This window comes from Procambarus clarkii, chromosome 53, assembly GCF_040958095.1.
Source record: "Procambarus clarkii isolate CNS0578487 chromosome 53, FALCON_Pclarkii_2.0, whole genome shotgun sequence".
Lineage (NCBI taxonomy): Eukaryota > Metazoa > Arthropoda > Malacostraca > Decapoda > Cambaridae > Procambarus > Procambarus clarkii.
The window spans coordinates 28,194,344-28,338,522 of record NC_091202.1 but is presented as its reverse complement, the minus strand read 5'-3'; the positions used below and the strand labels follow the sequence as shown (position 1 = coordinate 28,338,522).

At 38.7% G+C, this 144,179-nt stretch overlaps 1 protein-coding gene across 1 annotated transcript; it reads right to left on the bottom strand.

Annotated features, from left to right (window-relative positions):
• Positions 1-30,178: 30,178 nt before the first annotated feature.
• LOC123767147 (neuronal acetylcholine receptor subunit alpha-7) lies at positions 30,179-114,388 on the bottom strand. The gene is made up of 11 exons (XM_045756683.2): positions 114,255-114,388; positions 95,434-96,126; positions 54,094-54,239; positions 48,522-48,676; positions 43,793-43,976; positions 42,927-43,143; positions 41,251-41,385; positions 39,884-40,089; positions 36,984-37,161; positions 36,069-36,184; positions 30,179-33,222 (listed from the first exon to the last, which is right to left on the bottom strand). The coding sequence occupies exons 2-11, from the start codon at positions 95,498-95,500 to the stop codon at positions 33,124-33,126; spliced, it is 1,503 nt and encodes a 500-aa protein (XP_045612639.1). The 5' UTR covers positions 95,501-96,126; positions 114,255-114,388; the 3' UTR covers positions 30,179-33,123.
• Between the last annotated feature and the right edge of the window lie 29,791 nt (positions 114,389-144,179).

The following is a 144,179-nucleotide window of genomic DNA, read 5'->3' as shown; positions in this document are numbered from 1 at the left end:
GCGGTTATTTCCTGACAAATGCCGGGGAAACCGCTATGCTAACTTGTAATAGCAAATACACAGGAAAATTAGAATAACGTGATGTATATCAGAAGAAAACTTATATAGAAAGGGAGGGATCGAACCAGCATCCTGGCCAGTTAGCCCAACATCCTAGATGTTTCGAACCTACTGGTGCTGAGAATTTAGGTTCCACGACCCAATGGTTTCAGACTTCTGCGCTAGAGTGAGTTAGACTTGACTGACCTCAGTGATAGATCCGATACGAAGTCTTCTGACAAGATGATAGATTGTCGTTAGAATTTTACTGAAGTAGACCATAGCCTCCTCTATTGGATTATATCAGTATACTGAAATAGACCTCTTCTGGTCTACCTCAGAAGTAGACTGCTGAAACCTCTCTGCCGTACTTCTATTTAGATAGCTCTTCCTCTACCATAGTGAAAGCAGGATAAAGCAGTTCCCTAACTGTAGAGAATGCATGAACAAACAGCTCTCTATCTGTAGTGAAAAACATGATCAAGATAATTATCCGGAGGAAGTATTAAACCACAGTGAAAATGTGATCAAATAGGTCTCAAATTAGAGTGAAATTATGATCAAGAAATTATCTAGCTGTAGTGATAATCAAGCACTTTGTTGAGCAGCTATCTGAGCGTGGTCAAACACGTCACAAAGACGATAACACAAATTCTGAACTAAGAGGTAATCTGCACATTGGAAGACTCTGCAAAATTTTTGTTTTGAAGAGAGATAAAGATCCCGAGAGAGTGTGGTTTCTTCCGTGTCGCATTTGCATTCTTGTTGGCAAATAATAATTAGCAGAGCGCAGAGAGGATAGGCCGAGGATTAGCCCAAACGAAAATAGTTTGGGAAACTATTTCCAAAACGACGAAACGTCGTCGTCTCTTCACTTTCTAGTGTGTGTCGTTTGACCAACATAGTTGGAAAACATTTGGAATATAAACTTTTTGTTTTTTAATCAAAACATTCATGGGTTCAATACACACATGCACATAAAAAGTGTGGATATATTTTGGATAATTGTTGACTTGTAAACTGTTTGTTGAGAAGCTGTATCTCTCGTTCTCCCCCCCCCCCCCTCCCTTTATCTCTCTTTTCTCTTTTTGTCTCTTCTCGTTTCTTTCCTTTATTTCTTTATTCAATCTATGACAACTATTTACTCTTCTATTCTATCACTCTCCTTTCTCAAATTGGACTTACTTTAATTGAGCATAGTAATCATTTTCCTAAATGAAACTGTACGACCAAAAGTCTACATCATCCATTCAAACGCCTAATTCTAAAAACAATTATCAGTTTAATCTGATTATTTTTTTCTAGTTTTGCATAAGACATCAAAAATTTTCCTTTTCTTACAACCATAATGGCTGGAGCCAACTGTGTACCAGAGCTTTAATGTGGTCGGGTGACGTGTTTTAAAGAGATTCTCCTTGATGAGAGAACACGTCCAAATTTGCGAGACAGCCTAGGCATGATATAGCGCAGATGAAAGTAATGTTAAAGAGGATGACTCAGCCTGCACGAGGCGTTTTGGTGACTGAGCGACTTGTGTTATAGGTGCCGTCTTCTGCTTGTCAATGCGTTTGGTCCAAGAGCTGTATGTAATATTTTGCAATCACTTCTGGCAAGATGGTTGGAGAGATGTCGTAGTGTTTCAAGTTTCAAATCTCCTATTTACCTGTAATTGAGTGATTCTTGCCCGCCATTAGAGGAGCTGGAAGAACTCTACAACCTGTGACAACTAGCCGTGTACCTTGCATGTTACCAATGTTTTTACCTACTTTGCGAAATGAAGTTTTAAATAAAATAAAATGACAATATACACAATATATATATAAGGGATGGTAGGATAAGTCAATATGTGAGTGTACGCGGGTGCCCCACAAGGCTCCCCCAGATGCTGCATATCGTCTTCCTCGAGGCCAAGGGACCTACAAACGCAACCAGAGGTGGTACCCACAACATAAGTAAATATATATACTTATGTTGTGGGTACAACATAAGTATATATATATATACTTATGTACCCACAACATAAGTATATATATATATTTATATATATATATATATATATATATATATATATATATATATATATATATATATATATATATATATATATATATATATATATATATATATATATAACCCTGAATTGCAATATTCATTCTTCTGAGGATGTATTAATACAAAAGTATTGAAATATACTGTTGTATTTTTGTAAATTTACATAACTAATTGCATAGGCGAGAGTGTTTAAGAGCTTAACAAATCAGGTTAATGTGACAAGAGTTGCGTGAAGCCATCTGGGCTGTCAGGAACATCCGCGTAAATCCAGCGAGGATACGTTTGAGTTTGAGAGGATGGATGAGAGAATATATGAGTAGCCAACTTGTGTTGTGTGTTCTGCCATCTCATCTTGCTTCGCTCTCTAGTGCTGTGTTTACCCTGGATAAGGCCGACGGTATACACATCAGCATGAATGATTAGGTTGATAGACAGATTGACACGGCTCCCACTGACAGCTAGGACGAGTAAGATCCAAACAACTAACGAACACTAGGAAAACATCCCATTGGTTATGTTATTAACTCCTCAGCAACTGTGTTCATGTATGTATTTTTCTCAAAATATTTTATATTTAATTTTCCGATGAACTGTGTAATATAATAACAAGAAACCTACTTGCAGCGTGAGTAGTGACTAAGCACACTCACCATACCGCTTATATATATATATATATATATATATATATATATATATATATATATATATATATATATATATATATATATATATATATATATATATATATGACAATGTCAGACCACGGAGAAAAAATGAAACAGGAAATTTCCTTAAGTACTTTCGTATATTAAATACATCTTCAGAAGGTCCAAATATACGAAAGTACTTAAGGAAATTTCCTGTTTCATTTTTCCTCCGTGGTCTGACATTGTCACATTCTTAATCACGTGTTTATTTTCGTGATATACACACACATATATATATATATATATATATATATATATATATATATATATATATATATATATATATATATATATATATATATATATTTATTACATTTTCAAAGACTTTAGTTTACACATACACAACTGAATAGAACTTACACATCTCCGATTTGATTATATCTACATTTGAGTGAGGTGGATGGGGTGAGGTGGTATTAATAGGGTATTAATTTCATCAACACAAGACAGAACACGAAACAATGGGTATTGAATGGAAGTGATTGTAGAAAGCCTATTGGTCCATATTTCTTGATGCTTCTATATTGGAGCGGAGTCTTGAGGTGGGTAGAATATAGTTGTGCATTAATTGGCTGTTGATTGCTGGTGTTGACTTTTTAATGTGTAGTGCCTCGCAAACGTCAAGCCGTCTGCTATCGCTGTATCTATCGATGATTTCTGTGTTGTTTACTAGGATTTCTCTAGCGATGGTTTGGTTGTGGGAAGAGATCTAATCTATGTTTATCCCTTATGTATCCCCCCATGTTTTTCACCTTCATTGTATTATCACCTGACCTAATGCGGGTATAAAATCAACTAGTATTGTAAGATCTGTTCACTTGAGAATGAACCATGGAGGTTCGAAACGTCGTGCAAATTATACAAATAAGTGTAATACACTCTATAGTAAATCACTTCTTTTCTTCACCTTAAAAGTACGAAAATAAGTTTTGGAGAACTCCTATTCCAATTAAGCCCTGATGCTAAGAAAATAGTTAGAGGGATAGAAGCCCTAAACCAGAAAATAATAAATACAGAATATGCGGTCATATTCAATGAAACATGTTTGAAAGAAAACCTGCTGCCAGTATACACCAATATATATATATATATATATATATATATATATATATATATATATATATATATATATATATATATATATATATATATATGTCGTACCTAGTAGCCAGAACGCACTTCTCAGCCTACTATGCAAGGCCCAATTTGCCTAATAAGCCAAGTTTTCATGAATTATTTGTTTTTCGACTACCTAACCTACCTAACCTAACCTAACCTAACCTAACCTTTTTGGCTACCTAACCTAACCTATAAAGAAAGGTTAGGTTAGGTTAGGTAGGGTTGGTTAGGTTCGGTCATATATCTACGTTAATTTTAACTCCAATAAAAAAAATTGACCTGATACATAATGAATTGGGTAGCTTTATCATTTCATAAGAAAAAAATTAGAGAAAATATATTAATTCAGGAAAACTTGGCTTATTAGGCAAATTGGGCCTTGCATAGTAGGCTGAGAAGTGAGTTCTGGCTACTAGGTACGACATATATATATATATATATATATATATATATATATATATATATATATATATATATATATATATATATATATATATATATATATTAAAATTCAGTCGTACTTGACATTCCCGTTTTAAATTTGTTGTTACCACTATATAGTTCCCATAAACAAACAGTGTAGTTCATATGTTAATAAATTGCTGTTTGAATTCCTTTCTAATTTCTAAATATATGAAGACGAACCTTCACCATCTCATCACATTTGTAGATGGTTATTAGTGCATAAATGCATACACTCGTAATTATTTTACTGTCATTAAACAGTGTTTAGTATATTCGCTTATCTTCCAAACTTACAAATATTGTGAGAAGTGTGAGAAATAGTTCAGTGAGCCAGGAAACGATTTTTAAAACAGGTGAATTTTATATAAAAAAAAAATACAGGCATTTATTCCTGTTGTGATAATTGACCAGTATAGGAAAAAAATGTATGATTCATTCTGTATTTAGCCAATTTTCCAAAAATGATAGTACCCATAGTGACTGTGGAATGTATTACAAATTAGAGGAGATTCCATTAACAAAAACTACATAAGCAATCTAAAGTCTAACATACGCTAACTAGGCATTGCAAAATAAACAAAAATTTTAATATATTTTTATTGACAAGACACCGAACACCAACGAGTCACTCAAGCTCAGTGCTAACCATCACGTGATGTTACATCTCACATAAATGCTTCAGAATTAATAAATGCTCAGCAGTTGTTACTCGCTTCGTCACAAAGGCTTCGTGTAACACAATTCAACCTCAAGCCACCGAGACGACTCATTCATTATGCCTGGTGGTTCAATATCTCGGTGATAACGTGACTCAAAGGAAATCTGAACAAAGGAACCTTGACCTTTGTTGGCTAGAGAGAGACCATGGCGGTCGGTGGTGGGAATTTTGGGTTTAATTTAATAATATTTTATTAAGGCAAGCGCCACAGTTACAAGGTGTGGTGCGCAGGCACCTCACGCTGTGCTGTCTAGTGGATCATAACGGTTGTACAGCAGACAGTACAACGGAACTGAACGTGGTCAGTTTGATTGGATTCTCATGCTTCGGATTCTTCAGCGTGCGGATCACTGGGTCACCCAAGGCAGCTGTACATAAGGCGGAACTACAGAGGTTCCGAAGGTTACACTTACTTCTCAGAGCTCCTTAACCCACAACTACCTGCCCATGGTAGGATGCATCACAAGAAACAATGATAATCGACTTGAGAATGGTCCAGGACGGACCGAAACGTCGTCGTCCCTACACCTTCTAGTGTGTGTGGTCTGGTCAACATACCTCAGCCACGTTATTGTGACTCCTCGTCTGCACTGATAAAATCCAGAAATTGTAAGAACCTTCGTGTCCTCTCACCCGAACTCCTCCTAATGTCCGATCCCGTCCTTCTCACGTCCGAACATCTCCTCTTCCTCGAACCCCTACCTAAGGTGCACTAAGGTACCTCAGGATATCCTAAAACAGTGGTGAACAGCGGCACCTTAGTCTATGCAACATGACTCGGGCAGGAAGGCAGGCAAAGGATATCATGTAAGCTTGGTATCTCATAACGCCATAAGCACCTAGCTGCAGTAAAGCCAGACTCCATCCTAGAGATTTTCACCTCTTCATCACGCTGGCCGTAGTGCTGTGTAAATCTTGGAGCGGGAATATGAGGCGAGCAAGGCAGGGGATAGGCAGGTTAGGCTCTGCCGGGCCGAGTTATCACTATATATCAGTGAAGAGGGGTAGATTGACGCGGGATAGATAGCAGCCCCTCCAGCAGTCTGCTCTAAGACTGCCTTTAATATATAAAGAGAAATCGTCGCCATCTTTCGAAATTTTCAAAAAGGTAAAAGTAAATTTGAAAGTTTGCCTATTTGTAATGATTCTTTAGTCAAAGAAATAAAGATAATGGAGCTTTTTACAGGCATTAGTCGCTCAATTTTTTTGTTATATTTGCTTGCACAAAGAAACATGCACTTGATAAGGACGTTTTGCATACGATAACACGTTTTTTGTAGTAACACATAGTACATGATAACACTACCTGCACATAGTGTTACCGACCCCACCACTACCACCGCACAGACATAACATCCCCCACCCACTACCACCACAACCCCACCCACTACCACCACAACCCCTACCCACTACCACCACAACCCCACCCACTACCACCACAACCCCACCCACTACCACCACAACCCCACCCACTACCACCACACTATTGACACACACACACAACATCCTGACACTGATCCAGGGACCCGAACAAAGGCCTCTGTCACCCCTCAGCAGTGTGGGCGGCTACACGCTGAATGATAGGGCCAGACAGACAATGAGTCCCCAGGGGTCTATTTTCTCTCCCAGAAGTGATGGACTGGTAGTGATGGACTGAGACGAGAAGAAAACTGACACTGAATTGGACGAATGTGCCAAGGACCTCACAAACACACACACACACACACACACACACACACACACACACACACACACACACACACACACACACACACACACACACACACACAAACACACACACACAAACACACACACACACACACACGCACACACACACACACACACACACACACACACACACAGTTGTACAGAGAATGTAAAGTAGTTAGTAAAACAGTTGATTGACAGTTGAGAGGCGGGCCGAAAGAGCAAAGCTCAACCCCCGCAAAAACACAACTAGTAAACACAACTAGTAGTAAACACAGATCTGGTGATAAATGTTATTGATGCCAGAGATGGTAAGAAACAGTTATGAGGATTGTGGAGTTATGAGTGTATCAGGATATGAGACGGGGATGTGCCAGAAGGCATGGAGTCTGATAAAACAAATGTGGCAGAAAGAGAGAGCGAGAGAGAGAGAGAGAGATTGACTGGTACTCCAAGGACACAATTTCATCACTTAATCAACAAGATGGGGCCATTACAACCAGCAATCAAGGAAAGGCTGACCTATTGCCAGTTCATTTAACAGCTAAGATAAAAGTCCTTATCTAGCTGCAAACCGTCATTTGCAGCTTATTTTATTTATTGGGTCAGAGTTGTCATTGAAGGGGGCTATAAAACAGGATTAAACCTATCAACTTAACTAACTCGACATAGGAAAGGTGGCTGGGTTAGATACGGTCAGTTATAGACTCATACGTAGGCATCCATTCCAGCTGGAGTAGTCTCCCATTAAATAAATAAATAAATATGTTTATTCAGGTAAGGTACATACATACAAGTGATGTTACATTAATGGATTGATATATAGATAGAGCTAGTACATACAATGCCTAAAGCCACTATTACGCAATGCGTTTCGGGCAAGAAAAGTTCTGCCTAGTCTACATAACACCAAGAGCTCTGAAGAACAGAAGAACTGAGTTCTGGAGATTTATGGAAAGGTTGCAGCTCACTAAGGGAAGAACCATTATGTGGTGACTGTTAGTGTCCACACCTGTGATTCACGTCTGATTTTTTTTCCCTTGAAGCGTTCGAGCTAGGCAGCACTCTTTGACAAGTAGTCAGAGTCGGGTTATCTTCAGACCATAAACCATGAGTAATGTCTTAGCTCCTAGTGGCGTCGTTGGACCGTAACTTGGCATACTAAAAACCTTCGCCTTGTTGCAAAGGATTCGAGCCTTCCAGGGTACCATATTCCTAGCCCTTCAGTACTGTTAACCACTCAGATAGATGTTGTCATCTATATATATGTGATCGCACTGACTCTCAAATGTATGTAGAGCCTTAAATGATCCTTAAGCTAAGACTATTCTCGCCAAATTGAGTAAGAGAGGTTTTCTTCAAACACGAATTGAAAATTCATGTTTAAATATATAATATTAATATATTGGTATAAGTTGACCAAACCACACACTAGAAAGTGGAGTGACGACGACGTTTCGGTCCGTGCTGGACCATTATCAAGTCATCTATGATAACCGACAATCGACTTGAGAATGGTCCAAGACGGACCGAAACATCGTCGTCTCTTCACTTTCAAGTGTGTGCTTTGGTTCAGCATTTTTCACCACGTTATTGTGGCTCCCCATCTGCATATTGGTATAATATGGAATTGTATTGTATAATAATATAGAGGGTACACCTCTGGTTGCGTGTGTAGGAGACCCTCGGCCTCGAAACAGAGGAAATATAGCACCCGGGGGAGCCTTGTGGGGCGTAAAATAATAATATATTTTGATATTTAAATATATATTATAATTATAAAATACTGTGTTATTTTATAATAATATAATATATAATTATAGTATATATAATATAATGAGGGAATTATATATTATAATAATATATTGTTCCAGAATAATAATATTATTACCGTTATTCCTAGCAAGGAATCACACTAAAGTGACTGTATCAATGCGAAAATCCAAACGAGCAGTAATGAGGGTTCGAACCTATGGAGTGGGTGTTCCCACACACACCCTTCAAATGACTAGACCACGACATGGTAAAAGAATTGCAACCTGGAGCGCTATTGAACACACGAGGGTTTCCTGAGACTTCCACTGAACCTGGACCAGGATGATTTTCTTACTATCCCCCCAAGCACTGTGGCTCTGTCATCTTCATCTGTCTGAGGTAGAACAGTCCAAGATGGCAAAGCGAGAGTGCATGAGGGAATTGTGTGAAAGTCATCCTGGTCCGGCTTCAGTAGAAGCCTCAGGAAACCCCTGAGGTTTCAGCAGAACTCTAGGCTGCATTTGCCTGTCTTGGCGAACAAAAAATATTCGCCATCAGAAATCCTCACAACAGCTCATCTGATAATCTAAAAATCACACCATAAATTAGCCAGAAAACACACACACACACACACACACACACACACACACACACACACACACACACACACACACACACACACACACACACACTGGCTAATCATTCCAATATAAACGACTCACTTTCCCTCTCAGTGATAGGGCTGTGAGTCAGAGCCTCTTGATCGAGATAAGACACGTAGCAGGGTGGTGGGTGGATATTTGGTGGGTGGCAGAGTGGTGGGTGGCAGGGTTATGGGCTTTAGGGTGGTTAAGTGGCAGGGTGGTCAGAGATTGGTGGCTGGCAGGTTGGTGGATATTAAGGTGATGGGTGATTGGTGGCAGGGTGATATCTACAAGGATAGTGGACATGAGGGTGGTGGGTAACAGTGGTGTATGGTAGTGGGTGGCAGGGAAGTTGATGTATGGTTGGTAGCTGGGTGGTCAAATGCAGGGTGGATTCTGGGGTTTCGATGGTTGGCCAAGGGTCAGTGGATGGTTGTCACTGGAAGCTGGATGGTTCTTACATGATGGTGGATATTCATCCCAATGGTAGTGGATGGTTGCCACAGTGAGCTGGATGATTGTCCCGTGGTATTGGATGGTTGCTATAGGGTAGTGGATGCCCGTTATATAATATTTGATAAAACTCCCAAATGAGATTTTCTCCACACGTAAATGTAACATAAACTATTCAATATAAAAAATTTATTTTAGCATTCGAGGTCTCCGAGACCGAGTTCATGAAATCTTCCCTCCTTAGTTCCCTATCTGGTGTGAGATGGATGGCAGGGTGGGTGATAGTTGGATGATGGTGAGGAGGGTGACGGGTGCATGATGGATGACAGCCGGATTGGTGGAGGTCGATGAAAGATACTGAGCTGCATAGTGATTGCCGGATGGGTTCTTGGTTTATAAGGCCTATCAACCTCTGGATAGCTAAAGATAGGTAGAAGGAGGATAGCTAAAGTCTTTTCCCCTTCGTAAGCCACAGCAACAGCTTAGACGAGCCAGCAGGAATATTTTAGTTCCTGTTATATATATATATATATATATATATATATATATATATATATATATATATATATATATATATATATATATATATATATGTCGTACCTAGTAGCCAGAACGCACTTCTCAGCCTACTATGCAAGGCCCGATTTGCCTAATAAGCCAAGTTTTCCTGAATTAATATATTTTCTCTAATTTTTTTGTTACGGAATGATAAAGCTACGCATTTCATTATGTATGAGGTCAATTTTTTTTTATTGGAGTTGAAATTAACGTAGATATATGACCGAACCTAACCAACCCTACCTAACCTAACCTAATCTATCTTTATAGGTTAGTTTAGGTTAGGTAGCCGAAAAAGTTAGGTTAGGTTAGGTTACGTAGGTTAGGTAGTCGAAAAACAAATAATTCATGAAAACTAGGCTTATTAGGCAAATTGGGCCTTGCATAGTAGGCTGAGAAGTGCGTTCTGGCTACTAGGTACGACATATATATATATATATATATATATATATATATATATATATATATATATATATATATATATATATATATATATACACGCCTCTCGGTGTATATATCCCTTGAGACGGTAGGTGACGGGGGAGCTAGTGTTATTAATGGAAAGATTCTTGACAGTGGGATGGTTGATAATTTGGATATGAATTGTATTTGGAATTATTTGGAGGCCAAATTTCATAGCTTAAAAATATTTTTTAGTTATTTTTAATAACATTTTCTGCCTTGATGACACGTGTGTGTGCTAAAAATTTAGTTACTGGAAGTATTTTAGTTTTATATAGTCACTCAGAGAGTTTATTATTTATTTTGTTTAATTTATAAGTAACCTATTAATAATTAAGAAGACTTCCCCCAAAAAAATAAAACATACAAAAATACACCAAACCAATATAAAAATATATTTTGCAACTATGTGTTGTAGCTGTATTTACAGCGATATTGAATGTCTGTGGAACACTTATTTCCTGATTTTGAGATAATTCGACCATTTTCTCTATTAAAATTCAGATAGAAAGTGTTTGCTGTGTATTTGTAACAATTACATTGAATTGTGATGGTACAGACATCGACCAGACGTGCTGTGTCCAACAACATGAACAATTTCCTGAATTTAGACTGAAGAAAGGTTGAGGTCTGCAACCTTCATCAGTTTAAGAGTAGAATTGAATTTGACGAGAGTTCCAACGGCAGAAGGGCCAGAAGTGGCTGAAATGATTTGAGTTACTGTCGAGTGTTTCTTCCCCCAGACGACCAGAGATGCTGGGGCTCTTCAACTCATTTTTTTTTTCTTGAAGGACGACCTGATGATTTAAGATTTCAATGTGACGTGTGTACAACCTCTTATAACTTTGTTGAATCAACGTTGACTCTTCCATAACATTCAACATTCAGCTAGACATGTTCAATCAAATTAAATCCAAAAAAAACTGTACCGCAACAAATCAAGGACGAATTTGAGAGTTAGGCTCATTAAAGGACCTCAAAATAGGGACAAATTACCTCATAATTGAGACAAATTACTTGCGGGTAAGTTGGGTCTTATACCTTCCAAGTCAAGAAAGTATCAGCGATACTTTCTTAAGGAAAGAAACATGGAGCATAAATTTAGTGGAAGTTACCGAAAGGAACTTCCTAACATGTTAACCATGATACAATGTAAAGGGAAGAAGATACACACCTACTCCACCTGATCTTACGAACCTATTAAATCTCTACGACAATCTAACGACAATTATGTGGCCCACATAACACCAGCTAGTAACGATAAGCACTCCAATCCAACAGATGAAGCCTTTAAGAAAGTTTCTTCAAATCACATTACATTCATCGTGGTGGAAACAATGAACTCTCCTAAGTCAAGACAGCATAAGTTCTCCATCGTGGTACAATGAGCCTCCAGCCCCTTGCTCCTGGATACTATGTGTCTCCAGCAGGGACCTCATTGTCAGCTCTGTGGCGTGGGTCCAAGTAATTATCATGATTGGATTTAGATCATTCGCTTCTGAGTGAACATGCGCGGTACGGAAATCACTGACATAATGGTACCAGTATGTCTGGCTGTCTCTCTTTCTTGTATTTAAAGTTCATTAATGCATTTCGTGGTGTTTAGTTAAGTGATTTAATGGGAATGTTGTTGAGATCAATATTATAGCCACATACACATTTACAAATATTCACACACACACACACACACACACACACACACACACACACACACACACACACACACACACACACACACAGACTGGAAGACAGAAGAGTAAGGGGAGACATGATCACAACCTACAAAATCCTCAGAGGAATCGACCGGGTAAACAAGGATGAACTATTCAACACTGGTGGGACGCGAACAAGGGGACACAGGTGGAAACAGAGTACCCACATGAGCGACAGAGACGTTAGAAGGAACTTTTTCAGTGTCAGAGTAGTTAACGGATGGAATGCATTAGGCAGTGATGTGGTGGAGGCTGACTCCATGCACAGTTTTAAATGTAGATATGATAGAGCCCTGTAGGCTCAGGAATCTGTACACCAGTTGATTGACAGTTGAGAGGCGGGACCAAAGAGCCAAAGCTCAACCCCCGCAAGCACAAATAGGTGAGTACAAATAGGTGAGTACACATACACACACACACACACACACACACACACACACACACACACACACACACACACACACACACACACACACACACACACACACATATACTGAACAAGCCGGACTTGATTGGACGTAAAAGACGAGATAAGAGTTGCGAACAAGATGAATTTCTGGAGACAAATTCAATAAGCAACTTCAAGAGAAAAAGTGACGAGCAACAAGAGGGATGTTCATAATTGCATTATCTACCCTGAAGCATGAATAGCAAGGTGTAGGTGAGAGTACTCTACCCCAGCAAGTACATCTAGGCGAGAAGGTGAGTGCATCTAGGTGATCATATCTAGGTGAGTCTACATGCAAACACTACTCAAACGTTCGTATATATTCGAACGTAAACAAATTTCCGGAATATATAATTCAATATCAATCAAAATATAAAAATGGGCGATATTCATGATATCGCAAAAGAGCGTGAGACTTAGTGTGAGAAGGAAACTGTTATATTGTTACGATATCAACATAAAAAGAGTTCAAGGCTGTCACATTAAAACTGTAACGCGTCCAGCCAAGGCCGGGATTGATGGACAACTGAAAATACCTTAATATTCAGGCATCCCTCTCGGGGTTTTAAGTAAAATGTGGCTGCAGGAGAAGATGGTGAAAACAAATTTACATTTTGTGTCTCTAATCCGGGATCAGAAAGACCTTTAATGTCTCTAATCCGGGATCAGAAATACCTTTAATGTCTCTAATCCAGTACCAGGAAGACCTTTGAATCTCTAATCCAGTACCAGGAAGACCTTTGAATCTCTAATCCAGTACTAGGAAAACCTTTGAATCTTTAATCCAGTACCAGGGAGACCTTTGAATCTTTAATCCAGTACCAGGAAAACCTTTGAATCTTTAATCCAGTACCAGGGAGACCTTTGAATCTTTAATCCAGTCCCAGGGAGACCTTTGAACCTTTAATCCAGTCCCAGGGAGACCTTTGAACCTTTAATCCAGTCCCAGGGAGACCTTTGAACCTTTAATCCAGTAGCAGGAAGACCTTTGAATCTCCTATCCAGTAGCAGGAAGACCTTTGAACCTTTAATCCCGTAAATCCAGTACCAGAGACACCTTTGAATATCTAATCTAGTACCAGGGAGGCCCTTGCGTCTTCCAGAAAGACCAGAAAGACCGTTACGCCTTCAATACAAGACTAGGAAGACCCACGCGTCTTTAATCCGGGACCAGCAAGACCAACACAGCGCTGAGCTGCAGTCTCTCCCACCTGGGAACTTCCCTGAATGGGAGAGCAACACCAGTCTCCTGAGGAGTTAATAGTGTGTGTTGAAGCAGAGTGTGGGAGGCCACACTGTACTAACAGAGTGTGAGAGGCCTCACTGTACTAACAGAGTGTGGGAGGCCTCACTGTACTAACAGAGTGTGGGAGGCCTCACTGTACTAACAGAGTGTGAGAGGCCACACTGTACTAACAGAGTGTGGGAGGCCTCACTGTACTAACAGAGTGTGGGAGGCCTCACTGTACTAACAGTGTGTGGGAGGCCTCACTGTACTAACAGAGTGTGGGAGGCCTCACTGTACTAACAGAGTGTGGGAGGCCTCACTGTACTAACAGAGTGTGGGATGCCTCACTGTACTAACAGAGTGTGGGATGCCTCACTGTACTAACAGAGTGTGGGAGGCCACACTGTACTAACAGAGTGTGGGAGGCCTCACTGTACTAACAGAGTGTGGGAGGCCTCACTGTACTAACAGAGTGTGGGAGGCCTCACTGTACTAACAGAGTGTGGGAGGCCACACTGTACTAACAAAGTGTGGGAGGCCTCACTGTACTAACAGAGTGTGGGAGGCCTCACTGTACTAACAGAGTGTGGGAGGCCTCACTGTACTAACAGAGTGTGGGAGGCCTCACTGTACTAACAGAGTGTGGGAGGCCTCACTGTACTAGCAGAGTGTGGGAGGCCACACTGTACTAACAGAGTGTGGGAGGCCTCACTGTACTAACAGTGTGCGGTACCAGACTGTGCTAACAGCGTGTGGTACCCGGGTGTACTAACAGTGTTTAGTGGTAGGCAGGAACAACGGTATGTGTGTGTGTGGTACCAGGGGGCCAGTCAAACAACAGCATGTGTTAGGTAATGACCGGTCAGTGTTGGTGGTCTGAGCTCTGTCTAGAAGATGGACAGTGTCTATTGAACACAGATCAGACCAGTCAGAGGTAGATATGATGGTTGCTGAGGCTTATAATAGACCATTTAGCTTTTATTATTCTACCCAAAGGTAATTCTTGGACGTCAGAAGCTAGTGACTTCAGTGTCTTGTCCATGCCAGTGTGGATCCGTGAAGGACAGACGTCGGAAGTCATGGGAGAGTTGTAGAAATATGCGAAGAGACGTGAGATTAGTAGATTAAGGTGAATAGATGATTGGAAGTGTGCAATAGTATTTGAAGGATTATTATTTTTGTCTACGATTTATCATTAAGAAACTCTCTCTCTCTCTCTCTCTCTCTCTCTCTCTCTCTCTCTCTCTCTCTCTCTCTCTCTCTCTCTCTCTCTCTCTCTCTCTCTCTCTCTCTCTCTGCCTCTCTCTCTCTCTCTCTCTCTCTCTCTCTCTCTCTCTCTCTCTCTCTCTCTCTCTCTCTCTCTCTCTCTCTCTCTCTCTCTCTCTCTCTCTCTCTCTCTCTCTCTCTCTCTCTCTCTCTCTCTCTCTCTCTCTCTCTCTCTCTCTCTCTCTGTCTCCCCCCCCTCCTTTCTTTTTCTTTCACGATGGAAGAGAAGCCGTGAAAAAAACTTTAACATATACCAAGCCTAAAATCTTACAGCAGCTGAGTTCACAACTGCTGAGAAGATTTCCTAAAGTTTGGCACATTATAACTTGGAAACACTGAAGTGGAATTTAATTTTAATACCCAATTTTCATTGATATAAATATAATATAGATATAGATGTGTGCATAAGAATATGTACACCTATTGTTTGATTTACGTTATCGTATCGTAAAACTGTACTCATATGATATCATCTAGGATTGTGTGTGTGGGATGAGTGTCAGTTCTTTGGTCATGCATCTTAGCATTTAATTAATTGATACTCAGATTCTTCAGCCCTTTTTTTGAGTGGGTGGGGGAGCTTATAACTCATTTGAGGCTGTGTATTGTGTCTGTCTTACTTCACTTTTTAGCTCATGACGGTTTTTCATAAGTGAGACTAAACAACAACGGGTTCTTTCTGATACTTAGCTTTCTTCCTATGAATTCCTATGAATTCCTATGCATTCCTATGCTTTCTTCCTATGACTTGTTACTCGTTTGGTACACGTTGGAATAATTCCTGTGTGTTTTCAACAATTCCACTGTGACTGAGAAGAATTTCAGTGTGACTTGAAAAATTTAAGTGTGTCTTGTAAGAATTTCAGTGTATCTTCGATCGACTTCAATGTGCATTAAAACAATTTCAGTCTTGGAGCAATTTCAGTATGTCTTGGAACAATTTCGCTGCGTCCTGAAACAATTTCAGTATGTCTTGGAACAATTTAATTGCGCCATGCGACTATTCCATTGTTTCTTGGAACATTTCCAGTGCGTTTGGAAGCCACTACACCGCGTCTTGGGTCAACATCAATGTGTCTTGGAACAATTTAACTCTCTGTTTACAGAACAAATTAGCACCCACTCTCCATATATAAGATAATTTTCGGAGTTGGACTTTGTAATTAGTAGATCTCACAAAGACTTTTGTTAATTTAGTGGTGACTTTGTGATGAGACGCGTAACACCTAATTTGTGATTTTGGGATCAGACTTTTGATCACTTAACTGAAGACTTTGTGATCAGACTTAAGATGACATAATGGTCACATGACATAACTCGCTCGTAGTTTGTCCCCAGATTCATCATCGTCTTAACCTGCAGTTGGTGATAATTTGTGATCCATATGTTGCATTTCATATCAATACTATTGATTATACAAAATAAAAGCTGGGAAGAAAAGGCTAAGATTCTTGAATAATCTTCTCGAGATTATTCAGTCTTGAATAATTAGTGACAATAAAGTAAATGATGTAAAAAATGTAAATGATGTAAAAACTCAATTTACATTTGAGATGTAAAACTCAAATGGAAAATCTAATAAAAAAATAAATACACTTAGGGAAAAATGTTGATAATTCATCTGCTTTAACCGTAAGCTGCTACATAAAGGGAGGGTGTGTACTCTGTGAGGCTTCAGTTAATGCATGTCTGTTTGGCAAGGCTGTTACGTCCAGGGGAAGTGTGTGACTCTCTGGCGTGAGGGAGGGTTAACCTCTCGTGTGAGGGAGAGTTAACTTCTCGTGTGAGGGAGTGTTAACTTCTCGTGTGAGGGAGAGTTAACTTCTCGTGTGAGGGAGTGTTAATCTCTCGTGTGAGGAAGAGTTAACTTTTCGTGTGATGGGGAGTTAACCTCAGGTGAGTGTAAAGTTCTGGCTGTTATTTATAGAGCCACTTTTCCTAAATTCTGTAATGCTGCTCCTACATTGCAGCATGCAAGAGATAGCTGCTGCTACATTACAGCATCCAGATCTCTGCTGCTGTCGACTGCACGAATTATTTTATAAGTATCGCCTCGTATACTACTTTATTTCTACTTTTCAACACATTAAACGAAAATATTGCCATAGAGCGATTCATCTTGTTATCTGGGCTCCTGAAAGTCTCAAAACAGTATATAATATTTTCGATACTTAGGTATGTAAGTTCCGTCTACCTCACATACGGTAGAGTGACGGTCTAGCTTCTTGCAGGTCGGCGTTCAATCCCCGACCCTCCAAGAGGTTAGGCACCATTCCTTTCCTTCGCCTTATCCTAAATCCTTATCCTTCCCTAAGGCTAGGTAGTGATTCAATATTTTCGAGCTGTCTCCTTTTACATAGCAATACTATCGAGCTGTCACTTCTAATATTGCAATATTCTTGATCTGCTGTCTCTTACATTGCAACAGTTCCTAATCCTCAAATCCTTCCCTTATCAGTCCTCACATTCCTCTCAATATGTTCATTAATGTTTTCTAATTCTAGAGTACTAATGTACTCTAACTCTAATGAAACTCTAAGGAATTTCACATTATACAAACTCGGAAATTATTAAAGTAAATATTCCTGAACTCATATCACAGCCTAAAGTCTTTGTTCGCACACAAATTATTAACTAAATACCATTCAAGGAGAAATTGTGTTTCCAATTGAAACAGTTACGGATATTTCGAACAAGCCGAAGAGGTGGACAACGTTCATTACCGCTGTTCTTGGGGGCCAAAGATGGGTCTGAAGATGTCTGGGGGCCAGAAACGGGCCCACTGAAGAAGTCCCGACATCGTCCCCGCCCCAACAAGAGAGGCCTGAAATCGCCTGTTTCAACAGAATACTCCGACAGAATTATCTGTGCCTGCAATCAACTTATCCTCGTCTGTACAAGTAGCACACACCTGACTTCGTCTGTGAAGGCAGGACACATCTGACTTCGTCCCCCCCAGACTACAGGATACACCTGACCTCATCTCTGCCAACAAGACACGGCTGACAACCGTCTGTGATGGCTGGTAATTGCCGAAGCTGTCATTGAGACATGACGACCTTCGTGGGCTCATGACACCACCGATAATGGCTGACACCAGGGTTCATATTCGAATAATTCTCCTGCGCGTTTTCACCTCATCCTTTCCAGGCTGAATTTCCTCATTCCCTTGCTCCGTTTTATTTCTCATTCCCTTGCAACGTTGTATTCCTCATTCCCTTGTTCCATTGTATTACTCATTCTCTTGCTCCGTTGCATTCCTCATTCCCTTGTTCCATTGTATTACTCATTCTCTTGCTCCGTTGTATTCCTCATTCCCTTGTTCCGTTGTATTACTCATTCTCTTGCAACGTTGTATTCCTCATTCCCTTGTTCCGTTGTATTACTCATTCTCTTGCAACGTTGTATTCCTCATTCCCTTGCTTAGTTGTATTCCTCATTACTTTGCTGTATTACACGTTCACTTCCTGTACTCCGCAGGCCCCCTGCTGTACTCCATATCCACTGATGTACTCTACGTCCTGTGCTGTTCTTACCATCCCCCCTATTGTACTCTAAGTCTTCCTGCTGTACTCTACTTCCCATGACTGTACTGTACTTCCCATGACTGAACTCTACTTCCCGTGACTGTACTCGTTGAACCCTGCTGTTCAATGAGTCCCCCAACTATACTCTACGACTTCGTATGATTTCCATGTACTCATACACCATACATCACACTTCACCATACACCATACTTCACCATACACCACACTTCACCATACCTGTGCATCTCTACTTTTCACTATAGGGAACTTCTCTCACATTTTCTGGCTCTCTCCTCGTCATTTTTGTGGCTCTATCTTCTTGACCTTTTGCGTAGCTCTCCTCTATAATGTTCCTGTTCAATGTTGAACATGCATCAGATATTTTTTTTCGCAGAGTAGCTTGAGCTGAGATATAGGCCTCTGAGGCAATATTACTGCCAAATTGCTTCTGTATTCCTCGTCACATAGTATTTTCATGCCGTTTTGTTTTCACTCATTTCCCATCTCTCATTCTAAAATTTTCTTTATGTGTCCATGCTTTCTATTTCTTAAGATCTGTCTCCAAATAGTCGGTGTTTTCAATTAAACTGTTTTTATTTGATTTTACATTTTTGATTTTGTCAGTATATTTTTTGGTTCATATCTTGGTTAGAAGTTTCCTCAAAAAATGAAGTGCTTTACACACCAAGTTCGTATCTTCACTTGCATGCGCTTTAGTACTTCTGAGTATCTACCAGTATATACAATAGAAGATTTCAAGTCCCTCTATGACTGTAGTACAGAAGAAGACAGAATATTATGTCCCTGGTGACAGTAATACTGACCAAAGGGACAGGGAGGAAAATTAAACGCCAATGAGAAGTATTCGAAAACTCATTGGAAATTATAATTGCATTATTGAGCCTCGTCAATTGCAACTTGATAACACGTTCGACGAAATGTTAGACTTTCAGGAAAAACTTTAATGACCGCTAAGGGTAATGACAGTATTGTTATGACATGAGAGTAGATTAATGTTACATAGTAATTGAAACTGAACCTTTTCGAATTCAGTTTTTGTTTTTCGTCAAATTATCTGTATTATTTTTTGGAAACCATAGGTTAACTGTAAGTTGTAAAAGAGTGTATGCTTGTTACAGTTTAACAGTTTATTTATTTACAGCTTATTAAAATGTAATAATTTTAACAGTTTTACGATGTTTAAACTCGTCAAAGTATATCAGTTAATTTGATTTGTTGGAACTAAATATTGTCGAAGTATGATTATTTGCGTGAACAAGTGTTCGATTTATATCTAATCACAATAAATGTTGATAAATAATCGATATGTGAAAAGTTAATGTAAATAACTAAACAACTAAATTCCATCTGTATGCAAAGTTTCGTGAATAAATGTACCTTACTAATTAGAGAAGGACAAGTGTCCCTTGAAGAAGGACTTAAACACTTGTCGTTTCAAGAAATACTTTAAACAAGCACTTGTCACTTTCCGGTTAGGAAGTCGAAGTTGAAGATTCGTTTAGTTCACGACGAGGAACCAGAGTCTCAAGTCTCCTTGACCTTGACTGCACAATGAACATTGGTTCCATTCCGTATGGAATGGAACCAATGTTCCGTTCCATTACGTATGGAATGGAACCAATGTTCCATTCCATACGGAATGGAACATTCCGAATGGAACATTGCCATCTACTCGATGGCCCAACATGGTCTATAGAGCCCGGGGCTCGTGAACCTCACCAATAGCAGCAGTTGTACTGAAGAAACCTCCAACACAACTGATGCTTTGTGTGTTGGAGTCTCCTTCATACATAAGAAGCAAGTTTATCCACGTGTTCTTCAACAGCGCAGAAAAAAACTGATAAAAACTTCTTACATCATAAAAACTTTCGTCAGCATAATTACAAATCTGTCAGCTTGTTGGAAAAAAAATACGTTTACAGCAAAATTTGAAACTAATCAAGTAACTCTTGGGTGAAGTTATGTCCAATTAATATCACCAGTCCATTGCATTCTCTGGAGAAGCAATATTTCCCCTTCAGGCAAGTTAAGTTTCCTGGGCTCTCTCACTCGCCCCAGGGAACATTCAACTTGTATCAGAGGGTTGTTAGGACTTTGAGTTCCGGTAATTCTTCCCGAGTAGTCTTTTGAGTCATATTTTTACATGCGTTTGGATATTAGTTTGAAATCTTGAGGAAACATGAAAAGCATTAAACTTTAAAGTGATTTCTTATGACTTACTTCTTGGTCTGGTTCTGGTAAACTGATCTTGTACGTAGAATACAAATTATTGGTTAATAATTTTAATTATTTAAGCAAATGCTGTTATAAATAATGTTATTCCATTGTCTAGGCTTTTGTTTGTTAATTGGAACAAAATTAGTATGGTTCTTGCAAGTCAACATATTTTAAAAATAATTAAGTAAGTCTGCTTCTTCCTGAATAAAACTCCTCGTGAATTTGGCCTAAACTGCTAATGTCATTAAGATTCATGAGAGATTGATTCTAGCTAGTGTAATCCCATCTTGGATTATATATTCTCAGGTGTGTGATTGATGTGTAACAGCTGTTATGAACAGGTGTCAGGTGGCTGGCTGAATGGCAAGAGGACAATACAATGACTACATAGCGTGTTGACTTGATATTGTACACCTCTCATGTTGTATACCCTCTCATGTTGGCCTCATGTTGTATTCCCCTAAGACATGAGGGAAGGACTGCATGGCAAAACACGTACTACATAGGGATTAATGAGAAAACCCATCAATCATGGGTTTTGGCTCCACATAGAAAAACACGATAAGAAAAGACCAATTATTCTTCAACAAAGGTTAACTAGGGATTGAAAACGACTACTTATCTCCTATAAGTAATCTTGATGATGAAAATAAAGATAGAAAAGCAGATGGCTCTCTCCCTACTTGCCACTACCTGAAGTTTATTCTGTTTTCTAAAAAAAAACAGTTTGAGAAGTAGCCCACACACTCTTATAGTGAAGAATGACATGAAAATTTGAAAAGTAAATGTGAATAATTAGCCAACGTTTACTAATGCTACAGTTACATTCTCTGCTCCTAATACCGTCAGGATCTCTCCACCATCTCGAGCACAACAAGTAAAGACACTACAACCACCCCTACAACTACTTCCACAACCAAGAACAGAAAACAACCACCAACTACATGAAGGGATATATAATTTGTGCAAAATCACAACTTATGTGATTAAAAAAATATCCCCTATTTCACAGATGGTTCATCTTACGATGCTATGTGATCAGTTACTTGCACTGATACACGTTGGATGCATTATAGGGATATCCACTCCTCGTGGAGTGGATAAATTAATAACAGAGCTCCAGATACCTCATACCGGTGGGATTGAAAGGTCAAATGATTGGACATTCAATAACGTTGCGTGTGCAGACGATGTGTCACAATAACGTGGTTGAAGATATGATGACTAATCTACATACCAGAAGATGAGGAGACGATGAGTTTTTGGTCCGTCCTGGACCCATTATCAATCGACTTGATAATGGTCCAGGACGGACCGAAACGTCGTCGTCTTCTCATCTTCTAGTATATGGTCTAGTCTTCAACGTCTATCACTACCAGCAGGGACACTACCACCAACACTACAACTACTACTACCATGCAGGGATACTACAACCACCTCTTTATATCATGGACTACTCATAGCTGAGTGGATATAGCCTCACACACTTTGGGGTCCAGAGTTCGTGCCTCCTAGAGCCCAGGTGAGACGTGAAACTATTAATATTGCCAAAAGGGTACAATAACACCACCATGACTACCACCACAACAACTAACAGGGGTACCACCACCACCACTAACTACTGCTACTAACAGGGCCACTACCACAACTACGATCAACCGGTACACTACCACCTCAACTACCACTACAACAACCAACAGGGGTACTACTACCTCCACTACCACTTCTACTACTAGTAACGGGGTCACCATCACTGCTAATACCAACCACATTACACGTCTCACTGCTGTTCAATCGGCGTTCAATCCCCGACCATCCAATTGGTTGGCCACCATTCTCTTCCCCCCGTCCCATCCCAAATCCTCATCCTGATCTCTTCCGAGTGCCATATAGCCGTAACGCTTTCGCACTTTCTCCTGACAGGTCCCACCTCTTCCCACTTCTGACACAGTTAACAGTGATCCCCAAGTGGGAACAGTTGTCTGACTCCCACTACAGACACTAGGAACCGTAATCTTTAATTACTTAAAAAAAAAAAGTTTGTTCCATATCTTATACGATGGTGAAAATGGTGTTAATGACGCTAGGGTGAGTGGTAGGAGTAATTACGCTAAGCAAAGAGGGTCACATTACTTGAATTGCAGAGTTAAGCAAAGAGCCGAAAGTGTTAAGAAAGAATGAACTTCTTGTCTTTGGGCACAAAGGTGTTGTTGTTGGTCATCTTAGGGTACGAAGTTGTTGTTCATCTTATGGTACGAAGTTGTTGTTCATCTTAGGGTACGAAGTTGTTGCAGGCGATGAGTCACAATAACGTGGCTGAAATATGTTGACCAGACCACACACTAGAAGTTGAAGGGACGACGACGTTTCGGTCCGTCCTGGACCATTCTCAAGTCATTCTCAATCGACTTGAGAATGATCCAGGACAGACCGAAATGTCGTCGTCCCTTCAACTTCTAGTGTGTGGTCTGTCTACGAAGTTGTTGTTCATCTAAGGGTACGAAGGTGTTGTTGTTCATCTTAGAGTGCAAGGTAGGTGTTGTCTTGTTTACAGTACAATCTTTGTACCTATTTTGCGTGGGTGAAGAAGTCAGTACTTGAAACAGTGTGGTGAGGAAGTCACTACCTGTAACAGTGTGGTGAGGAAGTCACTCCCTGTAACAGTGTGGTGAGGAAGTCACTACCTGTAACAGTGTGGTGAGGAAGTCACTACCTGTAACAGTGTGGTGAGGAAGTCACTACCTGTAACAGTGTGGTGAGGAAGTCACTCCCTGTAACAGTGTGGTGAGGAAGTCACTACCTGTAACAGTGTGGTGAGGAAGTCACTACTTGAAACAGGGTGGTGAGGAAGTCACTATAATACAATATGTCACACCATTTATTAGGGAGAGAAGAATACGCAGCTAATCTTCAAGGGAGAAAATGTGAGAAGAACAGGCAACATATATTAGGGGGGAAGATAGGGTGAAATAGAGGCATGCATTGCTAATATTGAGGTGAACGTTGAGTAATGCTATTCCTAAAGAAAAATAATGACTGAACATATTTCAGAGAAAGCGAATTGTGTTTTGGTTCATTGGATGACAAATTGCATTTTCTTTTTACATAACTAGAGAATACTATTGTTTATATACTATCTTGAGGTTATCTTGAGATGATTTCGGGGCTTTAGTGTCCCCGGGGCCCGGTCCTCGACCAGGCCTCCACCCCCAGGAAGCAGCCCCTGACAGCTGACTAACACCAAGGTACCTATTTTACGGCTAGGTAACAGGGGCATAGGGTGAAAGAAACTCTACCCATTGTTTCTCGCCGGCGTCCGGGATCGAACCCATGACCACAGGATTACAAGTCCAGTGTGCTGTCCGCTCGGCCGACCGGCTCCCTGAGGCCAGAAGAAAAAAAGCACAATGCTTCTTAAGAAAATAAAGCCTTTTAATGTCTCAGTAATACTCAATTTTTTTTTATTTTCGCAAAATGTGCAACGGATTCTATTTAGCCCACAACAAAGAAAATTTAATTTAATATAGGATTTTATCAATTCTAAAGCTGAAGTAGGCAATGTATCTGTGAGGAGATTTGATTCCTTAATTAAACAGAAGAGAAGGATGTGCCACTAGAGCTCAAAAGGTGTACAAAAGTGAAATGTAATACCAGGCGAATCGTGTGCAAGCTGTGAGAGACGTGAGCAATGTGAGAGATGTCAGGGAGCTGAGAACGAGAGATGTCTGGGAGCTGAGAACGAGAGATGTCTGGGAGCTGAGAACGAGAGAGATGTCTGGGAGCTGAGAACGAGAGATGTCTGGGAGCTGAGAACGAGAGATGTCTGGGAGCTGAGAACGAGAGATGTCTGGGAGCTGAGAACGAGAGAGATGTCTGGGAGCTGAGAACGAGAGATGTCTGGGAGCTGAGAACGAGAGATGTCTGGGAGCTGAGAACGAGAGATGTCAGGGAGCTGAGAACGAGAGAGATGTCTGGGAGCTGAGAACGAGAGATGTCTGGGAGCTGAGAACGAGAGATGTCTGGGAGCTGAGAACGAGAGAGATGTCTGTGAGCTGAGAACGAGAGATGTCTGGGAGCTGAGAACGAGAGAGATGTCTGGGAGCTGAGAACGAGAGAGATGTCTGGGAGCTGAGAACGAGAGATGTCTGGGAGCTGAGAACGAGAGATGTCTGGGAGCTGAGAACGAGAGATGTCTGGGAGCTGAGAACGAGAGATGTCTGGGAGCTGAGAACGAGAGATGTCTGGGAGCTGAGAACGAGAGATGTCTGGGAGCTGAGAACGAGAGATGTCTGGGAGCTGAGAACGAGAGAGATGTCTGGGAGCTGAGAACGAGAGATGTCTGGGAGCTGAGAACGAGAGATGTCTGGGAGCTGAGAACGAGAGATGTCTGGGAGCTGAGAACGAGAGATGTCTGGGAGCTGAGAACGAGAGATGTCTGGGAGCTGAGAACGAGAGATGTCTGGGAGCTGAGAACGAGAGAGATGTCTGTGAGCTTATTTGAGAACGATTCTGAATTGAGAAATCTTTGTGTTAATGAAACGAAAGAGAACGAGAGCTAGTTAGATGAGTGAGGAAGGAACGGTAATGATATCAATTAGGAACGTGATTACCGTCAAGAGGGCACGTGAGTATGGAGGATGAGTGACAGGTAACATCAGAGCAGTGAGTGACGGTGATGTGAACGGTGACTGGTGAAAGAACTTCACAACGGTGACGTCCTGACGTTCAAAATGATCGAAATGCTGTTCAGAAATTTCTGAACATTCAAGACGAGTTAACTCAATGTATATATTTACCGAGTGCTAAATAAACCTACCGGTGTATATATTCCCTTGTTTATCTAATGAATATAACTGTGATATTAATTGTCTTGGTATTACTTTACATCTAAAGTAAAAAATTACCTCTGTTTCCCCTCACGTTAAAATTAACGAATGCGACAATGGATTAACGAACAAGTTAACTTACCAAAAAGTCTTGCCAATCAACAAGGCTCAGATATTTCATGGCTATCGTGAACGAAAATTGTTATGGAGCCGAAAAGAGCCTCGCATTAATCGCTAACAGCCAACGATGACTGGCTTCTAAGTCAGTCATTAACTGGATTACTTACGACAGTTAGTCCTTACGATAGCTGTGTATTGTCGCTGATATCTTGCTAAATCTCTTTCTTTTTTTCTTGTATATATACACACAGTGTACACAACTCTTAGAGCAATGAGTGGGACCTTTCCACAAATATTAAATCACATCTTGTGATGAGCTTCCGGAACTCCAGTCGAAAAATATCCCGAGCAAAGTGAAGGAAAGTAGATGTATGTGTGGGTACTTGTGTATTATGAGAGTGAACTTTCCCTCATTGGTTGAGTTTGTAGCTTTCAACCAATCAGAACATCTTTCGGGGACCTTCTCTTATTGGGTCTTTCACGTCATGTTAGAGGCTGATGAAACTTATGTCAACACACTGTTTGCCTTCTGTTTTGCTCGCTATAATAAAATGTTTATTTTATATTTATATAAAATGTTAATATTTTAGATTGCTATATTTATAATATATATAAATCCATAATAATAATCGCTATATTTTTAAAAAAATTTCCTCGCTATAGATAAATATATTTTTTTATAACAAACAAAATGGCTTTATCGCATAACGAAGCACATCCCGACTCAAATAAATTATTATCTAACAATTGCACAAATGCTTCGCGCATGATCTCACGAAAGCAGCAAAATCTTACGATGATCTGAGTCCTCATAACATATTGAAAGAGATGCGTCAACGACGCATCTCTTAATTTAATAGTACTTAGATTTATCGCTAGAGAGATCTTAGTACTTAGATCTAATCTCTAAGTTAATAGTACTTAGATCTATCGATAGAGAGAACAAGATCCGGTCGCCTGTATCCGAAGGTATTATAATAAAGCAAGTTATTGGCACTTATTACTATAGTTCTCAAGTGAGACAAGCAAAGAGCATATTCTAGACGTTGATCAAATCACATACTAGATGACAACGTTTCGGTCCGTCCTGGACAAATATCAAGTCGGTTTTAATGGTCCAGAACGGACCGATACGTTGTCTTCTAGTGGGTGGTTTGGTCAATTTTTTTTCAGCCACGTTATTGTGACTCTTCATCTGCATATTCTAGACGATTGTAGGTTTCGTTGTGGGTCCTGAATGAATCTAATTTAGCAGACACTTCCGATGAAGATTTTTAATGCACAGTGAAATCACGGTAACGCGATATATCTATGAGAAAATCTTTGGAGTAGGAAGATGGGATCGAACCTGCGTTCTGCATCAAGGCATGGGTTAAGGTGCCTATTTTGAGTGAAAAATACACTGTTTGAATCCATCTGTTTTGATCCTAAGATGTTATCAAGTTTATTGTAGTTTTCGTCTTCGTATTTATTGATTGATTTCATGCACATTGCAGTTCAAAAACTTCCTGCAAAATCACAGATGATTAATAATGAATATATTCATCATTATAATGAATAATGATGACCCAGCCCTGATCATCATCCATAGCAGCTTGCATCAATCTAACTCTTAACTCTGACCCTCAGTACATTCCCGATATCTCCTCAGTGAAACAGGACATGTTGTTTATGTCAGTTTCAGCTGTGGATTGGCTGTTTACTCCGCTGCTTTCTGAAGGAGAGCATAAACATCTAACTTAGCTGGACGCAATTTCAGATCTGGACACAAAAGAGCGCTCCTAGACGGCTTTATCTCGACGGGTTAGTGGTCTCATGCTTGTATATACTTCAAGTTACTGTTCTTTAGATGCCAGACATAATCAATACAAACTTTAAGCCAAGGGGCGAGTATGATACAACATTCATTTTATTTCATGATATCATAATGTATTTTCTATTTAATAGTATTACAGATATGCCAACTGGAATTTTCTGTAAAGATTCGTCGGCAAATTCGAATTCTGAACATTAAACATATAGAGAGTATTTTATTGCAGGGATACTCTGAAAGGCTAAATTACTGATGAAGTTGGATGGTGGGTGAGAAGAATGATTGTTACACGTGTGGGATGAACGATAACTCATAGTGGAGAATGAGTGCTATTCATGTTACCTTGCATCTCAATACGCCACTGAAAAGTCTTAACAAATATACTACAGCAACAAATGTGGCATTTGTTAACATGGTACCTAGCAAATTTGTTCCTGATTTTGGTAAATTGCAAATACCATTTATCTTTGGTTTCACGTAATATACAAACTTTGCTAACTTGAATGCTGCACAATGCATATTTGCTGGAATCCCTGAATATTGTTCTAAGTTGGGAGAGTTGGCTAGGTCTCCACTGGTAAACAATGAGGCCAAGTAATTATTTTGCATATTGCTTAATTTCTGATATATAATTTGAACCGTTGAGTGGTTTTCATTTCTGACCACACTCCCCAAGTCCCTAATGTGCGGTTCTCATCTTTAACACAACTCTACCAGTCTACTCGAGTTCCGGAAATCTAGAATCCTGAAATTGTTGTTACCCAACATCTTTGATTCGATTCCATGGAACTGCATGCAAGAATTGCATGTTGGATAATAGTGTAATATATTGTCTTGCATATGTCATTTTTGCTTCCCCCGCTCCATTTTTGGGATATCCTGTTAGTGCTGTTTATTTCTTATTTTGTTTTGTTTTTGGGTTCAAATTGTTTCATAGGAGGTTTGGTCTTATTATCTTGCTGTATTATTGCATGAGGACACGTTGCGTTAATTGAGACATAACGTTTTGTTAGTTTAGATTCTTTTTGTAGTTCATATTATTACTTTTGTCGGTGTTTAATCAGTTTCGCCGGTTCCAATAAATTGGCACCTCTATCTCTTATTTTATTTCCTCCATTCCTCTTTCCTACCAGGGCTTACCAGTGCTCGTTCCCTTCAGTCCTTGACGAGATCCCCAGCTTGGAGAAGGCACCAATTTTTGTTTCCATTTTCTCTGAAGACATTTTAGCATTTTTTAAGTTACGGGTATAACTGGAACTTTAGGCGTTCCCTGTGGGTGCCCTTTTGGCATGATGGAGTTAGGTAGGTAAACAAACTAGGCATAATCAGACATACATTTAATAAATTTTCATGGGTAAGAATTATGGTATTTACAATGAGTTTGATGGTTTAAGGCTCATGCCTAGAATGACAACATTAGTAACGGTGCTAGGGATATAACCCTATATATATATATATATATATATATATATATATATATATATATATATATATATATATATATAAATTCTACATATCAATTCAATATACACATTTATTCCACAGCATTATAACACAAGATTAATGGGTGAACGAGACACCCAAACACTGGACATGGAGGCTAAGGATGTGTAACTTACACTGAAGAAATGGGTTATACAGACTGGCCTGAACACAAGTTAAACTCCATTAGTATGTAGCTGGAGAGCCATTAATGTAGGAATCCTCAGCATCACGAGAAAGCCTTCGTTAAATGGTTTGTTCCGAATGAAAAGTTAATAATTATCTTTTGCTCACAAGGATCAATTCAATTATGAGGGAGTTATCAGGAACTCTTTGAGTGGAGAAACAGCAGCAGGGCTTTTCTCCTCAATAGGCCGTGAGGGACTGAGACACAGTAGTTAAGGGCTCCAAGAACAGTGGCCCATATACTCACGTTCAACGTTCCTCTCGTTGAACGTGAGTATATCAATCACGGTCATACATGAGATCTCGTGTACGTAATATTAACGAGACTCAAACTAACGCCCAATGTTATAGTTAAGCTTGATGCACATCCTGAGTGCTCCTCCATGCGATATAGAGTCACTTCTGTCAATGCTTAAATATCGAACCACCGACATGTCAACCCCCATTCTCTAGGGGTTATGTATCTTCGTGGTATATTCCTTAACACCACACATAATCTATTTTTGCATCTTATTAATGCTGGGTACTCTCCTAGTGTGTGTATATATATATATATATATATATATATATATATATATATATATATATATATATATATATATATATATATATATGAGAGAATGTCTCTCTCTCTCTCTCTCTCTCTCTCTCTCTCTCTCTCTCTCTCTCTCTCTCTCTCTCTCTCTCTCTGTCCAAAGTTGCAGTCCAGATGCTTCGGGTTAGCTTCACCCAAATTTGTAGAGGGACTGGTCTGGGGTATGGGACAAATATAGGCTGGTTGGAGTAGGCCTAAATTAAAATGCTTCGTGAAACACAGCGAGTAACCCAACACATCCAAGAGATTTTGATTAAGTCAGAAATAGAAACGGCATGAAAACGGACTGAAAATTCCCCATCTACCTAATACGGAAAAACCTAGCAATATATAAAGGTTTTAAAATATATATATATATATGTGTATGTATGTATGAATGTATATATATATATATATATATATTGTCTCAGAGACTGACAGAATGAATGGAAGACAAGAAGAATTGTGTAAAATAATTAAGAACCAACGAATATTCAAGTATTGCCATTGTTTTTTTATTTTCCTATTCAGGAATTCTCATATTTTTCTAACACAACACCATGGAAACAATTAGCATTCCCCCCCCTCTCATATAAGCATTTCCTCGCCTGAACTTGCCCAGAATTCAACAGTTTCCGCACCCAGCGACAGAACAAATGAAAAATCTTAGATATCACTAATTAGTCGAGCTTGCAGTTTTACCCCCGGACGACTCGTTCTACGATTCCCTAATGATCGCTCATCCAAAAAATTACGCTGTTCAATACTTCAAACGGCGCCCGGGATATTCGCGCTGAGAATTAAGCTGATACGGTCGTGGACCATTATATTAAATCAGTGTAATCAGAGACGTACTTGCGCTTTTGCTGAGAATTTTAGGTTATTGTGGTCATATATTTTATAAGGTGATCAGGAGCATTTATACTGTGCTTCAGATTTCTTATATTGTATTCGAGATATCATATATTGTGGGTTTAATGGCGACGGGTTATCTAGTCAGGTATTTTTTTTTGTTTTTGTATTTGGATACCGTGTGCTTCTTCTTGAGGTTATCTTGAGATGATTTCGGGGCTTTTTAGTGTCCCCGCGGCCCGGTCCTCGACCAGGCCTCCACCCCCAGGAAGCAGCCCGTGACAGCTGACTAACACCCAGGTACCTATTTTACTGCTAGGTAACAGGGGCATAGGGTGAAAGAAACTCTGTCCATTGTTTCTCGCCGGCGCCTGGGATCGAACCCAGGACCACAGGATCACAAGTCCAGTGTGCTGTCCGCTCGGCCGACCGGCTCCCCTGAACATTCCTTTATTTCCTCTGCCTAACTGTGTGGAGATGAGAGAGGATTATATGTCTGCTGAAGCATGTGGGTGCTGCTCCCTGCTGAGTGATGAATGATTGTTTGTATGTTTGCAAACTGAGCATTTGTTCCTCCGTTCTTCCTTAACAGTGCTTACCTAACGATGGTAACGGAGAAGTGAGAGGGGCTTAAACAATTGCTTATATGTGTGTATTCCACCTGTTTACAGACAGTCATTCTTTCTTATGGTATAGATGTCTGTTCTTCCAACGTTGCAGATCAGACGTTAGCGGCTTGCCTAATTCAAATATGAAGGGAAATGGTCTGGGATACGGGCTAATCTGGGTAGGTTAAATGGTTTACGAAATATTAGTAATGTTGAACACAAAGTAATATAGTAACCAACTCTTGAACATAAAGTAATAAAGTCACATTAAAGAAATGCAGATATTTAAAAATAATGATATATTATGATTAGGAAATAAAGTGTGAGAATTATGGGAAAAATTAATTGGTAAAAATTAATACAAATTATATTAACATGAACGCTAACTTATAAGAAAATTTGAAGTAATATCTTCTATACTTCAGATATATTGGAGCTCCTTCGTAAGAGCCAATTTGTCTTATATAAATGTCATTATTTTCAAATTCTCTTCAAACAATCTGATAACATATTCTCAGTCACGAAGTTTAAGAAATTTAAATCATCAACAAAATGAGTTGATGAGTTGATTGCTGTATAAATATAACACACTCAAGGGTATATTTATTCACTGTAACTTCGAGCAGCAAGCTCGTTCAGTTAACGGTGCAGGAAACGCTAGTATGCTATCGAGAATCTTTCATGCGTACATACAATGCATATTTCAACATTTTCTGTAATTAATTATTGTCTCATGGTCTTCAGTATGTCAATATATCACATGATTTCATCGTTATAACGGTGAACATCTCGCAGCTGTAAGAGGGGTAAAATGGAGAGATATATCATTAGTTGTAATAATATAATGGGTTATGGTGATCAACAACTTTCCACTCATCATGTTCCGTTGTTAGGTTCTCGTACATATGGGAAATGGCTTTGTTAAATATATGTGGTCAGAGTCCATGGAAGGGCCAAGGAGTATAAAACGGGCCAAGGTGTATGTAGAGGGCCAGTGTATAAAAAAGGAAGCCAGTGTGTATGAAAGGGCCAAAGTATACCTAGGGGCCAAGGTATATGAAACCAGGGTTTGGAAAGGAAAAAGGTTGTATGGAGGGCGGGGGGGTGAACTTATATGAAGCAGTGATAGTGTATGAAAGGGCTTTCATGTACGCTAAACTTGTATTCCAAGTAAGAGATCACGACTTCAAGTTGCGCCTTTAATCACTGCCAAACAACCCACGATCCACACTTCTGTGGAGGCCGTCGTCGAGGAACATTTATCTTCACTCGTGGAAGCACAGTCAGGAGAGGACAGATAAACACACCTCCTTGGGCCAGTCCACTGCTACAACGGATTACAAGTTGCATGACTTGCTTCAATATCTCCAGCTCGTTGCTGGAGCCCCAGTAGCGTGTTGCATGAACCCGCTGCGACACGCTGAAACCAAACATGAACAAAGGAAGTAACAGATAATCTCTCAGTACAGTAAACACATCCTTTGGGCATTATCGCGAACCGCTAGTCCTTGTGTGAAGGGACAGGTGTCTCGCTACTCCGGCTGAAGAGGGCGCTGAGGTGACGTCAAGGTCCGTGTGGCGACGAGAAGAGGATGGTGGTGGTAGCGATGACAGTAGAGAGCAGGAAGCAGGCGAGCAGGACACGGTCGAACACCAGCGCCACCTGCACAAGAGACGGGAAAACCACTGACTAATTGCATGTTCTAATTACCAAACGACAGTATTTTAATTCTGTTTCATATTTCACTATTTACTCTACTCTCATTTTCTTTCATATTTAAATCACAAGATGCGGCTCTCAATTAATTATTTTCCATATATATAATAATTTTAGATGCCTTTCCTCTATAGTGAAATTTTAACCCAGTTTAGGGAACCGTAAATTAGTTACTTTCCCACAAGTTAGCAGCTCGTTTACAAGAACTACTATCTCACTGCTCAGTCATTCTTGTATGTTAGTTACGTTCCCATTAGTCAGTAATTACACTAAGAAATCACATTAACGTAATGTATCAATGAGAAAATCAGTGGGAGCCATAAGAATGATTCGAACCTATGAGCTGGGTACTTCCACGCACGTTCTGAACCACTAAACCATGACATGGTCAAAAACATTGCAACCTGGGATTCACCTGAATCCTCTAGGGTTCCTGAGGCTTCCCCTGAAGCCTAATCTCAGGTTGCATGTCGAGTTACAGTGGTCTAGTGCGTGTCTGGGACTTCACAGCTCATAGTTTCGAATCATCCTCATCCTATTCAGCAGAATCCTACTCCTTTCCCCAGCTAGTAATTATTCTTGAGCCAATCATCATCTAATTAGGAACTCATGTTCAAGAGCAATTTTTCCACTAATCAGTAAGTCTTCTAAAAGAGCCAATGTCCCTCTAGTCAGTAACTCTTCTCGAACCACTCTTCCACCAGTCAGTAACTGTTCCACATGAGCTGCTCTCCTGCAGGGTAGTAACTCTATGGGTTTGATAAGAGCCACTCTCTACTAATCAGTAATTCTTCTCTATAAGAGCCACTCTCCTGCTAGTCAATAACTCTTCTGCATGAGTCACTCTCTCACTAGTCAGTAACTCTCCTACAATAGCTGCTCTTCCCTATTTAGTAAACCTTTTTGATGAACTAGGCAAATGTTTCAAAAAGCTTTCTTTCTTCAACAAAGTTCTTGGTTAACCAGAAGTCATTAACTCTACGAACTTCCCTTTTGGCTGTTCCTGATAGTTTGATAGAGCTCCAAGCACTATGGGTATAATGAGTCCCCCAACGCTATGGGTCTAGTGAGCCAACAACATGCAATAACCAAACAAACTTATCAAGGAATTCATTGAATCTGGTTCAGTTTGGGGGAGTTAGTTGTTAATTTTCATGTCACAACAATTTATAACTCAATGATGTCCGCAAGCAACAGCTCGTGGTTTTGATTAATTCATAAAACACAATATATATTTTTCTCCCATTTTTGCGTCTCTCGAGGGGCAACCCATAATCCGTGAGGGTATAATAGGCAGGAAAGTGAGCCGAAAATTAACTTGCAATATATCGGATGCCAAATTACTCATCACGCTCTGCGGTGTATTGAGCTCAGGGGAGAAGTAATATTGCATGCAGTCCGAGTACGAATCACTCGCTTAACGGGAAATGGAATATCTGCACATATTGTATTGTTTGAGGTGTTCAGATAACAGGTGTGGGATGTGTGATGTATGGTGTAAGTGACCAGGGTTGTGTGTGTGGTTGATGAAACATGGTGTATTGTGTGTGAGGGGACCAGGTGTGTGACAGTGTGAGGGGACCAGGTGTGTGACAGTGTGAGGGGACCAGGTGTGTGACAGTGTGAGGGGGGGAGGGAGGATCAAGTTTACTGTGTGAGGGACGGGGTGTGAGGTGTGAGGTATGAGGTGTGAGGAGCTAGGGGTTAGGTCTATGGTGTGCCGGATCATGTGTGTGATGGTGTGAATTGCCAGGTGTGTGGAATGATGAACCTGGTGTGTGGAGCGAGAGACCAAGTGTGTAGTGTGAGAGATCAGGAGGAAACGAAGGAAGGGAATAATCTTGTATTAATACAACTGTATCATAAAATACATTTATTTATGGGAGGAATATGTGTTAATGTATTAAATCTTGTTTCTCGAGAACATATACTTCTCATCATCTGTGACCTTCAGAAGCGTCGAGAAACCATTATGATTTTTCTTTACAGTGTTAACTCCTTCCTGGATTTTTATATTACGCTGAAAGACAAGAGAAAGAGGGAGAGAGCTAAGAGGCAAGGAGGATAGGTGAGAGGCAGGAGAAGAGAGAGGTGAGAAGAAAGGGGAGAGAGGTGAGAGGAATATCTCACGTACGTAAGATTAGCCCAAGTAACTAGAGACAGGTGTTACTACTTTCAATGATTGTAACAATTCTTAACAATCTCACAACCATTGACGGTATTGTTTTATATTTTTACCATCAACTGTTACTTTGTGATCGAGAATGTCATTTCCGAAGTCATTCTGCTGCTGATCTTTCGTAAAGGCTCTTTACGAAGAGTGGCACTGGTGGCACTTTACTAGTGGCCCTTTAATACTTATGAAAAAATAACATTCCAAGTGACACGAAAGTTAGTATTCAATAATTTTCAGCAATATCTACACGGGAGTTTGCGATGATAGATTTCAAACTAATTCACTTGTCAGTAATCACCACACCTGCCTCTAATCACTACACCTGCCTCCATCCACTTCAATCTCTGAGTCCCCTACAGCTGCTACAGCTATAGACTGCTGCTAGACTCACCTCCTGCTTTACTCACAGCCATACCTATGGGTTTCTGCTGTTCCTGAGAACTCCTGCTACGCCTCCTGCAGATTACTGCTACACATTTAGACTGCTGAACACCTACCGGTTTCCCACTGAACTTACTGGTTCCCGCTTCACCAACTGATTAACCCTCCCTTAACTGACTGGTGGCCGCTACACTTAATTATAGCAGCTACACCTACTGGTTGTCGCTACACTCACCTGCTGCCATTCGACACGCGTGGCTTCTTTCCTATCCTGCTCCCCGAGTCTCATTTCATTCTTCTCTATGGTGTGGTACACCTTGTTGAGTACTCGCATGAACTGACTCTCGAAGTCTGCAAGCAAGAAAATATTACACTGTAGCGTTGATTTGTTTGGTCTCCTCCTGTTTACACGAGTTGCAGCTAAGTCGCTTTGCATGATGCAAAGTATGACCGTGTTGAGTGATGCTGCAATGATACAGAGTATGACACAAGTTTTTCTCCACTCATGGAAAATCTGAATAATTTATTTAATCTGAAAAAACAATTTTGAATGAGAGATTTTTTTGTTATGTTTAGAGATATTTTTATCAAATACTTTTTATTAAATACTTATACTGCAAAGCCTCTTTTTCTGAACTATCTGATGGGGTTTGAGTTTTTGCGTAGTAGACATTTCTCTCTCTCTCTCTCTCTCTCTCTCTCTCTCTCTCTCTCTCTCTCTCTCTCTCTCTCTCTCTCTCTCTCTCTCTCTCTCTCTCTCTCTCTCTCTCTCCCACACACACTTCTTCTCTCAGCTGCTCTGTTTCCCTTTCTCTCTTTATCTCTCTCTGTCTCACACACACAGTCTCTCTCTCCCTCACCCTTCCTCTGCCTCTGTTTCTCTCTTATCACCCTCTCTCTCTCTCTCTCTCTCTCTCTCTCTCTCTCTCTCTCTCTCTCTCTCTCTCTCTCTCTCTCTCTCTCTCTCTCTCTCTCTCTCTCTATTTCTCCCCCCTCCCTTTCTCAACTGATCTGAAGCCTCTCCTTCTCCTCTCTCTATTTCTCTAGAAATGTTATAATTTCATCATTCCCACACACTACCTCATACACACATCATACAGATATCCTAAAAAGCTACACATGAAATGCACAAAAGGAGCATGTTATCCACCTGAGGTTTGTGTTGCTGTGAGGGTCGCTGTGGGCGTTGGATCATTATTGGGGGTGACGTGTCTTCTGGGGTTGAACCTCGGTGATACGCTAAAGTGGTCCACGTTATCCAGGTCGGTCATGTGGAGTTTCTCGGCGCTGATGGAGTCCATCCTGTTGCTGCGTTCAGGCCTCAGATCCTGGTGGAAAGAGTTTGAGGATGCTGTGTTCACTGGTCCCTCTTGATCCTCAAGGGCGGCTCAGGTAACACCGGTATTCTACAACTTTAATTAATCACTATATACCTGCACTGTTTTAAGTCATATCAGGAAACTTTATTGAGGTTTTTTTTGGTATGTTAACAATTTTGCATTCCAATCTTGACTATAATTTTTGTAAGATAGTAAATGAGCATTATTTTTGTATTAGGGGGTATCAGTGTGTGAGTAATTTGTTTCGCCAGAGTAAATACTACTCATGTCAGATGCGCACACAGATACTGAATATTAATCATATTACTGTACCACTAGAATGCAGACAGCAGTGGGTGCCATTGGAATGCAGAAAGCAGTGGGTGCCACAAGATAGCCATTAGGTGCATTACATTGCATTGAAGACTGAGAATAATCATTCGCATAAAACATTTTGTTAAGCAACGCTTATAGCTTGCGTACTGGTCCTAAATCTGAACACGGAAATACCTCCCCATCAAACCAGGATGCATGGCAGGATGTGCAAAATAACCCCCGTTCACAAACAGAGGTGCAATAGGTACACTGAGAGAGAAAGCTATCAACATCAAGAACTCAAAAACTTCTCCACATTCCCTTTATACAAAAGAGGCATATCTGGTCGACCTCTCACGGTGTTCAAAAGAGAATTTGGTCAGCCTGATTGATTAGTCTGATTGACCAGCCTGATTGATTAGACCACCAACCAAGTGACCCAGTCAGAGACTGGGCCGGGGAGACGTTAATTCCCTGAACTAACTACAGGTATTCAACAGGTAGGTTGAATACCTACCTGTTGAGTTTAATGATTCAAGTTTTAATGATGTTGAGTTTTGTGAGTTAAATGATGCGTTTGTGTGAATATTTTTGAGCGAACCGTATTGTGTGTACATTTGTGTATGAGTGTCTCTTCTCAACTATGTGCCTACCTAGATGCACCTATAGAACGTACCCTTAGCTCCCAAGTCCCGCTTTCCGAACGCTGGTCGGTCAATGCAATGACTTTCACAACTCACGTTTATCGATAAAAATCCTATAAACTACATATTGATTTCGTCTCGTCTATCTGCTCTTGAAGACCATTCCACTTTCTTGAGACGTGCACAAGATAATTACTTCCTGACTCACCTCCGGCTTATCTGTCCCTCTAGCTGCTTCCAGTGTCTCATAGTCCGTCTCTTTCACATTTAAAATATTGCATTTTTGTCCCATTTAATAATTCCAGAGTCCACCCATCTCTCATATTGTTTCATCGTCGTAACATGGCTGTCATTCATTTACACGTGGATCAAACTAGCTGTTTTCCTCATCCCTGGAAATCTATTTGATTTCATTGTAGAGTTAAAGAGCAATGAAAAAAGGGTAAGTGTAGCACCTTTGATGCCTTTTTCATTCTCCATCGTGAGACTTCGCTCCAAAAAAATGCCTTCATCTATTGTAATTCCAGCAGCTGCCGCCTCAGTTCATGTACAATCACGTCTCTCTTGAGATTCTTGAGATGATTTCGGGGCTTAGTGTCCCCGCGGCCCGGTCCTCGACCAGGCCTCCACCCCCAGGAAGCAGCCCGTGACAGCTGACTAACACCCAGGTACCTATTTTACTGCTAGGTAACAGGAGCATAGGGTGAAAGAAACTCTGCCCATTGTTTCTCGCCGGCGCCTGGGATCGAACCCAGGACCACAGGATCACAAGTCCAGCGTGCTGTCCGCTCGGCCGACCGGCCTCCCTCTTTGCTCAGTCTCTCATTGGTCAGGTTCCTTACAGGAATCTTGAATCTGTGAAACCACTTACTCTACTCTACTCTACTCTACTCTATAGAGTACTCTACTCTATATTGCATTTGTATAACATCGTAAATATTATCTAATATCTTTTATCATATAACAATTCGGATTTATCTTTAAATCACTGAGTACAGGAATTCGTTACCATTAAAAATTATTTTTGTAAAACAATTAATTTTCTCTATTGTTTGATATATCTGCTTGAATGTAAATATGATATAGTTTTCCCGGTGAAATAAAATAATTGTTTTTATTTCAGTATGCGTGTTTGATGAACTATAATGATTGTTAATCACGATTGTCGTTGAAAAAATAACAAGCTATGAAAAACTGAACTGATATATGAGTTTTCAAAATATGGTTTGCAGGTATTGATCAAAGTCATTCTTTTGAAAATATTGATCGAAATAATTAAATTGCAGGCAGTGATCAAAGTATCTTCTTGCAAGTATTGATCAAAAGTATTCTCTAGCAGGTGCTGATCAAAAGTGTTTTCTCGCAGGTATTGATCACAAAGCAATATTAATATGCGTTAAAGTATTATTGAATATCTACTCTTGTGTTTCGTCATACTGTATTTTTTTTTATTTATTTTATAGATAATAATTTAAGAAGATAATTTTGCAAGAGAATATTTGTGAAGAACATAAGAATATAGGAACGTAAAATACACAGAAACAAAACGACACAGCAGAAAGCCAATTGGTCTTTCTGTATAACTCAACGAATCTAAGTTGCATCTATGTCTTCATTGTTCTATGTTGTGCTTGCACGTTAAAAATCTTTTAAATATGTAGAGAAACAACATAATAAAAACCACTTTTATTGAAGAACATTCAAGAGGAATATAAAATTGTATTTATTTACAATTCAAAGATGCGGAAAGCATGAAGTTTATGTTCACTTACGTTGAGATGAATGTTTTTGTCATCTATTGGTCCCTCTGAAGGCTCGAAGTGGAGGAAGACTAGCTTGGATAGCCATCCTAACACCACCATCTTCACCAGGCGAGGCACCTCTGTCCCTCTCACTCCTCGGTGGTGGATATTCAGGGTCACCACTGACATGCCCGAAGCGAAGCTCACCAGGCAGATGGTAACCCCGTAATACATGCCTGGTGAGGCAAGGAGAGATCACGGTTAACTCATGATACATGCCTGGTGACGGTGGAGGAGATCAATGGCTAATTGTACACTGTCTTTGAAAATGTTAACAGGGGCAGCGAAATGAATCTCCTAACAAAACACTTTAAAATAACCTTTATAGAGTTGACTTTTTCAACTCTTTTCATCTCATGAAAAGAAAAAATATAGAGAAAATAGAGAAGATTCGAACTAAGATCATTGATATCACCTTTTCTGTCATATTCAGTAACATTAAATATATGAAAGATAACCACATTTGAAAATGAAGAAAAAAATCGTTGACGATTTCTTAACCTCTCGGGTCGTTTATCAAAGGAAAATGTCCTTTTCCTTTGATTAAGGACGCGAGAAGATTGGAAAGCACTAAGGCGTTACTTTCCATTTTCCAATGTGGTTAGCTTGCATTTAATTTATCAGCGTTTCTTATCTTATATAAACATATATATATATGTGTGTAAATTACGAAGACATTAACACGTGATGAACAATGTGACGATGCCAGACCACGAAAGGAGGATTATGTCACCAATTTCCTTAAGTACTTTAGTATTTAGTAATTCATCTTCAGAAGGATGTGTATATAAGATATATATATATATATATATATATATATATATATATATATATATATATATATATATATATATATATAATGTGTGTGTGTGTGTGTGTGTGTGTGTGTGTGTGTGTGTGTGTGTGTGTGTGTGTGAGAAAACTGCATGAACGCGCAAGCCATATATCACTAAGAACTCTTTGACCCATACATACTCTTTGAACTTTGACTCTTCTTCGCCAAGCCATTACGACTATATTGCACAACACAATTGAAATACATAAAAATTCTCACAAATTCAGTTTGACCGTTTATCATATTCCGACCGCACGTTAAATCATCAATGTTAAAACACGAAAAATCGCAGAAAAAAACTTTAGTGTTAATATTTTCCCAGTAATTTAATATCTGGCTATCCAGCACATCACCTGGTATTATGATGTGTGGGTAAGCAATTCAAAACATAACTATGGAACAGGACTCGGGTACATAGGAAGGGAATCAGTTCTAAGCACAACTTAACCAGGGATCAGGACTTTGGTACAGGAGAAGGGAATCCGTTATAAGCACAACTTACTTATAAGAGGTGTCTTCTCTGTAGGGGGCAGCGACTCCCGGATGGTCATGAGAAAGACTGTCATGGAGAGAAGCGCAGAGATACCCAGAGTCACCTTCTCCCCTGACTCACTGGGGACGTAGAACACCAGCAGCGCTGAGGGAGAGAGGGAGGGAAGATTGTATGTGTTGGTGACGCAGAGACAGGAGGTTATACCAGGGCTGGTTACCTAATAATTGGCTCTATGTCTGTCACTCGACAGACAAAAATTCGTAGAATTTGGTGATTCAGAACGTAATTTAAAACCTTTCGTGTGAATGATGCTTGAAGCACCTTTTTTAAAAAAAAAAATCAATTTTCTAATTATCTTACACAAAAGCAATCTGGTTACTTGAAACCTTATATAAGTATCCTTTTTAAAACTTATAATCATGAATGTGTCTCCCTAATCCCTCTCTACGTATTATTTGTGATCCAAATTTAAGACAACATTTATGATGCTGATGCACCAACATGCTGCAACATAAGTGCGTAGACATTCGACAGCCAACGGAAAAGTTTGTTTACGGTTATGTAAATAAACTTTGCATTAGGGAACAGATAAGGTAAAGTCAGTGAAGAGCAGAGTCAACAAACGCCCCTTGCTCACACTAAGTCCGGTAGGGGGAGGAAGGAGAATAATTGAGTCACTTCAGGGCGGAACACAGAGCATGTGGGCTTCTCCCTGCTCTGTGGTTGTGAGTGGACTCTAGGAGTGCAGAGCAAGTGGAATTCTCCCTGCTCTGTTGTTGTAAAAGGACTCTATGAGTGCAGAGCAAGTTGGTTTCTCCCTGCTCTGTGGATATGATGGATCTCTGTAATGGAGAGCAAGTCGTCTGTTCCTAATTTTTGACATTTTGAAGAGTAAAAAACAAAAAATGAGATTGTCATCCAAGATATTCTGATTCTACACACCCAGAACATCCAAACTCAATTGTATGTCAAATTAAAAATAAGAAATGCCTTATAATGTTAAATTTTCTGAAAATCACTCATGACTATTAGATAGACGACACTTAATTGACACACTGAAAATAGTGGACACATGATACACGTATTATAAATCGCGAGCAGCTCACGAACAGGTTGCCATTGTCGACTTTCAGGCAAACTGAAACAAATGTAAAAGTCAAATTATCAAATACTATTAATTTAACTGTGAGAGTTATCTTGTGATTTTTTTCTTCATTGAAACAAGGAACTCATTAAATGCACATTATAAGAGAGAGGCAGGACATTCTGATAGCGAGAATACCGTACGGGAAAGAGTTATTAAAGATATGAACGATGGAAGAAGAGCATTCTAGACACAAGTCAATACTCATCAGAACTTACTGAAGATGTTGATGAAATCTGATGAGAACGCAGGCAGGATGAAGGTGACTTAACGGAACTTGTAAATAAGCCCTTAGGGCAGGATACAGCAAGAATTACCAATGCCTTTATGAGAACGCATGGCAGGACGCAAAAAAACTTACTAATACCATTATAAATGACGCAGGGTAGGACGCAGCAGGATTTACCGTTGCCGTTAAGGAGAACCAAGGGGAAGGATGCCACACAACTTACCGTTGCTCTTGATGTAATCGCAGAGCAGGACACAACAGATCAATACTTACCGTTGCTGTATACCTCGGGTGGGACATAGCACGACTTACCAATGCCGTTGATGAGGACGCAGGGCAGGATGAGGTTGAAGACATAAAACATGGGTCGACGCCTGAGTTTTATAGTGTAGGTAATATCAGGGTAAGGCTCCGGACAGCAGGAGTAGAAAGTAGTGTTCTTGGCCGCCGTGAACTCTACCAGGTCGAACTCTCCGTTGGACTTGTAGTTAGACATGTCTCCCTCGTCCATCTGCTTGTTCAGGTCAAGCTGAAGAGGGACACGCATTTTGGGGGTTAGATTCAGCAGGAGGTTTAATAGGTTTAAGAAATAGGTTAAATCGTGTCATTATTTTGTCATGCTGACAGGCAAAGGAAGTTTTATTTCATACATGACTTTCCAGTAATTTCAACCGTGTTTGTGGTGGTTCTCTAAGTAGGAACCATAATTGGAGCCCGTGGTTCTTAAATGTTTAATTATGGCTTATTATTCAAATGGGAACATGCTAGATCACCGGGTTCCTCTCTCCATATTAATTAATTCTTCGAATAATTAATGCTGTACTGACTTCATCATCCTTTGTATTATCATACAACCTTTCCGTCCAATATTTCAACTAGTTCTCTCTATCCAAAACTCATCGTCCAAATTGCTCTTGTTCCCATCTAGTTGCTACGATATTACCCAAAACAACTGTTGCCAAAATTCTTCTAGTAACTGCAGGTGTTGGGAAACCCAGATTACCCAGATTATCTTGAAGAATCCGTCCTGACACTTTCTCATCCCACTGACCAATACACACCCACACACACACACACCCACATACCCACACCCACACAATCACACACGGGAACATCTCAAATATTCTATGACCCTCCAAGACGCTCCCAATGAACCAGATCAAGAGCATATGACTAACCTGATACCCGTCGTAAGTCCAAGAAGCCCACATCATCTTGCAGGACTGAATGTCAAAGGGGAAGTATTCGACGTTCATGTCGCAAGACGAGCGATAGATCCCGTGGGAGAGCCAGGTCACCTCTCCGCCCGAGGTCACAATGACATTGGTGTTGATAGTGGCCGCAGAGTACTGGGAGTCTGCACTAAAGGGGAAATGGAGAGAAATGTAGGGTACTGCGAGGAGATATGCTGGATACTGGGAAGATATATATAGAGTGCTGGGAGGAGACATTTAGAGAACTGGGGCATTATGCCACAGTGAAATGCATTATGCTGTCTACAGGGAGCAGCATTGAAAGGCACTTTATATCAAGATAGCTCGAAAGCTGTATTGGACAACAGTTGGATACAATATGCAACAATTAAAGGCATTATGCTACAATTAGAGTCAGTATTCGTCAGTTAGCAGTGGTTAAGTGGCTGGTGGCTACAGTTAAATGCAGTGTGCTTCAGGTAAATGCAGATTGCTACACATTTGAGACAGTATTATGCAGTTAGAAGTATATCAATATAAGAGGCAGTATGCTAATTAAGAGGAATTATGCTTCAGTAAACGGCATTAGATTTTAGCGAAAAAAATTCTAATGAAACGATGATTTTTGGGTCCGTCAGAGATTACTTAATTAATTTGTTGGCAATTGCATTTTTGATTACCTGCGCTTACAGGAGAAGAATGCCATCAATGTCGTTGAACAAAACTCGATGAGGAATGATTGCAGTCAGTGAGCTGTTGCATTCCTAGCCTTTGATAATATGTTTCAACTAATTTCAGACACTAAATTAAAACATTAAAAGGGTACTGCGAAATCGTATTTTGCATTATTGTCGAAATATAAGAATTTCTTGATAATGAATTTAGCGATGGCGTTCGTTGGTATCGATATTTAAAAAATAAATCGGAGATCCGAAATAAACATAATAGAAAAAGTTTCAAATACATGTTTCGGAAAAAGAGAAATAATGTTAGAGTTTATTTTAATTGAAAATTATTGTTTGTCATTTTCAGTTTCTGACTAGTAATCAGACTCTTTTTCGAGTCTTGCATATCACGCACATCAGACCAATTATATCAGATGCCACACCACCGCTTATATTCCGTTTAAATGCAGAATTAATCTGTATAAAGCTCAAAGTTTTTCCAGCACAATAGTACCAGAGATGAGAGGTATGAGTAGCACAGAAAGAGTCAAGGAATTAAACCTCCCATCACAGGATGAGTGAAGTCTCAAGAAAGACGTGATCACCACATTAAAAATATCTGTAAATTGACAGGGCAGACAATTACCAAATATTTGGCATTGCTGGTTCACGCGTAGGAGAAGACAGGTGAAAACTTTCTTCTAATATAATCAACAATGTTAGAGGGCTTGGAAAGGTATACACCAAATCGATTGAAGGTTAAGAGATGTGGGCAAAGAGCTGAAGCTCTACCCTACGTAAACACGACAAGGTGAGTACAACAATATGAGTATACACATACACCAAAACACACATGAATTAATGGCACAGATCTCTGAAAAAATTCTTCACCGCAAGTTATATATCAATGGAACGTAATTTACGTGTTAAACTATATGTAAATATAAGATAAAATGAATGAGTAGAGTAATTGTTTTGGATTGAAAATGGTCGAAAGCCTGTACTCACCTAGTTCTCACCTAGTTGTGTTTGCGGGGGTTGAGCTCTGGCTCTTTGGTCCCGCCTCTCAACCGTCAATCAACAGGTGTAAAGAGCTGTGTTTATGTGTTTATGAGCTGACGTTCAACTCTGAACGTAGTAACAGACGTGTTCAAACACTCACACGTGAGTCGAGACAAGACCTCACTGTGTGAAACTAAGAGAAGAATCTGAAGACTTCCGCTGGAAGCTTTCCTTGACATATAATAATTCACTAGAAAAATAACAGCAAAATCGTTGAAATCTATGCAATGTTGTGTTAATTTACAAAACAAGAGACAGCCAGAAGGTGCTGAAGAAAACCGTAGGAGCTATTAGAAGATCTGAAGACCAGAGGATGTATGAAGTAACCCTTAGCATCAGTTCCTGAACGACATAATCTCTCAAAACTTCGAAGCCTTTATAGCTTGACGACCAAGATCAGGCAAGACCGAGTAGGGTAGGATGGCTGCCATTTTTTTGGACTGTCAGAAAGCTTCTTGAGCATTATATCACTTGAAACTTGAGTTTAAGTTGGGAAACAAGCAGAAATTTACTGAAAATTTTCTGCAGAGGCTAAGGGAAAATAACAAATTTTAGTATCAAAAGATACAGAATAGTCGTGAGAGGAGAAATTAAACAAAACGAGATTATACCAGTGAGATTTGACAGTGGTTAAAGTGAGGACATATCTTATGCCTAACATATGTAAATGATTTAAAAAATGAGTTTTCTTACCTAAAAAAATTGTCATTAACCCACAATTTATGTTGTCATAAATATGGTGTTAGATTGAAATGAATTGCAAATTGTACTTAAAAATTTATTGAATGTTCCAAGAAGTGATTAATAGATGTTAACTCAAGGAAGTGCAAAATAACGAAACTCAGTCCTGGGAAAACACCTGTTGGAGTGACATCACACCAAACATGTGTCTCGATAACTACATATGTGCAACTGATGATATCAGTAGTAAGAGGTTCTCTACACGAGGAATGGCTTTATAAATCTGAAATATATCATTATCGAGGACCTCGTATACCCCATATATCGGGTTCAATTGTGAAATATGGACATAACAAGGGATATATTCCCTAAGAGGTGAAACCTGTTTCTCGGTGTATATAAACTGAGAGTTACCTTTAGTCCTGGACTATATCCAAGCCCAAAATACACTTGCCTGCTTGTTCAATAGGCTATTAAGTTGCATTTATAATCTTCGAGAAGTTGATATACATTACGTAGTTTGAACAGCTAATTACGTGATCTGTCTTAATCTTATCTGAATTGTGCAACAATATTTTATATTTGTACATTTCCCACGATTGTATTCTTACATACAATTGGAATCATCTGTTTAAATGTGAAAGAGACAATACGATTCAGTATTAATTTGAATATTGGGATATCTAATATGCACTGATACCTAATATGATATCTAATATTGTCTAATATGAAGTGATTGGCTGCGGCCTTATCCGATACATTGTGGTAATCGTCTATTTAAAATTGTAACAGCTTTGCTGATATGATAATTATTAATATCTAACACTCTCCACTGAAATTTTTGTTTATACTGATATTATTGTAGATTTGATTTCCAGATGGAATTATCCAATTTATAAGGTGAATTATGATATCAATAATTATTTTGCGACAAATTGCATAAGATACCTCATGTATTTCATTATTACTATCTGTATTTCACTCAGATGGTAATAATACTTTGGAATTCTTTCTGCCGAAGCTGTAAATCCAAAACATTGCTACAGCTTAAAATCCAGCAGAAAAAATTCCTACTGGAAATTCCTGCTGAATTGTCAGTAACAGTCGAGACCACTAGAGATTGTCACCCCTTCGGTAAATTCAAGTAAATATATAGTCGTGTGAGATGAGATAATAACTAAACATTTGATAATGCTAAAATAATTTTATATCTAAGTAAAAGCTTATAACAAAAGTAACGTAACAATCGACAAATTCAATTGTTTTTAAAGTTTGCTATTAATTTCTTTGATTTACACTCAACGTTTTTAAAAAGAATCCATTATTAATTCATGACAAACAGGAGTCAACCTTAAATTAAACTCGCTTCCTACAACTATGTAGTTTAACAATGGCGGCAAAAACGATAGTCAGATATTGCGTGAATATCTGCACGACTTGCATGCTGAGATAGTGAAACGTGAGGATCGATACCCGTAGACTTATACATGCATTCCCCTCAGAGCTATGACTGAAAATTAAAAGTAAGATCCATGTATTTGTAGTCTTATGCAATACAGCCCTCTCTACTTACATGTACAAAATAATATGACTTGTCTTAATGCGAGGTTTTAGGAAAATATAAATAATCGTTGAGATATACCTAGAAGTGAACATGAATACTACACCTACACATGGGACTTAAGTGTATTATTGACTGTAGTAACATTCCTGAAGCGTCTGATAAACTGATAATATAGTACAAAATTCACAATGACTTTAATTTCAGGAGGATTTTAAAAATCATGGATTTTGGGGGATGAATTTCCCACTAAAAGGAATTCGCTTTGACTCACGGCGACAAATTGTAACTACTATTGTGAAATGTAAACCCATTAACTTATGAGAAGTTTAAAGAATATAACCAAAGGCTCAATTTGAGATATGAACTAAATGTCAGAAAGACAGAGTGTCATGAATAGGGCACCAAATGCCATGATTTGAGCTGAAGAGCTGAGTTTTTGATCCCACAACCTAACCTGGATGAGTACACAAACACACTACAGCTGCGACAGCTGGCCCTCTTCACACTTAAGGAAATGATAAAAATATAATTCATTATTATAAGTGTTTCTATTACGTCCTCTCTCACTGTAAAGCCCAACCTCTCTCACTCTCCACTGTTAATAACATTCTCTCTCTCTCTCTCTCTCTCTCTCTCTCTCTCTCTCTCTCTCTCTCTCTCTCTCTCTCTCTCTCTCTCTCTCTCTCTCTCTCTCTCCCCGTAGCGATACATATCTACCAAAATCAAAGCTCACTCTTCTTACTTGTTATAAAGTATAATATCCGGTTTCCAGACCCTCTGGAAAGGAACTCTGATGACCTGGATGCCTCCGAAGTCGGAAGCGTTCCAGGTGAGATGAGCATCATGCCAAATCTGCGTCAGCCAGCAGTTAGTAGTCAGGATCTGGTTCTTCTCATCCTGTGGGGGACAATGGACCTTTTTAATGTGCATAGGGGTGAGGTGTTTTAGTCATGAACTGATGGGTAGTTATAGGCTGTTGTTAGGGTGTAGATGTCAAGCTGGTAGTTTCCTGGTACTTCGTGGGCACGTGTTAAAACCCGGACACATTCTAGGAAGTTTGATGTATCATAGGTGTTAAGCTGGGTTTAAGATGGCCATTAATGTATGCATTGTGTCGTTATATACATTATGTCATAATGTACAATAATTTATGCAGTCATGTACGAACATGACTTTTGGTGAACTCTTCTTCCAGCTGAACCTTGTATCTCTCTATCTCTTCTCTCTCTCTCTCTCTCTATCTCTTTTTTTTTTTTTCTCTCTCTCTCTCTCTCTCTCTCTCTCTCTCTCTCTCTCTCTCTCTCTCTCTCTCTCTCTCTCTCTCTCTCTCTCTCTCTCTCTTTGGCTCAAACATCGGACACACAGAAAGACATATTTATTGCTTGTATTACATATTTATTACATTCATTACATATTTATTGCGTTTATTATTACACTTTGCTGTATACAGTAGTCATACTGGCAGAGCGTTTTCTCGAGATAATTACATTGCACACTGTTAAATATTTCATATGTAAAGTGTCCTAATTACAACCTAATTATTATTTACGTTAATTTTTATTGAAGACATAAAATTTAAGTGAGCAGTAATGATCAGCAATTAACAATAAATTATCCTTTTATCGCTCTCTACTATCAGCTAACTGAAGACATTACCAGATGTTGCATTATAAGTTATACTCAGGAATTGAAAGCTTTTTTCATTTCATATTATCTCCAGGAAAAGTTTCAAGATTTTTTCAGGCTTTTGTTACTCCTCTCCTTAAATCTATTTTATAAGAATCAGCCAGGAAGGCGAAGCATTGTTAATTCGAATTTACATCAATACGCAGTGTTTCAGTAAATATTTCCTCAAACTAGCATAGAATTAGGAAACAATCAGGAATTAGGAAACAAATAAGCTTTAGTTCATTGATAGAAAGTGACCATTTTGATCAATGGTTTAACATAAATGTATTCAATTTGGGATATAAACATTGCGGATGTGAAAAAAAAATTATCAGGATGGAAATAGGACTAGAAACACACACCGGATATGTCTTTATGGTCTCATAAGGATGTAAATAACTCACAACGATGTTTCTATATAACTTATCTTGAACTAAGAAACTGAAGGCAAACACTGAATTCATCTTAATGTATAATGACTTAAATTATTGTCTCGTTCTTATTATTAAACATAAAAAATAATTGTAATAAAATTTTGTTTAGTTCTACAATTTATTATTACTTTTACTAGCACTGTTTCTTTGGTTATTATTAATATAGTACCTGTTGTTATTTTATTCCTGTAATATCTCCATCAACATTTATTTTATGTATGATAATATTTTTTTTTTACATACAATAAAGTTAATATTTTTATGCATATAATACAAGTTTACATTCCACCAATATTTTTGTATAGCTTTACTCTTGATATGTTCTCAAATATATGACATTCAAATTATGTTCTCGATGCATTAACTAAAAGTTAAAATCGCATAATATATCCCATGTAAATATCCAGCTTGACTGAACGTCTATTAAATTTAACTTTAACAATAGTGAGACTGACCTCTGCATTCTAACCAAAAAGCAAACTTTGCACAAGTTGAATACAGAAGCGAACGGAAGTTGCATAATATATCTACTGGAAAAATATATATAAGCAAGGAAATAAAAAAAGTAAGCAACCCTACTTAGCCCAAAATCGAGCTATTCAAATAAACACGCGACTTCGGAAGTCTCGACAAAGAAATTAAAGACAAAAACTCTAACAAAACCTTGTAAACTTATGCATAATCAAAGTTGATATTCTTTTTCCTGCATTGGCCTGCTGCTTGCAAGACAAGGTCTATACACCTATCCTAAAAATACACCATTCCTAAAGAATTGCACAAACATTTGCAATCGGATGGACACTGCATGAGGAAGATCCTTGCAGAATTTCTATATTACCACATATCTTACACTCTTTGACAAATAAACTATAATCTTAGTCATGTTCTCGGTCTAAGGGCCTCATTCTTTGACCTCCAAATTTATGATGAAATGTCAAATATTTATGACACAGGAGTACACTTTAGATAACGTTCATATTATATATATATATATATATATATATATATATATATATATATATATATATATATATATATATATATATATATATATATATATATGACAATGTCAGACCACGGAGGAAAAATGAAACAGGAAATTTCCTTAAGTACTTTCGTATATTAAATACATCTTCAGAAGGTCATATAGAGTGAGAGAGAGTTCACACTCTCTTAAAAACTGCGAAAATATCTTTTCTACCCACAGGAGGCATCGAAGTATAGGAAACAAATTACAGACCGATGTTTACCATACAATAAGTCAACAAAATGGTAAAGACAAGTTATTCGACCGTTTTCCTTTTTGAAAGTACGTGATCATACGCAAAACTTTGCAGGTTCTGAGAGGAAATACAAAACCAGGCTTTAAATCTCTGAGACTAGCAAAAGCCAGTGATGTATGTGAGCTTGGATAATTACTTAACGTATACCATGTCGTGATCCAGTGGTTGTGGAGTATCCCAGATCGAGGGGTTCGAATCCCCTCATAGTTACAATTGATTTTCTCAATGATCAATTTACTAAAAATCAGATAATCCCATAGAGAACAGTTAAAACATATTAATAATAATTTGACCGTCTAATATTAAGGACAAGCAATTGCAACCTGTGTCAGTGAGAAAAGGGGAAAGATTATGAGAGCATTTATGATAGGGGAACCATCTCACTAATGACGCTATTCAAGTTACTTCTTTACTCAAGCTATTCAAGTTACTTCTTTACTCAAATTCCCTTTCAATGAAGGTGAGCTATGAGCTGGAAAATATGATGTGTTCTTTCACTGCACAGACGTAAAGATCCATAAGTTCAACAATAGCCCCATAGCACATACAATGTATTCTCTGGATTGTTAGACGAGAGGTCTCTCACAAATGGCTTACTACAAAACTCTAAACCCTTGTTTATAATTAATTAAGTTGTCACGTTAAATAACCCACTTCTAGGCGTTAACTTGATGGCGCATTCTTCCCAACCAGCCTGTTTGTACTCTTTATTCCACAGAACTAAAGACTTATTCTAGTATACTAGATTAAGTTTTCAATTAAGTTATCTTGTTGATTCCCTTCTGTGTACTACTCTGCAGGCGTGCCAACAAGCCTTGAAATCTAATTAAAAAGCATTCTAATCTTTTATTAAACTTCATATGCTTTGTTTGTGCTCTCTAGTTGTTGTAGTTTACAACAACTAGGTTGTTGTTGTTTGCATAGCTTGTAAGGACTACAAGGTTGTCTTTAGCGTTGTGGTTCGTGTAGCCACCATTATGAAAACTACTCTGTAGTTATCTATATCGAAACCTGAAGCATTAATCTTCCAAGCAGTATTATACCTCGGTGTTTTCCAGGCTCCAGAGATTTTATATTAGTGAAGAAGAAATCTGAGCTTCCCTTAAACCCACAAACTGGGTGAACATTTACCTTAATTTTTGTAGAATCACTTTCTCTTCCTTAATTCAAGGTCATTTTCTCTTCCCTAACTCAAGGTCACTTTCCCCACCTATAATATCACACCCACAGTTTACCTTACCTCTCTCAGTGCCTCCCCCATCCCTCATCTTCTCTCTCTCAGTGATCATTAACTTTCAATCTCTCAGTGAGCTCTCTCCCAGTGACCTTTACAAATCCCTTCTCTTTGTGTCCTTTTATCTTCCGTCTCTCAGCGTTACTGGACGTGTCTTCTTCATTACCAGCAGACAAACATGATATATATTTCGTCTTTCGTAGGATCTCCATAGTGGTGTAGGGTGTTATTAAAGATGTTGTTGTTTTTCGGGAGCTTGATATGTGTTTCTTAATAAGCTGTTTGTGTGTATTCACTTAGTTATATTCATCTAGTTTTGCTTGCGGGGGGTTGAGCTTTGCTCTTTCGGTCCGCCTCTCAACTGTCAGTCAACTGTTACTAACTACTAACTGCTTTTTTCACTCACACACACATACACACCCCAAGGAAGTAGCTCTGTAACAGTTGTCTAACTCCCAGGTTCCTATTTACTGCTAGGTAACAGGGGCATTCAGGGTGAAAGAAACTTTGCCCATTTGTTTCTGCCTGATCTGGGAATTGAACCTGGGCCACATAATTACAAGTCCTGCGCGCTATCCACTCAGCTACTAGACCCCCCTGGTAGCTGTGTGTGTGTGTGTGTGAGTATGTTTTTCATGGTTTCGATCTTTTAAAAATAATACATGAAAGAGTAATTTGAACATTATTAAAAGTTCTATACAACACACTCTTCCTCAAGAAGTTCGCTATTGAAACCTCAAACTCTATTCATGAGTTAAACCCCTAACATTCGTAATATTGGGCGTTAAATGTACCGGAATGTGTGGACAGATTCGAGCAGGCCAGAAAGCTTTGATATTCCTTCGCCCTGGTTCTCCTTCCCTGAGTCCCTGAGTCATCAATTCTAACTCAAACTGTAAGCCGAATATTCGTCGGTTTGTTGTGAAGTTCCAGTATGGTAACCTAGTTAAGATTGATATACTCATAGATAAACTTCACATTCTTGAAACTTGAACTTGGATCTTACACGTAATGATACAGTTTATTCGGGGCAGAAAACAAATTAAACCATTAGAATTCGGCTGAAATCATTATAAGTATAAATTAAGTGCACTTTCTGTGTATTTGACTAGTTTTCGGCCTTATTTCTCGATTGTTTTATTATTACTTATGATATTACTAATCTAAACACAAAAAATATAAATATATAATTATAATTTTGCATATTTATAACAAAAAAGGGGTTCTAGACTATTTCGTAAATGTAATACATTAAAAAGTCATGAAAACTATACCATATTTAATAATATAGTCCACTATTCATCAAGACTTCTGCTGTATGTTCCCAAGATAGTTCCTTTATTAAGGGTTTTGGTTTTATAGCTTTCTCCTGGGTGCTAATTTATTCATGTTAGGTAATGAACACTCCCATGATGGGTACTAATCCATCCTTTCCTGGGTACTGGCAACTACTGGCTGGGTACTGGTCACTATTGGCTGGGTACTGGCACCTATTTTTTGGGCAATAAACTTTCCTAGCTGAGTTCTAAACACTTCTTCCTAAAATAACCACTTCTTCCTAAGCAATAACCAATCCCAGACGGCTACTAACCACTCTCAGCTGGATACAGACCTTTCTTAGTTGGGTACAGGCTCTTAAGCTGAGTACAGACCCCACTCTCGACCGAGTACCGGACACGACAACTCAATACTAACCACGTCAATTATGCTGTGAAGGGAGAGGCCGAAGATGACGGATAGTGCCTCGGAGGAGTTCCTCGCTGGTCGCACCGAGGCATCGTAGTTGGCCATGAGGTAGCGGGTGAGGCGGTATTCCTGTTCGTCACTCAGCACCACCAACACTGTAAGGAGACATAATATCCCATTTCATACGTATACACATGTTAAACAGAGATGTGATAATGGAGTAAGGTATTAAATCATTTTCATGGATATTTCTCTCTCTCTGTCTCTCTCTCTCTCTCTTTCTCTCTTTCTCTCTGTTATTCTTTGTGTCTCTCTTAAATGGTGTTTCTAAGATTTAGTATTGAGATATGTTTCGCAGTGTCACTCTATTTTTTTTTTTGACAGTCCGACCCGCCCATGATGTGCATTCACTCAGCAGCAATTACTGTGAAAAACTAGGAGACACTAGCCTTAAGAGTCTGGCCTTCAGCCTCAAATAGATAGGACAGACACTGACATTTCAAGACACACACACACACACACACACACATGCACACACATGCACACACACACATGCACACACACACACACATATATATATATATATATATATATATATATATATATATATATATATATATATATATATATATATATATATATATATATATATATAATATTGTGTGTGTGCGTGTGGTACAGTTCTTCGGTGACCATGGATGAATGGTGAGAAAGGTGAAGAGAGAAAGTATTGGTCCACACAGCCCCGGAAGGTGCCTCATATATTTTACCGAGATCTGTAAAAAGGTTTGGTGGTGATCACTGGGCGTGTGAAGTGAGGTGAGGGAGGGAAAGGTCTTCGTTGGTGAGGGTACACGGTCAAAACATTTAATTTATGTGAAATAAATGTACATAAATGTGATATAAAGTGTTCAAAAAAAGATATACACCATTTGATGTTAATTTAATATGGAAATTAGTTATTATTAATATTAGTTACTATTATTATTAATGTTAATAATTGTGTATGCTCACTTAGTTGTGCTTCCTGGGGTTGAGCTCTGGCTCTTTGGGCCCGCCTCTCAACTGTCAATCAACGCATTTTTTCCCCCATACACACACATCCCCAGGAGCAGCCCGTAGCAGCTGTCTTACTCTCAGGTACCTATTTACTGCTACGTGAACAGGCGCGTTAGGGTGAAAGAAACTCTGCACATTTGTTTCCGCCTCCTCCGGGGATTGAATCCGGACCCTTAGGACTATTAATCCCGAGCGTTGTCCACTCAGCCGTGAGACCCCTCACAGCATGTGTGTGTGTGTGTGTGTGTGTGTGTGTGTACTCGCCTAGTTGTGTCTACAGGATCGAGCATTGACTCTTGGATCCCTCTTTGACTCTTGTGTGTGTGTGTGTGTGTGTGTGTGTGTGTGTGTGTGTGTGTGTGTGTGTGTGTGTGTGTGCGTTCCGGGTTTGTCCGATCGTGAACTTCTCGCCAACTTTACATCAGGATTTCTTCCAATGTGTTGAACCTACAGAACTTAACCCATTGTCATGGCTCAGATTAAGAAAGTTTGATTCGTAAATCGCTTACCATCTCTTCGTTCTAAAGTAGTACGAACTCTCTGTAAAAAAAAAAAGAAGATTCTCTAGCAGTTTAGCAACCAAACTCGACATTATCAACCATGGTATTTATGTAGCTGTTTTGTTTTTGTTTTTAGGGCTTAATTGTCAATAAGAGTATTTTTTTTCCTAACCCCCGTCCCTATGACAGTAGCAAGGAAAAATTAACTCGTTCCTCGTCCCTTATCACGCTTGGTCGTCCACCCCTTGACACAGGGAGGAGATTGGCTCATCATTCATTAATACAAAAACCAGGAGGGGCCATCACGAGAGCCACCTGTCTCTGTCTCGTTGGACGGAAGGCAGGGAAGGTAAGTCAGGGGCGAAGCTGATCCACCAACCACATGGGAAGTTATTGATCTTGTGCCTGTATGACACTGTATAGCTTTTCTGAATAGCCACGTGCTGGTTCTGGAGGTGCCTGAGTGTGGGTTAAACTATTAAGGAGTTGTGTCTCATACTTAAATAAGGTTGTTATGTAGGGAAAAGGATGGTTTCTAGAAATCTAATTTAGATATTTTCTCATGCTGGAGTATCAATTAGATTCTAGATGCAAGATAAGCTATCACAAGCTTAAAATGCAGTGCTTGGTGTACAAATATCAAGCCTTAGTTAATTATGGATGAAAACAAATATTATATAGGATGCAATATCATGATCCTGCAGAAGGATAAGGTGCTCCTATCAATCTCCTGAAGTAGGATATTGATTGCGACAGTATTCTGCAGAATGCTGAAGTGGGAGATTACCATCCTGTAGAAGGATATGTTCTAAGGTATTATCCAGTAGAAGGGTTGGGTGCTTTGTCAAAATCCTGCAGATGAATCTGAAGCCAGATGCGTGTCCTTATCATAATATATTAAAATCCAATAAACACGTCAAGAAAAATTATATATTTTCTTATTAAATCAAAGAAGTGATAAACGAATATTTTTATTAAGTCTAAACTGACATAAATATTAGTCTCGTCCATGTCGCAAAAAATACTACGGAGAAAACTTGCGTTTTAAAAATTATAATGTGATATAATGGTCACCGGGCAGGAAAACGTGGCTCTTATCTTAACGCGAGGATGAGTAGGATGGCTGATGGTGGTTGTGGTGGTGGTGGTGCAGCTGGTGGTGGTGGTGGTGGTGGTGCAGCTGGTGGTGGTGGTGGTGGTGGTGTGGTGGTGGTTGTGGAGTGGTGGATGTGGTGGTGGTGGAACCCTGTCTGCAGCCACACACACACACAACACCTCCAACACACACTAGCTAATTTTTACTCGTACACGCACTCTCCCTGGCACTCTCTCTCTATTTATCTTGCTCATTCTCTCTCTCTCTCTCTCTCTCTCTCTCTCTCTCTCTCTCTCTCTCTCTCTCTCTCTCTCTCTCTCTCTCTCTCTCTCTCTCTCTCTCTCTCTCTCTCTCTTCGTATAAATAACAGCCTTATTTTACAGACCGACGAACAGAAAATCGAGATCCAGTTTTTACATGATAATTTTCCTTGAATTGCTGATCGAGCATTAAATTCACGGAACCCGGTCGATGTTTTTTGCATACATGAAGGAGCCATTTTTGTGCTATTTTAAATTGGTTATCTTGACGGCATCATTAGCTACTAACAGTGTGTTAATTTTTGGGTAGCTGTTCCTAAAGACTATTGACCCAGCAGTTTCATCCTCTTGAAGGATACATTTTTAACCAGTCTATCCTTTCGTAGAATACTGACTAAGTATCTATATCCGTATCTATATATAATGAATATAATTGTATAGAATCTCTTGGCAAACACTTAAACCTCTACCCTCTCGCCTATATTTATGCCTCGATGGTAAATTATATGTGATTTGTTATGGCCTAAGAAGCTTGATCATGTAATGGTTCCTGATGGGCCGGATCTCAGGTCTGATCGTGACTGTGACTGAGCCCATCGGGAGTTCATTATAATGTCCTGAGATGGAGGGTGTTCATTGACAGTCAGATGTAAACTGTGGTGATTGAACTTGGTTGCTTGATTATTTCTGGGGTTTTGGGTACAAATGAATTAGGGTACAAATCTTTTTTGGGTACAAATCGTTTTTGGGTACAAATCTTTTTTGGGTACAAATCTGTTGCTCCTTTAATTACAGTGATGACAACTTTTAGATTATTAAATTGTGGCTGTAGCATCTGACATTTTTTTTATCATGAAGTTGACAACATGTATTTCCTAATAATAAATAAATAAATGTGTGTGTGTGTGTGTGTGTGTGTGTGTGTGTGTGTGTGTGTGTGTGTGTGTGTGTGTGTGTGTGTGTGTGTATGTTTGTGTGTGTTCCTATTAAAAATACTTTTACAATTTGTTATTGGAGAGTCCCTCTAACAATCAGTTTGATGATAACTTTCTGGTAAATAAACAAACAAAGCATTGGACAATTGACCGATTCTTGCAGAGTATATTGTGAAATTCTAAGTTTCAGATCTTTGGATGTTTGCCCTACATAGAACCTATTACAATCTTTACAAGGTATTTTATAAATGACACAATTATTACTAAGACAACTGTTTCTAACTAATAGTTTTCCAACATAATTTTCGTAATTAAACAATACATGTATATCAAAACGTTTCAAATCCTTGACAATATTTTGTGAACTCAGAAAAATGTGGTAAACATAATACATTTTTGGGGGAGAATTTTTTTTACTGCATATATTATTATAATATGTACGACGTGCTTTGCTACGGAAAACTTCCAAAAAACTCAGTGGATAACAAAGCTTGAGACCAATATAATCAATATTCTTAAACTCTAAGTTAGTTCAAAATTCTAAGAATTTTGGACTAACAACCCAAAGAGATCATAGGTACATGGAGGAAAAAATTTATTGTTTCACATTGTATCTATGCCCATAAAAATCATGAACAAAGGATAAACTATTTGTAGGCTTTCTGTAAACACTGGACTTTAGTGAAAAATCTTCCCTATGAACAAGTGTTTCTAAAATAAGGCAAGCATAATCAAGCATGAGCAGTAAAATAGGTACCTGGGTGTTAGTCAGCTGTCACGGGCTGCTTCTTGGGGGTGGAGGCCTGGTCGAGGACCGGGCCACGGGGACACTAAAGCCCTGAAATCATCTCAAGATAACCTCAAGATAGCATCCTGTTTATCGTAGCATACGTGACCTACTTCCTGTTCTAGCAATCTTATCTGACCTAGCTGGTATTTTTGTCCCACATACCTGTGCAATCCCAAAGTTGTTTTCCTCAGAGAACCTGACCTATCCTCAATTTTCCCCAACCTACATATCTTTGCCCATATTTTCCCCAACATATCTGACCTAGCTCTTATTTTTCACCACACACCTGTTATATATCATATATTTTCTAACATACTTCGCCTTGCCCTTAATTGTTTTCTAGTATATCTGACCTATTTTTTGTTGTTTCCAACGTATCTGACCTAACACCCTTTTTTCCCCAACTTTACCTGTCTTTGCTGCTATTTTTCCCGAACATTCATGACCAAGTTCCACCCTTCTGACCCTACCAAGCTTTCTAACCAACACACCTGATCTAGCGCTTCTTCTACCCAACACACCTGACCTAGCTTGTGTTCTACTCCACACACCTGACCCAACTCCTATTCTTTTACACATATTTAACCTATACCTATAAGCATGGCACTCAGGATCCTCACCAACATAACCATTCAAAATAACAGCATTTTCTCCGTAAACAAGAACTCACTTAGCCCTGATATATGTTTCATTTTGATCTTCAAGAAACAATAGACTATACATAACATCCTCCAGATATTCCTTATCATAATCTGCAAGTGTATCGTCTTAATAGACTATACATAACATCCTCCAGATATTCCTTATCATAATCTGCAAGTGTATCATCTTAATCACTATCATTTCTAACTTTGAGCGGATTATTTCAGGTTCTTAACAGATATTTATTCTAGAAACAAGTGCCTTTTGTTCTTTACTAACTTATTTCGAAGATGTTATATAGGTCTCCTTCACTCCCCTAAGCCAAGCAGTGTATCTCATTCTGATAAACTGTTATGTCTTGCAAGAACATAACTCAACATAAGCTCGGTATCTCTGATAAATGGTGACTCCCAGAATTTGATTCTGGACGAGGTTTGCTGTAAACCAGAGTTGGTTGGTTGGTTGAGATTTTTGGGAACATGTTTAATGTGAGGTTGACATCTATTCTACCGAAATACCTTGATAATCTCAACCAGTAATGTCTCTGATAGACTATTTTATCTCTCTTAGCAGATATATATACGCTTCCTCCGCCAGGATACCCATGTCGCTAATCTTATTAAAACTCTCTATACATTTCCTTAAAATTGCTGTCTTTACCACTTCTAGTGACGCGTTGCTTCAAGCCCTCAATATTGCAACATGTTAAATAGTATTACGGACGGAAAGCTATGAATTAGACGTAGCCATATACATTTATCAACACAAATCGACCAGTTACAATAACACTAGTTTTCCCAGCGGGGCTTACGCGGTTCTCACTTATCTTGTCTGTGAGTATACCCTTGAAATGCGGTAAACCAACAGCTTCTATCAGCACTCGAACACGTGAGGCATTGTACCGTAGACTCATATTAGTGCCGACAGATGGAACTCTATCTTCAACAGCCATTTCCTCGAATTTTCGTTGTCGTTCACTGAGTACCAAATGTCACAAAATGTTGCATGAATAACTTGTTTACGCTAATGTTACTCTGCACAGCTCGGACAATTATTTCTATAAGATACCAATTTTTCTCAGTTTTCACTTAACTGGTAATATATCGTTCGCTATCTTCACAATGACGATCTGTACAATTTGAACTTTTGGTTCTCCGCACAAGCCTCAGATAGTTTAATAATGACTAATGGCTCATTTAAGCAACAATGCGTCCAGTACGACTTGGTGATTTTCACCATTAGGTCGCGAGATCATTGCCAGGTCCCCTGCTCTGGCCCATTGTGTTTTGAGATGATTTAACTAGTCCGCACCAGTGAAGTTGTGACACGTATTTTCTTTGCAGACCTTCTGGGGTGAGAGCAACGATTCAGTGCTCTTGTTTTCTTAAATCAACCAATCTGTATCCCAAATTCGCTCCTGTATTCAACTGGGACCAGTGAAAAAACTGCTTCTATGACATCCGACACTGGAATGAGGTTCTGAACCTCTTGTACTCTGGATTATTTGTTTCAACACTTCCAATAACGTGGTGTCACTTCAACCTTCTCGCACACAAGCCAAGATCTTGGATATCATTGGCTAGTTCCTTCCCCATTAAATTATTTTTGTTCAAGAGTCATCAGCTCTCTGCTCGAACACGAGTTTCAAAAAGAAATTCAGGTCACTGTTATCTGCCTCTCAACTTTTCGTGTGTGTGTTTTTTCAGACTCGACTACCAAATTTGTGGAAAAATAAAAGTCCCGTAAACAAAATAACTTTTCCTGGGTGTTAGCACAGAGTTCTGGTGCGGAGTGTTGTTGCAAATTGTGTTCTAGGGGAAGAACGAGAACACAATATGGCTTCATATCGTTTCCCACCTGGTTCGAAGTGACGACACCTTCTCGTCTTGTTGCACGACAACATTTTCGCAGATCAATAAGCAGTTTAGTTACAGAATCCATGAAAACCTGTCGAATTCGTCCTTGAAAGATTCTTCGAATGATATTTACAAGGGAATTTCGATGACAGATAATACTTCACTAAGTAAAAATCATAGACAAAATATCAGCGTTGATATTTTGACTGTCAATATTAAAGCAAAAAAAGATACTTTTTTATTTTATCTTTGTCACCTCAGAGCTATGACTAGGGCATGTACGGAAATGGCTTAAGGCTGTAACATTACGAACAGTAAGCTATAGTGTGAAATTTTACAATAAGAATGTTTTAATGCAGTTAACTTAATTCCAATCTATCGGAATTTTAGGTGAAGATAGCGCTCAAACTCCAGGGTGACGCCATTCAAGATGACGCCAAACACTGAACACGATACACACACTGAACACGACACACACGATTACGACACACACGGAACACGACACACACACACCAAACACGACACACACACACCGAACACGACACATACACCGAACACGACACACACACACCGAACACGACACATACACTGAACACAACACACACACCAAACACGACACACACACACCAAACACGACACACACACCGAACACGACACCCTCACAGTCGCACTGGCTAATACTCCCGTTCTCCTTGGCTATCTACAATGAGGAGGACTCCTAATTATACTCTTAATGATCATATTATAATGAAAATGACCCCGTTACAAGCGCTATATGAGGCCATCATTTATACCTGACCTCATTCTATCGATAATTAGTTCAATTAACTGTGACTATGCAACAGTGATAAGACCTGAGTACGCCCAGTAATGAATGGAAGTCGAGGCTCCTGTGATATGAGATTCAGCTTTTCAATTGACTAAAATCATTGGAGCAGAATCACTCTGAGGAAAGTACATGTACACACACACAATATCATCTCTCTCTCTCTCTCTCTCTCTCTCTCTCTCTCTCTCTCTCTCTCTCTCTCTCTCTCTCTCTCTCTATCTCTCTCTCTCTCTCTCTCTCAACCAACCAATTGGGCTGGACAGTAGAGCGACGGTCTCGCTTCCAGCAGGTCAGCGTTCAATCCCCGACAGTCCAAGTTCTTGGGTACCATTCCTTTCCCCCGTCCCATCCCAAATTCTTATCCTGATCCCTTCCAAGTGCTATATAATAGTATTTCCTTGGCGCTTTCCTATGATAATTCCCTTCCCCTTCCCTTCTCTCTCTCTCTCTCTCTCTCTCTCTCTCTCTCTCTCTCTCTCTCTCTCTCTCTCTCTCTCTCTCTCTCTCTCTCTCTCTCACACACACACACACACACACACACAGACACACAGAATTTGCTGAAATCCTTTATGATATAATTATGAGTGGCGGTGAATACATTCTCAATAATGGGAGTTGTCTGGGAGCGTGCCCCCATGGTGTGGGTCGAGCAATTCGTTATCTGGGAAGTCAGGTATTTCTGTACGCTTCCAAATAAAAAAATACAGAAGGATTTCATCTCTGAAATCCTCACATAATATACTTTTTTCATCTATAAAGCTATAAGAATCCATATTTATTTTAACTTTTTTTATGATCTGGAATGATATAGCAAAGGCACTGCACTCAAAAACTTGGCATGTAGAAAATATAGTCCTTTAATTCCCTTTAACTAATAAAGTTTATGTAGTCCTATATTGGTATATAAAGTTGAGGTTGATGGTTAGGTTGTTGCAATTCTTCTCAAATCAACTTTCCACTATTATCTTTCTGCCCGAAACGCTTTGCGTAATAGTGGCTTTAGGCATTGTATGTACTAGCTCTATCTATAAAGCCAACAAACTTTGTAAAATCTCTTTATGTATGTACCTTACCTAAATAAAAATTATTATTATTATTATTATTAACTACCACAGCAATTGCACAAAAGTTGTCTTTCCTCTGATAGCAACAGTTCCCATTTACGTACCTCTAAAACATACTCACTATAGCATATAATCACCAATTTTTCGCGGATGAATTGAATAACATTACGTCGAAAGCCATTATTACAATTTCATATACCTATAGCACAGTATCTCAGTATCATAAGATTCTACATTCGTCAGAGTAGCAACAGTTAGTGAGTAGCACAACCATTGCCAAATTGTTGTGACTGGAAAGTCTTGGTGACTGTTCTCTAGTACCCTCCTCTTAATTAAATTACATAGATTACAGCGCTGAGAGAATTTGGAAGATAATCCAATTGTCCTCATATTATGGCCGTGATAAGGATAGCTGGTTGGTTATCATACTGTGGTGTGGGGTAGCTGTTTGGTTATCATACTGTGGTGTGGAGTAGCTGGTTGGTTATCATACTGTGGTGTGGGGGGCAACTGGTTGGTTATCATACTGTGATGTGGGGTAGCTAGTTGGTTATCATACTGTGATGTGGGGCAGTTGGTTGATTATCATACTGTGATGTAGGATAGCTGGTTGGTTATCATACTGTGAAGTGGGACAACTGGTTGGTTATCATACTGTGATGTAGGATAGCTGGTTGGTTATCATACTGTAAAGTAGGGCAGCTGGTCGGGTTAAGACAATTATTACTGTATGATTACTCTATCATTCTCTCTCTCGTGTAATGACAAAATATATATATTTCACTGCACTCAAATTCCTCTCAGCGTTCAGGAGAGCTAAGTGCATCAGGGTAGCTACGGACTCAAGTGGCTTCCTCTAAGGATTAAGTGAATCGACTGCCACGGTGCGTGGCGTTCACTGTTGAGCAATTTGTATAAAAAAATACCCAGATTCAGAGTTCAAAATAAACCGCATTGCAATATATCTTCAGACACACGATTTAAGCCACTAACACACAAGCCACCAGCAGCCGTGCTGGCGTCCTCAGCGACAACCCCACACCCACACAAGTAGCGTTGCTAATGTCCTCAGCGACAACCCCACACCCATACACAAGTAGCGTTGCTAATGTCCTCAGCGACAACCCCACACACACACAAGCCACCACCAGCCGCCGTGCTGACGTCCTCAGCGACAACCCCGCACACACACAACCCACCAGCAGCCGTGCTGACGTCCTAAGCGACAACCCCCCACACACACAAGCCACCAGCAGCCGTGCTGACGTCCTCAGCGACAACTTCACACACACACAAGCCACCAGCTCATTCACACACTCACCCCCACAGGGCCGGAGTCGATCCTGTCACAAAGCGGAAGATTGTATCAGGTCTTTGCTAGGGGAGGTTGCTGTGTGTGTGGAGTCTACCTCCACTATCTTCCTCGTTTTCAATTCCCTTGTTCAATCCCCACTGAAGAGGTGTTTCCATGCTCTCCTGCGACTCAAGTGGATCTCCAGCATCAGTATGACCTTTTGTTTTACTCTTAAACTAAAAGTATTTTGTGTGTCTACTTCGGCTGTCACCTTAATTGATTTGTTTACTTGTGATGTGTTATAATAGTTATGACAACAAGGAATGAGCTCCAGCTCCTGGTTCCTATAATTTACGTATCGATTGTGTGGTTTAAAGATTGGCGACCAGCCCTAACTGTTCATGTTTATGTGAGGCAGAGAGTGGAGTTATTCTCCTCTACTTATCATTGAACAATTTGACAATATTTCCTTCGCCTGCACCACGACAATATCACCCTCATTAAACACCACGACAATATCACCCTCATTAAACACTACGACAATATCACCCTCACTAAATACCACGACAATATCACCCTCATTAAACACCACGACAATATCACCCTCACTAAACACCACGACAATATCACCCTCACTAAATACCACGACAATATCACCCTCACTAAACACCACGGCAATATCACCCTCACTAAACACCACTACAATATCACCCTCGTTAAACACCACGACAATATCACCCTCATTAAACACCACTACAATATCACCCTCGTTAAACACCACGACAATATCACCCTCACTAAACACCACGACAATATCACCCTCATTAAACACCACGACAATATCACCCTCACTAAACACCACTACAATATCACCCTCACTAAACACCACGACAATATCACCCTCTCAAGTGCCATGACAATATTTACCCGAAATGAAGGCGAACGGTGGGATTTTTATCAGGATAATCGAAACATTCATTTACAAAGTAAATGTTTGTTCGTTTAAGTTTGTAGACATTCGGAAATTGTCCAGATACTAAGAGCTATGCATATACATGCTCTTTCATACTTCCCGCAATGATGTTCGATCTCAAAATTTCCATCTCCACCTTAGGAGTCCCTATTCGATGCATCTGGTGACGGGCTTTTAAAGCTTCAGAGGGAAGAGAAACGTTCTTCCAAGCTCCACGACCCGGACGAACGTGAGGAGAATACCTCGTTTCAGGACCAACGGAAATGCAATATATTTACTTGGAAATGTGATACATACACTATAACACACACACACACATGTATGTGTACATATAAAATATTATTTACCTGCAATTTTGCATTGCCCATCCAAAAAATTATTCCTATACTCTTAATAACAACAAACAAAATGTATTTATTTTAGACCTGATAAGCAGGTTGGCTTAAAATATATAATTCTAATCTTCACCCCTGCATCTGCTTCCCTGAAAATTGGATACTTGGAGAACGTGTCCTATACTGGGCATAAACAAGAGCCAGAGTAAGGACCCATGTAACAAGAGAGAAACCCATTTGGCTCACTCTTGACAATCCGACTTAATCTAGTTTAGCTTTCTTGAAAATACCCTCCCTGTCGTGCAGGGGAAATGGGGGACGAGCATTGAGGCGCCCCATTACACACCGTGAATCTTCTTTAAATTTGGCTAAATTGGTATAATGAATGTAAATTAATTTAATCTTAATTCCACATGGTTGCTCAAGATGAGTGAGGGATTGATATCACTGGAAAATATAATCTGGGGGCTGTATATATATTTGTCTTGCTCGGAAGATTGCAGGATTTCGTGTGAGCTGTGTAAGATTCTCTATGATATCGTCTTTTTCTATTGCTTCTTCTTATTTAAGGTTCGTGCGATCTTCTTGAAAGCTATCTCCTCCTGATATCATGCAGTGTTGTGTATACTTCAGAATCATATGTCAGTGTTGTGTATACTTTGTATCATGTTAGTGTTGTGTATACTTTAGTATCATGCTTGTGTTGTGTATACTTCAGTATCCTATGTCAGTGTTGTGTATACTTCGGTATCATACAGTGTTGTATATATCTAAGTATCATGCAGAGGGTCGTATAAACTTCAGTATTTTAAGGAATGTCACTTATTCGTCAGTATTTTATGGGGGTATCAGAAATACTTCGCTTCCATACGCTGTATCGAGTGCACTGAATGATACACCAAAATCATGTAGTGTGCTGTGAGCAAATATGTATCATACAATGTGTTGTGTACCCCTCAGTAGGATGCAGTGTGTTGGGAATACGTTAGTATCATGCAGTATATTGTATACACCTCCCCATCAAGCAGTACATTGGTATGCAATTCCATATAATACAGACTTGCTGTGCCTCAAGGGAAATAGGATCCCACGAAGGCTTTCAGGGAAGAGGATAAGCACCGATTTAAAAGGTTTTTGTATCTTTTATTTGGCACGTCGTTGAATTCAACGACACACAATTTCCATTTACGATTTGCTAGTCTTCTGCTAGTGGTTTCCAGACCTAATTAAATCATTATTTTTCGGTTGGGGATACCTTCATTTGCTATCAATATCTAAGGTATTTTGCTAATTGTTTTAAGAAAAAATTGGGGATATTGGAATTGGAAATATTTTACTCGTTTCGGTCAGGGCACTCTGATTGCACTGTAACCGTTCAGGGTAGGCTCTGCTTGCACTGTAACCGTTCAGGGTAGTCTCTGCTTGCACTGTAACCGCTCAGGGTAGTCTCTGATTGCACTGTAACCGCTCAGGGAAGTCTCTGCTTGCACTGTAACCGCTCAGGGTAGTCTCTGATTGCACTGTAACCGTTCAGGGTAGTCTCTGCTTGCACTGTAACCGCTCAGGGTAGTCTCTGCTTGCACTGTAACCGCTCAGGGTAGTCTCTGCTTGCACTGTAACCGCTCAGGGTAGTCTCTGCTTGCACTGTAACCGCTCAGGGTAGTCTCTGCTTGCACTGTAACCGCTCAGGGTAGTCTCTGCTTGCACTGTAACCGCTCAGGGTAGTCTCTGTTTGTATAATACCGGTCAGAGCAATCTCTGCTTACGCTGTATGAATCAGAACATTTAGTACTGGTATTTTACTGGTGATTGTACTCTCAGCTTGCATTATAGCTGTCATGGAACTCACTTCTCATATTTCAACAGTCAGGATACTCTCTATTTGCACAAACAAGTCAGAACACTATGGACTTGCATTGTGCTGATCAGGAAACCCTTTAGTTGCATTGTACCAGTCAGGGTACTCACTATAAACACCGTACCGGTAAAGTGACTGACTTCTAACACTGTACCAAACAAGCCTCACAGTACTAACATTGTACCACTCAGGGCACTGATACATCTATTGTCACGGCTGACTGGAAACATCACTTGTTAAATAACAGAATAACAGTCACTAAAATATTAAACAACTGCCATGCAACAGGAATATTATTTAATTCCATTTCGTTAGAAGGGGATGACACAATATATCATTTTCGCACACCATAGGTGAGCGTGTGTTTGCACTGCAAATTTTCAAATCGCATTAGCAAACAATCAATAAATTAATCCGGATTATGAAGGAGGACAACAGTGTGTTTTTGGAAATAACAGAACGGTCGGTTTTGGTCCTCCAGAACTGATGGGTTGTTTGCTTATTAAATATCGGTCTATTTTCTCTCTCTCTGATATCTCTTTATTTAAAGAACAAACATGCTTCATTGTTTGAATGGTATTCTGGTACTATTCATTGACTTTATTGATGCCTGGTTCTGTCTTGTGATCTAACCTAGGGAACCGGTCGGCAGAGCGGACAGCACGCTGGACTTGTGATCCTGTGGTCCTGGGTTCAATCCCAGGAGCCGGCGAGAAACAATGGGCAGAGTTTCTTTCACTCTATGCCCCTGTTACCTAGCAGTAAAATAGGTACCTGGGTGTTAGTTAGCTGTCACGGGCTGCTTCCTGGGGGTGGAGGCCTGGTCGAGGACCGGGCCGCGGGGACACTAAAGCCCCGAAATCATCTCAAGATCTCAAGATAAGATAACACACTCACGATGTTCTCTCTCTGATAGTCTGACATTCTCAAGGAGGTTATCTTCAGCTGTGATTTGTGTATGCACATACACACCCCTCATAATTATCTTAACATATCAGAAGACATTACTGATCCCCATGAGGAATGCTCTTATGGCTATGCTAAATACGTTTGGTAGAATTATGCAAAATGAGTTTAATTATAATAAAGTGCAATGCGGGCAGCAAGATCGAGCCAAAGGAGTTTGGATCCTAAGTGTGCTATAACTTTCAAACTTGATCTCATTGCTTAACGTTTTAAGGCAGTTTATATTGGATGCATAAGGTGATCACCGTGTGTATATTGGTTAAGCATATTAAGTGCTCTTTATACCTTCTCCTGAACTACAAAACTTGTTCAGGGATAAGGAAAATTTTCATTTATTGGAACAAGTTTGGATCATATCAACTTCAGGCTCATTATACATATATACACAACTCATCCTACTGTTTCAGATATTACTTTTAGTAACTATGTGCAGCATAGTACAAATATTGACGCAGTAAGCAATTCGATAGTAGAATTATGTACTATTCACTTTATAGAATCCGAAAACATTTAAGCTGTAAAACAAATTTAAATATTCCTAGACCTAGTAAAGCAGATATTTAAAAATCGTTTTCAAGTTTGCCCAAATTCAATCGTACCGATTTGTACTTTCTACTTGCGTTGTACGTCGATATATGTACTATGATCCTACTATGAAAATTTTTGACATAACTCCCCAGTGACTCCTCTTGTTTAAAGGATATAGTCAAATTATCACAGACTTATATATTACAGTTTTCTTGATGTGTATGACATTCTACCGAGTACATTTTATATTTTAAAACATATATATATATATATATATATATATATATATATATATATATATATATATATATATATATATATATATATATATATATATATATATATTTATATATATATAAATATATATATATATATATATATATATATATATATATATATATATATATATATATATATATTATTAAATATGACCGAAAAAGTAAGATTAATAATTCTAACACGAATTTTCTCAATCTTTCGTACATTTCTTTTCACTGTTGGAGGTAAATCAAAAATCAATTCTCCAAATCAATTCTTGGAGAATTGATTTTTGATTTACCAACAGTGAAAAGAAATGTACGAAAGATTGAGAAAATTCGTGTTAGAATTATTAATCTTACTTTTTCTGTCATATTTAATAATATATGTCTACAGGAAAGACTGCTACCAAAATATACTAATATATATATATATATATATATATATATATATATATATATATATATATATATATATATATATATATATATATATATATATATATATATTTAGGGTTGTCAAGAAGTGTTGAACATTTGAAAGTTTTCGAATATTTCGAATATTTTCGAATACATATAGACTGAGGAATCTTACATTCAATATGGCAATTTTAGGAATTGGAAATATCATTTGAATCCACTAACTTATGTTTGCTAAGCATTGTTTGGTCAAACTTCATTCTGCAATCTGGCAGTGAGTGTGGTAGATTTCATCTACCTGCACCTTTAGTACTATATGCAACTCTAGTATCATCACCACTACCACCACCTACAGCGCCATCACCATCTCTATCAGTACCAATGTCCCTACCACCATCACTAGCTCTACCACCAGCGTCAACCCAACACGACCACCACCACCACCACCGGCGCTCAGCCCGCTATGCATACACTACACACCACTCGTCCTATTAGACTCTGACGCAGATCCACAGACTCGAGGGAGGAGTTTTCCCACTGTGAAACCCTCCAATTACCGCCCTCCATTTAGGCCCTTGTAGTTCCCTCCCATTCAGTAACCTTCCTCTCAACTTAAATTGGCTCGGTTTACCTTCTCTCTAAATTGATTTAACCTCAATGTTATTTTCTGCCCTGAGGAATCAGGGCTTTGTCCGACGCGATAATTAATCACATTTAGCTTTCACTTGTAGTTTTAATCACATACACTGGCCTTTCAATTTGTAACTGATAATTGATGTAAATGTATTTTGTGTTATTCTGTTATCATATAACTTACTGTATCTTAGTTTTAATTTTTTACAAAATATTGATTAATTTTTTTTATAATACATTATACATATATTATACAGACTACATAAAAGTGTCTGCCTTCACATCACTATGTTCAAAACAGCACCGTCAATCTGGATCGACACTACAGCACCAATAATACACCACACCCGCACAACTACACAACCACCGGACAACCACACCAATTATGCTCCCCCAATCTACGCCACTACTACATCTCAATACCATTCGCACCCCCACCAAACCACAACCCAGCCACATCACAAACACACAAAAACCACATCAATACCCCACCACAACCGCATGGCAGCCACAGGGTAGAAGACAGAATTGTAGAGTGTGTGTGTGTGTGTGTGTGTGTGTGTGTGTGTGTGTGTGTGTGTGTGTGTGTGTGTGAATCTTTAGCACGTAGCTCACTCCAGACTGGAATATTCCCTAGTTCCATCCGCTTATGTTACAATCCTTGCGGATGCTCGTTCAATCCGCTTTTCAGTGATGGTGTTGAGAAAGTTGTGGCGACAGAGAGCTCAGCTGGCAGACTACGAGTTTAGGAAGTTGTGTCGGCTACCAGCAATGAGACTGCGAGTTTTGGAAGCTGTTACCGCTACCGCCAGAAAGAGGATGGAGGTGTTCTAATACTAATCAATATACTTCGAGTGGGGTTTAGGAGTTTTACTACTCTCCAAGCCCCGGACTAGGATTAGGCTGGACGTATGATAATTGGGTACAACAGGCCTTTGCTTGGAGCAGCCCGCAAGCCCACAAATCCATTATAACCCAGAGGGTCCGCCACTTCTTACAGGAACGTGTCCCACTCCATATGGTTAGGTTATCTTGAGAGATGATTTCGGGGCTTTTAGTGTCCCCGCGGCCCGGTCCTCGACCAGGCCTCCACCCCCAGGAAGCAGCCCGTGACAGCTGACTAACACCCAGGTACCTATTTTACTGCTAGGTAAGAGGGGCATGGGTGAAAGAAACTCTGCCCATTGTTTCTCGCCGGCGCCTGGGATCGAACCCAGGACCACAGGATCACAAGTCCAGCGTGCTGTCCGCTCGGCCGACCGGCTCCCTATGGTACAATTATAAATAAAAATATCATTTACAGGATAAATTTTGTCCTCCACTCAGGTCTCCACTGTGGAAAAAATTCTGAAAAATATATAAAAAATATATTATGTTTACCATATTATGGTTTTATTATTCTCCATAAGCCGAGTTAATTATTTCAACAGTGTTATCCTCACGATTTTAGGTTTACCTTTATTAATAAAGTAACATTGGTTCTCATTTTAAGTTTAAGGACTCATTGAGGTGTGTTCCAACATCGCTTATTCATATAACTGTTCCAGCTGTAACGCCTGACACATTGGCAGCTCCATCACGATCTTCACAATAAGGATGATGGAGAATAAAGAAATCTCGTATTATATTGACATGCTATTATCGAAACCGTCGTTGTCTGAAATTAGAGATCATTCTCGAGGGAGAGAATCATCCTCTCAATCATTTTAGTTTCCAGATTTTAAATATATGAAATAGCGGGTCATTTGATCTGAAAATAATGGAGCCTTTGTATATAAATAAACTTCGGGCTATATATTGAATAAATATGTCACATTTTTTGCAATCTTGCAATTTTTAGATTTAAGTCCGATTCTTTAGTCCCCCGGACTAAAAGCTTGGGGACCGGCTTGGGGAGCCGACCGGCTTGGGGAGCCGGTCGGCCGAGCGGACAGCACGCTGTACTTGTGATCCTGTGGTCCTGGGTTCGATCCCAGGCGCCGGCGAGAAACAATGGGCAGAGTTTCTTTCACCCTATGCCCCTGTTACCTAGCAGTAAAATAGGTACCTGGGTGTTAGTCACCTGTCACGGGCTGCTTCCTGGGGGTGGAGGCCTGGTCGAAGACCGGGCCGCGGGGACACTAAAGCCCTGAAATCATCTCAAGATAACCTCAAGATAACCTAACCCCCCCCCCTTGTTTCAAGGTTAGATTTTTGTTATTTTGTTTTATTTAGAGTGTGTTAATTGGTTATTTTGTAGTTATCGGTTATAGAAACTAGTGTACGTTAATTACTGTTTAATAATTGAGTTTGAAATGTTAAATGTTGGTTTACAGTTCTTATATATTTTCTTTTGTGTGTGTTTTGTGTATATAATCCCAGTTTCGCTATGCTTTCTTCGATTTTTTTGGAGTAAGTAATTCAAATTTTCTTGAATATCTACTTTTCTATTTCGAGCGTAATGTTATTAGAGCTATGTCGTCTTTTTTTTAGTTAAGTGTCAATTTATAAATATTTTAAGTTAATTTTACATTTAATTTCTAGCATTATGTTTTTGATAGTTGAATTTTATCTAACCGTTTTTACTTTTAATGCATTTATCATATTCTTGCTAAATTGTCTTCTAGATCAGATGGTGAAGACGGAAATTGTTCGAAACGGTATACGAAGTTTTTAAACAAAATTATTAATTAAGAAGAGATGCTGGCCACGGCATTAGCCATCCTTTAATCTTAAAATTATGTAAATCATTTACATAATTTATGTATTTGTGCATAGTTGTCTCTAGACTACTTTAAATGTTGACTCTTTAAATGGGAAACTTTAAGGGGGTATTTGAGAACACAGACGAGGTTTGCCGGGGGCCTCATAACCTGGTGGATAGCGCGCACGACTCGTAATTCTGCGGTGCGGGTTCGATTCCCGCACAAGGCAGAAACAAATGGGCCAAGTTTCTTTCACCCTATGCCCCTGTTACCTAGCAGTAAATAGGTATCTGGGTGTTAGTCAGCTGTCACGGGCTGCTTCCTGGGGGTGGAGGCCTGGTCGAGGACCGGGCCGCGGGGACACTAAAAGCCCCGAAATCATCTCAAGATAACCTCAAGATAACGAGGTTCTGTGCGACTCGAGCAGATTTCCTTAAGGTAACACTACGGAATAGTGACACTTCACTTCTTGAAATTGTTTTTGTCTTTGGTGCGAGCGTGGGTGTGTGTATCGCGGGCGCCCGAAGTGGATACATGTGTATTTAATGCAATGCCTGTGTCAACACTTAACGTTGTGTATCTTCAAGATGCTCCGCGTGCTTGTTTCAGGTTGTGCGTTGTCTGAGTATGTTTATTTAATGTCGAGGGTGTATGTTCCACAGTGTGTGTACTCACCTAGTTGTACTCACCTAGTTGTGTTTATGGGGGTTGAGCTCTGGCTCTTTGGTCCCGCCTCTCAACCGTCAATCAACAGGTGTACAGATTCCTGAGCCTATCGGGCTCTGTCATATCTACACTTGAAACTGTGTATGGAGTCAGCCTCCACCACATCACTTCCTAATGCATTCCATTTGTCAACCACTCTGACACTAAAAAAGTTCTTTCTAATATCTCTGTGGCTCATTTGGGCACTCAGTTTCCACCTGTGTCACCTGTGTCCACCTGTGTATTCACCTAGTTGTATTCACCTAGTTGTGTTTGTGGGGGTTGAGCTTTGCTCTTTCGGCCCGCCTCTCAACTGTCAATCAACTGTTTACTGACTACTTTTTTCCCCCCACACTACACACACACACACCCCAGGAAGAAGCCCGTGACAGCTGATTAACTCCCAGGTACCTATTTATTGCTAGGTAACAGGGGCATTCAGGGTGAAAGAAACTTTGCCTACTTGTTTCTGCCTGGTGCGGGAATCGAACCCGCGCCACAGAATTACGAGTCCTGCGCGCTATCCACTAGGCTATCAGGCCCCCGCGCGTGTGTGTGTGTGTGTATCTGTATGTGTGTGTACTCACCTAGTTGTCCTTGCGGGGGTTGAGCTTTGGCTCTTTGGTCATTTTGGTGTGTGTGTGTGTGTGTGTGTGTGTGTGTGTGTGTGTGTGTGTGTGTGTGTGTGTGTGTGTGTGTGTGTGTGTGACCCACAGCAGGAGAACTGTGACTGTGAGTGCTCTATAGAGTGCGTTGTACAGAGTGTTGCATGCGTGTGTGCTTACAGTGTGTGTGTCTGTGTTCGTTTCAGAGAGTCGTGTGTATGTGTGTTCAAAAGATCGATTGTTGTATGTTATTCAATCATTTCACAACATGGTAACCACTTCACAACATGGTAGCCATTTCACAACATGGTTTTACAAATGGCCGTTCATGTTTAACAAATTTGCTATCATTTTATTCCAGCATAGTTGTGGCAGTTGAAAAGGGTAAGGATTGTGATGTTGTGTACCTAGACTTTAGCAAAGCATTTGATACAGTGCCACATGAAAGACTGATTAAAAAGATACAAGCTCATGGTATTGCGGGTGCTATATTAACTTGGATTAGGGCATGGCTATACCAAAGAAAACAGAGAGTTAGTATCAATGGGGTTAAGTCAGACTGGGAAAATGTTGTAAGTGGAGTGCCTCAAGGCTCTGCCCTGGGACCTCTGTTATTCATAATATATATAAATGCATTAGATTCAAGTTTGAGCAGCAACATTTGCAAATTTGCCTATGATACAAAAATCGGGAGGGAAATAAACATTGAAAAAGACTCACTATCACATCAAGGCGATCTAAATAGGGTTTTGAAATGGTCAAGAGATTGGCAGATGCAGTTTAATACTGACAAATGTAAGGTTTTGAGGCTAGGTAATGATGATAGAGTTACAAGATACGAGCTAGATGGTGTTGAGATTGCGAAGTCGGATTGCGAAAGGGATCTCGGATTTATGATTAGTAAGAATTTAAAACCAAAAGATCCATGCATGAATGTTCGTAATGAGGCAAATAGGACACTGGGATTTATTAATCGAAGCGTTAGTAACAAGACACCTGGTGTTGTTCTTCAGTTATATCTTACTCTGGTTAGGCCCCATTTAGATTATGCAGTTCAGTTTTGGTCGCCGTACTATAGAATGGATATAAATTCACTTGAACGTGTCCAGTGTAGAATGACAAGGTTAGTTCCCAAAATTAGAAACCTGTCATATGAAGAAAGATTAACAAAGCTTAAATTGCATTCACTGAAAGACAAAGAGTTAGGGGTGACATGATAGAGGTTTACAAGTGAATGAATGAATATAACAAAGGGAATAGTAATAGAGTATTAACAGTATCAACACAAGACAGAACACGAAACAATGGGTATAAATTGGATAAGTTTAGATTTAATAAAGACATGGGTAAATACTAGTTTCGTAACAGGGTTGTTGATTTGTGGAACTAACTACCGCGTATCTTGGTGAAGGTGGGGTCCCTCGATTGTTTCAAACGTGGGTTGGACATGTATATGAGTGGGATTGGGTCGATATAAATAGGAGCTGCCTTGTAGGGGCCAATAGGTCTTCTGCAGTTACCTTTGTTCTGTTTGTTCTTATGTTCTAATGTGTACGTACGACCGAGTGGTTCATGTTGATGATACACACACTCACAATACACTCTGTAAATGAGTATTCCACGGCGAATGTTGTGTGTGTAAGTGTGTATCCCAAAGAGTGCGAATTTTGTAAGTGTGTTCCACAGCGAGTGTGATGTGTATGTGAAAGTGCATCTCTCAGAGAGTGTTGTATTCCCTAAAATCACACAACACAGTGTTCCACAGAGAGTGTAGTATATATGAGTGTATATCCCAGAAAGTAGGTGTTGAGTGTTTTTCACAAAGGCAGTGTTATGTATTTGCATTCTGCACCTCACAGACTGAGTGCTGTCGGAATTTGAATCCCACAGAGTGATATATGTATGAATGAGCATATCATGGAATGATTGCAGGTGTATATCCTACAGAGTGAATATTGTATGCGAGTGAGTACTACACAGTGAGAGTATCCTGTATGAGTGACTATGTATACCAATAATACATCTATACTAGTGAAGACACGTGCGTTTGTACCCCATTTGCTCTAGCCTGTACTTATCTCGGATGGATCGTGACCCTAAAAGCTTCTGCATGTGTTAGCCTTGGAATTTATGGTTATCAGCTTCGGGAAGAGCATAGGAACTGCTCCATTATCATAATAGGAAATGTGGGAGAGGGTAAAAGGGACCTGAAATATGCGGGTGAAACCTGAGTTATCGCGGAGATGAATCGTTACTAAGTGGTATTTTGTGCGCATTCACGCACACAAACTGATGAAGGCAATCATCAGTGAATGCAATCATCAGTGAAGGCAGTGGCCAGTTGTGATAGTAGGCGCCAGTTGTGAAGACAGGTGCGGTTGTGACGGTAATTGAAAGTTGTGAATGTAGTCGCCAGTTTTGAAAGAAGTCACCGGTTCTGAAAGCATTCGCCAGTTGTGAAGGAAGCCACACCCGGTTGTGAAAGCAGTTGCCAGTTGGGAAGGAAGCCACAACAGGTTGTGAAGGCAGTCACCTGCCCTTTAAGACGGACCGAAACGTCTCTTCAATTTCTAGTGTGTGGTTTGATCAACATTTTTCAGCCATGTTATTGTAACTCTTCAGCTGCACCTGTTCCTTATATGACTACTCTGGCGTTTCAGAAGAGTCCTTGCACTTCTCTATGGTGCTATCATATCCTCCTCATTAGACACGGTCGATTGTGTGTGTGTGTCTCTCTCTCTCTCTCTCTCTCTCTCTCTCTCTCTCTCTCTCTCTCTCTCTCTCTCTCTCTCTCTCTCTCTCTCTCTCAGACAGACATTAGAACATATGATGCCTGTGGCTAATTATATTAGATCATTGCAGTGGACCATTAGATTAGATCATGTTATCTGAGATGAAGCAGAACTTAAGAGAACGCGAAAGAAAAGTAGAACAAAATTAGGGAAGATATTCTGAACAGAAAGAACATATACCGAAAGAAAGAGAGCGTGATTTTGTCCATATAAGTTAGTATAAAGGGAAAATAATACTGTAATATATATATATATATATATATATATATATATATATATATATATATATATATATATATATATATGTCGTACCTAGTAGCCAGAACGCACTTCTCAGCCTACTATGCAAGGCCCGATTTGCCAAATAAGCCAAGTTTTCATGAATGAATTGTTTTTCGACTACCTAACCTACCTAACCTAACCTAACCTAACTTTTTCGGCTACCTAACCTAACCTAACCTATAAAGATAGGTTAGGTTAGGTTAGGTAGGGTTGGTTAGGTTCTATCATATATCTACGTTAATTTTAACTCCAATAAAAAAAAATTGACCTCATACATAATGAAATGGGTAGCTTTATCATTTCATAAGAAAAAAATTTGAGAAAATATATTAATTCATGAAAACTTGGCTTATTAGGCAAATCGGGCCTTGCATAGTAGGCTGAGAAGTGCGTTCTGGCTACTAGGTACGACATATATATATATATATATATATATATATATATATATATATATATATATATATATATATATATGGTATTAGAAACCGTAAAGTGAGAATAGTACCTAATATATAAGTTAATTATGATCATCAGATTAATAACATATGTTCCTTTTTAATAAGTTAATAAGGAATATAAAGTAATACTCATACCCATTTACAGGAGTAATCAACACGTGGATTAATACACTGAAAGAAAACTCTATAGAACCCACCTTCACCCACAGTTTGTAAGATCAGATTCGACCAAGAATTCGAAGATTAGAAAACGTAAATGACAACACAACAGGTGAAACAAGACCAGTAGTCGGGGTACGAAGAGCTGGAGCTCCATTCCTCGTCGACACTAACAGATAAGTATTCGCCAGCTCTGAACTTCACAGATAATGCATGATCATAATTCTCTCTTGACGCAATAATGCCGAAAAAAGGAAATTTCCATAAAATATGCGCAAGTTAAAGGCGAAAATGAGAAAAAGAGAATTTGGTGAGGTGACATTTCAACCGTTTGGTGTGCGGGGAGAGACATGATAAGGGAGCTAGCGTTCAATGCGAGGAGACATGATAGAAATGATAACACACAGCGCAAAACACAATATAAGTACGAGCATTCAAGGTGAGACATATGATAGCATTTGATAGCATACGGAATGAGAGACACGAAAGGCGTGTTAGAATATAGAGACATGACAGAGGTACATACAGGATGACTGACATGAGACAGAGGCAAGCATGCGGGGTAAGAGACATTACAGAAGTACTATAATGCACGGTGGGAGATAAAGGTGTTATCATACAGGGTTAGACATGATAGAGATGTTAGCATACTAATGAGGAACGAGATAGAGGATTTAACACAAATGATGAGAGACAAGATAGAGGTGCAAGCATACAATGAGAGACAAGATAGAGGTGCTAGGATACAAGTGAGAGACTAGATAGTGGTACTAACATACGTGATGAGAGATAAGATAGAGGTACCAGCTTAAGGAGTGAGAAACAAGATAGAAGCGCCAGCATAAACTATAAAGCACATAATATCTTTAATAAGATGCACATATCTTCATCTCCTGCTGCCAATTGCACAATCATGAATGTGTAATCTCTGCGACTGACAGCAGGAGATTACAAATTCTAGAAGCTGTCCTCATCAAAGACAAAAAAAAAAAAAGAATTAATATATACATTCAAAACAATAGTTTGCCTCAATACCAACACTTAGGGATAGATGCCAACCAATAGACGATGGCTTAGCAGCTGAGGAAGATTCGACCTTTCTCAGAGCTCCGCGGCTTGAGACACATACCTTCCCATTCATCTGGGCACTAGGAGACTCGAACTGTGAACCCCAAGCGTGTGAAGCCGAAGCTCTATCGACCGAGCTATTGAGTCGTCTTAATAAGGAAAGTTTCCTTTTGAGTCACCTAACCTTTTACTCACCACTAATTGAGTATGTATCTCCATTACCATCCATGTTAAGCTTCACGGCCAAAGATTACATTTACCCCCCAAAAATTTTACCACTTACGGGTTATTCATGACCGTGTCAAGTCTAGGAAGTCATAATCTTCATCAATCATGTTAAGCACCACATCTGTCTTGAAGGTATTTCAGGCAGGAGCGAAATGCTGTGTATATAATACATCATACAGTCATTCTTGTTGTGTATATAACGCAACAAGAATGATTGTATTGTGATAAGTTTATGTCTTATAAAGTTATCACAAATAAATCACAATGATGTGATATATCAATGAGAAAATAATTTTGGCGCATGGAAGTGACTTTGCCTTAATCCACTCAGCCACGAGAGGACAAAAGTCTATCATCCCTGAACTCCATCGAATGCACTGGGAGGATTTGTAGGATAGAGCCGGTACCCAAACAGGATTTTACGATAGACCCGTCTACACTCTGCCCGCCGGGTAATGATGTTCACACCCCTCACGCTCCTTCTTCTTCAGATCACTAAGAAATCACACTGACGTGATATATCAGTTAGAAAATCATTTTGGGGCAATAAGGTGACTGAGTGGGGTTATGGCAGGTTGTCTAAATCACCAGAAAGCCGGTTAAAATCATCCCCATTGCCGACAAAATTATATATATATATATATATATATATATATATATATATATATATATATATATATATATATATATATATATATATATATATATATATATATATATATATTTTGGTAGCAGTCTTTTTTGTAAACATATATTATTACATATGACCGAAAAAGTAAGATTAATAATTCTAACACGAATTTTCTCAATATTTCTTATGTTTCTTAATTTCACTGTCGATGGTAATTGAAAAATCAATTCTCCATCGACAAAAAATCACCAATTACCATCGACAGTGAAAAGAAACATAAGAAATATTGAGAAAATTCGTGTTAGAATGATTAATCTTAGTTTTTCGGTCATATTTAATATATATATATATATATATATATATATATATATATATATATATATATATATATATATATATATGTATATATATATATATATATATATATATATATATATATATATATATATATATATATATATATATATATATATATATATCATTGCTATTTTTTCTTAAAATATTACTGTTAGTTTGAACCAGTACAAAAGCATCACCAAATTCCTTGTGCTGTGTTTTAAACACGTATGTTTCACCAGAGCAAATGAACTGCTCCCCCCAAAAAAATATTCCTGCCAAGATATATTTCACACAGCATTTTTCTACCGAGAGTATTCGGGCCCTCGACTTTCTTGTAAGAAGCATATTCACCTCCTACTTTCCTACTACATGTTTTAACTACATAACGATCACCCGACATGTGTTCATGGATTGTAGCAGGTGTAATTTCCCTACATTTGTTTCCAGGAAATCTACGAGCCACCCTTTTAAAGATCTTTAGGTACCAACACCGGAGCTCTGCATCGGTTTCTGGGAGCCAGTTGGGAGTATAAATGTTATTATTCCCGAAGTAGTGGAGGAAGGCTTGGGTAATGTTAGTGTTATAAGTTGTGTAAGCTTGTAAAACTAAGCCAGTCTTGCCAATGTGATAACATAGGTACTTTCATAAGAGCCTCGTTGACAATGTAAATGATTTACTGGAGCCAATGTTAATAAGAATCATTGACTGCAGAATCTGTGATAAAACGACACATAACGACGTAATCATTCTGATGGAATTAGTAAATATTAATACCAGAACATAGATCGGTAGCGCTGTCTCTTGCATACCGCAACTAGTTGGCTGTCTATTGGTATGCACAAAACAGAATTACATTCTTTTTTAAGCCAAATGGGAAATTGGTTGCCTAAGGAAAAATACCATTAATAACGGTAAAGAGAACAGAAGCACTGAGCCGGCAGGACACGCGACAGGTCGATAGAAGTTAACAGTTAGATAGATATTATGAGAGACGAGCAAACACACCAAACAGATTAACAGGCTAGAGTAATAAGCGTGAAAATCTGACCGAAGAACGATCAAACTACACGACTACACAAATGATGGCAAACAAACAGACGGGTAGATGGAAGTGATGTAATTGTATAAACTTATTACTAATATATACGATCATCACTGGTTCTGCTAGAGCGTGGGGCTGGCACTCGAGGCACAGTAAAATCACCAGGAGAACCCTTAGCACAGAAGGGTGCCAAGCAAAGAGCCAAGTTTCCTAACGTCCTTGTAATTCTGCCCATCTTGTAGGTAACCCAGCAGGGAGATCCGTGAGATTATGGTGTGGAGTTGACATGTATATAATCCTTGACTGATTCCTTCATTGACTTCAGTATTTGGCACGTGGACGTCTCTGCCACCCACAGCGAATCAGCCAAGATTTGAGAGCACAGGAAACGGGATCATCACTTTGACCCCAACGCTCCGGAGACCCTTGATGCAATGGCATAAAACTGCCAAGAAGCTTTATCAAAGAACCTGGATTATAAGTTCAATAAATCGACAAGAAAGCCAAGATCTGTCGGCGCCTCAGTGAGGCAATAAAGAGGAAACATCACACACTACATTCTTGGTTCCTGTCATCAACGAGTGTGGCTTTGGGAGCTCTACAGCTTGTCGCATATAATTTAGTATACTTCCTATATATATATATATATATATATATATATATATATATATATATATATATATATATATATATATATATATATATATATATGAGGCACAACTCTCCTAAACACGAGAGTGAAGTATAGAACTTTAGAACACTTTCCCACCAGGAGACTCGAACCTTAGCCAGCACAGAAGCCTTCCAGCAACTGGCATAACAGGTACACCTAAAACACATTAGGCGTACCTGTTATGCCAGTTGCTGGAAGGCTTCTGTGCTGGCTAGGGTTCGAGTCTCCTGGTGGGAAAGTGTTCTAAAGTGATATATATATATATATATATATATATATATATATATATATATATATATATATATATATAGTCTTTTCTCTGAAGCAAACGTCTTCATAAGAACACAATCTTATAAATCTTTATAATTGTAAAACTCTGGCTGTTTGATGTTGAAGGGCAGACGATTGGAGCTAGTAATTTTTAAGAGTAATGGCTGTGTGACACTGCCAAAGTGACCCTCATCAAAAATCTTGCTGTACCATTATGTTTCTAAACTATTACTACCATTACTATTATAATTGTGTTTTGCCATATTGTAAATCATTACGAACTGATCACTCCAAAATTAAAATAAACTAATTGTACCAAAGTTAGTTTTACTGTTTTTTTTAGACTTGATCCTTACCCCAAGACGTAGCATGACGCATCAAGACGCACGACAATGCGTCTTGCTGCGTCTTGCGTTCTGTCCCTTGTAAAGACTTAACGCTGGTCACACTAATATCTTCCACAAAAACTCACGAATGATGCTTTGATTTGCATCCCATTAAGATTCGTAATTTATTTAAGCACTTATTTTTAGAAACAAGAAAGATGCTTTTAGAGCGCCGCTAAATATATGTAAATTAAGACAAAATTTATAAAAGAACCCACGATAAAAAATATTCTTCAGAGAAACATTTCCAAAGAAATTTTCAGAAAACTTGGCAACATATTTCAGTCCTCCATGTACGCCTCTCGGTAGGACTACCTAAATGAAGAAACGCAAAATAAAGTCAAGATATATGCAAAAAAAAATATTTTGGAAAGAAGAGAAATGAACTTCAGTAAAAATTTCAGAAATCTCATCCTGAAGAACATGAGGAATAAGAAAGACAATGATAAAACTTTCAAAATTATAAGACAATTCGAGAAAGTGTACCAAAAATGGAAGATTTCCGTGGAATTTGGTGGAACAAAAAACTGTCATTTGAAATAGGAACCACAACTGAGTCACAAAGATATATATATATATAACTTTTTTAAGTATAAAAGATTTAAATTACTGGATATCGATAGAAATTAAAGTTATTACAGCATCCTTAATACACAGCTTCACAGATAAAAATAATAATGTCCATTAAAATAAAGTAGCTGCCTTAACCAGTCAATTTATGGTAAAAGAATAACGCCATCTATCGACCCAGTCAGCATTTGTAGTCGAGTACAAGAACTGTCTTCAGAAATATGGGTAATAATTTATTTGTAATCTTCCATTCATCTGGGCTCTAGGAGACTCGAACTGCCGACTCCATGTATGTGAGGCCGAAACTAGTCTATTTTTGTTTGACATCTCATTTACCACATACTTCATACCTTGGAAAAATTCGGACTTTTCTTGTCCCAAAAGACACAACACTGGTATTTCTAGTTACACTTTGCCAGCAAGTGCCAGAGCTGAGAAATACAGCCAATATGTGTCACAATTCAAAAACTAATGAAACCAAACACCGAGTCAGTGATTCTGAGAAAAGTGAGCGAAAACATGATCACCACATACGAAATACCGAGTCATAATGCCACTGAAGCTGATAAAAACCGGAGAAATATAAATCACCACATACCAAATACATGGACGAATTAGTTTGGATCCACAAGGACAAACAATACTGACCCTGGGTCAGTATACACTGGCAAGGGGACACAGGTGGGAATATAGTGACCAACTGAGCCACAGAGATAATGATATACGACATTCTCTTGAAATATCGAGGCAAGTTTATATTCAAGGGCCCAGGAATATGTTTCATTTATATATACAATTTTCGCTAATAACTCTGGATAAATTTAATTTGTGGTCAAATAATGTCAGATAAAAGTTCTTTATGAGTGGACTGTGTATCCACAACAAAATTAGTTTATATACAATTTAAATATTTTGATAAATCTCTTTTTAATTACGTATTTCAATTAGCTCCACTGAAGGTGTAGCAACAGGCAACACAGAAACAATTGCAATTTTAATTATACTTGTAATGCTCATTTTATATTGAGTAAATATTTTTGAAATGCAGTTCAGAAAATATACAGACTTGATTGTATTTTACTATGAGGGGGAACCCGGTAGTGCCCAGGTCGACCTGGTACCTTGGTCTCCTCCCCCCCCCTCACATCTCTTCCCCCTTTTCACCCACACACCCTCTTCAGGTCCTCCCACATACAGTACACTCTCCATCTCCTCCCAACATACAGATGTTCTTACATCCGCCCTCCAATCTCAGACATACAGACAGACATACAATCTTTATTGTCAGATATAGATAGCAGGCATATACCAGGAGTATATACAGTTGAGAGGCGTGACCAAAGAGCCAGAGCTCAATCCCCGCAACCACAATTAGGTGAGTGCAATTAGGTGAGTGCAGAGCATGTATAGTGTCAAGAATACGCTATATAGCAAACATTGTTGTAGGAATTTGCAACATAGCAAAAATATTTGGGAAGAAAACAGGATAAATTGCAAACATAGCACTACGAGTATAGAATATAGCAAAAATGGCACCAAGAATATGGAATATAGCAAACATTGCACAAAGAAGATGGAACTAAACAAACATCGTTCCAACAATATCCAAATTAAGCAACATGGCATCGTCAATGAAGAATACAGCTTACATTGCACCAGGAATAAGAACTATTGCAAACATAGCACCATGAATATAGAATATAGCAACCATAGTGCCCGGAATATTAGAGAATAGCAAAAATAATGCATGGACTCAAACATTGCACTCACGAGTCATTTTAAATATTTAACTTTATTTATATAATAGTTTGTGTATAAATAATAGTTTGTGTATGTCTAACAATTTTTGTCTACAGTAAATTATTTACCATATACGTGGCCATTTATTTATACAATGGTAGCCAGCATAAATACATTTTCCCTCTGTCCTCCAAGGACAGGGTAAAAGGTCTGTTAGACTCCATGTTGTGTAGTGAGTTACTGAACGAGCAGCCACAGATTGTGGTCTAAGAGCCTTAACAATGCCAACCTCCATACATCTGTCCTAGGGAGACAGGGTTGAATTAATCTGTTTTCGTACATGCAATGCAGAGGGTTAGTGAGCACTGGTGATGGTGTACTGGCATTGTGATGGTGATGTGGTTAGTATGGTAATGGTGAGTTAGTACCGTAAGAGATGGTGGGTTGGTCACACAGTAACCATCCAATACCGTGTGCTATTATTTACCAATACTAAATTTACATTTACAAGCCCTTGAGCACCAGATACCTTTTTGACCAGGGTGAGATCTAATGCTGCTAATTGAATTAAAACAACACTCGGTGATGTGTGTGTGTGTGAGCTGATCACACTTCACTCCTGCCTATTTGCGAATGTTTTCACAAACGAATGTGTTCACGGTAAAGACTGCCAGTCACGTCGCGTCCACTCGACGCAAAGCTGTCACTCCACACTGCCCCGCAGCTCACAAGTTTTTCTGCCTCTTCTAACTTATGAGGCAAAGGAAAAGAGAAAATGTTATCTCTTGAAGTCAACCGACAATTTCCTCACGGCTGTCTGCATGGCCTTCAGTCTGGCTGCCTTCACGTACGACAGACGTGGTGCTTGTAAATGCATAGTCACAGGATTCGCCTCAAGGCAGTTCCTTCACCCAAAGTGCGCGTCGACAACACTACCGGTGGACCTCTATGCTGTGGAGATATCTGGTCAAATCTCAGGTATACAAGGGGTTATCGCCAGTCATCACCCATTAAAATGCAACTATTCTCTGTTATCTTTCAACCAAATTGTCTTTCAGCAAAGTCACAGCATCCCCCCCTTGAGATGAAGATTTAATTATTTATTCTTCAGATTAGACTTAGCCTCTTCTAATTAGTTGGTTCAGTTTTTAAAGCAATCTTTGCTTTCAAAGGTCTGATCTGATTCTGATCTTTATAATATTCTTAGTGATCGGAGAATACAGCTTCCTGTTTAGAGCTAAATAAAATATTAAATAATAACTAAAATGCAAGGATTTTCTTCCTACCAGTTCTCATTTGATTATTTTATAAGGTACCATCATACTGCGAAATTCAAATGACTAATGAATATATGTATTAAATTTTCATTAGGTATAGTTTTTTCTGTATGGTGAACAGGCAAGGAAAATGTGTTGATATTACCAATTAGTGATCTCGTTATCAATATAAGATAACCCAGCACATCTCAGAGCTTCAGTGAAGGTACACTGAAAGGTATCCAAGACCTCTCCGGATATTTGGGATAAAAACTACCCTCCACATATCTCCAGATGCCAAGGAAAGTTTCCACAAGCTTGAAAAAGTATGTATTTTTTTCTAATCATCTCCACATGCTAAAGAAGATATAAGAATCAACATACCTCCAGATGCTAAGGAAAGTATGACAATCAAAACATATACTGATGTTAAGTAACAGATCCAAGCGCGTCACACGGCCCAAATAAATGTGTGGAAAAGGGTTTAAATCAATGGACTCGGACTAGCACATTAAGATCTACTCCAAGAGGCATCAAAATATTACATGGTAAACAATTAAGACAAAGACAACATCAGAAGGTCTTTCGCTACCAACAACACTTAATAACAACAACAATAATAATATATTAATGATACTAATAATAACTAGAAAGTTACAGCCTTTAATTTTTTTTTAAATTACCATCCATAGGATGAAGTTCAGTCTATTAAATTCCACAAACTATATAGTTTTAATAGTATCTTTTCATGATTATTAATTCTGTGTGACTGTGTCTATTAAGACGAAGTTTGACTTTGTAATTTTACAGCTGAGCTACATTTTACAGCTTTGTAATTTTTACAGCTTCTGTGGACATAATATATTTAGGAAATACATCCTTACTACCTCTCATCACGTTATATGGGCACTTTGGTCTGTCAAACGAGTCTGCTGCGAGGCAAGAATTTCCAACTTCCACATTTATTATACCGCGAGTGAGGTTGTTGACCAGACAAACTGTTTTATGAGATGCCATTATAGCTATAGTGCCAATCACTTTGTCTGAAACGTCTGTGTGGTTGGTCTTCTTCAGGTGCTGCTTGACGTATTGTTCAACCTCGAGGTGCTGTTTGACGTATTGTTCAACCTCGAGGTGCTGCTTGACGTATTGTTCAACCTCGAGGTGCTGCTTGACGTATTTTTCAACCTCGAGGTGCTGCTTGACGTATTGTTCAACCTCGAGGTGCTGCTTGACGTATTGTTCAACCTCGAGGTGCTGCTTGACGTTAGCTAATATCTCTAAGTACTGCAAGTACTTTCTTTATCAAAGTCATTTTAGATAGTTTTGATATACCAGAACAAACAACGTTGTTTAATTTGGCCTAACCTCCTCGAAGTATATTTTGATTTGAATAGCTATACAACTGATTGTCCTACAAGCTGTTTTTGTTGACATTATCTGCAACAATCTAATCGAACCGAAGTTGTGGTTGAGACATTAGATATAGCAAGATAAGAGCTTTTGGCATTATAATATATTTGTAATTACCATTTTTACAGTATTGCTGTAATAGTAAATATTTTACATCTGTGATATAGCTATGCTTATTAAACCTCTATAAGTTCCAACCTGAAGGACACGTATCGTACCTGTCTTGAATCTTTTTTTATGAGAAAAATGTGGACTTTAATTTCGACTTTGCAAAATTTAAGACTATAGAGTTCTGTGTTATATGTTTCCAAAAGCATTTCTCTATCGCGAATTGTAATCAGGCTTCTTTATATAATAAACCCAACTATTGTTCGTTAAAGAGGTATACACAAAAATGATTTTTTACACCGGTAAAATACACCAAAAAGTGTTAAGGCTTTTGGTGTATTTTGGCGCCAGATTAACAACGTTAGGGTGGTGAGAGGCCTCGACTTCACGGTGAGTCGAGAAGTACCTCTCGACTCCCTACTCACACGGTGAGTATCTCTTGACTCACTACTCACACGGTGAGTATCTCTCCCTCTCTCTCTCTCTCATGCTGTTCACCACCGTGGCCCGAGTGCGTCCTTCTGAAGGGGAAGAGAGAGAGCAGTAACGCGGAGACGTCGAGTATTGTGGAGCAGGTTAGAGGGTAACTGAAGGGAGTTGAGTGTGTTTACCCATCACGAGTGTGTCCGGACCCACGTTGATGAAGGGTCTCCGGTGAGCGTGGGTGAGAGGGTCGCTCGCTACGGAAACAAATAACAGCGGAAAAAAAAAATCCCACCCATGAAAAATGTATTTTTTTCAGTTCATGTTTTTTGAGGAAATGAACGGTGAATGTGGGTAACTTTAAGCTTACATTGTGAGTCACTGGGACTCTCACTGTGAGAGTCTCAGTGAATAACGTATAAACGTTGAATCCCAGAATCACTGAAACCACAGAGATCACATTGACTATTGAAACTGCCGAAAACACAACACCTGATAACTGATAACGTGATTATTAAAAAATAGACAACTATGTGATACATAACACCAACGATAAGACCTGGTTAGCTGACACCCCGGATTACTACCTCCAGGATCACTCAAACTATGGAGATCACCTGGTTAAAGGCACCTACAAAAACACAGAGAGGATTAAATCAACGGTTAAGACCAGCATATGTAAAATCACCAAGAACGCCGAGATCACAAATTCGCTAAAGAACAGACGTGTAATTGAAACCACGAAGAACACAGGTAAAACTGACACCCTGGAGAATATCACGAATATTGACACCTTTCTCAGCTTTGTTTTTCACTTCTAACGGTAAGAGCTCCATTGCTATTATCTACAAGTTTTCATGTATCACTCAGTAAATCTTGCTTTGCCAGGTCTTGTCTGGGGTTCATTTCTCCGGTCGCCACTTTCTCATCACGGCTCCGTCTCCCATGTAGATGCAAGCATCACCAACTTGCTTCTACATGGGTCGCCGTCTCCCATGTAGAAGCAAGTGGGTGACTCCTGACACGAATTTCCTCCCTCAATCCCGCTCTTTAATTCAGGCGTCTCTACACTAATCAAATTGTCGCTGTGTTTCCTCAGCTCAGGCAGGAGGAAGCCTGTAGCCTCGTTGTCTTAAAGAGCCTCCATGGTAGCCTCTCTCCTTTACCTGATCCGCAGCTTCACCAAATATCTTGAATCTTAAGCCACTCGCTGCTTTGTCACAATCCTCTCGTGGTCTCCAGTCATGCAGTTCTTCACATTCGTCACCTATGCAAATAGTGGGACGACAGACGACAGTGTACTTCTTAAAAAATTTGATAAACAGGTCCCAGATATATATCCATGTATCCTATATATAAGCATCGACGATGGTAATGTTCTTTTATCTCAAGCGATGCCTAGGAGACTATAACTAATGAACTTCTCAGACTCTTCTTTAAAATACCCCATATGCAATTACATTATTTTATACGATGCTAAGTTTTCATTGTTATGTTCACTCTCACAGGTTGAGAACTTTGAGGAAGTAGATAAGTTAGGTGGGACTTAACAACAGACCAGTTCACTAATATTTACACTTTACGAGGTAATAAATTAAAATATTAAGAATAAGGTGAATAGAAAAGGTAAGAAACTTAATATGTAGTGAAATAACACAAATTCACCATAGAGTGTAGGTGGAGCTGCAAAAGAGTCACTCTTTGGACCGAATATGTAAGAATATTAAACCAATACATGTGAAAATTTAACATGATATAAAAATGATAGCTTGCATAGTCAAGGCAGAGAACTACTGATTAACGCCACATGCTATGTAAGGAAAAAGAGGAATGGCCAAATAGGCGTCTTTTAAAGTTCAGTCATCGCCGATAATACACATGAATATGTTAGTGATATATATAACATACGCAATGTTAGCAAAAATGAGAACATGATTCAGACACATTCAAAAATGAGACATTTAGAGCACTCTATACCACAAACAAGAGTGAAACTTGATGTCCATGTGATCACCAAGACATAATGATGATTTTCTTCCACTTAAGGAAGATTTTATTTGAAAGTTTGGCAGGTAAAGGAAGGCAACAAGAAGATCAACTCTCATTGCACAAAACTACAACATATACTTTTTTCCAATGCACTTTAACCTTGGAAAGTACACATGTACACATCGACGAGGCAAAGTGCTGAATTTCCATCAACTGTGTGAAGCGACGACATGCAATAATTTAATATAAACGTAATAACAGAACACACTTTAGCAGAGAGGAGAGACATATGCACATTTGTTGGGGATGAAAACCTGAAATGCTCAGCAAATGTCTATTACTGTTAAGGTACGTTCACTATAAATGTGTATATAATATATATATATACACATTTATAATATATATAATATATATATATATATATATATATATATATATATATATATATATATATATATATATATATATATATATATATATACACACAGTTGCTAAGAGTTATTAAAGATTAGAAAATGAATAAATAATTGAGGATGATGGAGGAAGAAATTAAAACCAAATTATGCCCAGATATAATAAGGATCACAATACAAGGGGGAAGCTACAGCACTAGAGCAGGAGGAAGTAGAGGCAATTTGATATAAGTTATGAAAGAGTTGAGTCAAGAAAAGCACTGAAAGGCAACGAGGTAAATCTCGGTTTGTGGCAGGATAAAGTCAGGATATTTCTAATTGCGGGTTTGTCCAGAATAACTTGAGTTGGAATGTACTTATAGTGGGAGTTTATAATGGGGGTATATGTATTTGGGTTGGGTATATATATATATATATATATATATATATATATATATATATATATATATATATATATATATATATATATATATATATATATATATATATGTATATATATATATATATATATATATATATATATATATATATATATATATATATATATATATATGGGTACAGTATAGCCAGATATATATAAAGAAAGTGTTCATACCCAATACATATTAAGATATTGAAAGTGAAGATTCGTCAGTCCGTCATGGACTATTATCAAGCCATGTGTGTGTAGGATGTAGAAGGGTTGTGACATGTAGGATAACATTCGTAATGGGGTTTATGAAACTGAGTTGCAGGGAAGGGTAGATGACCGTGGGGTTCAGGTGCTGACGTATGGGCTGGGGTTTTCCTCTGCTACGATATTCTCTTTAACTTTTTTCAGGTCTGGACCTCAGTGTAGATAATGAGGCAAAGTCGATGAGACCCACGACTCACTTATCATTTACCTCACTTCTATCCGTGTGTAAATATATATAAATATACCCCCCCCCCATCTTACCATATATGCTTAACACCATGTTTCATTTAAAGGTGTTCCAGGGAGGAACGGAGCGTTTTAGAATACTAACCCTTCAATAATCCAATGTTATAATAAATCAAAGTTAATAATAATATTAATTCTTCGGTAAAGAAAGCAGAGTTTCTTTACCTGATGATTATTGCTTATTAATACATCTTCAGAAGGAATTCATTCTGAAGATGTATTAATATACGAAAGTACTTAAGGAAATTCCTGTTTCAATTCATCCTCCGTGGTCGGACACTCTCATATTATATATATATATATATATATATATATATATATATATATATATATATATATATATATATATATATATATATATATATATATATATATATATATGCGTGTGTTTGCGTGTGTATTTGTGTGTGTGTGTGTGTGTGTGTGTGTGTGTGTGTGTGTGTAAAGTACAGTTCTTACAAATTCCCCAATATTCAGGAATAGAACCAATGTTTGTCGCTGGTAAGCCAAGATTACAGGAATATTTAATATACTACAAGTGAGTTCATTCATACAAACTCAATTTGACATCTGTATGTGATTTGTCCAACAACAACATCCCAGAGCTGGATATTGCAACATAGTTGCCGTCTTTGGCATGCAATAAGCCTTTAATACATCTCATAACATTGTTTTTTGAGTCTAGTCGTACTGAATGTCAACACGTCTTACCTCCGTTACTACCTCGTTATTTCGTTTACAGTCATATTGCCTTGGGGTCTTAACTGAAGCTTCATTATCTGCACATTTGTTATCAGTAAGCTGGACAGTGTTTTGTTAATAAACATTTCAGTGCTTGATGTGGGAATGGCCTGATATATATATATATATATATATATATATATATATATATATATATATATATATATATATATATATATATATATACTACAAAAATCATAGTTGTTAGACTATGTCGTTAGTCATTAGACAACGGTGACTGGGATGTGTATTAGTAATAGGCTTCTGAAGATTACTTTGAGGAAAGATTGTAGTTTGAGAGATTGTAGCACAGAGCTGAGTAACGCCGTGAGAATATATATCTACAAGTCATTTCAATTTATCATATATTCCAGTTAGCTGGGTTTACCACAGGGGGGAGATTTATGCCTGCTACAATATGTCAAGGAATTCACATAAAACTGTATTTGTTGACGCAAATGTACACACATACACACACACACACACACACACACACACACACACACACACACACACACACACACACACACACACACACACACACACAAAGGCGGGATCCAAGAGTCAATGCTCGATCCTGCAAGCACATATAGGTGAGTACACACACACATATGCACACACACACACACACCACACATACACACACATGTAGATATGATAGAGCCCAGTAGGCTCAGGAATCTGTACACCAGTTGATTGACAGTTGAGAGGCGGAACCAAAGAGCTAGAGCTCAACCCCCGCAAGCACAAATAGGTGAGTACATACACACACAGCTGGAATTAAACTTCCGAGGATGCACAGGATGGCGAAGAGAAACCTTACAATGGGACTCATGGTTTAAATCATTGTAGATGGTAGATGAAGATGTAGAGAGAAAAAATGTATAGATCCGTCACGAGTGGAGAATTACGCTGTAGCAAATCAACAGATAGAAGTTAGAATAAAAAAAAAGACTGAAAAAAAAGATCTTAAGGTTACGAGGGAACTCTGTATGAGGCAGAAAGAGGAAATAAGCAGGAGTATGATAGCTAACAAGAACAACAACCAAGGAGGTATACAGCTACGACCGGTAACCTGTGTTTACAATATGAAAGTTGCTGAGGCTTCACACTTCAATCCCTCCCCCAACACCCTTCTCCATTCCTCCCAACACCCATTTACCATTCCACATATCTTCTCCTCCTCACTCCATAACTATTATTTCTGTACCTCACTAATTCCTAATCCACAGCATATATCCAAAGCCTACAAGCCCTTCCCTCCCTCCCTCCCAATCTCCTGTTATCCAATTAGCCACTGTTAACTCACTGCTCTGCAGTCCAATGCTCTCTTCCTCCAACCAAACTGCCAACCTTTTCCATACCTTCTACACCTGAACTAACCCAGTATCTCATTCCCAAGCTGCCCATACAAAGACCAGAGTATCAATAATAAAAATGTGGTACAGAAATGCTGATGGAATATCAAACAAAGTGGATAACCTAAAACATAGGAATGGTGCAACAAACCCCCTAATAATAGCAACAGTTCAATCTAAATTAACTGAAATTTTCAATAACGCAATATTCCCATAAATATAGATAAAAAATAGAGAAAGAGAGTAGAGAAGGGGAGGGCGAGTATCACTGCTGTCAAAAAAGATAGCTGCTTTGAAGAGATCCCTGTAGATGAATATACCAATAATGCACATTATGTCACAAGAATAATTTCAGTGGAAGGAAAAAAAGTAACTTTGGCTGTAATTTACAATCTATCAAAGAATCACAGAAGATCCAGACAAGAATGTGAGAATGCAAATTGCGCTTCCATAAATGCAAAGTGTGGCTGAATTATCTCATAGGTTGAGAACAAACCTTCTAGTAATGAGAAAATTACAATCAAGGGCAGACCCACTTGGAATCATTGTATTTGAGAGGGAGGAGATGAAACATGGAGAGCACAACCAATAGAAGATGCAGAAAGAAACTTCTTAACACAACATGTTATGGAGGAAACACGAAAACAAGGCATAGACGACCCTGCAACATTCGACTTAATCTTCACACAGAGCGAAATGGACACTGAGAACATTTAACGTGAAATGCCATTGGGACAAGTGACTGTTGTGTACTAATCTTTGATTATGTAATTGTTATGAAAGCCGTGACAAGTGGAAGAGAAGAGGGGAGGGTAAAACTAGCTCTCCATAAAGTCAAATACCAGGTCAGAAAATTTTTAGAGAAAATACCTTGGGGGAAATAAAATTAAGAGACAAAACAGCACAATGCAAGAAGGACTACATCAAAGAACTAGCCAAAGCAAAGAAGCTGGAATAAGATTTATACCGCCCCTAAGGGATAAACTAACCATGATAAAAATATGCCCATTGTTTAATAGACAATGTTTCAAAGGTAAAAAAAGAGAGCTACAATAGAGCAAGGAAAAAATACAGGGAGCACACAACAGAGGAGAAACACGACATATATAAATAGGAAAGAGGAATGAATAGAGCAACAATTTTAAGAGCAGCAGAGAGAAGGAGAGAGGAGAGTTGACTACAAAACCATTACACAATGAGTGAAATGTAGATTCCATAATATAAAACAGAATAACAAATTGTGAGTTAACACTAAACCAAATCTGACCATAGAGGCCAAAAAACTAACAGAGTCCCATCAGATACACATTAATTACTGGCTGCAGCCGCCGGAAATCAGGCCAAGTTGGTATGTAGTCCAATGTACACAACATAAGTGAACTCAGCCTTAGACTTCTGCATGGACGCAATATCTAAAGTAACCCCCTTTCAAAATTCTAAATATTCAGCTATATGCTAATTGACTTTTTCTAGACTCAAGTTGTTCGTATACTGTAACTGAATAGAGAGGTTATTCTCGATATAATTACTAAGCCGGTATTAATATACAGCTCATAGAAGGTATATGAGGATATGATTGAAGCTGAGATAAAGGGACAGAGTGAAGGAATTGTGTCCAAACACTAGGGCTATAGGGAATCGAACGCCGACCTGCAAGAAGCTAGGCCGACGCAGTACCATGCAGTCCAAGTAGATAGGTCATGGTAAAAAAAATAGGTTTTAGAAGAGCAAATATATAATAATAATAATAATAATAATAATAATAATAATAATACAAAAGACTTGGATTAGTACTGACCTTTTACACTGAGAGTGATCGCGTAGAGGAGAAAACTGACTCTCCGGAGAGAGGTCACGCGGGGCATCTCGCTATTCCTTCCACTTGGAGGAGGTCACAATGTTTGGCACTGTGGCACTGGAGCTGGGACCCAGGGTTCGGGTTCTTGAGGTGGGTCACGGGGTTGGGCGCTGAATGTGGGTCAGAGTGCATTCAATCGGAAGTGAGTTACACGCCATGGATTGGAGTGTAATCACTCGCTTCTGGTACGAGGTGGATTACAGGATCTGGCAGTCTGGCTGCGTTATCCACCTCCAACGAAGCCTTCATAGACTTGAGCCCTCATGTAGCTAGCTAAAATATGCCTAGCTTTCCTGCTTCCCTAATCTATTTACATCTTTTAGAGAGTAAAAAATTAGCTTAAATCTGTTGTCATTTATTTTCAGTAATACTTGTCATTTTGTTGAGTAAACTATTACACTGCATATCTGTTCATTTTATTTTATAAATTTATTATAACACTTTTTCATTTTTAATTCACACTGCTGAAATATATCGTTCTTCAATTGTTCAAATCAGTAAATAGGACTTTTCCCTTAAATATTTATTTTGTCCCTTCGTTTATTTAAATTTTAGATAAATGATCATTTGTTAACACTTTCTAACAGTTTTACAGATATTCTAATACCAATGCAGTATTTTTTTCCCCATTTTCTGAAAATATAATAAAAACACATCAATGTATATATGTAATACATATAATACATATAATATATATGTATATATAATACATATAATATATAAGTAATACATGGAAGGAATGTAAGCAAAGACAAGTATACCTTATCCAAGTGAACAAAAAGGTAAAATACGCTGCAATAAGAAATTGTGGAAGTCACCTCTATCCTCAACTTTAAGTTGAGGATTCAAGTCATAATAATTAAATTGCATCGCAACATTGCATCACAACAGAGGGGGGGCTAAAGAGCTAGAGCTCCCTCCTCCGTAGTCACTGATAGGTAAGTCACTGATAGGTAAGCACATTGCCAGCAATCTTGCCATCCTCTTATTTGCCATTTAATTTCGGTCGAGAATTCGCATTTCCGGCCTCTCGGGACGCCCTGTATTTGGCACCTCACTTGCCATTTTTTTACAAGCCATTTCCCCCACTTGGAATTTTTCTTTCTGCTGCACCGACCGCCTGATAGTTCCGCTCTTTGAGGTCTCTCTCTCTCTCTCTTCCTTGGCGCTCTGCCTGGCCACTGCTCCTTCACATCCTCTCTGTGGAACTGCACCTTTACATACTCTGAGTGATACTTCATGCAGGTTGGCGTTCAATTCCCGACCGTCCAAGTGGTTGGGCACCACTTCCCCCCAACCTACCCCCATCGTATCTTAAATCCTTATTCTGAACCCTTCCAAGTTCTATATAGTCGTAATGGCTTGGTGTTTTCCAGTGATATGGCCGTCCCCTGCATGTGAGTGATACTGCTTCATATCCTCTACATTACACCCTTGTTCATATTTTCTATATTGCCGGTATTTCACTATATATATATATATATATATATATATATATATATATATATATATATATATATATATATATATATATATAAATATATATATATATATATATATATAAATTATATATATATATATATATATATATATATATATATATATATATATATGTATATATATATATATATATATATATATATATATATATATATATATATATATATATATATATATATATATATTATTAAATATGACCGAAAAAGTAAGATTAATAATTCTAACACTAATTTTCTCGATCTTTCTTACGTTTCTTTTCACTGTTGATGGTAATTCAAAAATCAATTCTCCAAAATTCATTTTTTTTTCTAGTCTGACGCGACACTTGAGCGCGTTTCGTAAAACTTATTACATTTTCAAAGACTTTAGTTTACACACACACACACAACTTTAACTGAATAGAGCTTAAACATCTTCGAGTTTTTTATACCTACATTTGGGTGAGGTGACATGTTACAATAGTTTTGGATGAGGTGAAAATAAACTTTTTACACAAGACAGAACACGAAACAATGGGTATTAAAGGTAGGTAACTGCAGAAGGCCTATTTTTATTGGCCCATATTTCTTGATGCTTCTATATTGGAGCGGAGTCTTGAAGTGGGTAGAATATAGTTGTGCATTAATTGGCTGTTGATTGCTGGTGTTGACTTCTTGATGTGTAGTGCCTCGCAGACGTCAAGCCGCCTGCTATCGCTGTATCTATCGATGATTTCTGTGTTGTTTGCTAAGATTTCTCTGGTGATTGTTTAGTTGTGGGAAGAGGCTATATGTTCCTTAATGGAGCCCTGTTGCTTATGCATCGATAAACGCCTGGAAAGAGATTTTGTTGTCTTGCCTATATACTGAGTTTTTTGAGGCTTACAATCCCCAAGAGCGCATTTGAAGGCATAGACGACGTTGGTCTCTTTTAAAGCGTTCTGCATTAAAAGAGCAGTATATATGTATATATACTTGTATATATATATACAAGCGTATATATGTATATATATATATATATATATATATATATATATATATATATATATATATATATATATATATATATATATATATATACCTAAAGATCCAGCCACTCTCTACACGTCTCACTCTCATTTCTAGTTGGTCGAGAGTGAGTACTGTAAACTGTGTATAGTATAAACGTAAACTGTATATACGACTGTAAAAAAAATAGTGCGAGAGTTCCACCCTTGTTTGGGTTCTCACCTAGATTGATACCGACTTAGATAACTAGGTGATTAGGTTTACTAGTCGTAGTAAAACGACTAGTTCTATTCTCGCTTGCAAAGAACGAACTCGGATTCTTAGGCCTGACTTCCGACGTATTTCATGGGTTTTCATCCATATCTCTAAGAGATAGATGTCTGTCTGTCTATCTGTGATTGAAGGCCAGAAGGTCGCGGCTAGCCACACTCGCAACTTTCCATGGTGAATGGTGAGTGAATGGGAAGTGTAGCAGGCTGGTTGTTCGGGGGGTTCGACTCCCATGATCGTCTATAAATAGAATTGACTCCTATTGCAACAAACAGCGAATCGTGTGAAGCCTGAAATGTGAGTTCGAGTTTCCCACCAAGGTTTTCCAATTAATTTATCCGCTGTTAGCAGCGTTGAATTAACGTCGAAAACATTGATTCAGCGTCGATGACGTTCATTCTGTGTTTATAACGTTGATTCTGCGTCAATAACAATGATTCGGCGTCGATAACGTTCCTTCAACGAGGATAATGTTGATTCAGTATAACTGGAACATAGTTTGCTCATTGGGAGAGAGAACATGAAGGATTAAATAAATGGAAAGTGAGAAAGCAAAAGAGGGAGGGAGGAATGGCATTGTGAGAGCCTGTGAGGTACAAAATGAGGTAAAATGGGAGGGGAGGGAGGAAGGGAAGGATGGAGAACTGAAGGGAAGGAGAAGGAGAAGGAGAGAGGAGGGTAGAATGGGATGAAGGGAGAATGGAAGAATAGAAGAGAGGGAGAGAGAGAGAAAGAGAGAGAGAGTATGAAGCTACCTACCTACCTTTCCATGTGGAGGTTCCGAGAATCAACTTCCCCGTGGCCCGGTCTCTGAACAGCTCTCCTGGTTCGTGGTTAGGCCAACCAGGCAGTTGGATGCGACTGTTCGCAGCCTGACGTATCATAGCTTGGTTGAAAAGCTCTCTTTTGGAGGTGTTTATCAAGTTCTCTTTTGAACACTGTGAGGGGGCAGCCAGTTATGCCTCTTATGTATAGCGGGAGAGTGTTGAACAGTCTTGGGCCTTTGATGTTGATATAGCGTATCTCTTTCTGCGTATCTATTGCATCTCTGCTTTTCAATAGGACTAGTTTGAATATCCAGCGATGTCTACTGAATTCCTGTGATGTTATTTTCGTGGGCAGATTCTGAGCAAGTCCCTCTCATATTTTCCAGGTCTAAATTATTGTGTATCTCTCTCTCCTCTGCTCTAGAAAATATAGATTTAGAATTTTTAAGCTATTTCAGTAATTTAGAGTGGATTTATAGCATTTAGAGTGGATTTATAGCATTTAGAGTGGATTTATAGCATTTAGAGTGGATTTATTGGAGCTGTGAGTGTGCTACAGTACTTCATTCTAGAGAATACTAGGTCTTGAAAAGTATCATCATTTGTATGACACCTTGTTTGAAATATTATTTTTTTATCTAACCGTTTTTGGTTGGGTAAAAATTTTGGTTTGGTCATTTTTCTCGCAGTTGTGACAGCTACTTAATTGAGTTCTTTAATGATAAGGTCTTCCGACATGATTATTCCCAGATCCTTTGCAATGCTTTTTTCGTTCTATAGTGTGATTAATCTGCGTTTTATATAGGGTGTCCGTTTTTCTATATTTTTGTTTTCCAATAGTGCAGGAGCTGGAACTTATCTATGTAAAACATCACATTATTATCTGTGGCCCCAATGAAAGACTTCACGAATATTAGAGTTGAGGTTTGCTGTGTTCTCTATGTTTTTTCTATGTTGTTAACTCGCTTGAAGGTGAATGGGAGACGGACAGACACAGACTCGGACACCTGCTTGCTACCCCATCTGTTTGTCAAAAGATTAGATATCGACGCTTCGGGCTAGCCTCACACAGCTTTGCATGGTGTCTGGGGCCCCTTATGGAAAATCTCAGAAAGGGGTTTGAGGTCTGACACTATACCAGCCAACCTTGATGAGAAACCTACCTTCTCACCCACACCCCTTCCTCATGAAGTCGCTGTAAATGAAATGTGCAACCAAATGTCCGCAGACTTTATTTAAATATCAGGGCATTCTGATTTTGACTTACAAAACAAAGGTTCTGATAACAGATTTGTATTCTCGATACAATGGTGTATGAAGGGTGTAGGGGGGGAAGGGTGTATGTTGGGATACAACTATGAGGGAAATGGGAAAGGTGAGGGGGAGCAAGACATGCAAGGGTGTGTGAGTGAGACCTTGACCAAAGGTCGACCTGGGCACCGCCGGGTAGTCCATCCAGTATTTTTTCATTACTTACCTTTAACGATTTCATCGCTTAACCCATTAGGCTAACTAGCGGCTCTAGCACTATTAAAGTTCTTTATAACATATCTGGAACTCCTTGCACAAAAAAATGCTGCTTGCCATAACATATCAATTCCATTTATAATCGTAAACGCCGTTATCATGTCCCTTTCAACCCTTCTTTCCTTCAGTGTGGTGAAGTATAATACCCTCAGTGTTTGCCCTTCAGTTCAGCAACAAACCTGGTCTAATTACTTTAAAACTTTTATAATTTTACCGTGTCATTTTCATGCAAGGCTTCATGCCTGGGCTGCATATCAGAAGACTGGGTCTCACATAGCATGCGCTGGGGCCTGAAAGTCTCATTCAGGAAGTGAATAGGACCCGGAAGGATCTTTTGTGCATGTTTCTGAAGCACTCACATTATTCTGCCAATGAGTGCTTCTGGCATTAAATTCGGGTTAATGTGAACTCAGAGGGCTATCTATCTCTTGTTGTAGAGATCATCTCACTTCTGTTACAGTCTTCATAACTTTGGATTTGGTTGTGTTAAACTCTAGCAGACACTTTTCAAGCCCCTTCTGAGGAGTCAAGAATATCAGTCTCTGTCCTTATTCTTCTCATTAGTTGGCATTGTATGCAAACATTTACATAAAGGTGACAATACCCCTTTGTCAGGTCGTTTGCAAATATTAGAACAGGATACACCCCAGAGTCAACCCTCACAGTTCGGGACTCGTAACCCTTTCTTCTCTGATTGCTCTTACTGTGAAAATTGCTTCTTTCTAAAGAGGTACTCTTTCACTGACATTAGGACTGTGTGTGTGTGTGTGTGTGTGTTTGAATGTGTGTGTGTGTTTGTGTGTGTCTGTGTGTGTGTGTACTCACCTAGTTGTGTCTGTAGGATCGAGCATTGACTCTTGGATCCCGCCTTTCGAGCATCGGTTGTTTACAGCAATGACTCCTGTCCCATTTCCCTATCATACCTAATTTTAAATTTATGAATAAAGTTTGCTTCCACAACCTGTTCCCCAAGTGCATTCCACTTTTCCACTGTGTGTGTGTGTGTGTGTGTGTGTGTGTGTGTGTGTGTGTGTGTGTGTGTGTGTGTGTGTGTGTGTGTGCGTGTGTGTTAATGAGTGAAGAATGAAATAAATTAATTGTATATTTTTCTGTTTGAAAACTTGATATAGAATTCTTCCTTAGGAAATGACTACAAGCAAGTTTCTTCCTTCCTCCAGAACATCATGGCCTTGTGTTTCCTTAAGAGGTATTGATCATCCAGATGCCACACTCCTGGGATATGACTCCCAAGTTTGTGTTCCAAGTTTTACGTGCTGCCATTCTCTCAGGAATACTGTTCCTCGCATCCCTCAGTAATATTTATGTTGGCCTCCTCTGCAACTCTGGTTGCGTGGGTGTTTATGTGTGGTACATATTCCTATTTACATGTTTCAGTTCAAGCTGATGTATTAGCTTTAGCCTCAGCATTAACAGCATTGCTGTACAAAACAGTATTGCTGTATCTTTGCATGACGATAACGTTATTTTTTTTATATTGTTACGTTGATGCGACGTTTCAGCAACGTAATGACGTTATAAAATACTTTACGTTGTTTTGTTTGTGATGCGGTTAAGACCTGACCATATTTGCATATGATTAGCGTCAAGCTGAGTAGACAAATCTAGAGAATATTGAAAGATTGCAATCTATCCCTTTCATTGTGAAACATTGTTGCACAATGAGCAATGTTGATTGGCATTGTGTAACTAATGTCACTGCTCATAAATTTTACCACACAGCTCTTTACGTATACTTAAAGTGTCGCAATTACCGTCACAAGAGTGAATTTAAAAGCACTCTGATATTGTCGGTTCCTCAGACTAATAATCATTGCCGTCTATAGGCTACACGCGTGGGTTTGATTTTTATGTTTATTGTTAATGCAAAATACTCCAAAATTAACGCGTGTATCATCGAGAAAACGATGTCCGACAATGCACAAAGAGGTTAAGTTTCGTGAAACTTTATTTTTCTCTTATTCTTGCACAAACATATCTTATAGAGTTTTCACAGAACATGAAAAATGCTCGAACTCGTGATATATAGAATCAAGAATTCCCCAAAATATTTTGCAAGGTCTGTAAGCAACTCTGATCCAGCAATATACTTTCTCTGGCCGAGAAATGGGACATTAATGCATTTTCCCAACAAAACAAAAACCTAATAAATTTTGTCGAGATCTTACTGTAGTTAAATTAACTGGTCGTGGACATTTCTTTGAGGACTGTAAGTTACTTCACCTGCATTATTTTCCGCGCCAAAAGATGCTTAGCTGGTTTCATGCAAGGAAGACTGGGAAATGTAAATGTTGAGCAGGTTTTAAAACCAAATTTCTCATATAAAATAATATAGCACACTTCAACGTAATGTTTATCTCTATGTTCTTTTGCTATATTATTGCAATTTTGTGAAGAAGTTTTTGGTATATTCTTTAGCGATTCCTGAGTGGTGATATTTTTTAGGTGAACTCTCCCAGTCGCTTTCTGTTCACTGGTCTTAAGGACCAACTTCCTGTGCTTGCAGCCCTGAACTAAAGCTCTCAGGAAGGGATTAAAACCAATAAACTGAATTACCTAGATGCAAAATTATTTGTTTAAGAATTCAAATAAAAAAGTCGAAATACAACACTATTGAGACATGAAATTTAGGATTAAGCATATGGAGAAACTTACTACAATGCCGTAGCGTCTGATTGAAGGTGAAGAAATGATCAAATGCATGCGTAAGTGTTTATAAAAAAAAAAATTCTTAAGTAACTTACATTCTTTCTCAAGGTGCTGTATACAATGTTCTGCTGAACATTACATACAGCAGAACATTGTATACAGTACCATGAAAAAGGCTGGAGGGTTACATTTTAAAAATTAGTTTTTTTCAACTCAAATATAAATTCGGTTTTTCCTTTACTTTCACTATACATATTATCGGCTTTTTGAAAACTGAAATAATAAATTACCCTTACGAGGGTTTTTAATAATTAAGATGTATTATTCTTTCTGAAATAAATGCATTACCCTCAACTTACATCACAGATTATGGATTGGCAGAGGAAGGAGCTCGCTATACCCTCCTTCACAGAACATTTGGGGATCAGGTCTGAATATATTACGATCTTGGAGACAGAGCAAATACCACACATCTCCCTCGCCTCACGCAGGCAACCCATCCCCCTCCCCTCTACCGTATTCTCCATTAGATCTCTCTTAAGTGTATTCTGCTCTTTGTCCAACTCTTGCGAGCGTTCTCAGGTCTTTCCAAGAGCCGTATGGCGGTAGCAGAAGAAAGCAAGCACTACTGAATTTTAATACTGAATCTATTTGAACGTCGGGGGCAAGTAGATTTTTAGTGGGAATACAGTATAACAATATATTTAATGATCGGAAACTAGGCATTTAAGAAAACACTGTGTAACGCTATACTGGATCCCTGAACCACTAGACACATAAGGGGAAACACAATATAACACAATACTGGATCACTGGACCATTAGACCCAGAGAGGAACACAGTATATCAACATACTGGATCACTGGACCATTAGACCCAGAGGGGAACACAGTATATCAACACACTGGATCACTAGACCATTAGACCCAGAGGGGAACACAGTATATCAACACACTGGATTACTGGACCACCAAGCACCTGACAGCACTGAAGAACAGTGAATACTGTCAAACGCTGTAACATAACTACCTTTAAAATGCATCGGAGAAATAAAGCGTCCGTAAACTGAATATACAATTGTTATTGACTCACAGCCGGACGCAAGCACAGTCAAATTAATAGTTCTATCTTTTTTACATTCACTAATCGAGAAAAAATAAAGCTTTTCAATGGTATATCGTCTCTCTATATTTCTTTGGTGTTTTTTTGCTGGAAACTAGTAAAAAACAAAAATTCATCGCACATAATTGATTTACAAGCACGTTTCGGTGCGTCCTAGAGTACCCCCCTTGAATCGTAAATGGGTGCTCATCACCCTTGAATCATTGAATCGTGGGAAGATGCGTAGTTGTCTTGAATCGAGGAAGGGTGAGAATCGTGGCTGGTGGTGATGGGAGCATTTTTGATGCTGTATATTGGATTGTTCAGATTCTATAAACTATATTAGACACGGGGGGCCTATAGTTGAGTCTATAGGATTTCATAGATTTCAGTCACGTTCACCTCACTGTCTGCAACGTTCATTAAATGATCGACATTTAATAGAATTCATTGTCTTTTTCTTAGTGAATACATTCTAAATGTATATTTACATACCTCCCTTCGTATACATCCTAAATGACAGCGACCTGTTCAATCTCTCAATCTCTCATTGTGCATATCCTCAAGTCCTGTATACATGTATACATGTGGATATACTCCCACATACAGATATACAGCTTGATGAACCAACTCAAGAGAAATGGTCGGTGCCCGCTATTGAACTCTCCTCTCGTAACGTACTGACTGGGAGGAAATACTTGCAGGAAACGATGACACGCAATCTGCGCTGGTTGAACCCATTCCAAGCGTTGGTAAAATATTCATGAACCAGTGTTGGGAAGTGTGTGTTTTGTGTGTGTGTTTGGGTGTGTGTGTGTATGTGTGTGTTTGTGTGTGTATGTGTGTGTGTGTGTGATGGGAGAAGGAGATGAATATCCAGGATTTTAAATCTCTAGGTCACCTTTTGCAATGATTTTCAAATATGTAGTTTTTTAGTGTTTTTTAATTTTAAAATTGTGTGTGGAATTGGCATCATCGTGATCTAGATCATTGCAATTGTATGCTGTTTCCTTTTCAATAGGTGTATTGTCTCGGATATATTTGCTTTATCTAGATTTCTAGCATTCATTCATTTCCTATTGAGCTTATATTTATTGCAGTTATTTTTAGATGTACACTGAAATTAGTATACTCACTCTCTCTCTCTCTCTCTCTCTCTCTCTCTCTCTCTCTCTCTCTCTCTCTCTCTCTCTCTCTCTCTCTCTCTCTCTCTCTCTCTAGCTCTAGCTATAGCTCTCGCCCCCTCTCTTGGGTAAAATAATGAGTGGAAATTCAACATTGGTTGTGGAATATAGTTATGTTTACAAAATACTGTGTAAACATATGAGGAATTCCTCATAAAGAAGAGAATGGGAAACACAGAACCTTTTTTTTTTGTCCAGAAATTCATTGAATCATAAATGGTCGGCATTCGTCCATTAAGTGATTGAAACAAGTTGGTATTATTATAATGGAGCATGCATACTATTACATTCACTCATGTATGCATGTATGAACACACACACAAATACACACATACACACACACACACACACACACACACACACACACACACACGCTCACACACACACACACACACACACACACAGGTGACACAGATTAAGCAAGAAAGAGAGGGCTGGGCGGACTGCATTTTCTTGGATTGTCGGAAAGCCTTTGACACAGTACCGCATAAGAGGCTGGTACATAAGCTGGAGAGACAGGCAGGTGTAGCTGGTAAGGTGCTCCGGTGGATAAGGGAGTATCTAAGCAATAGGAAGCAGAGAGTTACGGTGAGGGGTGAGACCTCCGATTGGCGTGAAGTCACCAGTGGAGTCCCACAGGGCTCTGTACTCGGTCCTATCTTGTTTCTGATATATGTAAATGATCTCCCGGAGGGTATCGATTCATTTCTCTCAATGTTTGCGGACGATGCTAAAATTATGAGAAGGATTAAAACAGAAGAGGACTGTTTGAGGCTTCAAGAAGACCTAGACAAGCTGAAGGAATGGTCGAACAAATGGTTGTTAGAGTTTAACCCAACCAAATGTAATGTAATGAAGATAGGTGTAGGGAGCAGGAGGCCAGATACAAGGTATCATCTGGGAGAGGAAATTCTTCAGGAGTCAGAGAAGGAAAAAGACTTGGGGGTTGATATCACGCCAGACCTGTCTCCTGCAGCACATATCAAGCGGATAACATCAGCGGCATATGCCAGGCTGGCCAACATACGAACGGCATTCAGAAACTTGTGTAAAGAATCATTCAGAACTTTGTATACCACATATGTCAGGCCAATCCTGGAGTATGCAGCCCCAGCATGGAGTCCATATCTAGTCAAGGATAAGACTAAACTGGAAAAGGTTCAAAGGTTTGCCATCAGACTAGTACCCGAGCTGAGAGGTATGAGCTACGAGGAGAGACTACGGGAATTAAACCTCACTTCGCTGGAAGACAGAAGAGTTAGGGGGGACATGATCACCACATTCAAGATTCTGAAGGGGATTGATAGGGTAGATAAAGACAGTCTATTTAACACAAGGGGAACACGCACAAGGGGACACAGGTGGAAACTGAGTGCCCAAATGAGCCACAGAGATATTAGAAAGAACTTTTTTAGTGTCAGAGTGGTTGACAAATGGAATGCATTAGGGGGTGATGTGGTGGAGGCTGACTCCATACACAGTTTCAAGTGTAGATATGACAGAGCCCGATAGGCTCAGGAATCTGTACACCTGTTGATTGACGGTTGAGAGGCGGGACCAAAGAGCCAGAGCTCAACCCCCGCAAACACAACTAGGTGAGTACAACTAGGTGAGTACACACACACACACACACACACACACACACACACACACACACACACACACACACACACCACACACACACACACACACACACACACACACACAGAAATAGGATGAGTTGAATAAGTTTAGGTCATTAAGTTGACCTAAAGGAGCAAGAAAGAGCTCACGAGTTGGTTGTCGTTAATGGTTGTAATAGTTCAAAGGTCACGGTAGGGAATATAGTTTGTTGTGGCTCAGCTACTAGTATTACCTAGTGGTACTGTGGGGTTGTTACCTCTGGGTGTTGTGGGGTATTCCTGGGTGTAATTGGAGGTGTTGCTAGGTAGCATTGTGGGGGCTTTAGCTGTTGGTGTTTTGGGGTGTTATTTGCTGGTGTTGTAAAGTGTAAGCTGTTGTGTTTCTTCCAAGGTACTGTGAAGTGTTAGCTGATGTTGTTGCTGGTGTTATCTGCAGGTGTTATGGAGCATTATCTGGTGATGTGGTGTCTGGTGTTGCTGTGGGTGTTACTAGTTGTGTTGCTCGAGTTTAACTCTTTGTGTTTTTGCATCTATACCTCATCACTCGTTGATCAATAGATTGGTAAAGCTATTTTCTTAGCAGTTTTCAGTTCCACAGTAACCAAATGTGATTTTACACGTAGAGTTTTCCTCCAGTTCTTCTCACCTAGTTTGTTCAATATGCTTTCCTAAATACTCTTTCGTCAAAATATTTTCCTCAATTTATTTTCTTGTCATTTAGGCTCATTTCATAATAATGATTAAGTTTATTGTTTACCTGATCGTTCGTTTGCCATATAGATGGTCGACATTTACATGAGAATATATCTGAGGATTTTGTACATTGTTAACATATCTCCTGTGTGTCTTTTTTCTAATAACGAAAACTATTATTTAATTTAGCCTTCGTAGATGTCACTGCTTTGTTATTTCAGGGGCCATCTTGGTGGTGAGCCCATGGACTGGCCTTCTTTATATTTTCATCTTCATCACCTTGTACTTAGTATAATTGAAATCAAATATCCACATTCTTGATCAGTATTGTATTGCGACATATTGTTTTGCTATTTTTTGCAGTTGGCCTCTATCCTCTGCTTAAAAGGAAGAGGGTAGATGCCTATGTTGACCCTTGTGGGTCTAGCCACTTGTTCCAACTGAAACTTCATTCTCTAACCATTACTCTCAGTTCTCTGTCAAGCAGTTACTCCTTTTCTTACACCGAAAGCTGGTTAACCGTCTTGCGGACTAGTCCTTTTTAAGGAAAAATTTCGAGTTTTGCTGGTTATCTATTCTCGTTGATTTTTGGGATAACTGGATATGTGTTGCAGTTGAAAGTATGGAGAGGAAACAGGCTTAGGCATAGAAAGTTCATTATGGTATGGTTTTCTCTGTAAAATGTTTGAGAGGGATTTTCTTTCCTAATATAACACATACACTTTTTACTAATAAAGTTGTGTTTTTAACTATTGTTTTATTCTTTTTTCATGTTTGCCTACTCTGTCCAAAGTCTTCTTGTGGGATATCATGATTATATTCCTATAGTATAATCCCATGCGTAGTTATCGTAATCTTGAGCTCAAAGTCTTAATGTAACCAGCGTTTATACTTAAGATCACTGTAAATATGTCCTTCTCAACATCACACAATAAAGGTGAAATCTTCCTAATGAGGAGTTCCTCTAAATAAAGGTGTTGCATTATCATGCCAAAGTTATTTTCAGGAACGGTAATAAAATATTGGTCTGAGAGGTTCTTTCACTTCAAGAGAAATATTCTTGTCATGGAGAAGTTTTCAGTAAAGCAGAACTGTCTTAATGTAGGTGTGCCTTCATAATAAGGAAAGTATTTGGCATCTACAGTCTAGAAAATATAGTTTTTCATTTTTAAAATACGATCAAATTACTGAATTGAATAACTAAATCTCGTTGGATGAACATTTAATCTATGGATGGACTGGATTAAAATGAATTAAAATCAGAAGGAATCTACCTATAAATTTCCTAGGTAGATTCCTAGAATCTATCTAGGAATATACATATATAAATTTAATTTATATTTGAGAAAACTGATGTTTTTAATAACATGACATGAAAACATTTATAAATGTGCCTTTAGGCATAGCCTCAGTTGAGCAAGTACAGTTTGTGGATGGGATGTAGGAAGCCTTTAGCCTTCCTCAGGGAATTTGGAAACTAGGCAAAGTTTGGTGAAATTCAATTCAATTGCGCCTGAATGAACAGTTAAAAGAATAACGCATAAACTTTCAGTTACATTCTATGATATATTTTGCAGTATGTATTCACCGATTGAATTCTATTGTTAATATTGACGAATAATTCAACTGTTGATATATGTGAATAATTCTACTAATGGATTGAACGTGTCATTTAGTCCAGTATTTTTCTTTCTATATTGTTCTTCAGGAGTCCCTGGTTTTGTGGTGGTGTTGAATGCACTCCCGAGTTGCAATTTTTAATCCGTATAACAGCTTCAACATCCGTTCAGTTGGATATTAAAGCATTAAAGCTTCATTATCCATTCCATTTGGATTATCCTTCTGGAATCCATTCCAGATTGCCATTCTAAAATACTCTCATGTCACTCTCAAGGTGACGTAGCATCAAGCTTTGATCGTTCAAGCTGTGACAGTCGGCAAAAGGCACATATGTAATTTTTTTTACATTTATCGGTTACGTATATTACGTAATGATGAATCATCATTGTTTACTATGATGGTAATAATAAAATATTATTATTAGCCTATATAATATGGTTTTGCGCATAGGCCTAGGTGCTCAGTTCGGTGTTTTAATATCTTTTGCAAGAATTTGTGTTTATTTGTCAGAAATGAAGTTAAAAAAAAGAGGATGGCAATGAACAATTGGAAGTAAACTAAGTTCATGTTAGGAAAGATCTGAACGTAATCACCTACGAGCCTTTGTGAACGGTTTTTCTCATCAACAGGAAAGGAAAATGGGAGGGGGAGAGCTGGCTTAAATAAACACATCCAGATATATTCACTTAAAAGTGTACTCCGCTTGTACACATTATGTGTCAGTATATACACCCATACCACACTTAATTTCTTGAATAAGTTGAGGTATTATAAAGTATTCTTGCTGCTTTTTTCAGTAAGATATTATGACGGGTTTAACTACACTACCGCGAGTGGCAGACCTTAAGCCAACTGAAACTGAATTGAAGAGCCGTCCAATTTACTGAGGACACGTTTTCTGAGGGTATCTGGGTACAGGCTTATGATTCTGAACATTGGTATATCGTGTAGCACAGAAGACAGGTACGGTACAGCAGCTTAAGCTGAGCTGTAGGAAGAGACCTTTGAACATGTCAACAAGAATCAGAAATTATCTACTATTGTACCTCCCAATAAAAAAAATATAAATAATACCTCTGTTCAACTTTTTGAAACATCAATCAGACGGGCTTAGTGCATGCGTAAAAATAAACGATTTTAAAATTTGTTGTATATGCTATTAGTTTTATACGCCATGAGTTTGACTTTCATGCATTAATGATTGTATTTACGCATATAATTTGCGTTTCTGAATTGATGACAGTTAAATTCACTCTATATTCACAGTTCATTAAATTTAGCTCCCAAATTGGCTGTTATTCACTTGATGCCACAAACACTCGTTTCAGCGCTGCGATAGTTCTGAGTTTAATTTACTTTGGGATCTGTATTTACCTAAATATTTGAATTTTTTACTCTGATGGTCATACAACTGTGCAGTGTTGCTTTGTATCATACATGTATAATACGCATTAATGTTTTGTGTGATCAACACACGTATTATGCATTGTTGTTCAGGATGATCATTCATTCAATGAATTGTTGATTTGTTTGATATATATACACTCAAACAACACTCATACAGACTTACTTAGACAATGTAATGAATTCCAATTGCTATTTTCCCTGGTTTTCTTATCAAATTTATATGTGGCACTAAATATTTTATCTAATCTATTAAATTTATCTATGCCAGTTACTCTGAAGAAATTTCTGGTGATATCTATTTGTCTCCTGTTCCCATTTATGCTCCTTTGTTGTTCTGCTTCAGATCCTGAATCTTTATTCTGTCTAATTCTTCATTTCCCTTTAGAATCTTACATGTCGTTAACATGTCTGTCTTATTTATTTTTTCTTCTACTAGTGAATGTGGGTTATCCGGCTTTGCCAGGGTCTATCTGACTGTCTTCCCACTTTTTCTTTACCTATCTGTATCTCTCTCTTTCTTATAGCTATCACTATCTAACGCTCTCTCTGTGTCTCTGACTTTCTATGTCTCCACTCTACGACCCTCACTTCCTCCTAGCTCTTGTCTCCCGTTCTTTGCCGTCCTCATGAAGCACTGAGACGAATGCATTAGTCTAAGAAGCTTTACTTTTTCTCAAGTCGTTACAGAGAGGAATTTTCCCTTCATGGTCTAAGATCAATTCGGTAACCATTTCTCAGACAAACTCGGCAGCTATTTTATTTCAGTTTAGGGAATCTTACACTCCTCATCTGCCACAACTCTTCTCGCTAATTTTGTATCGTCTGCAAAGATCGACATATAAGATTCAAGTCGTGTAGATAGGTCATTTGCATAAATGTGTGTGTGTGTGTGTGTGTGTGTGTGTGTGTGTGTGTGTGTGTGTGTGTGTGTGTGTGTGTGTGTCTGTGTGTGTGTGTGTGTGTGTGTGCTCACGTTGTTGTACTCACCAAGTTGTGCTTGCGGGGGTTGAGCTCTGGCTCTTTGGTCCCGCCTCTTAACTGTCAATCAACAGGTAACAGGTGTGTGTGTGTACTCACCTATTTGTGCTTGCGAGGGTTGAGCTTTGGCTCTTTGGTCCCGCCTCTCAACAGATCAATCAACTGGTGGACAGATTCCTGAGCTTCTCGAGCTCTATCATATCTACAATTGAAACTGGGTATGGAGTCAGCCTCCACTACATCACTGCCCCATACGCGTACCACCCGTGTTAAAAAGTTTATCCTTATCTACTCTGTCAATTCCTCTGAGAATTTTGATTTCTGTAGGTAGTAATCATGTCTCCTTTTACTCTTCTGTCTTCCAGTGTCGTGAGGTGCATTTCACGCAGCCTTTCCTCGCAACTCATGCCTCTTAGTGTGAGTTACTTAGTGTGTGTGTGTGTGTGTGTGTGTGTGTATGTGTGTGTGTGTGTGTGTGTGAGTGAGTGTGTGTGTGTGTGTGTGTGTGTGTGTGTGTGTGTGTGTGTGTGTGTATGTGTGTGTGTGTGTGTGTGTGTGTGTGTGTGTGTGTGTGTGTGTGTGTGAGTGTGTGTGTGTGTGTGTGTGTGTGTGTGTGTGTGTGTGAGTGAGTGAGTGTGAGTGTGTGTGTGTGTGTGTGTGTGTGTGTGTGTGTGTGTGTGTGTGTGTGTGTGTATTCACCTAGTTGTGCTTGCGGGGGTTGAGCTCTGCTCTTTCGGCCCGCCTCTCAACTGTCAATCAATAAACTGTTACTAACTACTAAACTACTAATTATTTTTTTTCTCTCACAGACACACACACACACACACACACACACACACACACACACACACACACACACACACACACACACACACACACACACACAAACACACACACATACACACATCCCCAGGAAGCAGCCCGTAGCAGCTGTCTAACTCCCAGGTACCTATTTACTGCTAGGTGAACAGGCACATCATGTGAAAAAATCTCTGCCGATTTGCTTCTGCCTCTGCAGGGGATGTCTACCACATATACTAGCATTACGAACCCAGAGCGCTGTCCACTCAGCCGCGAGGCCCTCCCCCAACCCCCAGTGTGTGTGTGTGTGTGTCTGTGTCGATGCGCATGTGCGTATGTGGGAATATGAATGTGTGGTGTGTGTGTGTGTTTGTGTGTGTGTGTGTGTGAGTGCACGCACGCGCGCACGTACGTGCATGCGTGCGTGAGACTATTAATTACAAGCTGGCTTTCACTCTTACCTTAATTAATGTGATTATAATGGATAATACATAACACCATTTATTAAATAAAATATAGGCCTATCGTCCGATTAACCACATTTATACTCACACAAATATATCGATTGGCTAAATTTCACAGCATCCCTTCTGTGGTATCCTTGAGGATTCGAACCTGGCTCTGCCTGAGTGTCTATCCAGGGAAGCCACTCTGCCAGCCAAGGATAAAATGTTGTGGGTATGGCATCAGAGATAAACATTAAAGCTGTGAGATAAATTTCTGCAGATACATATAGATAATATCTTTGATGTTGACCTGATTAGTTGTAAAGTTTACCTGGCTAAGAGTTCTGATGTAAACCTGGGTAAGAAGACTGTGGTAGACTTGGATGAGGTAGTCTGGTAAGTGATCCAAGGTAGATAAGGTACACCCATCTTGAGATCATCTTGAGACGATTTCGGGGCTTTAGTGTCCCCGCGGCCCGGTCCTCGACCAGGCCTCCACCCCCAGGAAGCCAGGAAGCAACCTGTGACAGCTGACTAACACCCAGGTACCTATTTTACTGCTAGGTAACAGGGGCATAGGGTGAAAGAAACTCTACTCATTGATCCTCAATGTATGTAGATTCCGTAGAACTCTTGACCTAGGCAAGAGTTCTAAGGTAGATGTAGACAAAAAGTTCTGAGGCTGGTGGCCAAGTGTTCCTTGTCAGACCTGGACAAGAGCTCTGAGAAAGACCGGAGCAAGAGTTCTCAAGTTTACAAGGAGACAAACTCTCAGATCTCACCTGCTGGTTCGCTCAAAACTTCCTCTAAATTGCTTGCTGTTAGTGCCTTTTCCACAAGATTTTTACCTTGTAAATTTTTACTCGGAATATCTTTTAATACAAAAATTATGAAAACTCTTCTATGCAAAGGATGTGAATTGTTCGATAGGTACTGAGCGTTCGTTCTTCTGAAAATGTTCAGAATGTGTCGAAGCTTGATTTTATCAACTTTGATTTACACTATGAAATATATGTCTCCTACGCGCGTACGCAGTAGAAAGGACAGTTTTAAATTACGATCAAGAACTGGTATCTAATAAATTACCAGGACTTTACAATATAGTATTGCTGTATATATCAAAATATCACTTTTTTCTTCGTGGTTTTAAACTTAACAAAAAGTTTCAAGTACAAACAAAAAGTTTTCGAACCTCCTTATAGGCACAAAGTGTGGTTTTACTGATGCTCAATTAGCTAATGACACGATCGCGAAGCTATAAGTGAGCGAGCATTTGCTCTGGACGAGGGTGAGAGAGACGGGGATAACAGGCGACCGACTGTTCCAGTTGCCAGGAGCACACTGATCTCCAGACTCCCAGGAACCCAAGATCCCACGCTGCCGGCACTCTCTCCGCGCTGCCAGACGTATAATTGTGGGTCCTATATATATATATATACATATAAATCCTTCATAGGTAACGGAAGTATACAGGATTTACATACGGGAGAGATGCTGGAAATAATAACTATTTCACAGTTTTGCGAGTAAATTAGTTTAGGCAGAGCTTGGGGTTGTGGGATTCATGGATCATCTCATCTCTTAGGTAGGATGCTGTTTTTCTCCATAGAACAGAGCTCTCTAAAGTCTCACACTAATCATTGCCCCACCTAGCTACAACCGTTCTCTCTTCCACAACACCAGCACATCTCCTCAACAACAACAACACACCCCACCTACCCTTTTCCTCCACAATAATCACTCCTCCCGTTACGCCTTCTCCACAACACGAGATCAATCACCTGTGCCAACCACACAACAGAAAGAACCATAATCTCTACAAATCACATTAATAGACAACATTTTCATTTAGCTTCAAAACTCCATTCCCGTATTTTTAAACTCACGTAGCCCTGTTACAAACATGGGTAACATGTTGTGACGTACAACAGCATAGGTACAACATGTTGTGACGAAGCAGCTAGGAGCCGGGGCAACAGCTCTATGGTTGTTATTTTATCAACCATAGAGCTGTCAAAATTGACTATTTCTCTATGTCACTGAGTCTGGTCTGGGAGCTGGGGCGGCGATTAAGAGCATTCCACTGATAATAACATTCAATGAATATATATATATATATATATATATATATATATATATATATATATATATATATATATATATATATATATATAATATATATATATATATATATATATATATATATATATATATATATATATATATATATATATCCATGGGTACCACCTCTGGTGCCAATGTGGGGACCAATAGCCTCGGAGAAGAAAATAAAAAGTATTCAGAGGAGACCTTGTGGTTTCTCACTGAACACTAATATTATCCTCTCCTACCACCCCCTTTCTTTTGTATGTACATATATATATATATATATATATATATATATATATATATATATATATATATATATATATATATATATATATATATATATATATATGTAATTTAATTCAAATTAAATTTTAGCGCTCCTTGTATTTCCGATAAATGTTCACATTTGCATATGTAATTTTGATCAGCGTTTTTTACGATGCAATTAATACTGGGTTTTTACCCCTATTCAGATTTCACATGATTATTTTTGCAGTTTTCTCTCTGTTGATCCTGTTTTAATGCAATTGTTTTTTTTTTGTTTTTTTTGCCTCTCATAATATTAGCTTCAATTTTTCTTGATAAGGTCACATAAACTATTTATTAATGTGTTCTGCTTTCCATCTATTAGATTCTTTGATAATACTTTTAATATGATCAACAATAGAAAGGTGCTAGATATTATATATGTGGAATTTCAGAAAATATTTGATAAAGGAATTTATCCACGATTACTGTTGATAAATAAATGAGCATTATATTACCGACAATGAGCTCAGTTGAATAAAAAATGTGCTGTATTTCTGGAAACAAATTACGTGTTGTTTTAAATGGAACTGTATCAAGTTAGACCCTAAGATCAGTCTTGGTACCAGTTCTCTTCTTGATTTAAATAAATGACATCGATAATGGCTCGTACTGAGTTCAAAATCGATGACCTTATTGATGCCGATAACCCAACATTAGACAATAAAGCTAGAACACTAATAGCAGCAGAGATTACAATCCAATTCCACTTACCTAGTTTAACCTAACTAACGTTACACCTTTCAAAAAAATCGTTTAACTGAATGAGAGTTTAATGAATGAGTGTATTGAATGAATAAGTTTAATGCTCACAAATTAGAAGTAATATATATTGCAAACAGATCTTAAAAGACAAACTGTCAGATGAACGAGATAGAGTTGACGAAGGAAGATACCTGCGAGTGTAAATAGCTAATGATATGTAAACATGTAGGCACTATACTGAGGTTGTATATAGAGACAATAGAACGTTAGGTTTCAGTGGGTAATCTTCTGAATTTCTTTCGGATAAAGTTATTCTTCGTTTATACAACTCGTTAGTACGTCTCTGCAATTGAAAATAAATATTGAAAATAAGCATATGTTCAAACTTTGAGGAACAAGAATATCAAGATAATGAAATTTATCAGACGACATTCGTCTGAAAAAGTTCAATGTAATTGCGTGAATGCTTGAAAGAAGGAAAATAAGTGACTATTTAATAAGAGTGTTTAAGATCATAAAGCCATTAAAATCTTGACCAGAAAAATATTTTAATTTTCCTTTGTATAACATCAATTAATAAAACAATGGCTTGAAATTTGGAGCAAACTCTTTCCTCAAAGCTAAATACTTTTTCTTTGATCAAAGAGCAAACTTATGGAAAAGCTTATTTAATTAAATAACTCATTGTTATTCCAAATATACATTTAAAAGTATTCTTCACATTTCATATATCACTAAAATCTTCCAATTAAAAATATCCTATTTAGGATCGAATGTAGCTGCTGTTGTTGTTTGAAATTCATTGTAATCCTTGGCCTGTAATCCGGTATCAGACCCATTACCTGACAATTACATAATCTGAAAGATTATTTTCACTAAACAGAGTGAAATGAGTTATGTCTGGCTTAACATCATTACCTTTAACTACACCTAATGTCAGTACCCGTCTCTACACCCCACAACACCAATATCTACCCCTTTCAACACTTTCTTCAGCAACTATCACATAGATACTCTTCACTGAATAATAAATAACTATCATTGAATTTTAATTGTAATTGAAGATGTTTTGCAAACCGGTGGTTAGAGCCCTTGAGGTTACCTTGAGGTTACCTTGAGGTGCTTCCGGGGCTTAGCGTCCCCGCGGCCCGGTCGTCGACCAGGCCTCCTGGTTGCCGGACTGATCAACCAGGCTGTTGGACGCGGCTGCTCGCAGCCTGACGTATGAGTCACAGCCTGGTTGATCAGGTATCCTTTGGAGGTGCTTATCCAGTTCTCTCTTGAACACTGTGAGGGGTCGGCCAGTTATGACCCTTATGTGTAGTGGAAGAGAGAGGAAGAGAAGGCCCAGGTAGAGTCTTCTCTTTATTGCTGTGAATAAGTTTACAGGATACTGCTTACGCTACATTCCCATATAAGCGGCCTTGCTAGGTGTGGAACTACACAATAGAGGATTAGGAAACATATTTATGGACAGGTAAGGATGAGAGGAACTCAATGTGGAGAAGTACCAATGAATCCGAGATAGAAGCAGATGGAACTCTAGTCAAATTCGACTGCTGTGTTTAGAGAGAACTAGAGGCAAACGTCAGATACAGCCATCAGGAGTGACAGAGAGATTTAGAGCTATTGAAGATTGTCTGTGGGGGTCCACTCGCGATTGGAGAGAGCTGTTTGGTCTCTACTCGCGTTTAGTGGGAGTTGTGTGTGTATGTGACCTGTTCTCGCGTTTGGGGAAGAGCTGTGTTGATTTAGAAACACACGCACGCACACACGCACGCATACACACACACACACACACACACACACACACACACACACACACACACACACACACACACACACACACACACACACCCTTGTTGTCTATCTTCCCTCCCTCACCGTCTCCCTTCCTCATCCCATCTCCCTATCCTCCTCTCTCACCTTCTTTTCCCTCTTTAACCCGCTTCCCCTCTTCCCCCTTCTCCACTCTAATCCCGACCTTCACCCTTCTTCGTCTAACCTCGAACCGACCAACATTTTTCAAACCTGTGCTGGGAATCAATCAAATGGCACGAGGTTTTCCTCTGGTTCACTACACTGAGGTGTTCGAACAGGAAACTGGTAGCCTTTTAGCCTTTAATTGTGTCCCTTAGAATCCAATTCTTAGAGATAATTCATAGCACACTGGGCCCAGGGGCCAAGGACATAAATATGAACAGATGGCTTAATTATCAATGATATTTTGAGTGTTTTCCTACACTTGGCTGCTCTTCCTGTCTGACTCTTCCTGAGGTATCAGCTTGGTTGGATATACGTGTGTAGTTCCACACCAACTGTCTACCATGCTTCCAGGAGTGCATTGTAATCCCATCTGGACCACCAGTAGGACTGTCAGAAGTTTTAATGTAAATTAATCGATGTTCTCTCTCTGCTAAGCATTGGGCTTTCACAAAGCTGCTCCTGGTGATATAACTAATTCAAACGTGTCTTGGTTGGCAACCTTTGGACTTCTAGAGTGCAGACGATGAAAACCACATTTGTCGGCTTCCACCTTGTTGCAAATATACTTAACTCCGTGGGAAGTTGGGCACCAAGAAGGAGAGCAACTTCAGTACCGAGGGTCTCTAGGTCTAGGCTATTCTAGCTGAAGATATAGGTACAGCTAAAAAAGAAAATTATTCCTTGCATGGGAGGAAAACACGGCTTCAAGTCGAGCTGTAATGTATTAGGCTGTTGGTGCTCGATAAGCCCTAACGTGTCATCTTCAACATTGGGAAGAGCTAGTTGTTGTTTTAGATTAAGGTACACAGAATAAAAAGTTCTTAAATAGCACGGGCTATAGTGAGCCCGTAAGCTGTGCTAGATGGACTGTTAATATTACAGTGTTGAGTTAGGTCTAGTGCTGGGCACGCTTACACACACCACACCCGTGATATCTAAAGCTCAAAACAACAGAAGTGAACGTATAATAACAGGCAGCAAGGATCAATTAAGTCAGCGGTGTCTCTTCAATCAGCTCTCCTAAAGACAGTAGTAACTCTCTCTTATACACCATTACGCCGTCACCTGTGTCACCTCTATAACTCATCCTCTCTGTCTTGCTCGGGGTAATGTAGGTGTTTTGATACAGTTTGGAAGATTCCTGTAAAGAACCTGCTCCTTAGACTGGCGTAGCGACTCTAAACTTCGATGAATTGAATACTTGGTTTCATGTCTTAAATCTGCCACTAACTGCTAAACTGTTATTGGCTCTCGCCCTATAGATCACTTTCTCTGCTCCACTGCTCTATGTGGCTATTAACGCTGCAACAAACTTTAGAAAATGGGAAATGGGGTGAAGTTTATGGAGTGAAGGACAGATTTTGACCTAAATTGGGGGGCAGATTTGATTGCAAATGTCTTTTTAAATGTTAAAATGTTACGAAATTAACCATGTTGTTAACTATATGTACCGTTCACACACTTCCATGTACACACACACAGGGTTGATAAATACAAACTGTTTAGCATGGGTGGAACACAAACAAGGGTTACACAGGTGGAAACTTTAAATGAACCCAAGAGATATTAGAAAGAATTTTGCTCATTGTAAGATTAGTTAACATATGGAATGCACTAGGAAGTGATGTGGTGGTGGCAGATCCCATACTCAGCTTCAGATGAATATGTGATAGAGCCCAATAGGCTCAGGAACCTGTGCACCAGTTTATTAACGGTTCAGAAGCGGAACCAAAGAGCCGAAGCACAACCCCCGCAAGCACAACTAGGTGAGTACACACCCGCATATACACACAAACACACACATTACATTCACCAAACATACATATGCACTTAGAGAATTGCACTTTGCACCAAAGTAACTCACGCATTCATTCCATATTCCTTTTCTACATATTAATTCTAAAAGCTATAATTCTGATCGTTCTTTTCTCAAGGACTTGAACGAAGCAGTCCTGGAGAGAAGGTCTGTTAAGCTGGTAATGGTCGCTTCTCAACCCCAGAGGCTCAGTGCTGGTCGTCTAAAGATGTACACATTACACAACAAGGATTTGAAATAGTTGAAAGTGCATTTGATTGTTGTTGATATTGTTGGGATTGTTGCATAGCAACTAAAATATTTACGTCGCATCAAGAGGCAGCGCGAAATATTTTGCGTTTCATTATATATTTTGTTTGATCAAAATGTAAACATACAGAATACATATATTTGTTTCAATAGTTTGTTTTGCTGTATCTCACGTCATTAATCATCCAAACATTTAATTTCCCAAAATTAATCAAGCTCATTGACGCTGCATTTGTTTGAATTAGAACCATTTGCTATTATTTCCTGGTAGAGGTAATTAAAGCAATTAATAGCACTCACACGAATAATTTGCGACATTGTCAAATCCTAAAATCATTGTCAAATCCTCATGCAGGAAGATGAAGTATCTTCAACTAGTAAAGTATTAGTAATTATCTTTATTTTGAGACATAGATGTCAGATGTTGACCAGACCACACACTAGAAAGTGAGGGGACGACGACGTTTTGGTCCGTCCTGGACCATTCTCAAGTCGAACCGAAACGTTGTCGTCCCTTCACTTTCTAGTGTGTGATCTGGTCAACATACTTCAGCCACGTTATTGTGATTCATCGTCTGCCTAGACGTCTGATCCGGTGATGGAATTTTTAACAATATTCATTGCTGCATTTATCATACGACACAAGAATTGTGTTGCATCCTGCAGTATTTTGAGGACCTAGGGAATGATAAACGTTGCCAGGTGGTAAAAGTTATGAGGTGGATACTATTGAAATTTCCATTCCTGAATACGAACAAATCTTAGTGATGATAAACATGGCAGTTTTGGTGAAAAAAATCAATGCAAAATTGTTTGAAGTTAAGTAAAACAGAAACTCATGTCTAGAAGAGTTAGTAATAGGATTTCTAATTTTATCTTTCACCCATAATTTTGCCTTGTTTAGAAATATTTATGCAGTTGAATGTGTATGAACTAATCTATGGAAAAGCAATAAAAGTTTATAAAATTGTCCACAGTTAGATGATAAAAGTTAATCCTAAGGACTAGAAATCTTCTTTCTGAAGAGAGGTTAAAAAAAGGAGATATAATATACACAAAAAATCACAATAACATAATATATCAAAGGAGCCAATCCAGATGGGATTTGGATTTATTGTTGTTTAAGATTTGCTACCTGGAACAAAACGATCCAAGTAGCACGGGCTATGGTGAGCCCGAAATAATCGATTTGGATTTGATGCGCCAAATCCATAGGGCGCATCTGGGAACATTCCGTACGTAGGTTCGAACCCTAATCAAGGCCCCTTGTAGATTTGTTCAGATATAATATACTTAAGAAGGCGAAAAATAACACGTGACATGACTGAGGTTTACAAGTGGACGAAATGGCACAATTAAAAGGGCTAATAAAGTATGTTAAAAGTATATTCACCAAACAGAATAAGAAATAATTTAGATTAATTTAACAAGATTAGATTCAGAAAAATCCTTGGCAAAAATATTGAATTGAAAATGAGTTTGTATATATCTGTAATAAATATATTCCGGGTAAAACAAATGAAGTGGGATCTATGGATTGTTTCTATCGTAGGTTATACAGATTTACGAGCGAATTTAAGTGGACCTAAATTGCAGCTGTCTAGCACAGGCATTGTCATCACGTTATAATGAACGATGATTTAATGCAAGAGCTCGTTTAAAAAAATAATTTATCATATATATCTGTCCTTCTCATATATATATATATATATATATATATATATATATATATATATATATATATATATATATATATATATATATATATATGTATATGTATATATATATGTATATATATATATATATATATATATATATATATATATATATATATATATATATATATATATATATATATATATATATTGTGAGATTAGTAATATATATTACTAATCTCACAAACCATCCTACTGTTTAGATAGTTTACACTATTTTAACTATGCCAACCATCATACATACATTGACGTAAATAGACAATTTGATATAGAATTTGTTATTAATCACTTTAAAAACCCGAGAAAGAAATATGACGCTAAAACAAAAAAAAAATTCCAAAGCCTAATATAGCAAATGTATGTATTATTTGAGGCCTAAGACAGAGTGAGTGTATTAGGTTAGAATAAATTCTATTAGCAACTTTAATACAAAACCTTCTCCGGTTTTGTACCAAATTCTGTATTTAAATTGTCCATTACGTCCATATATGTTTAATGGTCCACCTTGCTGCTATAACTCCTATCTAAGTTTGACTAGGTCAGATTTGCTTAGGTTATGTTCGATCAAGTTAGGTTATATTGGCTCTTAGGTTAAGTTAGATTAGGTCTAGTTAGGTTACGTTAAGTTAAATATAGTTAGGTTAGGTTAGGTCGTATTTAGTTATGTCAGATTAGGTTCGGTATGGTTTAATTGGGTGGATCAGGTTAGATAACATTTAGCTTAGGCATTAATCAGACGTAAAAATAAAGATAAGTTCGTTTAGGTTTAATTAATACAGGAGAAGGAGTAAAATAGGTTTGAAAGGATTGGGTTGGGGTAGGTTTTGCTATGTTACTTATGGTTTTGTTCAGCTTGATTAGGGTAAGATAAACTTGGGTAGGATAGATCAGGATTGAATACGGTAGATTTACAAGAGTTAGGTCAGGCTTCGTATACCTCTGTGCCCCCTACCCAGAAGCGTATGAATCTCAAAGGTGCATTGACCTATTGAGGCCGTTGCTCATTAGATACAGGTTGCGTAAATTTGTGGCTGCTTTAATTTAATTAAAGCACATTAGTTTTGACGTAGTGATAAATAGCGTCAAAAATTTACAGTACATTAAGTGTGAGGACAGGGTGCTAATCACCATTTTCGCATGACTCTTTAAAAACAATTATTTTCACTATATAAGAATTTCTCGCTCGAAGACAATATATTTTACTCTAACGTAACTACCCACAAGCTCTATAATCAGCCTATATTTTCTATATTTTTTGGCCGTGAGTGCGTTAAACTTTAATCAAAACCTGCAAATTTAATGGTTTAGCAATGTTGCAATTTTCGTAAAAATTGGAAAAACTGTCAAGAGATGATTTGTGTATCAAAGTGACCGAAAAGCGCACACATACACACACACACACACACACACACACACACACACACACACACACACACACACACACACACACACACACACACACACACACACACACACACATACACAAGGATCCTCCATACTGGAGGAATGGTCTAGAAAATGGCTGCAAAAGATCAACTCAGGAAAGTGTAAAGTAATGAAATTAGGCGAAGGGAGCAGAAGGCTGAACGCAAGGTACCATCTGGGAGGTGAAATTGTGCAAGAGTCAAATAGAGAGAAAGATCTGGGGATTGATATTGCACCGAACTTGTCCCCAGAGGCCCACATCAAAAGGATATCATTAGCGGCATATACTAGGTTGGCCAACATAAGAACTGCCTTTCGAAACTTGTTTAAGGAATCGTTCAAGACCCTGTATACAACTTATGTTAGACCAATCCTGGAATATGCAGCTCCTCAAAGCATGTAATGCAAAGCATGTACATGTATAATTATAAATGTTTTTCTTCTCAATATATTGACTGAATCATGGGGTTTCCGAAGCAATTAGCACTAATAAACACGACAAAAGTCGTTTTGTTACCCTCACTGAACCACTTGATTACCTTAATAACCGGCAAAGTAAAACTGAGGTACACGGCGCAATATGTTACGGCGGAGCTGGGGAGGGGGGGGGGTGAGGGGGGGGCCACTACCAGAACGTCACCATTACTTAGTTTCAACAGCGAGCAGTGCCTGGTCCGGTGCACCTGGCTGTTTATAGGCCATTTATCTCTTGCAGGAGAAAAGAGGCACTGTGCCAGAGGGAGTTGGTGACAAATGAGTAATTCAGCGGTCCTTTAACGCTCGTAATGGTTACCTTATTACATGGGGGACAGGGGGCCAGGGGGTTGTCCCATGTGATCCCCTTACTACATGGGTGAGCTGGCATGCTTCTCCAGAGACTTCAGGATCCCTACTACTACATATAGATAAACATGTACACATATTAACCTTGAATGGTGCCCAAACATCCGTTTTATCAATAATACTCAAATGCACCCTCAGAGATTCGAACCTGCGCGGCCCCGGGCGTCAACCACTGGCCTGCCCAGTACCATACCAACGTTCCTCTGCCAACGATAGCGTTATAAGTGCAGAAAGGTGCTCTGAGCTATACATGTCTCCTACACCCCCGCTACACCCCTGGTTCCCCAGGCATAGGTATTTCATCAATTCCCTGACCATGCTGAAAGGGAGGGAGAGGGAAAGAGATGGGGAATGGGACGGAGGGAAGGGGGAATGAGAGAGAGAGAGAGAAAGAGAGACTGAAAGGAAGGAAAAATAAGAGAGAGACAGAGTGAGTGGATAGAAGAAAAGAAGGGAGGGAGAAAGAGAGAGGTTTCATATATATATATATATATATATATATATATATATATATATATATATATATATATATATATATATATATATATATATATATATATATGTATGACAATGTCAGACCACGGAGGAAAAATGAAACAGGAATTTCCTTAAGTACTACTTAAAAATGTGACATTGTCACATTTTTAATCACGTGTTTATTTTCGTGATACACACACACACACATATATATATATATATATATATATATATATATATATATATATATATATATATATATATATATATATATATATATATATATATGAGAGGAAATGTTTTTTTAATATAGAGGTAAAAAATAAGCTTTATTAGATGAACGAGATTTCTTCACCACTTCTCAGGGCGCTTTACTAAGTAATTCCTTCACCATAAATATAACTCGCGGGAGCCCCTTAGCTAGGGACCTTAAACTTGAGGTAGTTGTGTTCCCCTCATCAGTATTCCAGCCCGAGGAACAACAGAAGATAAATGCCAGAAAAAAACTGAGGCTGGCTATTACGTGCTGTATCTCAACGAGCCGCCTGGGTTAAATACATCTCCAGGATGGTACTTAGGGAGTCCAACAACACCTGCATTACCACACAACACCGCAGCAATATCTGCAGCAGCAACACCTCCACTACAAAACCACCGCAACACCACAACAACCACACAATAATACTCTACCTACAACACCAATACAGCATCTCTTCAACATCACAACACTTCCAAAAGCACTCATCATCACCTATTCATCACCACAGAAAACACAACTCAGCGAGAGCCCCTCAACAACAACACAACACCAGCACAACACCTTCCCAACCACACAAAACCACCACGACTCCACCTCAACCACACAAAACCACCACGACTCCACTTCAACCACACAAAAACCACCAAAATAGGTCCACAACCACACCCCACCACAACGAACCATGGAAATTCACATGTTCCAGAGACCGACACATACTTTTTTCCCCACTGAAAATAAGGTACTTTGTCTTCAAGTATTCCAATTACCTCAAAAAGGGTCAATTCTCTCCCCCCGCCACCTCAGATCTTGTCTGAAGAAAACTATATATATATGAATAAAATGACCTGTGTATAAATAATAAGGTTCATTAAAACTCCCAATTAACAATTGGCATGTTAGTAATCAGAGCGAGGAATAAATTGTATAACAATAAACAGACAAATATTTTACCAAGTGCCAGTAAATTGCTATTCCAGATAATGCAGACATGATAGCAATTCCAGATAATGCAGACATGATAGCAATTGCACTCATTATTAATATAACAGTTTAAAACTAGACAGTTATTCTGCTAGGTGCTGGTAAATTAATATTTCAGTAATTATGGAGTTAGAACAAGGCACTCCAAGAATAATTATAACACAGCCTTAATTAAACACGCGAAAAACATTCGTCATGTGCAAACCAGCATCCGTCCCTGAACAAGTTGAGAGTGTATTATTCCATAATATTATACAAGTAAAAACTTCACCAAAATATCACCATGTCATTAAGAAAATAATAATAATAATAATAATAATAATATGACTGATATATTAATTCTAACCAAAGCAGAAATTTCAAGATACTTAGCCCAATAAATGCAACACAGGAACACTACAATTCTCGAACGCAACACCTCCACAGAAATCACACGACCAAGTGCATTTTCTGAGATACTGAGGGTGAGGCTCTGGCTTGTAACGTCCAATCTACGTCGCTCTAACAAGAATGATATAAATCAAAACTGGACAAGTGCAGAAGATGCATATGGTGTGGTGTTCACCGACAGTGAAGAAAAACGTAAGAAATATCGAAAAAATTCGTGTTAGAATTATTAATCTTACTTTTTCAATCATATTCAACAACATATGTTTACAAGCAAGACTGCTACCAATATATATATATATATATATATATATATATATATATATATATATATATATATATATATATATATATATAAATAAATATATATATATATATATATATATATATATATATATATATATATATATATATATATATATATTTTCAGATATATCTAACAACCTTCAATTACACATTGGAACATATAATAGTGGCTGGCTGTCCTAACCTAGACATACGTTTTATGAGTTTTTAAAGCCTGTCAGTCATATTAGATGACTGGAACCAGCTGACTGGAAAAAATATTCAAGCCAACATCCTATTGCAAGAAATATGCAAGAAAATACATACAACATGCAACAAATCATAATATACAAATATACAAACTAAAGGATTAGCAGCGCCTTAAGTAACATACCCATATGCAACTAACTTCATTTGCATCCTCTAATTAAATACATTCATGCAACATGCAAATCAAATAATGAGTCAATCTGGCCTTGTTGTTGAGATATAATATTAAGGTACAGACTGCTAAGCAAATTTGCATAGTCAAGCCTTATACAACAATTATCCTACAACTAATTACATGCTAATAACAACTCAAATAAATATTATTTTTACTTCAACATGACCCGTAATTAAATAATCATCATTGCAAACATTGCAACAACATGCAAAACGTTGACCAAACCACACACTAAAAAGTGAAGGGACGACGACGTTTCGGTTCGTCCTGGACCATTCTCAAGTCGATTGTGGTCCAGGACGGACCGAAACGTCGTCGTCCCTTCACTTTCTAGTGTGTGGTTTGGTCAACATATTTCAGCCACGTTATTGTGACTCCTCGTCTGAATATGCAAAAACATTTTTAAAGATTATCTTGGCATAGACTAATCTAATACCGCAAATGTAGTAAGACTGAGACTCCGAAGCCGTTGGTAATACACATTAGTAAGATCACAAGCGCTGGGAAGATCACACGCAACGCTGAGATTAGGTTAGGTTAACTTAGGTTAGGTTAACTTAGGTTAGGTTAACTTAGGTTATGTTAACTTAGGTTAGGTTAGGTTACATGCGTCAAGGAAGGTGTCATGCACCAGGAAAGATCACATTCAACTGGCAAGTACACTTTAGTCCTGTACATAGTCCAAGACAAAAGTAAACTTTCAGTGTATATATACACACCGTGAAGCAGAGTATATATCTGTCGCTGGGTATATCCCCTTCAAGTCAGCCTTGAGGGACCTCACTTCCCTTATATCACCACTGCAGGATTTCAGTCGTTGTGACCATTTATCTACTACAATTACTATTTGTATCTACTATAATTGCTATTTGTATCTACTATAATTGCTATTTGTATCTACTATAATTGCTATTTGTATCTACTATATCTGCTATCTCGATCTACTTTATCTATATACTATCTACTATATCTATATACTATCTACTATATTTATATACTATCTACTATGTCTATATACTATCTACTATATCTATATACTATCTACTATGTCTACGATATTTACAGTCACGAAATGCCTCGCAGGATGTTTTGTTTTGGACTTAGAGAGATGAACCCAGTGTGTCAGAGATGCTGATATTCACCTGTGTCAGGGGATGCTGCTCTACACCTGTGTCAGAAATGCTGCTCTACACCTGTGTCAGAAATGCTGCTATACACCTGTGTCAGAAATGCTGCTCTACACCTGTGTCAGAAATGCTGCTCTACACCTGTGTCAGAAATGCTGCTCTACACCTGTGTCAATGAGGTCACATCATAATGGCCAGAAACCTCTTGTTCACAGATGATTAATGCTTTAGTGAAATAATTAATTAACAACATTGAGAAATCTGTTGCCTTTGTTTATATTTACATTTCTCTATATTTGCCATTAAAATGTTGTTAGATAATATTATTCTATGTGCATAATATATTCAACATTCTGCGGGAGAGCGAGAAGAGTGGTGATGACGTAGGTGTAGAGCGGTAACCAATTAGAGCCAGCCGTCTCGCAAGAATAATGCTCACTACCAGTGTCTGTTGTATTGTTTCAACTCGTATGGTGCTCTCTCGGTTAATTACTGGCAGTGTCTATATTTCTCGTTATCTCAGTCTCAGTCTCAGTCTCTCTCTCTCTCTCTCTCTCTCTCTCTCTCTCTCTCTCTCTCTCTCTCTCTCTCTCTCCCTCTCTCTCTCTCTCTCTCTCTCTCTGTCTCTCTCTGTCTCTCTCTGTCTGTCTGTCTGTCTCTCTCTCTCTCTCTCTCTCTCTCTCTCTCTCTCTCTCTCTCTCTCTCTCTCTCTCTCTCTCTCTCTCTCTCTCTCTCTCTCTCTCTCTCACTAAGTACTGTCTTTATCTCTGTAATCATCCTCACTAATCAGGCATCAATGAGTTTCACCATGTGCACCCTTCCCCTCTCCTTCACCACCTTTTATTCACCTCCTTCCCCTTTCCTTCCCCCTTCACCATCTTCTTTACCCAACCCTTCACCACTTTCTCTATCCCTTCTCTACCTTCCCTACCCTTCACCACCTTCCCTTCGTCACTGTGACTCTCTTCACTGTACACCATCTTCTTCAATAAGCCAACTACATAAGACGATCCCTCTTCCCCCGATCCCTCCCCACTTTTCCCCCTACTCTCCTCCAACCATGAACTGACAGACAGACATTTCCAATTTTACAAACAGAAGAGGTTCCGGCATCACTCGGGTCTCTTCTTCATTCCCTTCCACCTTTTCCTCTTCCTTCTCCATTTCTCACCGTATCTCCTCTTGGCCACCACGTCCCACTCGTTTTTGTTACTAAAAATATATGATCACTAAAAAGTCTATGGGAATCACGCTAAATATTTCACATTTGGGCGCCATTCCTTTTCTCCGTCCCAACCCAAATATTTATCTTGACCCCTTTTAAATGCTATATAGTCGTAATGGCTTTTGGCACTTTAATTGTTAATATTTCTTAAAGCATTTAACTTAGGCCAACCCCATCCAGCCTATGTCCGTCCCATGCCCCAGATCATTCAACATGCATAGTCTGGTGAGGCTAGCTGGAAACGTCTGGCTTCCGACTCTCTATCCCCCCATGCTAACCAATCCCTGAGATGTCACATACCTTCACCAGTCACATATATATATATATTCCACCAATTTCACCACCAGTTTCTCCTCCAGCACACACACCCAACTTTCCCTTCTGGCAGCTCTGTCCTAGAAACTTTGCACAAAACAACTTTTCACAAGCCAACTCTCTCCAGTGTTCTATGTAAATATTTCTGTGTTTACTTTTCGGTGTGGAGTTGACTGACAAGACGATTGTCTGCATGTTCTGTAGGTTTAGATGTGGAACTGTTGAGAGGAGAGGTGTGTGTGTGTGTGTCATCAGGAACCTGTACATGAGTTGATTGACAGTTGAGAGGCGGGATTAAAGAGCCAGAGCCCAACCCCCGCAAGTACAACTAGGTGTGTACAACTAGGTACACACACACACACACAAACACACACACACACACACACACACACACACACACACACACACACACACACACACACACACACACACACACACACACACACACACACACACACACACACACACACACACACACACACACTCACACACATTAAATTAATTTGATCTCACCTATTTGTTCTTGCAGGTTCACGCTTCAGATGCGTGGACCCCATCTTCAAGCTGCTGGTTGTCCACTTCAAATTTCAAAAAAATTCAAATGTTTATTTAGGTAAAATACATACATACAAGGGGTGATACAAAAATTGATGAATTTATTGATAGAGCTAGTACATACAATGCCTAAAGCCACTATTACGCAAAGCGTTTCGGGCAGTAAGCACTTCAATAACTCCTGCTTTATTTCTCTATCATTTCTGCGTTGCTTCTACAACTTGCTTATTTAATTCATTCCATTTTCCCCTCTACTCTTCAACTCGTCCTCATCAATATAGGCTAAATGTTCGTTAGTTCACTCGCTGAAAATTAAAAACAATTTACACACGACTCACAACATATCACATATGTGTACTTCAATTCACATATTTTTATATTTGCGTGTGTTTTTTGTGTGTTTTTCTTGTGTGTGTGTGTGTGTCTAATTACTTTATTTCATATCTCAATCCGCTGAATGACGTCTTTTCTGCATGGCAATACATACAACTTAGTACCTAAAAGAAACAAATTCCTTCCAGCTATTAATTTAGGGCAAGTGCTAAAAAATAGCATTTTTTTTCAATGTGTCTAATTAAGGTTTCAGAAAAATCTATCAGAATGTTTTTACCCATGCATGCGACTGATATGTTATCAGATCCATTCAAAAAGTATGAAATATTTGGTTGTTCAAAACATATTTACAAATATGTGTAAATGGTATGCTTAAATATGCACATTGGCAAACAAAAGTTAAATTTTGATGTTTTAAGATGACATCTGAGGATTAAAATGATCCAGCAAACTGATATGACAAAATTAAAAGATCCTTCGTGATCTTTGAGAACCCAGCGGGGAAAATAGAACCCTCTGTAGAACCAATAATGGAAATAGAGAACCCCTTAGAGAACCAAGAAGGATAAATTCAGAACCCACTTAGGCAACCAAGAATGGAAATAGAGAACCCCTTAGAGAACCAATTAGAATAAATAGAGAACCTCACTTAGGGAACCGAGGATGGAAATAGAGAACCCCTTTAGAGAACCAAGAATAAGGAAATAAAGAACCCCTTAGAGAACCAGTGGAAAGTACACGCAACGACAGAACCTCTGAACCAACAGGATTGCCTCTCGGAAAACGTCCATGTCCCTAGAGAGAGAGAAAGAGAGGAGAGGTTTGTTTAAAAGCGAGTTCAAACAAACTTACATTTAAAAGTACCTCTCACGGTCAAGAGAATTAAGAATTGTACTATTTTTATATTATTCAATAGATGAAACATCACTATTTTCCCGCAGCGTGGATGAAAACCTTGCGAGGAAGAAAATTTCAGAATGGTTAGGTTTTAGAACGTAGGAGCTCCTGAAAACAATTACAAAAACATTCAAAATAAATATAGTTGGTAAAATTTTATAGCCCAGTTGAAAAATAAATTCGTAAGTATTCAGAAGTTGTATAAAGTAAACAAATCAATGGGACTTTGATTTTCCTGTAAGCCTCTTTGGCGGTGAGGTCGGTCAGTGGGAGGCGGAAGCTGGCTCTCTCTCTCTCTCTCTCTCTCTCTCTCTCTCTCTCTCTCTCTCTCTCTCTCTCTCTCTCTCTCTCTCTCTCTCTCTCTCTCTCTCTCTCTCTCTCTCTGGTGATCCTCACAACGGAGTCAATCCTATTATTAAAGGTCGAGGTACCCGATTTTCACTCCCAAACTATCTACTTTTTATTTTAGCGATGCGCAAAACCATGTACTCTGAAGCACGCCGGGCAGTGCAGTACCTATACAGCTGGAAAAAGAAGAGAAACTATCAGGGGAAAGCGGCAAGCCATTACGACTATATAGCACTGGGAACGGATCAGGATAAGGATTTGGGATGGGACAAGGGGGGGGGGAAAGAATGGTGTTCAAGTACTTGGACGGTCGGGGATTGAACGCCGACCTGCACGAACATTCATTCAAGCTTCTCTCTTAGATCTTCGCTAATCACTTGCTCACAATTTTCCTTGTTAACTTGTTATGTACCTCGATAACAGCTTGATCTTCTAGCACAGTTTTGCAAGTTAAGGTAAACAATCAAACCATATATTTATATAGTAATCAGATTATTAAAAAGTTTTGCAAATCAATAATTCCTTGCTGTGCTCAGTTTCAATCAGACACTTTCAAATTCAAACTATATAATTAGACCTTAACTGAGTTGAGCTACAGTAAAATCTCTTGGAGTTACGACCAATTAAATCTATTAAAAAATAACTGATACGAATGTTTTAACAATGTCTCGAAGCATCACAAAATTACCCATTAATATTCTTAATAAACATTTATTCCGAATGGTACCAAGCAAAGATTTAGTGATTTTCTACATTGCTACTTTCTGTTTAAGACACATTAGAAGATAGTGACAGATGCGTGAATAGCGAGCCGATGCCCGGCGCAGAGGACACCATTCAGTTGACAGCCATTACCAAGATTGCACTCGATATCATGGGGTTCTGTTAGATGAGCCACCCCCTCAAACGCTGTCAATGGGTTATTTGATGTCACGCACCAGAACGTTGCTGATGTGGCCTCCTCCAGATTGATGACACAGTGGAAGATGTTCCCTTCCATAATGATGACAAAGAGGGAGATGTTTTCCTTCCAAAACAATGATAAAAAGAAAGATTTTCCGTTCCACAATGATGAGCAACATCAAGATGTTCCCTTCCACAATGATGACCAACATCAAGATGTTTCCTTCACAATGATGACCAACATCAAGATGTTCCCTTCCACATTGATGACCAACATCAAGATGTTCCCTTCCACAATGATGACTAACATCAAGATGTTCCCTTCCACAATGATGACCAACATCAAGATGTTCCCTTCCATAATGATGACCCACATCAAGATGTTCCCCCAACAAAAGAATGATGTTGAACAGTGTCGTTGATGCTTGCTCGATCGTTGTCGATATTATTTTCTGAAAGGAATCATCAGTTTTCAAGATTTAGAATTCAGATGTTGAAAACATTCTGCGAAAGACAGAGAGAATATAAAAACACTGAGTACCAGTCGTGGGAATCAAAAATCATCTACAATTAAAGTTGTTTTTCTCAAGCAATTTCTTACCCAAATCCATTTCCTCTAGGTCAAGGGAATTTACTGTTGACCAGACCACACTCTAGAAGGTGAAGGGACGACGACGTTTCGATCCGTCCTGGACCATTCTCAAGTCGATTGTGAGTGGTCCAGGACGGACCGAAACGTCGTCGTCCCTTCACCTTCTAGTGTGTGATCTGGTCAACATAATTTAGCCACGTTATTGTGACTCGTCGCCTGCAAGGGAATTTACTCATAATGTGTAACTTGACAATCGAGAGGACTTCTTTCTCAGTCTTCAGCTGCTGCTAACAAGTAAGCCTTTGTGCCATTTAGGGAAATATAAAATATATATATTAACTCTTTACTTTCTACATTTATCTAGGAAGTAAATAGTAGGTTCTTATTTAAGCGATGATGGTGATTGATTGGTCAGAAATCAGTTTTGTTTTATTCAGTATCGGAGTTTAAACCTTTATCTGGTAGTTATCACTTCTTTCACCCGGATATTTTGTACGATCATTTATAAGATTCGATCAGTAATTGTCTCTGGCAGTTAATTCACAAAACAAGCTCTGATTTCCTGGTTTTCTTGTGAATAATTTGTAAATGGATCAATTTCACAATAATTGCTATCTACCTTCAGTGAATTGAAATCCATTAAACAAATAATAAAGAAAAGTCACATTCAAACTTAGCTCCTTAACTAATTTGTGACAAAATTTTTTTAATGATTATTGGACTAACAAATCTTAAGTATATCATCTCTCATTACTTCATATTTACAATATCGACTGTAGTAATTGGAAACACATTAAAATAGTGACGCAAATTAGTCATTAGAATCTTAGTAGGGCCTGTACTTGGATTTTCTGCAGGGCCTGACCGCTGACGTGATTCATTTTGACCACGTTTTGAATGATGTCAATAACATTGGTAATACAGTTAGTTATTACCACTGTTTTAGCTACAGATGTTTTAATTTTAAATTTGTTGTTGTTGTGGTATTTGATTAGGAGACGGATTGGTACTATGGTACTATGTAGGAGACGAATTGGTACTCTGGTACTATGGACGGATTGGTAATTGTCAATTAATATTAATTTAAAACTGTGTTTCACATGCTAGACACGTGATTTAGTAATCTATTCATTCATTCTTTCTATTTGGTAATTACGTCAAGCAAAACAAGAATCTGCTCACAGCGTTTAAGTTTTTCTCGACCAAGTCGGCTACTGTAGGTTTGATACTTCTGACAAAAAGAGATTATGCGATCATATGAATAATATATTACTGTTTTTGTATGTCGAATAATAACATGTTTATTCGTACCAATTGACTTAGAGGGGAGGTTGGCAGTCAACATCAATAAGCATGAAATTCCAAAGGACCATTCATGATATCCTTTACACCAGTTACAACTTAGGGTTAAAACTGTGTCTGATAATTCTTCCTCCTTTAAACTTAGTAATCCTAAATTTGTATCAAACCAATTTCTGAAAGAGCTTATTTTAGGAACAAAAATCTATTCCATGAGTAACACAAAATTTAATTTATGATGAACGCATTTGATTGATATCACATTCGATGTTATCCTCTCGTATAAGTAAAAGATAACTCCCAAGCATGCACCGAGGAGAACTTAATATTTCCAACTGTTTAATGTTTTCTTTGCGCCTTTGCTTTAATGGAAATGCATCCAGACAACAGATGAATGCGACGCAATATGACAAAACCTCTTTGTCAAATGTTTTCCTGGAACTCTTGGCACACTGGAAATGTCACTCCAAATTCTTTTGTAGGGGAATGCTGTATTTTTCCTCCTCGTTTTCTGATATATATTTTGCATTTTTTTTTCTTTATAGTTTACCTTATTAACGAGATGCTGGAAAAAATATATATATATCACGAGGACACGATACAGAAGATTGCAAGAGCTTTTTTTTGCTTGAATGTAAAATTTTGCAAGTTAAATATATGACGGGGAATTAAAATACAGTTTATCGTGCAAGAAAGACTATAAAAAATCATATGTTTAGTGCAAGAGAGTAAGTAAGGAAATGAAAATGTCAGGAAGAGCCATGAAGAGCAAAAGTCCATAAGAAGCAACATTACAGAGAGCAAATTGTGATAGTTTAGTCCTGTCGAATTAATGTTTGATGGTAGATTGTGACGAGAGAGAGAGAGAGAGAGAGAGAGAGAGAGAGAGAGAGAGAGAGAGAGAAAGAGAGAGAGAGAGAAAGAGAGAGAGAGAGAGAGAGAGAGAGAGAGAGAGAGAGAGAGAGAGAGAGAGAGAGAGAGAAAGGGAGAGAGAAAGAGAGAGAGAAAGAGAGAGATATTTGTTTAATATTTCATTATCTAATTAGCAATATCCTGTTTTTTTTCCTCACTAAACTGTTCACCTTTGTTTTTCCAGACTGATTGCCTTCCCTTCCCTTTGATTATGACAAACATGCTAATGATTACATACGTGTATGTATGTATATATGTATGTATGAATATATGTATGTATGTGTGTATGTATGTATGTATGTATGTATGTATGTATGTATGTATGTATGTATGTATATATGTAACACCAGAGGGGTGAAGTAACACCATGTTTCCACTAGTGTATATAAATATGAATCATATTTTGTTTAGAACTAATTAATACTTTGTATCAACGACGATGCAATACTTGAGATTATGCTAATGATGCCATGATGAAGCATGGATGCTGGAGATTATGATGAGTCAGGTGATGATGGTGCAAGTGGTGAAGATGATGGTGGTGGCAATGATGAGGCTGTAAATGATGCCAGTGTGAGGAAGTCTTATAACAATAATGAAAGCATATATGATGTGGAAACATTTCTCTATGTGAAAACATGTATAGAAAATGGCCACACTGACATATATTTTAATTATTTTGATATGAATTAGAGGTATACGTGCTATGTAAACCATTACCTTTCAAATTTATAAATAGATGGTATTTAGTCTATCTTGTGACGATATTAACAGTTCTGGGCAAAAGTTTCGGAAGGCGTTATCAAACTTTATTAAGGATTCTGAAATTTTAAGTCCGGTCTTTATTTGCAAGATTAGACACGTGAGCAGAAACGTGAAAATTCGGCTCGAAAGTTTTGCCTAAAATGTTGAACGTTTTTCGCCGTCAGTCGTAGCTCCGCTGGAGTGGATGCAAATGTACAGGGGTGATCGCCTTTGTACAGGGACGTGTGCGTGTGTACTCACCTATTTGTGCTTGCAGGGGTTGAGCTTTGGCTCTTTGGTCCCGCATCTCAACTGTCAATCAACTGGTGTACAGGTTCCTGAGCCTTCTGGGCTCTATCATATCTACATTTGAAACTGTGTACGGAGTCTGCCTCCACCACATCACTTCCTAGTGCATTCCATTTGTCAACCACTCTGACACTAAAAAAGTTCTTTCTAATATCCCTGAGCCTCATTTAGGCACTCAATTTCCACCTGTGTCCCCCCAGTGTGTGCGTGTGTATGTGAGAGTGTGTGTATGTTCGTGTGGGGTGGGTGTGCTTGCGTGCTTTAATCTTTTATCCTATGTTTCATAACTGTATATGCGTGCATTTGCATGCGTGCCAGTTAACATTTAAGAGTGCAACGCCACTCACGTCCTCATATGTTGTGTATATAATAACCTAAGTGTAGCTACTGGCTGAGAGCCTGTAGCTACAGGCTGAGAGCCTGTAGCTACAGGCCACAGGCTGAGAGCACATGCATGCATGTGCTTGTCCTCAGCCTACTGTGACTTCAAATACCTCGCACATAATTCGTTAGCAACTCAGGAGAAACATCATTCCAGGCCACCACTTTGTAGAGCAAGTGACGTCCACTTCCCGAGAGAAGGCAGCTCCGGGGGAAGGGAAAAAGTAAACGAAAACTCCTTTTAAAAACAGCTCCTCTTCTGCGTCAGAAAATTTATGGCAGGGTGAAGAGGTTGTTAAGGCTGAAGAGAGAGAGGAGTGGCCTCTCGGGGCCATGCGTGCTGAGGCTATAATCACCAGGGCCTGTAGTTGACTGCCACGTCATGCTCTGAGGTTATATCAAGTCTGCAAGAAAGGTGAAGTCTCGGTCGAAACGATAGAAAGGCTAGTAGTAAGGAATGATTTGATTAAAGTCTTAAGATGGATTTAACAATAAAGAGGTTAATACAGAAATAAATAATTCAAGCCAAAATAGAATATGTATAATAGATGCAAATTAGATATGTTTTGGTTCAGAAAATGAACGTGCAAACTTTGTTGTGATATAGAATTTTTGATTAATGGAATGCTTTAGGAGGTAACTTAATAGATGTTTGGGGCGTTTGGTTATTTCAAGCGTCGACTTGGAAAATATATAAATGATTATACTTGGTTATAAAAGTGAAAGCTTGGGTTGGTTTTGTTCAGTCTGGCTAGTTGGTCTCCTTCTATCCCCTCTTGTAGCGTCCACAAGCCCACAAGGTTTGCTTATCGTTGTTTTTTCACACTTTGGGGGAAACCCTTATCCTTCAGTCTGTCATTGTAGTGCCCAAGAATTAGGAAATTTTCTCACTTCCTAGCTTCATCTGTCATGATTTTAGTGGTTAGTAGTCCTCTTGTTTGGTGGTGATTTGTATATGAATACCTTAATTAACCTTAGACAGTCCCCACTAGAGTGCCTGTAAATTTCATACATTTTAAATCAATACCCCTACAATATTTCCCCAAGGATAGTAAGAACGTTCGGGTATACTGATTCTGATATCACTGTAATTATATTTTCGTCTCCAGGATAGCTATCATGTCTGGAATTGACGAAATAGTAGTTTCTCTTACCTAGTTTGCGTTATATGAGATTGTGCTATTGTTTGAGTCAAAGTAATTCGATTTATTAGACTAAGAGATGGGTTGAGAGCGTGTCAAAATTGTTGGTTGGCGCAATAAGCAGATAGAAAAAATACTGAACTAAGTATTATAAATACTGAGCTAAGTAAAAATACTAAATATTGATTTTGTTGGGATGAGATAATGGGAATGATAAAATCATAATACCCTGGGAGATACCTACCATTAGCTTTCCTTGTTTTGTGTGTTTTGTGCACCATGCACACATGTTTATGTGTCTCTTGACGTATACTGCATGCATCAACTTTGTCTTCTATGAGGTATACTGCATGCATCAACTTTGTCTTCTATGAGGTATACTGCATGCATCAACTTTGTCTTCTATGAGGTTATCACCCCAACAACCACAAACAATCACCAACAACCATCAACCACAAACAATCACCAACAACCATCACCCACAAAATCGCCACAATAACCAATCACAGCAACTGCTTCAATCAACTTGGGTAACCCTCCACTACAATGCTTTTCGAATCGAATTGAAAATAATATATTTTCAAATTCATTGGTGATGACGAAACCGCACTTGAAGAGACTCCCCCCAAAATAAACTGTAACCATCATTTTAATTGAATTCATCTAAATAGCTTTTCAGAAATTGTGAACTGACACGTCTTACTAATTAGATTTCCCAAAAATTACATTTTTTATCCTAGGTTTATGCCTCATATTAATCACAATTTATCCAAATGTATTTATTAACCAATAATTTTGAACAAAATCGTTGCAAAATAGTTATAATTTACAAAGTCACTTAAAAACTTTCCTGAGTATAAAAACAAAATAAGTTTTTTCCCCGTTCGTTATTTCACACAAAGAGTCATTTCGTTAAATCGCGTAATTTATATACACGTTATTTCATATCCCTCGCTCGGCTCCTACGACGCTCTTACTCCAACTCCTCTACATAAGCTTATCTTTGAAAAGACATGGGTAAATACTGGTTCGGTAACAGGGGTCTTCCTGGGTCTTCCTCCTCGACTCTGGCCTTGGCTTGTGTTGTTGGCGTCGACCCCGGCATTCAATATTTTTGTTCTACTCAAAAATCTTATCTTTTCAATTTGAAAAAGGGATGAAAATGTGACCAAATTGCCGAAGACCGGCCACACACATTTCATAATATATATATATATATATATATATATATATATATATATATATATATATATATATATGTCGTACCTAGTAGCCAGAATGCACTTCTCGGCCTACTATGCAAGGCCCGATTTGCCTAGTAAGCCAAGTTTTCCTGAATTAATATATTTTCTCTAATTTTTTTCTGATGAAATGATAAAGCTACCCATTTCATGATGTATGAGGTAAAAAAAATTTATTGGAGTTAAAATTAACGTAGATATATGACCGAACCTAACCAACCCTACCTAACCTAACCTAACCTATCTTTATTGGTTAGGTTAGATTTGGTAGCCGAAACAGTTAGGTTAGGTTAGGTTAGGTAGGTTAGGTAGTCGAAAAAACAATTAATTCATGAAAACTTGGCTTATTAGGCAAATTGGGCCTTGGATAGTAGGCTGAGAAGGGCGTTCTGGCTACTAGGTACGACATATATATATATATATATATATATATATATATATATATATATATATATATATATATATATATATATATTAGGTACATTAGGTAAGTGCACTCTGAAACGGAATTCAGTTCATAGTTACCATATTGATAACTACCTTACAAAGCCGTCATTATACGGGTGACAAACAGGACACACCTTCACAGCACATGATATCCATCATTGTAACAACCTCACTAATGTAATCAACACTTCTGGGACCACAGGGTCACCCCAGAACTAGTCTCTTGTGTTACCTACGAGGTTCTTCTCAGAAACTGTGTTTCTTTGAATAGGTGATCCATTATAGAACCACCAGACACACTCACAATGCTTCTATAATGCTACTATAATTAATAAATACACTAATTGTTATATGACGGGAAAATCCACTATTTCAAATGATAATTATTTGGTGAAGTGGAAAAATCAAATTTTCCTTTGCATAAAAGTTTCTATTAATCACCATAACCAATACTAACGCAGCCCATTGTACCTCCCTATTTATATAAAAATAAAAGTAAAAAACTTTTGAATTTATTTGTATATATAACTTTCAAAGTCTAATAAATTTCCGTGAGGCATTTGTGCCAGGTAAAAATATGTGAGTTTCATATATCGACAACATCCTGATTCGTTGTGCGTAGGTTTTTACTTGATTTGCTTCGATATTCTATATGTAAAGTTGATACTGGATTTTTTTTCGTGTTTGGCTCATGTGTATAGATATTTTTTTATCAATAGGACTCGACGTTGGTCGAGTCCTATTTTAGTTTCCACACAAAAAATGCCAAACATTGACAAGCATGATTTAGCACCTGCATCTTTATATACGAGTACGAGAAACTTCTGCAATATTGAAAATCCTGCAATCTGAGCAAATGCAAAATTAGGCGGTTTAATAGGGGGCATTAATTCTACAATCTTCATACATAGGAAAACTAAAGTCGCACATATACAAAAACACTAATCCAAGTATGCAGAAAAACTACATGTGAAAAATAGAGAATGCTAAACGCGGTTTTCGGCTTAATTCGCCTTCATCAGAGCAAAATGAATAAAGAATGAAACATGGTAGATAGACCTTATACCCGCCAGGACAGGTCACCTAACCACCAAGAACATAGGAATAAAGGTAACTGCAGAAAGCCAATACGAGTAAAGATAGGGGGATGAAACTTACGAATAATAGGGGGGACGAAAAAGGCGAAGGAAAGGAGCAAATAAGAATAACTGTATTAGACAAAAGTAACGGATAATATATATATGTGCCGCTGGAGGAAATAAAAAAACACAGGTTAAATAGATGCTATGTTGAATTGACGCGCTATATTGAAGCTTATATGGGGGTCTAATTTGGACATGCCAGGGCTTATACATATACATATACATATATATATATATATATATATATTATATATATATATATATATATATATATATATATATATATATATAATATGTAATATTAAAAATAGATATGGAAAACTACAGAGAAGTTACGATACTGTTTAATGGACGCAATAGAATTTTGAATGACTTTAAAACTTTTATAATGTATGAAACGCTGGAACAGGCGGGAAAGTTGGAGAAGCTGTGCACATTGAAATATGTGAGTGTGTGTGTCGTGGGAGTTTGCTATACGTGGGAACGAATCATGGCAGTTTACAGTATGTGGGAGTGCCATATTGGAGGTTTATAATATGTGGTAGTTCATCTTCACAGTTTGCAAATGTGAGATTGCAATACGTAGTTTGCAATGTTTGTAGTAGAGGGGGGGGCGGTCGTTACAATTTGCATAATGCTGAACTGTTCCATGGAAGATTGCAAAATCTAGGAGTACATTATTTCATTTTTGTAATATCTTGCACATTATAACAGTTTGCAATAAGTTTGGAGTGCTTTATCGAAGGTTGCGAATGTTGATGTTTAATCCTGTATGAAGTTGATTGTGCAATCCTGTCCAAACAGATTGTTCAGAAGTCCAAGAACATTCCTTATAACGCCCTCAGCCCTTAGCAGAGGAGGCAGAGATGTTAGTTTTCATTAAAAAGAGTTTTTCTCTTTGGCCAGTAGGCCTTCTGCCGTTTCCTACATTTTACTGTTATCATATCTACTTGGTCCCTGGCACTAATTACATTAGTTAACCATCCTTCTCCAGCTCCCATTCGTAAATAACAAAAATATTAGCCCTACCCTTAGAGCGACAATTGAACTGATTATGGTCTAGGATGGACCGAAACGTCGTCGTCTCTTCATCTTCTAGTGTGTGGTCTGGTTATCAAACCCTTCACCCATTTTTCGTGTCCCAGCACAGGAGAATGAATGAACTAACCTGGTGAAGGCCAGACAACCAATATCTTCTTGGTTGTCAACCAAGAGAGAGAGAGAGAGAGTAATTTTCAGTAATATATATACAGCAAAAATATTATTTTAAGTAAATTTTTAGTTCGTTCAAATTAAAATACAAAACTGTTATTCATAAATGTTGCAACAAACATATACCTAACTTTCAACCGACGGCCCACGACCACTACTGAAGTAAAACTGAATATTCAATTTTTTTTTCTGAATATACAATATTTCCAGCCGTCAGTGTGCGCCTTGAGAATAACAAGATGGACTCAAGAGATGCTGAAAGTCTTCAGCAAGAGATCTGGGGCTTTATAACTCTTTCTCACAGAAAAAAAAAATTATATTTATAAAGTTGAGAAATTTATGGAACATGTTGACCTCTGGATTCTTTTCTTTAAAGGTGCAAACCCCAACTTCAGGTGTAAGTATTTTTTCAATAGAATTAAGACATCTAAACATGGCCAGAATCGAATGATTCGGACACTTCAAGGCTCGTATCCAGTTCTGCAGTGACGTTCCGTACCCAAAACACTGTAAACTTATATTCACGAGATAGTCAAGTCTAGTGACAAACGAAGAAAGACCTGTAACTGTAGAGCGTATAACAAGGAGATCAGTCTTATGATGATAAGAAATTATAATCACTACGGTAGACATATTGGCTCATGTGAGGCAGGTTCTGTTCAATTGAACCATTTTCCAATCATGTAAATATCCTCAGTGATGTTAGCCTTAATATTGTTTCTTATTTAAGATTAGTTTAGGTTGCCTGGACCACTTCAACACTAGCTGAGGTTCCCTGGACTACTTCAACACTAGCTGAGGTTCCCTGGACCACTTCAACACTAGCTGATGTTCCCTGGACCACTTGAACACTAGCTGAGGTTCCCTGGACTACTTCAACACTAGCTGAGGTTCCCTGGACTACTTCAACACTAGCTGAGGTTCCCTGGGCCACTTCAACACAAGCTGAGGTTCCCTGGGCCACTTCAACACTAGTTGATGTTCCCTGGACTACTTCAACACTAGCTGAGGTTCCCGGGGGCCACTTCAACACTAGCTGAGGTTCCCTGGGCCACTTCAACACTAGCTGAGGTTCCCTGGGCCACTTCAACACTAGCTGAGGTACCCTGGACCACTTCAACACTAGCTGAGGTTGCCTGGACCACTTCAACACTAGCTGAGGTTCCCTGGACCACTTCAACACTAGCTGAGGTTCCCTAGACCACTTCAACACTAGCTGAGGTTCCATAGACCACTTCAACACTAGCTGAGGTTCCCTGGGTTACTTCAACACTAGCTGAGGTTCCCTGGGGCCACTTCAACACTAGCTGAGGTTCCCTGGGCCACTTCAACACTAGTTGATGTTCCCTGGACCACTTCAACACTAGCTGAGGTTCCCTGACCACTTCAAACACTAGCGATGTTCCCTGGACCACTTCAACACTAGCTGAGTTCCCTGGACCACTTCAACACTAACTGAGGTTCCCTTTACCACATCCACCTTATACACCCTCGCCATTACAGTGTATATTTACACTCTGTATATCCATCTCTGTAATCCTGGATATCTCGGATTACCTCAGACTTCCAATTTCATGGGTTTTAAGACTTTCCGCGCGCCCGGCATCTCTATCAGTATCCTGGGCCTTTTTAGACTGTTTTCTTGGATACATGGTAAGTCTAAATGCTGATCGCCTAGTGACTCCATGTTACAGCTCTTTGAAAAGTAATTTATGGCATTAATTATTTTATAAGAAATATATATGTATATGTGTGTGTGTGTGTGTGTGTGTGTGTGTGTGTGTGTGTGTGTGTGTGTGAGAGGGGGTCGTTTACAAAACGTAATCGAAAGATTTTATTAAAGTTACGGAGATATGAAATGAGTAAAGCTTTTAGTAAGCTTTTAACGTAAGTAGACTTCTCTGGAGCAAGTAATAAAATCCTCATCAACAAAATACAGTCCTGTAATATTTTGTCGCTCAAAGAGAGATGCTGTGTAATATGCTGTACCTACAGTATATTGATG

What these genes read in the sequence shown, in the direction of transcription:
- LOC123767147 (XM_045756683.2), bottom strand. Translation starts at nt 95,500, where the DNA reads ATGCCCCGCGTGACCTCTCTCCGGAGAGTCAGTTTTCTCCTCTACGCG. An exon ending in GGACTTACGACGGGTATCAG is followed by an intron (nt 43,144 to 43,792) that starts GTTAGTCATATG and finishes GTCCCTCTTCAG; the next exon opens with CTTGACCTGAACAAGCAGAT. An exon ending in CACAGCAACACAAACCTCAG is followed by an intron (nt 36,185 to 36,983) that starts GTGGATAACATG and finishes TCTTGCTTGCAG; the next exon opens with ACTTCGAGAGTCAGTTCATG.